This window comes from Ricinus communis, chromosome 5 (assembly GCF_019578655.1).
Source record: "Ricinus communis isolate WT05 ecotype wild-type chromosome 5, ASM1957865v1, whole genome shotgun sequence".
Lineage (NCBI taxonomy): Eukaryota > Viridiplantae > Streptophyta > Magnoliopsida > Malpighiales > Euphorbiaceae > Ricinus > Ricinus communis.
The window spans coordinates 30,319,034-30,441,912 of record NC_063260.1 but is presented as its reverse complement, the minus strand read 5'-3'; the positions used below and the strand labels follow the sequence as shown (position 1 = coordinate 30,441,912).

The 122,879-nt window shown below is 31.7% G+C and overlaps 13 protein-coding genes and 2 long non-coding RNA genes across 25 annotated transcripts; 9 read left to right on the top strand and 6 right to left on the bottom strand.

Annotated features, from left to right (window-relative positions):
* The first annotated feature begins 3,659 nt into the window (after positions 1–3,659).
* On the top strand, positions 3,660–6,755 carry LOC8289800. The gene is made up of 7 exons (XM_002524603.3): positions 3,660–3,923; positions 4,760–4,807; positions 4,897–4,943; positions 6,071–6,137; positions 6,213–6,256; positions 6,437–6,494; positions 6,582–6,755. Exons 1-7 carry the CDS (start codon positions 3,864–3,866, stop codon positions 6,630–6,632), a joined length of 375 nt encoding a protein of 124 aa, XP_002524649.1. The 5' UTR covers positions 3,660–3,863; the 3' UTR covers positions 6,633–6,755.
* A 612-nt stretch (positions 6,756–7,367) lies between these two features.
* On the bottom strand, positions 7,368–18,121 carry LOC8289799 (serine/threonine-protein kinase BLUS1). 4 transcript variants are annotated; one of them, XM_048373933.1, is made up of 21 exons: positions 17,801–18,121; positions 16,250–16,923; positions 14,484–14,738; positions 14,000–14,124; positions 13,797–13,841; positions 13,588–13,669; positions 13,426–13,494; positions 13,177–13,347; positions 13,021–13,086; positions 11,816–11,884; positions 11,551–11,694; positions 11,388–11,461; positions 10,822–11,085; positions 10,148–10,239; positions 9,964–10,037; positions 9,005–9,115; positions 8,885–8,927; positions 8,753–8,799; positions 8,368–8,429; positions 8,231–8,282; positions 7,368–7,662 (listed from the first exon to the last, which is right to left on the bottom strand). In XM_048373933.1, the coding sequence occupies exons 2-21, from the start codon at positions 16,415–16,417 to the stop codon at positions 7,627–7,629; spliced, it is 2,049 nt and encodes a 682-aa protein (XP_048229890.1). In that variant the 5' UTR covers positions 16,418–16,923; positions 17,801–18,121; the 3' UTR covers positions 7,368–7,626. The 4 variants fall into 4 exon arrangements, with proteins under 4 accessions (XP_048229890.1, XP_048229889.1, XP_025014110.2 ...); XM_048373932.1 differs by having other exon boundaries at positions 9,964–10,040; positions 17,801–18,120; XM_025158342.2 differs by having other exon boundaries at positions 9,964–10,040; positions 16,250–16,698; positions 17,801–18,120.
* An 8,366-nt stretch (positions 18,122–26,487) lies between these two features.
* LOC8289797 (probable phospholipid-transporting ATPase 8) lies at positions 26,488–34,369 on the top strand. Of its 2 annotated transcripts, none has more exons than XM_048374013.1 (11): positions 26,488–27,542; positions 28,318–29,678; positions 30,267–30,377; positions 30,471–30,747; positions 31,022–31,110; positions 31,181–31,289; positions 31,366–31,569; positions 31,666–31,791; positions 32,572–32,670; positions 32,996–33,093; positions 33,498–33,749. In XM_048374013.1, the coding sequence occupies exons 1-11, from the start codon at positions 27,159–27,161 to the stop codon at positions 33,589–33,591; spliced, it is 2,952 nt and encodes a 983-aa protein (XP_048229970.1). In that variant the 5' UTR covers positions 26,488–27,158; the 3' UTR covers positions 33,592–33,749. The 2 variants fall into 2 exon arrangements, with proteins under 2 accessions (XP_048229970.1, XP_002524646.1); XM_002524600.4 differs by having other exon boundaries at positions 26,490–27,542; positions 32,996–33,187; positions 33,498–34,369.
* Positions 34,370–38,484: 4,115 nt separating this feature from the next.
* LOC8289796 lies at positions 38,485–40,657 on the top strand. Its single transcript, XM_015722672.3, has 2 exons — positions 38,485–39,363; positions 39,994–40,657. Exons 1-2 carry the CDS (start codon positions 38,554–38,556, stop codon positions 40,000–40,002), a joined length of 819 nt encoding a protein of 272 aa, XP_015578158.1. The 5' UTR covers positions 38,485–38,553; the 3' UTR covers positions 40,003–40,657.
* A 4,559-nt stretch (positions 40,658–45,216) lies between these two features.
* LOC8289795 (phosphoglucan phosphatase LSF1, chloroplastic) lies at positions 45,217–51,966 on the top strand. Of its 2 annotated transcripts, XM_048374490.1 has the most exons (10): positions 45,217–45,850; positions 45,942–46,048; positions 46,791–47,247; positions 47,355–47,423; positions 48,006–48,127; positions 48,411–48,626; positions 49,092–49,197; positions 49,352–49,464; positions 50,455–50,599; positions 51,554–51,966. In XM_048374490.1, exons 1-10 carry the CDS (start codon positions 45,515–45,517, stop codon positions 51,671–51,673), a joined length of 1,791 nt encoding a protein of 596 aa, XP_048230447.1. In that variant the 5' UTR covers positions 45,217–45,514; the 3' UTR covers positions 51,674–51,966. The 2 variants fall into 2 exon arrangements, with proteins under 2 accessions (XP_048230447.1, XP_048230448.1); XM_048374491.1 differs by lacking the exon at positions 45,217–45,850 and having other exon boundaries at positions 46,775–47,247.
* Positions 51,967–52,277: 311 nt separating this feature from the next.
* LOC8289794 lies at positions 52,278–54,226 on the bottom strand. The gene has a single exon (XM_002524597.4). It carries the CDS (start codon positions 53,990–53,992, stop codon positions 52,385–52,387), a length of 1,608 nt encoding a protein of 535 aa, XP_002524643.2. The 5' UTR covers positions 53,993–54,226; the 3' UTR covers positions 52,278–52,384.
* Positions 54,227–58,148: 3,922 nt separating this feature from the next.
* LOC8289793 (carbonic anhydrase 2) lies at positions 58,149–61,577 on the top strand. 2 transcript variants are annotated; one of them, XM_002524596.4, is made up of 10 exons: positions 58,149–58,381; positions 59,509–59,570; positions 59,713–59,859; positions 59,983–60,031; positions 60,168–60,284; positions 60,419–60,472; positions 60,574–60,659; positions 60,755–60,860; positions 60,957–61,115; positions 61,379–61,577. In XM_002524596.4, the coding sequence occupies exons 1-10, from the start codon at positions 58,187–58,189 to the stop codon at positions 61,415–61,417; spliced, it is 1,014 nt and encodes a 337-aa protein (XP_002524642.2). In that variant the 5' UTR covers positions 58,149–58,186; the 3' UTR covers positions 61,418–61,577. The 2 variants fall into 2 exon arrangements, with proteins under 2 accessions (XP_002524642.2, XP_048230693.1); XM_048374736.1 differs by having other exon boundaries at positions 59,509–59,610; positions 59,690–59,859.
* A 517-nt stretch (positions 61,578–62,094) lies between these two features.
* Positions 62,095–63,849, bottom strand: LOC8289792 (transcription factor WER). Its single transcript, XM_015722697.3, has 3 exons — positions 63,435–63,849; positions 63,206–63,335; positions 62,095–62,772 (listed from the first exon to the last, which is right to left on the bottom strand). The coding sequence occupies exons 1-3, from the start codon at positions 63,553–63,555 to the stop codon at positions 62,379–62,381; spliced, it is 645 nt and encodes a 214-aa protein (XP_015578183.3). The 5' UTR covers positions 63,556–63,849; the 3' UTR covers positions 62,095–62,378.
* Positions 63,850–66,192: 2,343 nt separating this feature from the next.
* Positions 66,193–71,408, bottom strand: LOC8289791 (protease Do-like 1, chloroplastic). The gene is made up of 8 exons (XM_002524594.4): positions 70,847–71,408; positions 70,630–70,752; positions 68,747–68,918; positions 68,424–68,461; positions 67,643–67,841; positions 67,350–67,502; positions 67,077–67,211; positions 66,193–66,583 (listed from the first exon to the last, which is right to left on the bottom strand). Exons 1-8 carry the CDS (start codon positions 71,302–71,304, stop codon positions 66,506–66,508), a joined length of 1,356 nt encoding a protein of 451 aa, XP_002524640.1. The 5' UTR covers positions 71,305–71,408; the 3' UTR covers positions 66,193–66,505.
* Positions 71,409–72,172: 764 nt separating this feature from the next.
* On the bottom strand, positions 72,173–78,398 carry LOC8275404. The gene is made up of 14 exons (XM_002524593.4): positions 78,092–78,398; positions 77,864–78,008; positions 77,535–77,602; positions 77,369–77,422; positions 77,175–77,258; positions 76,981–77,066; positions 76,303–76,383; positions 75,381–75,511; positions 74,947–74,988; positions 73,944–74,020; positions 73,781–73,871; positions 73,620–73,701; positions 72,789–72,861; positions 72,173–72,536 (listed from the first exon to the last, which is right to left on the bottom strand). The coding sequence occupies exons 1-14, from the start codon at positions 78,187–78,189 to the stop codon at positions 72,368–72,370; spliced, it is 1,281 nt and encodes a 426-aa protein (XP_002524639.1). The 5' UTR covers positions 78,190–78,398; the 3' UTR covers positions 72,173–72,367.
* A 16,962-nt stretch (positions 78,399–95,360) lies between these two features.
* Positions 95,361–100,357, top strand: LOC8271331 (L-aspartate oxidase, chloroplastic). 2 transcript variants are annotated; one of them, XM_025157023.2, is made up of 8 exons: positions 95,361–95,598; positions 96,274–96,432; positions 96,932–97,295; positions 97,486–97,728; positions 97,929–97,985; positions 98,074–98,154; positions 98,767–98,828; positions 99,181–100,357. In XM_025157023.2, the coding sequence occupies exons 2-8, from the start codon at positions 96,299–96,301 to the stop codon at positions 100,205–100,207; spliced, it is 1,968 nt and encodes a 655-aa protein (XP_025012791.1). In that variant the 5' UTR covers positions 95,361–95,598; positions 96,274–96,298; the 3' UTR covers positions 100,208–100,357. The 2 variants fall into 2 exon arrangements, with proteins under 2 accessions (XP_025012791.1, XP_002517324.1); XM_002517278.4 differs by having other exon boundaries at positions 95,366–95,598; positions 96,289–96,432.
* Positions 100,358–102,167: 1,810 nt separating this feature from the next.
* Positions 102,168–104,401, top strand: LOC8269297 (GDSL esterase/lipase At3g27950). 4 transcript variants are annotated; one of them, XM_015718179.3, is made up of 6 exons: positions 102,168–102,668; positions 102,751–102,807; positions 102,943–103,071; positions 103,221–103,399; positions 103,486–103,753; positions 103,879–104,401. In XM_015718179.3, exons 1-6 carry the CDS (start codon positions 102,395–102,397, stop codon positions 104,136–104,138), a joined length of 1,167 nt encoding a protein of 388 aa, XP_015573665.1. In that variant the 5' UTR covers positions 102,168–102,394; the 3' UTR covers positions 104,139–104,401. The 4 variants fall into 4 exon arrangements, with proteins under 4 accessions (XP_015573665.1, XP_048230173.1, XP_015573663.1 ...); XM_015718177.3 differs by having other exon boundaries at positions 102,175–102,668; positions 102,943–103,143; XM_048374216.1 differs by lacking the exon at positions 102,751–102,807 and having other exon boundaries at positions 102,174–102,668.
* Positions 104,402–106,060: 1,659 nt separating this feature from the next.
* LOC8269298 lies at positions 106,061–107,704 on the top strand. The gene is made up of 4 exons (XR_007215914.1): positions 106,061–106,238; positions 106,354–106,503; positions 106,619–106,905; positions 106,995–107,704. It is a non-coding gene; the product is annotated as an uncharacterized LOC8269298 (long non-coding RNA).
* A 387-nt stretch (positions 107,705–108,091) lies between these two features.
* On the bottom strand, positions 108,092–111,591 carry LOC8269299 (protein KINESIN LIGHT CHAIN-RELATED 2). Its single transcript, XM_002517282.4, has 3 exons — positions 111,093–111,591; positions 108,753–110,744; positions 108,092–108,656 (listed from the first exon to the last, which is right to left on the bottom strand). Exons 2-3 carry the CDS (start codon positions 110,732–110,734, stop codon positions 108,443–108,445), a joined length of 2,196 nt encoding a protein of 731 aa, XP_002517328.4. The 5' UTR covers positions 110,735–110,744; positions 111,093–111,591; the 3' UTR covers positions 108,092–108,442.
* Positions 111,592–115,041: 3,450 nt separating this feature from the next.
* Positions 115,042–116,899, top strand: LOC125370055. The gene is made up of 2 exons (XR_007215734.1): positions 115,042–115,522; positions 116,608–116,899. It is a non-coding gene; the product is annotated as an uncharacterized LOC125370055 (long non-coding RNA).
* The last annotated feature ends 5,980 nt before the right edge of the window (positions 116,900–122,879 follow it).

Sequence of the window (122,879 nt, the reverse complement as noted above, 5' to 3'; positions counted from 1 at the left end):
ACCTTCCAGACAAAAAATCTAGGGTATTGACATAAAGGAAATGATAGAATTAATAATTTGGTGATTCAACCAGGGGTGAGTGTGATTTAGCTTTGGGAAAGTATGGAATTTCATTATTTGACTTCACTTTTTGACATTTGGGTCCTATATTTCTATCGACACCGATTTAGTATATTAAATGTTCAACCTTAAATATGCTATATTCAAATTTGTTAATATCAATAATTTAATAATCGCAATGCATTTATTTAGTATCAATTATTTATGATTCAATTTATCCCTTATCAACTTAACTTTTATTAAAAATATCTTATATCAGAAGATTAAATCATATATGTTCAAATTTTATATTTTTTTCATTAGCGAGTATAGAATGGTGAAAAGATATATGTATATTTGGTAACCTACCACTTTCTTTTGGCTGACTTTGTGTCTCATTTTGTATCCCTATACGAAGCAATTGTCCCCTTCAATCCACAACAAATTACATGGTCCCAAAGATTTATCATATGAAATTAATTGACACCCCCCACCAAGAATTTGAGTTTCGTTTTTAATATCAATAAAAAAAAAACTTATGCTGTATATATTAATATATTTAAAATCAAATGAACATAAAAGTCTATTTTATGTGCAAATTATTTAGATGTGAATAGTTAATTTTTTTATTTAGGAGACAATGGAAGTAATCTAATTTTTTTAATAAATATTAATTGGTAATTGTTAGAACATTAAATAACTGCATTTTATGATAATTATAAATTATTATTCTCTTAAAAGAAGCATGGAGTACGAATTTGGCATTTCTTTCACAACGAATGGCAATGGAAAATTCGAGCAATTATTATTATAAGAATTCAACATTAGTTAACAAACATATAATAGGGCTGGGAGTGTGGCTTGGCTAACAATAGCTGAGCCGCTAACTTAAAAAGAGAAACATTTTGGGAGCGTGAGTGTCACGAATGACGAGCGAGCACGGGATGCTTACTTCACACTTGCTTGTTAGTTAGCTTAAAACTGCACCGTTTTCTCACTTCGTCATTATTACGGACTACGGTTTCCTGCAACGCCTCCTCATTCACTGTCTGGCGTACCCACTGCCTCACCGTGCATCAAGACAACCCACATGACTCGCGTCACCTCCCTTTTCTGCCTTGCATTTTCTTTTATTATTATTATTATTATTTTTATAAATTTATATATTAAATTATCTAAAATAATATATATATATATATAGTTTCTTATAGAATTATAAGTGTATTTTGATTTAAGTGGGCATTTCGAACGTGAATGAAATCTTTTCTTTATAATCATCACATGATTTGGATTGCCTTTTTCAGAAACATTCCTTATCAATAAGCATCGACTGAAATATCACTCAAATTTGTCCTTTTCAACTTAAGAAACTTTTTAAAGAACATTATTCAAAGTTCATAAATTAATAGCAAAACAATTAAGATGTATTATAATGCCATTTAAAAGATTTAAAACAATTAGAGTTAAAAGATATGTTTTTTTTTTTTAAATAAAAAAACAATTGCTGTTAGATGGTATATATTACATTTCTTACTTACTTTTTCCACCCTAAAAGGAAGAAAATAGAAGCTTTAATTGAAATGAAACTGTTTGCCTTTAGAAAATTCATTAAGACAAGAGACCAAATGTATCAACTGCTCCATTTTGTTAATTTTTGTTGTGCTCTCATTATTTGCTTTATTTCTTAGCTGCTCCATTTAATTAATTTTGTGTTGCTTGTGTGTTTATTAATTATTTGCTTGAAACTTGGAACTTTATTTGTTCGAAATTTTTTTATCATATTTTCGAAATAAAGGAGCGACGGATGATTCAATAAATAATAAAAAAAATTAAATTTTAAATACGATTGGATAATTACTTGTTGATATAATAATTGATTTTTTACATTTAACTTTTTTTCAGAATTTCTTGTTTTGTAGTATTGGATCTATGCATATTCAGTGCAACCTAATCTGAATTCATTCCTTTTTTTTGTTTTTATGATTTTGCCTTTAAAAGAAGGGAGATGGGCAAAGAATCACTTCATAAATTTCTGATATGTTATGATTTCGATATCCAATTATATATGGAATTCTGTCAGAAATGTACTGCTGAAACTTAATTATGTTATTTTTCTTTATCATTTGGAATTTATTGAATTCTCAACCCATTTAAAAAAAAAAAAGATTTAACCTATAATTGCAAATATCTTAAATTTCTGAACTTGGAGTTTGGAATTAAACTTTCAACTATTTTATCCTCAAAACACATATATACTCTTTATTTTCCTAACTTATTATTTGAAATTTGAAATTCTTTTAACTTTTTAATTCAATCCAAATACAGTTTAAGAAAGAAAATATATAAAAAAACATGACATGGGTGACTACCATAAATCTGAAAAACAATGTAAGCAAGCGTCAGCCCTGATCCACCTTTGAGAATGAAAGTGATTTTTCTTTCTTTTATATTACATTGCATACCCATGGTTGCAAATTAGTTAAGAGCTTCTTTCATCATTCTTTTCTTAACAATGGTTTGCACTCTGCGGCAGGTTCCCTTATCACTTGTTGTAATAATTAATTATTGGAGGTATTGAATTAATTTTAAATATAAAAGAAAGTTAAATTTTTTATAATGATATTTAAAAAGAAAATAAAAGTTTCATATTTTGTTTTTGTGGAATTTTTTCATATTTTAAATAAAATGAGAAAGTATGTGAAAAATAGGTTTATGTCACCCACCTATTCTTTTTATAGAAAACACATTATAATAAAGTTCAGAGTAAAATAGTGGATTATATATTTTCTTTTGACACATAGAATTCAAGGTTATCTATAATTCTATTAATTTTATTGATTCATAAATTGTATTTTTTATTAAACACTGACTCTAATTTTAAAAAATAATATATTAATTATATTTTTATTATAAAAATTATACTATTTAAAATAAAAAGTAAATTAAATATTGAATATACTCTAACGACAAATCTAACTCTATTGATGTGAATCTAATTTGTTTAATTTTAGACATATAAGATTTTTTATTTTGATATTTATATTTATTTTTAATACATAGAATTTAAGCTTATCTATAATTATATAGTATTAATTTACAAGTTATATTTTTAATTAAACACTAACTTTAATTATAAAAAATAATATATTAACTATATTTTTTATTATAAAAATTATTCTCTTTAAAATAAAAGGCAAATTGAATATTGGATATGCTCTAGCGACAAATCTAACCCTATTGATGTCAATCTAACGAGTAATCCAAGAAAGAAATCATAAAAATAGCAACAAATTTTAATAATAGACGACATCACCGGATTATGAAAAAATCAACATTGTAAAAGTTATAACGATTAAGAAATTTCATTATTAGTCCAGTGGTAAGATATGTTAGCAATATTTAATATTTAATTATTTTAATGATGGTTTGGCAATGGAAATTAGCATGTAAGATTTTTGATAAATATCTCTTGCGCTAATTAGTGATGAATAAATATTTTTATCACTAATATTAATATTATTCTTATTGTATAATATTGAATTTAGGAATGAAGATTCACTGTTAAAATCTAATTTGTTTGAGTTTAGTGGCGGGAGATATATGCGCCGCTAATAAATTATATTTATTTCTCTTACAAAAAGAAAACCAGCACTTTAATTTCTTAATTCAATTGTTTATGACCCCAACCGTCTACTTGGCCTGCTAATCTGAAAAGCTCAAATATAAGACTTTCTTTTTCAAAAAGAAATGTGCTTTTACAGTTCTCTTTGCCCAACAACCGCAATACAAAGATCTTGAATATTCATCTTCGCTAACAGATTGTAATGGCTAGTTCACTGCAACACTTTCCAGTTCCTCATAAGAAGTTTTCTGTGGACATCAAGGTACTGTAACCTTCATTTTTCCCTCGGTTGTTGTTTCATTTCTTTTTCTTATTTCTTCTTTTAATTTTTATTGCCATTATGTGTTCGATTAAATTCCCAAGTTTCACGTTCTTTTGTGATCAAGGAAAAGGAGCTGTTTTTCGTACTTCTTATGGAATCTCGATTGATACGTTGCTCAAATTTTGCTTAATACAATAACTTAGGTTAGAATTTTAAATTAAAATTGAGGTTCGAGTAAACTGCATTAAAATGTTAAACTTGTATGAATGTTTGATGGAGTATTGTTATTAATTCGATGTTGCAAATTTTCTATAAGTTCTCAATTCGAGTATATAGTATTGATTTAGGGTTTTGTAAGTCTAAATTTTGAGCTTATAAATTTGAGTTGAATCACTTTGTTGCTGTTGATCTTTTATTACTTGACAAGATACAACTAGTCCACAAATAAAAATGGGTGTTTTCTTCAGTTTTGCCTTATTTCTTTGGATGTTCTACTATTATTGTAAGTGGACTGGGAAAATCAAACTCTGATACTTAGTCAAGCATTTGTTGGTCTGGTGGACGGGCAGGCCATCCTAGCACAACAGTTTAATGTTGCTTATTAGGTGCCACATTGTGTCTAATGATAAAATTGAAATAGAATAGAATACGTCCATTGTGATCTAAATTCCTTTTGTTCTGTATACTGGATTTCACCTCACTGCTGATAACATTATTCTTCAAGTTTTCTCATTTTTTATTTCATAAAATTTCATTGCTGCACTATAATTAGAAGCTTTCATTTAATAATGCTTTTGATTTCTTTTTTCCCTCAATTATGTTCTTTTTGCTTGCAGGGAAACAAAACGGACATAGTCATTTGCAGTTATGATGACCATTTTCTTGTGAGTTTGGGTATCTCATTTATTCAGATTCTCATGTACATTTATGTTTATCTGCTAAGGGCACTCCTGATATTTAGAATACTTATCAGGTGATTGCAACGCAAATAGAAACAATGGGGTCAATACTGCATGCCAGGTATGCATTTCTTTTGTTTTAGAAATGATTATTTCTTTGGTGTTTCTGATCGAAGGTGGTATGGATTCATGACAAGGACACACAAGTTCTTTGTAATTCTGGCTCTGTTTTTAGTATGTATCTGGATTCACAATTTTACAAACTTTGGATCGGGGACAAGAAATAAATAATGGCAAATGAAGTCTGTAGTTAGTAATAAGAAGTTTGTGGTGAGTAGTAATCTTTTAAAAAACCATAAGATCATCTTACATGCTTAGCATCTTGTTTCTTGAGTTCTGAACTTCTGATAGATTTGTACATATATTTTTACTCATGCTCACTTCATTTGTCTAAAGAACGTGTTGAAGTTTGTAGGTTTATCAGTTATTGTTTCTTTCCTGTGTCCAATCAAAATAATGCAGTGAAGTAGGTGTATAGTTTTCTGCTAATTATTAATATCTATCCAACATGATGTATTTCACGTAGAAAGGGGGCATTCTTGCCAACAACTTTACTATTATTGAAAGACGGCAGTATACAGAACAATTCGATCAGTGGTGGATAGTTGATATTCTTCGTAGGTGACAATACATTTTTGTGGCTTACTACATATGGTTGTTAGCAGCCTATGGTTATAAAGCTTTATCTTTGTGGAACTATTTCTGCATGTTTGCATGTGATAAATAATTGGATTTGTTACCCAAATCAAATTCAGAGAAAGCTTGACGTCAAACTAATATAGGAAAGGTGAGAGTTTAGGTAAGTCTGAGAATAAGTTTATCTAACAGGTCCAATAGTGAGAAATGCTAAAAAGACTGTTCTACTTGCTTGCCAATTTTATGTGAGAAAATGATCAATCCAAATTGAATTGATCTCCTTTTCCTTTCCCCTTCAGTAGTGGTCCTTGTACCTATGAATTCCATTGGACGGGGAGACACATTGAATGATTGATTCCATGGTATGGATTCTATTAGCAACACAAAGATGGTCAAAAGAAAATATCTCTATCTGACTAGGTTTCTTCCTATACCTATGAATTCCATTGGATGGGGAGACGGATTGAATGATTGATTGCTGATATTTGAAGGTTTACCAAGGTTAGTACTTCTGAAAGAGCTCCTAATATATTTCTGCTCCTATCTTGCCAGGAAGGAGGAAGGGGTTTCAGTCCATCCCACTTTCAATGTCTCAGTGATATTTGGAAAACGAAATGAGGTAAGCTACTTGGTGCACTACGACATGATAGTTTTATCTGGATTTATGCCTGATTTTGGTTGCAAATATGTGCAGCCAATGCTAGTGGCTTGTGCTCGGAAACTGATTGAACACATAAGGTATCACCTTAGTTCAGCTAGATATGAGATCCCCTATCTAGTGAAATGCTTTTATTTCTCTTGTTAATATATCTTTAAAAATTATTATCTGATGCATGCTATCCACGTACAAATTTCACGGTATTTTTTCTGGATAGTCCACGTCTAATGTCTTTTTTTTTTTTTTTGGTGTGATGGCAGTAACTCTGGCTCCTCTGGGGCGTTGGTGCTATCTCTTGGTTTAAAAGACCATTCCATGGTATAGATTGTCATCCAAAGACGGTTTCATTTCTCAAACAATGAAAATGAAAACTCCCCATCTGATCATGATATTCGTGTTATGCAGGAGACACTGAAAGGGATTGTTTCAGCTGTAGTTGAAAATCGTTCGTGGTAACATAATTGAATTTTAGATATGACAGTTCCATTCTACTGATATTGTCAAAAGCCCCATTATAGCACAACTTCCGGGGATGGCAACTAAGTCGAGTATTGAAATTAATTACTTGTTGAAGATTTATCAGGCTTCTAAATTTTGGTAACTTTTATAATTTTCACAACTTAATCGCCGCCAATTTAGCCAGCAGGACAAAATTGAATAAATTTTAGGTGAATTAAGAGATGATGAGGGAATTGATATATTTAAAAGGCCTAACTTAACTCGATATCCAATGGACTTGACCGTAAAGAACAAAAATATAAAATGAGCTACTGTCTAGATTTTTAGTGAAAGGTGCAAGTTAACGAATAAAAATTAGAAACACAAAGCTGTCTGCAAGTCCTTACAAGTTTACCTTTTGTTAAAAAATTAAAAGAAAACATAACAAATAAATAATTGAACAGAACCAAATAATATTTTGGATTAATATAATAGAAATTTAACAGTACTCATCTTAAGCTCAGCCCTAAAAAGTTTCCAATCTGGATTAACAATCTGAAATGAAACCATAAATATTCCAATTAATTTTATTAGACTACTAGGTCCAAAAAGTAGGGTTAATGACATTGGGCAATCAGAGAGTATCTTATAGCAATTATTGAAAGGAAAAAAGAATGATTCTTTTTTCGCACGCATAGCTCCTATGACAACTGCACAAAAAAGGCATAAACTGTACACATGGGTAAGAGCATGTGGGGGAGAGAGAGAGAGACTATATTATAATTACAATACGTCAATAAATTACAACATGTCACACATGATGTGAGACTCGAGGAATGGCATCTCAAAATTTGGGCGTCTACCTTTTAACACGTTCACACATGGTACACTAGAAATACAATGCATAAAAGGCTTTTTATACCTCATAAATACTTGGCAGATGGTCATGATGATTTTTCGCCACCGAAGAATAAGCAAGCCGCCCAATCTATCATCATAAACCCAATTCTCTTTACTTATACACCAGTGCATTCAATTGTCTTTCTAACTGCAGATAGAGAAAAAGTTTTTCAGACATCTAATTTCAGTCCCCTCCCAAAATGACGAGCCACAGCCAGACACGCACTTTAATGACACTCAAAAGCTTTGTTAAAATAATACACGAACAAATGCAAGAAAGAATGGAAAAGTTGAATCTACCGATGATTGAAAGAAACACAGATACTCATCAATAATAAGCTATAAGATAGAAAATGATAATAATATATAGGTGCACAAAGCAGAAACATAAAGTCAGTAAAAGAGTCGAGAAGTTTGAATGGAACCAAATTCAATGGAAATATAATTTCCTCGAGCTTTATGTTTCATGGAGGGAGCACAGAAAAGGGACAAGTGCATGCTAACGAGGTTCCAACACAACATTCATGCACCATAAGAAAAAGGGAGGGAAACAAACATGTCAGAGAGCTCATTATGCATATCACATGCTACCACTAGACAACTAATATTCTGATCAAGATCTTTTTGTAATAGTCGGAAGATTTTGTTGAGATGAACTATATATATATATATATATATATATATATTAAAGTTGGAAAACCAAGATAAATTCACACCTGAGCATTTTTTAACTTCTGTCTCTGCAATTCCTCAACAAGGCTTCCAATACTGACATAGTGACATTTAAAATGAGCTTCCATTCATAACTAAATAGCAACAATTATCTCTCTACTTTTTGATTGTCATGTCATACCTTTGTTGCAGATTAATCAACTGAGCTTGTAGCTCCTTCTCCCTAGTAGAAGTAGGCGATACCTGCATGTTGTGCACAATTACGATCATTTGATCAAACAGTAACAAACTTTTTCCAATAAAGCCTGCCTAGTTAAAGAAAAGAGATTTCTTTCAGATTGGGTTCTCGAATTCTTTCCCATCAAATCTATCTGACAAAAAAAAAAAAAAAAGCTAAACTGTAGAACAATTCATGGCTTGAACAAGTTATTGACGACTTATAAAAGCAAAACTGTAGCATGGCTCATTTTTTTAGCAATGCCATTTCACAGTACAGAAAATTCTTGTCCCAAATACAACATCTGAGTGCCTTATGCTTTTTAAAAAAATATTGAAGGGAGAACAACCTGTGACTGGTCATTAGTTGCAGCCTCAGCTAACTCCATTTGCTTGCCTGCATGTCCAGCTAAATGATTATTACACTAATAACAGAAATGACCAAGTGCTGACCATAGAAATTGACCAGTGAAAAGTATTACCAGAACCTTGCTCCACATACTTGATCAGTTTAAGAATTTCTTCCTGTCAACAACCATTTGAACAAGTACTGTGAGACATAATGGAAGAAAACAAAGACACTACACATAAAAGAAACGTACTCTTTGTGCGGCGTTCTGCTGCAAAATGCATTGCAGTGATGGGAGAACTGAGGCAGCTGTAACGTTTGATGGAACTCCACAAACTGGGGCGAAATAGCAGTTTGTAGGACCCTGAATTAGAAAGATAACGGCAAAAATTACTAAGTCATTGCCTAAAAAGTAAATGTCCAAGTCCCATCCTTTAAATTCAGTCAAACATCACAGAACAAAAACTCAAAGAGAGACATCAAAATCGAGACTCAAGTTTACTGGAAGAAAGAAAAGAACATCTATAAAATGGTAGTGACCTAAGAAATTAAACATTATCAAGCACAAATCTGACGGAAAATAAATTTTTAAAACCAGAAGCATTGGAACTTCATTCTGAAGTGTTAACTGGAAATCAAAATAGTCATACAATGGCGAGACACATACACCACACATAAAGTCATATCTTGATTAACCAAAAAAAAAAAACTACGAAACCATACACCATATTCACAAACCTATAATTACTGGGTGGCTTAATCCAAATGGAATATTGAGTAGAGCACTACATAAACTGTGATTCCTTCAATATAAAAAATTGCATTTGCATTCACCTATACTATACACTGTAAAAGCGACTTGACTGAAAAGAAACAGTACATGGTCTCTTCCAGAATACAAGAAAAACTAGCTAAATGTTACTCATGGAGAAAGTCAAGACATAACTAAGAATTAAACCACAAAAGTGTTAATTCATTACTGGTGCTGATAACAGTTGTTTGACTAGAACTCTATTTTAAAAAAAGAACCAAGTCAATCTTATTCTCAGTTCTTACTCTCATAACAAAAGCATGGTTGAGAACTGAATTTTGACAGGGTATAAACTTTCTTCAAAATGTTACAAGCCGTTTCAATCTGCCATATGTGACATCCGTATTAACAAAAGGCTGGCCTATGCTAACCTGAGACCATAGCATGTTAACCAATGATACCTTTGGGCTGAGTTCTGCTGAAGTGACCTTGAAGCGCCCCCTGCATTGGACAACTGCTCCTTCTGACACATCCTCTGCTGTATAAACAAATTAAACGAAAATATACTTGATGGAATATGAACAAGCAAGCTTGGTTATAATCATATTCAAAGAGACAACGGTGAAAAAGCAATAGCTTACATACCAGAACAAAGGTTATTGGCATCTCTTTTCTGTCGATATAATAATGGACCACTATAGTTTCGATCTGATTGATATTTTGGCTGTCGAAAGTCCCTATAGCAAATTTAGAAGATAAATAAGGACTAATAACTTGAAGCAAGGCATGTCAAGTAGATAAATGACAGTCAAAAGCCACTAATTGTCACATCAATATGACCATAACATCATAATGCACATATGGAAAGATAAGGTTGTCTTTACTTCCATAATTTAAGAAATCAAAAAGTTGAAGCTTGTTCACATATTTTTAGTACTTAAGATTATTTCAAAAGAATGACTAGCATAATTGGAATATGAACAATAACCAATTTAAAACTACCTCCTGTTTAATTTAACAGAGCATCTCAAGACACCATGGCATGTTATAACTAGCATGTCCTACCACAGCACACGTCCAGGGAAAACCAAAAGAAAAAATCTCTTTCTTTTACCCAATATCAAAAGAAAATGTAAAATATAAAGCTCTTCACAGCAAAATCTAACTCTTTTAAAGAAAAGATAACAAGATAAAAGATTAGATCTCTTTATCACAATGAAGCATAAAATCTCGTGACCTATTCATCTGATTTTAACAATTATATAAACAAAAAGAAAGTGTTATAACAAAAATCAGCTGGGTGTTAGGATAAAACTCACCTATTTTCATCCCCAACTATCTTTTTGGAAGAAAAGGCATTATCCGGTACTAGTGGACCACTCAAAAATTTTTTATGCTCCATAAAATGACGTGGTAAAGAACTGCTTCGCTCAAGATTATCACCCTCATTTTCTTCAATTTCTTGATTTATAGCACTTGGTGACAACTTTGTGAGAATCTGTTGTTCGGAATCTGTTTGCGAGAAACCTTTCCAATTTGGACTAGTTGCATCCACATCATCATCACCAACATCAAAACAGCCTCTGCATCATAATACATGGTCGCATAACTCAAGGACCAACTATAACCCCAACAATAATAGAAATTTTCATATTTAAGTATAGAAGAAGTAAATGCATAGACAATATATCTAATTACATCAATGCATTCTAAAGGTAAATGTCATAAAATTTTTCCACATGAAATAATGCAGTTAATAATTTCTTCCGATGTCAAACATCATCCACTATCCTTAAACCCAGTTAATTTTATAAAAGTAGGAGTAATTAGAACAAGAAATGTGCAGCCTGAATATGAATTGAGTAATAAGAAAAAAGAATCTCACTTAAGTGCTTGAAGAGGTTTGATAGGAAATGAAGGAAGTGAACTCTCCAAATCATGAATATCACTGAACCCATCCTGAATTAATGAAAGGCAAATTTGAGATTTATGGCAGAATGAAGAGAAAAGATAACATGCAAAGAAAATTTTGTCGTGCATATTTAAACCTGGTGACTAAGAGCAGCACTTGAATGGTTAGCCCTTTCATGGGATAGCCTGTCAACTGGAAGATCAACATTATAGTTCCTGTCCCTTGGCTTCACACTCCCATCTGGATCTTCAGCGTTTTGCATGTCATCATAATCCTGAATCTGCAGGTAGCCAAGTGCCAGTGACAGGGTAAATTATATTACTGCAACTATTTCTCTACAACAAGATCGTTGGCAAAAGAAATATCGCCTGTGCATCAAATCATGAAATGAAATAACTCACCAGAGCAGCCTGACTTTTCAAATCCTCAAGGTTGAAATTCCAGGCACTGATTCCTTTTATGTATTCTTGCTGCGACATGACAAGAGTTCCATTAATACTTACTTCAAAATTTGGCGAGAAAATAGATACTCTAAGCAAACTTGATTACATAAACACTTTTGTATACTATACCAAGTTTACGGACACACTTGCAAATAATTAAACCTTTTTTTATCCCAGTTAACATTAACTTAACTAAAATTAAGGAGGATATCATAGAGATATCACTGCACTACCAAAGTTGTAAAGTTGCAAAACAACAAACGATGATCTAAACACATTAGTTGAATTTCTTGTTCTTCAATAAATCTGGATATTCCCATTTTCTAAGAAAACACTTATACCAAGTTCAATTATAGTTTCAATTTACTAATTCTTGATTGCAAGTAAATCACAAAAAAGGAAATAAGAAACAAAAAGAAGAAGCTATAAACAAAACTCACTCAAGCTTTCAGCCTAAATACAGCCAACTTCTAGGGTTCATTTTTTTTTTCAATTGATATTTTAATTCCTCTTCAACTTGAGGAGTTGCATCCAGAACAAACCTAATCCAGAGTCCAGACACCTTTAAACAGTTTCACCTCTAAGAACAAGATTTATGAGCATCCACTATTCAGTGAATCCATAAAATTCTCAGGTTCACAAGCTAATGAATGCTGTTGACGTGAAAGAGAAGTTTCTTGGAGAATTTGACTTGAAAGGTTATTAGCAACAGTAGAATATTTAGGAGAACTACTATGAAAATAGCAGCTGTACGTAAGGCGAAACTCAGACACCTAGGATTGGGACAAATTACTAAAGGGATTTCCTTTTTCAAGTAATAATTTCAGATAAGTTTAAATGCATCTTGCTTGGGTTACAGTTTTGGCGCCATTCCTATTTTCATCAATTACATCACCAACTTTTAAATGTTAGTATTTTCTTGTGGCCAGCCCAAGAGCTGGTTGTCCATCAACACCTAGCTGGCACCAACATGGCATGCGTCAATCTTTAGCTAGCACTGACATAGCAAGAACTAGCCTAGAGATTCTAAGGACAAAAAAGAATCTGGAAGTTTTAATGATGAAATGTTTCTAACCCTTCATCCCAAATTTCAGAGGAGCGGAGGACCTGAATCCAAATTAATATATGGCAAATGGATGAGTCAAGCAATCTACAAATTTCACCTGTGACAATTGCTCCTTATCCTCATACAGAGCCTTATTCTGAACAAGAAGATCAGCCTCTTTTGCCTGAAAAAGAAAGAGAGAATGAGGAATCTGAAGAAGTTATGTGTCATCTATACCAGTTATTGAAAATTGGTTTCGGAATGAGCAAGAGACCTTCAGCATCCTAAAACGTTCCCCTAATGGAGCAAGTCCATCCAGAATTGTTCGAGCAAGATATTCATTTGACCGCGCATGTTTAAAGAAATGGTGTTTCAATAGCTTTTCTGAGGAGGGGCGTTTCTTTGGATCCTTCACTAAGCAAGCAGCCACCAACTCTTTAAATGACTGAAAGTGTTGCACACTATGAGAGTAAATTCATGAGTATGATAGTGAAAAATTTTCAACTGAGTAGCACAAACAAACCTTAGAAAATCTCTTGTCTCTTTCATAGTCAAGCCCCGGTGGTGCATTTTGTAAGGTCATTAATAGAACCTGGAGTCATAGCAAAGCGATCAAATTGTAAACCAGTAAAACTAAAACCAAAAAGTCCTTCTCATATTGTAAGCATCAGAAATAAAATTTTACTTTCATCGGTGGATACTTGGAGAAAGGAGCATGGCCATGAGCAAGTTCTAGAGCCGTTATTCCAAATGACCAAATGTCTGCTCTGTTCAGAGAAACAGAATTTATAGGGTTCATCAAAATATTTGCCATACTAGAAAAACAAAGAAAAGAATATTGTAAACATAAAATAAATATAAAATCTTAAAAAAAGAGATCCCCAGCTCACTCACTTAAAGTCATATCCATGTAATTGCTGCATAACTTCAGGAGCCATCCTGAAAGAAAAGTACACAAGAGATAAAGAAAAAAAAAAACTAAGAAGTTTCTGAATCAGGTATGCCTATTTATTTGCTTCCAATAACCAAAATTAAGAGTCTATCACAGAGTCCAAAGTTAACAAGACACGAATAGGGAAAATCTGTTAAGGAATTACCAGCATGGAGTTCCAACAAAAGTATTTCTGGAACGCTGTCTATCTCCTGTATCAAACATGCATGCTGACACTCCAAAGTCTGCAACCTTAACTGCACCACTAGAATCGATTAAGATGTTGCCAGCCTGCAAAGGGATTTAGAAAGCAGATAAGTAATAGCACTGTAGTATGCCCAAATTGAATGGCAAAATTTTACCAAAAATAAAAATGAAATATGCCATCACAAAACAAAAGACCAGAACTACCCAGATAGCTAGATGCATAAATAAAAGCTTGAAGGCCAAGGTAGGTTGATGGAGGAAAAAGTTGTGAAGTTGGTGGCAGACAAAATAACTTTCTCCTGGGATATACCACTAATTTAGCCTTTTCCATAACTAGTTGTCAATATTACATATTTCATACAAATCAATGCCTATAGGCCCTGGCAGCAATAATTGAACACAATATGCAATGATGGAATGATAAGATCAGCAAAATAGGATACCTTAATATCTCTGTGGATTTGACCGTGAGCATGAAGATAAACAAGAGCTTTGAGAGTCTCACGCAGTAACGTGGCAATAACAGGCTCGTCAAAACCTTCTGGAAAAGAAGATTTCATTATATGAAGGCAGGATCCCCCAGCCATGTAGGGCATCACAACCCAAAGGCTATGGCCTGTTGTGAAGGAACAATGTGCTCGCAATACATTTGGATGATCAATCAAGCTCATTGTTTGTACCTCTCGTCGGATACCATCCTGCATATGTTGTAAGAAGATATTCTAAAGCATAATACCATATAAAGCTTGACAATGTAGTCTCTGCAAGAATCAGAAATCCAGAATCCAGAGACAAGCACCAATAACAAATGATAGAAATCCGACCACAGAGATAAGAAAAGCATATATTATGGGTCACAGAAATTTTAGCATGGGAGTGGAAGGCAGCAAAACGAAGTTAAGATAGATACAAGTCTAGTCTGCATGCATTTCTATACTTAGGTGTTGTAATGCAAAGGCATGATCAAACTACAAGGATGTTAATCACAACATTAACACTTTGTCTATTTATCAAAAATGCAAGAGAAAAAAAAAATATATATATATATGTATGTGAAGGAAAGGAAAATAAAAAATCAAAGTGGATTTCCCTCATATAATTTAAATATGTCATCAAAAAGGAAGAATGTTAAACTTACTATTTAATAATATGCTGCTCTTGAATGACGAATCACAATAGGGCGTGAAGGATATAATAGTTAATTAACCTCCACTTGTTTCTTTCCATTTCCTGGGTTCCCCTCGGCAGTAGGAAGAAATAAAATGTGAATGTTAAGGGACATAAGGACATCTAATTATTTTATTTTATTGTCTTCTCTCTTTTTTCAATTCCCAAAAAGCAAGAACATTGAATTCCATTGCCTTTCTTCCCACTTCCCCTCACTTTTCTCAAAATAAACACAGCATAAAGAAATGAAGATTTTAAACTGCTAGCTAACACACAAAGATAATCCCAGCTAAGAGTAGTCTCTATGTGAATCTCTTCCCAACCAGGCACAAACTGAATGCGATCGCTAAGATAACCAAAAATAAAGTATATACTATGTTAGATAAATTCAACAGCTTTATTTTAACTCTATGCTTTTTCTTGATATAATGGAAGTGGAGAGAAAAGAAAGGAGCAAACTTTTTTTAATTTCCTTTATTTGGCTGCTTAAAAAAGTAAAGACAAAAGAAGAGAATAAGAAAAAAAGAGAGGGGATAGAATTAGGAGAATCAAGTCCCTTAAAATTTCCTTCCAAAATGGTCAGAAATGGAGGGGAAACAAATTAAGAGGTATAAATTTCCAAATTTCCTTTTATGTCCTAAGAGCCACATTTTGAAGATAGAAATGTCTAATATTTCTCTTCCATTGTTAAAATGAACACTCCAAACAATGATTATAAAATCTAATTTCTTTTCTCTTCGTTTCTTCTCATTCCCCTTTATTAATTCCCTTTCTTTCCCTTGCACAACTAGTGCACCAAACAGATGGTTAATGTTTGTTGGTAACAAATTTGATTTCATGAAGTTGTAGTGGAAGAAGTAATGCACAATCACATAGCATGTGCATTTGAAGTGACTTTGTATGTAAAGCAAGTATATCACCATCTACTGACAGAATAATCATCACCATGCAGCAAGTTTCAATAAACACACATCTAACAGAGCATATGCAGTCTACAAATCAATGAGTACTCAAAACTTCTAATGAAATCTAATGCACTTACCAGGTCATTGTTGCACCTTTCCATATCAAGAACCTTAATAGCAACAATCTCATTAAGTGGAATGCAGAGAGCCCTATAAACAGTGGCACTGACACCTTCGCCAACTTCTTCATATAACTTGTAATCTTTTGCATCGACAGGAAACCTTTTCTCTGAAATGTAGTCCATATTTTCCTTTTACAGCAAACCATTAACACCCCCTTTTACCCGTAGAAGTACCAGTTATCATAAATGAAGTGTATATGGAGAAGGTAAAAACTATGTTAATGTGGGGTTTCTTCCAATTTGGTAGCATTTCCCCCTTCTTCAGCATTAAATGTTGTATGAACCTAGTGGCTTCATCATTACGATGTTACCAAACATTTAATCCAACACACCAAAAGTATCTCTATTCGTCCCAAAATAAAATTAGAAGATGACTATCTCAGCATATTATCAAAGTTACATACCTAAGAAGAAAAAACAATGAAATTCAATATCAACTATTCTTATCTGAACTTTCAAAATCAATTACAGACTATCAGAAAATTCTGAATCCAACTTCTTCTACTCAACCATATAATATTGATATGATATCAAAATATAAATACGTTCAAAAAGCCAAGCAACGTCTTTTCATTTGGCAGCAAGTGACTATTTGTGCAGAACTCATACAGGCCCGAAATAGCTTAAAGCTGAACAAATAAAAAAAAAAATCCAATATTAATCTCTTACGTTCTTGAAGAATCGAATTAAAAAAAGAAAAAGAGCCTTTTTGAAGAAACTTGGAATAGAGTATTGTATCACATTAGTGTAGAAAGTATAACAAGCAAGTAAATATAAAATGCCAATAACTAACATGGATAAGTCAAGCAAACTTTCCAACAACATTCGACAAGTTTGGGTTTTAACAAAAAATTTATTAAAAAAAAAAAAAAAAATCACATTGAACTTTTTTTTTTTAAAATTTAGATGCTAATGCAGATAACAAAAAAAATAAATTAAATTCAGGAAGAAAGAATTGAAAAAAGAAAACTAAATGTTAGATATGTTTCAAAACAGCCTTGCATATTGCCAAACAAACTGGAATAGTTTCAAGCCAGCCTTTAAACAATTAAAATACGAATTGAATTGTTCAGTATATTGAAAAACAATCCAGTTAGCAAGAACTGGGAAAGAGAGAAAATCAGAATCCCAATTTCAGTAAATGAAAAGCAAAGAGACAAATTACCGTATAATTCACATACATTCAACTCAAATCATCGAAATTAACGTAAAACAAAATAGCCAATTATACAATCATCCCAAATCATTGAAATACATAAAATCAAGTTCCCAATTACAGAATCGACTCTCCAGGTCAAAAGAAGAAAAATGAAAACTTATTAACAAAAAAATCCGATGCCTGTATCCATCCGGAAATCAATACCACATTAATATTTATTGTATTAAATTTCATAAGCTGTAATGACCTTATTGGTGAACAATCACATAGATTTACAGAATTAAGAAGAAAAACACAAAATTGAAGAATCTAGGGTTTAGAAAAGACAAAGAGGAGAGAAAACGAACCTGGTTGGGTTGGATGGAGGTGATAAAAGATGTATCTCTGTGTATCAGTTTCTGCTGTTGGTTGCGGTTCTTGTAGTTTTGAACTGAAACGAAGATATTATTTCAAAAGGCTTTTAAAAGGATTTCCTCTCACTAATAAAACTCCTCTTTGTATCCAATAAATCTGCAGCGAATTGAGGGTCAAGAGATCGAATCTGTTTTTTTTTTTTTTTCCAAATTATTGCAGAGAATAACAGATATAGAAAATGGAGAAAATAAATTAAATTCTAGAAAATAATAAATAATATGAATAGAGAGAGAGAGAGAGAGAGAGGGGCGCAATTCAACTGTGATATGGTGTGTATATTTTGCTAAGTGCAAATGGAGAGTGGTGGGGCTGCCCAGAGATTTTGAGTAGGTAAATATCTCTTGGTGTTTTATCGTCAATTTATCGTTTTAATCCGACTCTATAGTAAAGGAGATTAATAATAATAATAATAATATTATTATTATTTTAATTTTAATTTTATTTACATAGTGTTTGATTAAAGTTTGTAAAATTTATTTATGAGTTTAAAATAAAAATTAGTTTTATATTTATATAATCAAATTTTTATAAAATTAATTATAGTTAAAAAATAGACAGAATTTTTAAATAAATTTCGTATTAGTAAGTCAATGCATTTTATAACGTCAAAATATATTTTTTGACTTTATTATTTATATTTTATCTTATCTTTTATATCTTTTTCTCTAATGAAATTAATTTTTTATAAATCTAAACAAAACACAGCATGAGAAAATAATACATTTTATATTTTATCGATCGAACTATTTTTATATTTATTTATACACTTAAAATTATTTTAGAGGATGAGAATTAAAATAAATAATAAAATAAGAAGTGAATTCTCTTTATTTCTAACTATTTCTCATAATTATATCTAAATATAGTTTAGAATTTATATATGATGCATGACCAACTCTTTCATGTAATTAAACAGACATTGTTAATTAACATTGAACTTTAGATGGTTTTATAATTTGACGTATTATATTTTCATACTTTTATTTTTATTGGTACTTTTTAGTATTATTTTATTTAAATTTGGCCCAAGGTAAATAAAATAAATACACTGAAATAGTAACAAGCATAATGTATTTTATTTTTATTTAATTTCAATTAACTGATTAAATTTAAATAATCCACTTACTTGCAATATAATAAGTAGTAGAATGTCTCTTGATGGATGGTAGGAGTCTCCTAATCAGATCTCAACACAATTTGTTTTTATTTTAAAAAATATATTGACAATAAAAAGAAAGTTTTCTTTTAACATAGAAAAAGTAATAAAAAAATTTAAAAAAAATTGTTTTAAGATTTTAAATTGTATTTTTTCAAAAGGAAGCTGCCTTTATAAAAGGAGAAGAGGAAAAATAAAATAGAAGGAAGAGATCTGAGTGGGTCAATATTATGAGAGTGAGTATAATTAAATCATTTTCTTTTCCCTTATTCGATTGAAACATATTAGGAAGCTTAATATATATAGAAATAAAATAAAGGAGAGTGAAGATCGCCTGCCTAAGCATATTAGGATCCTTGCGATCAATAAAAATATAAGAGGAGCCTGTGTTTTGTTATTGCCCTAATATACATATGCATACATTGTTTTCTGTCTTCCCATGTAAAATTCAAGAGTTCAAATTGAACTCTTTTATTTATTTAGTTTGCACCCTTCACATTCCTAGTAAATGAAAATACTATTGGCCAAATTTCAATAAATTTGCATTATCTCTAACAGAAATTGATGCGGACAACTTATAATCTGCTGTTGATATTGTTATATATATTTAATTATAAATTTTTTTAAAATTTATACAAAATATTATACATTTTAAAAATCTAAACGCTTAATTATGAAATTTTAATAAATTTTTATATTTTTATAATTATCTCTTATTGAAATAGTCATTTTGATACTTTAATTTATATTATCGTCGGATTTGTTTGTTCTGATAATGTGGTATGCATTATGTGGGAAATTTTTTAAGACCTAGTTTATACATTAAGTACAACAAATAAAAAAATTAATAAATATATATGAGTGTTATATATTTATTTGATATAAATAATTGACGTATTTTTTATTATTTAAAATTAATAAAAATATATCAATCATCTATGAATTTAATATATTATTGGTGATATACACCAAGACTACATAACATAATATTAGAACCTACCTATAAAATTGGCAAAGGTCCTTTTCTTCAACAACATCATCCCTATCTTTCCCTTCTTTTTTTCTCCTAAATTTATTTTCTTTTCATGCTTACGCTTTCTCTACTGTAAAAGTTTATAATAATAATAATAATAATAATATAAAATTAAAAAATTACATGTTTATTTGGGCAAAGAAAAAGTGAATTAGTCCTTCCTAAAAAGTGTTGAGAACCAAATTGACCTTTAATTCCTATATTTTAGTGGCTTTTTCCTGTCAATAGTTATAGAAGATGTATGCAGCCTTCACATCACATGAAGTTTGGTGGGGTAAAAATAATAAACTTGACTTTTAAGAAGGCCTCCCCAATCATGTTTGATTTTTTATTTTAATTCTTTTTTTCTTTTTTGAATATCCTACGCAAAATCGATAAGGAAAAAAATAAGGGGGAAAAACTCACCTTAGTTATATTGATTTATTCATTTTTGAGGTTGAAAGTTTTTATTTTGATTTTTTTGTTCATTAAAAAGAAATTGTTTCTGAACCTTTAATTGAGATGACCCCACAGTAATGCATTAATAAAATCATTGCATTTTAACTGCAAAATGATTGTTATACACTAGAAACTTAATTTGTATTTTTAATTAGATCTCTAAAAGTAGTAATTTTATGTAAATTGCATCTGAATAATAATTAAATAGTTTTTCTGAATAAAAAAATAATTAAATTGTTTTCCAGGTGGAAATTGTGACTACTGGAAGCTACTTAAACTTCAACTATAACTTGCTTGAGGTATAGATAATATGTATTAAGAATTTTTTTTAATAATAGTTATATTTAAATTTAAATGAAATTAAAATTTTATATCAATAGATCCTATTGACATTATAATTATAAAAATTCATATATTTATCAAATTTGTTATCATATCCAGAAAATAAATAAATTTTTATTTAAAACGAGTGATTTTTCTTCTATTTTAAGATTACGATCCTCAAAAAAAATATTATATCACCTTGCGATTTGAGTTACGGAGGAAGTAGTAACTCACCCATAAACTAAAATACAGATCATCATCATCATCATGAAAAGTTTAGGACTGGAAGAGCTTGAAGGAATCTAAAATAAATAATGCCTTTACTGAAAATTCTTAAACAATTGACACCCAGAATACAGCTGCACTTGCGCAGCTCCAAACCCTAATTGTCTTTCACCAATAATTAGTTTATTATAGTTTGCCAATTAATAAAATCACATCATACACAAAAATGTTCTATTTGGAACACGTGAATCCATCAAAGCACTAACTTGGCCCTTTTGGCTTTTATATCCATTCCTTCTTCATTTCTTCCCTTTATTTATGACATCCAATTATTTAAACAGTTGTTTATGATCTTGGAAAATTTAAAAAGAGTGTTTCATGAATTTTCTTTGAGCACATGCCCTTCTTTTGTTGTATAGTGGATAGTGCTTTTCATCTGTGTGTCACCATCTTGTAGATTTAGTCATATTTGTGCTAAAACAAAGGCAATTAAGTTTTGTTCTTTTTAATTATACCACTTAAATTTTTTAACTCAATATATAATTTAAATGGCAAAAACGTTTATTTTTAAAATTTATATTAGATACGAATTTAAAGGGACAATTATTATTTATTGTATAATCTATATTATATGACATTCATCTCGAAAATAAAAGAAAATTCAGTGTATAGAATTAAACGATTAAATAACTTGTATTTATTTACAGTCTAAACCATTTATAAGAAATTCTAGTTTTTTAAAACCAAAGAATTAAAACTAATGTAGTGTAAGGATTCAATTAAGCTCTTTATCAATTTTAAGCATCCACAAAACTGGACAGCTTAAGGAGTCCTGATTCTCTCGCAAACAAAAGAAATATATGGAAGAAGAATTTTTAAATATTAAAAATAACTTATTAAATCCTTCCCAAAATATTAATTAAGACTTAAAATATAATAAAATAAATCGACTCAGACGTAGGTGAAAACACGAGCATAAATCAGCTGTAAGTGGCAATATGCAATGGGTACATAAACACTAAAAATCTACAGTCCGATCAAATCATAATCATGTTAAAAAAAAAAATCTGATTAAAATGAAAAGATCACAACCGGAGAGAGGGAGAGACATCAAACTTATATAAACGCTCCATAAAAACACAGCAGCAGATGTTTTCTATTGAAAAGAATGTAAAGTCGAGGAACACCTACGCTTCGACAGTGATTACTCGTGCAAGACTAAAGGCGGTAGCAGGGGCAGAGGCATAACGTGAACAAAAAGAAAAGGCGATGATGAAAACGGACGCAAATTTCATGTCCGATAAATAATATTATATATATATATATAATATTAATATGTAACTAATTTTATCTAAAAATAATGTGATAAAATTAAATTTATGGAAAAATTAATTTTAATTGAATGCAGGTTTATCTTATGAGTGATGCACAATAATTTTAGCAAAGGCTGCCTCTTATGAGTGAGATGGCTGTTGCCACTGTTTCTTCATATATATGCCAAATTTCTTTTAGGTAAAAAGAAAGAGAGAGAGGGAGAGAGAGAGAGAGAGATTCACATGTGAAAGTGTGTTCATCACCAAATTATTTATCTACTTTTCTCTTACAGCAAACTAACAAAAATGACCATTAAGCCTTAATGTAAGATGTCCTTAATAAGAAGATAACCTATGCAGAGAGTAAAAGTGGTTCGAGTTGTTAAAGAAATAAGGTTAGCCTATTCCCAGCTCATGGGGTCCTACGTTTGTTATTACTTTTACTTAAATTAGATTTATGTGGGATAAACAAATTAGTAATTTCATTTCATTAAGTTTTTCCACGTACGCATATATAGTAGTAGAGGTTGAAAGGGCTTTTGATAGATTTGTTTAATTATTTTAACTGATTACTAATTTTAATTAATTAATCTTAACTCAGAGTTGATACACAAAGTTCTAAAAGAAAACCTAGGAAGTCTGTCCTGTCGAGCATACAAGCAAGCACTGACATTAATTTGGAACTGCGTTAAACTCTTTATTTGCTATTTATTATTAATCTTTTGTTGGGTGCATATATTCGTGGCAAGGTCCATAATAATGTGGACCTTACTGGGTTCGATTTTGGACTGAGCTACATTCTGGGGCTCTGTTTGCCATATTGCCTTGGGCAATAGGTTTACTTTCTAAATTTGTTTGGGTGAGATCTTGCTTTTGGGCCAGTTCATCACTTCTATTATTCAATTTGATATTTGCCATTCTACCCAGTGTTAGTTTGGTATTAAGTTTGGAAAATTATTTTTGTGAAGAGCAGGTGAATAAATATTTTTCTTAAAAGCATGTTTGAAAAAAGTAGTTTGTAAAAAAATAAAAAAATTTAATATTTTAAATTAAAAAAATTTCAAATATGTTTTTTAACACTCAATAGCAATTCCAAATAAACCCTAAAAGAAAAAATTAAATATTAAAAGACGTTATTCAATCTTCCCAAAAAGTAAAATTATTTAAAAAAATGTTTGAACATTTACATTTTAATGTAACAATGAGACCAAGAATAATGTCTATAAAATTCAATTTATTTTCTTAGATCTATCTTAAACCAGACAAGGTATAGCAATAACAATTTATCGGTATTTTAATTTTATTAGGAGCTTTGCATATGATATTTATTTCAATTTTATTGTGAGCTTTGCATATATTATTTTTAATTTGTCGAAATGAAAAAAAAAATGATATAGGCAATCAAAAATAATTGCACTTTTTTTTAAATATCCTTAGTAAATATTTAACTATTTTAATTCAAATCCAATATAAAAAGACAAGGGTAAATTCAAATTGGTCAGTCTAGCAATTTTTTTAAATATAATAAAAAGAAAAAAATTTGAATTTAAATTGAAATATATATTTTATAATCCTACTAAGCCCTGTGCTATATATAAATTCATAAAGGGTACTTACTTGATGAAAAGCTTGTCGTTGGGATATATTGCAAAGCAAGCAAATAAGTGTTGAGGTTGAAGAACCTTCTTAATTAACCAAAAAAAAGGCCAAGTCAAAACAATAATTGGGCCTTCATTAATACGTTATTGGCAGGCAAAAGATGGTGAATGAAAGCTGTCGATGGCTTGTACCTTCTACAGGTTCTATTATTAGAGGTTCCATTGCCTCAATTGTCATACCCTATTATTGGTGGTTCGATTAAGCTGCTCTAAGTTTAGTAAAATTTATTCATTAATTCGTAACTCTCATTCTAATCCAAATTGCAGAATTTCAATATGAAATTCAACCAAGAAAACAACATATAAAACTTTGTCATAATTAAAATTGAAATAAAAATAAAATCACAATCAAATTATAAATTTAAAAACAACAAAAGATGTAGGACCAGTGTCAGTGGAAAAATATAATAATAAAAACTGAAGTTGTATTTCTTAATGCAGGGGAAGCAACAATTCTATCCAAAACTACAAGGAACCAACCCAAAATTATCTTAAAGCACAAGGGTTTCATAAAGATGGTGACAACTCGGATTTGGTAACAACAATCATATTAAGTTGGTGATAACTGATAAGAACATCACATTAAGAAGGGTCCAATTTCCTTATCACACTCCAACACTTAAAGAGATCATTTTTTTTTTTTTTTGCACTTGAGAAATTAAACTAATATTTTAAACAAGATGGAGAAAATACTTGGACAGATCCACGCAGATGCTCCATAAAGATGTACAACTTTGTAAGAGATAGCGTTTAGCCATTGTAGAGAAATTTCTAAGCATCATGTTAACACAGGCAGTATTTTGGACTAATTTTCATATCTTATAAACAAAAATTTACTAACATCTATAATTTTAGGTAAGACCTCCCCGGATAGGGATAATTGCCATTTTTAAGTGGGACAAAATATATATATATATATATATATACATACATAAAAATTAATAACATATATAAATGAATCACTTAAATTGAAGATATAATATTGTTCTTAATTTGATAGGATAAGATTGTAAAAAGTAGAATTCCTCGAATAAAATTATTTCTATTAATCAACACTAGTAAAAGTTAATAGTGCAATAAATTTAATATCACGAGTTATAAATAATATCAAAACTAGAAACTAGACAAGAGAAATATGTTTTGTCGCTAATATGAAAGAAGTGTTAATAGTGATTATTGATAAAAAAATAAAAAGTAAATAGATTTTTAACCACAGTAAAAATAAATTCGATCACTAAAATAATTTTAGGGTTGAAATTGGAATCTAACATTTGAAAATTTATACGATAAGATTATATATATATATATATATATATATAGACTCGGCTAATCCACGTACAAAGGCAACAATAAATCCACGACATCCTTCACACAATAATAATAATAATAATAATAAAAGAAAAGCAAAAGAAACTTAAAAAATGAAGATAGTAAGAGCATAATAGAATAATACTGATGGAAGAGATTGTGAGCATGTGGAGTTAAGGTTGATGGGGTTCCGGAAAGCAGGGGTCTTTCATGGAGTTATGTTGGGTGGGCTATGAAGTTAAGAGACTTGCAACCAATGGCAATGCATGTCTCTACTCTCCACTGTTGCTGTTAGGGTTATATTTACATAAGTCGGTCAACCCCAGTCACATCAAATAAAATAACTCTTTAGTGGGCAGGTGCCCATTTCGGCCAGCTTTTTCTAATCTTAATTCTTAGACATATTAAACGACGCCGTGGCAGAATGTTGTCAATTGTCATTATCCTGTAACACTCTTGAAAGACAGTTGGATCAAAATGGCAACAAAAGTCCACGGATTAACTGTTAAGCATATCGCCGTGTCTCTTTTTCTGTTTTTTACTGTACTGACGTCAACCTCCACGTGTCAAAGACTCCATGCGTCCAGATCTTTCTTTTTCTTCTTATTTTCTCCATGATCACCTGATTCGGCACCGTTATGAAGGCTAAATGGCCAAATTAGCCCCTATAATTTTGATCCATAGTCAAATTACCTTCTCATTTTCATTTGCAGTTAATTGAAGCTCTCGCACTTTTATTTATGATTAATTTAATTCTCAACTTTCAACTAAAACCAATTAGTTATTTAGATCTAAACTTTAAATAATCAATAACTATATAATCTATTGATGCTCACAATTAGTGTATCACAAATTAATAATTTAAATTTTTTATTAGGATTTTTACTATTAAAAGTTAAATGGTGATTGAATAAGAAATTATGTATTTGAATTATAAAGATTTTTATCTTTTAAAATACTTAACTATGTCTAAATTATTTGTGAAAATATAAAAAGAATATGAGATACGTATGATTATCAAACTCAACTTTTGAGCAAATTGATTGCGAGTAAAATGTAGGGGCTATGTTGACTTCTTCCTTAAATTTTAAGGGCTTATTTAGCCATTGATGAATCTATACTCCTTTCTTTTGCTTATTAGAGCGGCAAAGTTAACTACTTCACTAGTACACAGAATTCAATACAATACAATACAATACAATACAAAGCTCACTTTTCTTTTTGTTGTCTTTCTCTTCTCTCCTCCTCTCTACAACAAGGAAGAGATCTCTAGAGCTTCTGTTGAAAGCAAGGAATTCTTACAGTAACACATGAACTCTTGATAACTCCAAGTTATATTCGTAGGCAAACTTTCATCGTTTAGTTTGTAGTAATTGCTAATTGTTCAAGTATATATATTTTTTCCTCTTTTGGGTAGTGAACGGGGATAGGATAAAAGTGAGAACCTTTTGATGTTGGTTTTTTGCACTTGTGCTTGAAGTTCTGTATGTTGGATAGCTAAAAAGTTAGAATTTTTAGAATGTTAGACATATTTAAGGCTTATTTTGCTTGTCAAAGGTTTGATCTTTATGGTTCAGTTTTTAAGTACAGGATTAAGTCTTTAATTGTCTGGTAGTGTTTCTAGTTTCTAGATTGTTTTTGTTTTTTGGATTCACGGTATATGCTGTTTGGGACAACGGGCGTGTCATGTTTTTGTGATTGTACCAAGTCCTGTGACTTCCTGTTTGGTTGTTCTGTGCAAATGATACGATGAATGTGGATATGAGGGAAAATTCATCTGGCCTTTCTTTTTGAATGGACTAATTAAAGAGATTCATTTGAGTATAAACCCAGAAAATGACTAGGAGAAGCTTACATTTTAGCAAGCTATATTCATTTTCGTGTTTCAAATCTGCATTTAAAGATCACCATGCTCAAATTGGGCAAAAAGGGTACTCTAGAGTGGTGTACTGCAATGACCCTGATAATCCAGAGGCTCTTCAGCTTAAGTATAGGGGGAATTATGTATCCACTACCAAGTATACTGCAGTTAATTTTATACCCAAGTCATTGTTTGAGCAGTTTAGGAGGGTTGCAAATATATATTTTCTCGTTGTAGCTTGTGTTTCATTTAGTCCATTGGCTCCCTATACGGCGCTCAGCGTTCTTGCACCTTTGCTAGTAGTTATTGGAGCTACTATGGCTAAAGAAGGTGTGGAAGATTGGAGGCGAAGAAAGCAGGTAAGCTTTATTTTCCTTTTGCTTGCAATTATTTAGTTTTTCTTTTGTGCCTTATGATTGTTAGTATGCTTTGCATTCTGTTTCACGACTCTCTATACAATGTTTTTTTTTTTTTAATTTTGAATCCAACCGTCTCTTGTAATTGGTTATGGAGATATACTTAGGAGATATGAGGATGAACAAGTATAAGGGCCTTCTCAAGGATAGATTAAATCAGTTGTCTAGCTTGAGTATACATGTTAATATCAGTTAAACAAGCATGACTTACCTGTGATGACTGCATAGGCAAGATTATGGATGTCATCAACCAGTTGGCTATTATCTCTTTTATTTTAATAATATTTTGAACGCCATTCCAGAGAATTGGATGATAGTTCCAGAAATTTGTACATGCATGTGCAATTATAGGAAGGAAATTCATTTTGAGGGAGAGAGAGAGGGGGATATGAAATAGAGGAGGAAGGTGCTTTTGGTGGCATTTCCAACCAAAAGTTAGAGAATTCTAATTGTCAGCTACATTTTACTCTTAAATCTTTTAACTCTTCCAAATAGTAATTTGAAAATACTTTGCTGAAGAAGCATTTTCCTTTTAGAGGTAACAATCCATTTCAGTAACCTCAATATGTTTCGAAGGAGCATTTTCCTTTTAGAGGTAACAATCCATTTTAGCAGCCTCAATATGTTTCTTGGGTTTGCTTATGCACGCTTTATAGTGTACCGGCTAAAATTCCTTTTAAGGTCATAGATAACAGATTAAAATTTTGAATGGTTTCAGGATATAGAGGCCAACAACAGAAAGGTTAGAGTATATGGAAAAGATTACACTTTTTCTGAGACCAAATGGAAGAATCTCCGAGTTGGGGACCTTGTTAAGGTGACTAAGGATGAATACTTTCCTGCTGATTTGCTTCTGCTTTCATCAAGCTATGATGATGGTATTTCTTATGTGGAGACCATGAATCTTGATGGAGAGACTAATTTGAAGTTGAAGCATGCCTTGGAGGTGACATCATCTCTATGTGATGAAGAATCCTTCAAGAATTTTGTGGCCATGGTCAAGTGTGAGGATTCAAATGAAAATCTTTATTCCTTTGTTGGAACATTGAATTATAATGGAAACCACTATCCACTTTCACCACAACAAATTCTTTTGAGAGATTCCAAGCTCAAGAACACCGAATATATCTATGGTGTGGTTATTTTCACTGGACATGACACAAAAGTGATGCAAAATGCTGTGGATCCTCCTTCTAAGAGAAGTAAGATTGAGAGGAAAATGGATAAGATAATATACATCCTCTTTAGCACTTTGATTTTGATATCATTTGTTGGATCCCTATTTTTTGGAATTGAGACTAAAAGAGATATAAATGGTGGCGAGTACAGAAGGTGGTATCTTCAACCAGATGTCACAACTGTGTTTTATGACCCTCAAAGAGCATCCCTTGCTGCATTTTTTCACTTCTTGACAGGACTTATGCTGTATGGATATTTGATACCAATATCCTTGTATGTGTCAATTGAAATTGTAAAGGTGCTACAAAGCATTTTCATTAACCAAGATCAGGATATGTACTATGAGGAAACTGACAGGCCAGCACATGCACGCACGTCTAACTTGAATGAGGAACTCGGGCAGGTTGATACCATACTATCTGACAAAACAGGTACTTTGACATGTAACTCGATGGAGTTTGTCAAGTGTTCAATAGCAGGTAGTGCTTATGGCCGCGGTATGACAGAAGTGGAAAGGGCTTTGGCAAAGAGAATAAATGATGGACTGCCAGAAGCTGGTGATGATTCAGCTGATCAACCTGATGATAATGGCAATACAGGTTACCCAGGAAAGTCAATCAAGGGATTCAACTTCAGAGATGAACGCATAATGAATGGTCAATGGATTAATGAGCCTCAGTCAGATGTCATACAAAAGTTCTTTCAAGTGCTAGCCATTTGCCATACTGCAGTTCCTGAAAAAGATGAAAAATCAGGTGAAATTTTCTATGAAGCTGAGTCACCAGATGAAGCAGCCTTTGTTATAGCTGCGAGGGAAGTTGGCTTCGAATTGTGTGAAAGGACTCAAACAAGTATATCATTGTACGAGTTAGACCCCGCAGCTGGTAAAAAAGTTAAGCGGTAAGCTTTCAGGAACCCACCATTTTATTCTTTTTTTTCACAAAATAATTTAGTTTTTGTTTGTTGCTTCTTCTTTTTTAAAATATAGTTGCCTATGAGCTGCTGACGATTTTCATGATTATTGTAAATTACATTGTAAGGTATGAAACCACTATTTGATGTTTCCTTTAAACCATCCTTATTGTCCATTTATGGAAAAGCAACCTAAATCCTTCCTAGGTACATCTGAGTTCTCCTTCCTAGTGAGAGTGGGTAACATCCATACTTGGCAGCAAATGCAACACATAATATTGAGCCTACTTTTGATTTTGTTATTTTGTTGAATTTCTGTTAATTGGACTGTAATTTTATAATCAATATTGTAAAAGCTTTACTGGTATCAATTGCTCCAATAACCATTTCAGAAAGCCTAATTGAAGGTGGAAAAATAGAAAGGTCAAACTAGAGTTGTAGCATAATGAAAATTACTGAAAATAGGTGTCACACTGTTGATTCCTCTTATAGTTGTTTACTATTCTTCATTCGAGTTTGCTTTTCCTCTATGAGGTTTGATCAAACTGTTGATGTGATTCATTTTCTATACCACAGAATGTACCAACTTCTTCAAGTCCTTGAGTTCAGTAGCTCTCGCAAAAGAATGTCTGTGGTTGTGAGAAATGTTGAGAACAAGCTATTTCTCCTTTCCAAGGGCGCAGACAGGTTTGAATCCTGATGCAGAGAAACCTAACAGCTTATGCAGTTGTAAATTGGTTAACCAAAATCATGTTTGCATTTCTCTGCCTATATATACAGTGTGATCTTTGAAAGGCTCTCAAAAGATGGACGGTTGTTTGAGAGGAAGACCAAGGAGCACATCAAAAGATATGCTGAGGCCGGTTTGCGAACCTTGGTAATTGCATACCGGGAGCTTGATGAAGATGAATATGGAATATGGGAAAAAGACTTTTCAGAAGCCAAAGCAACAGTAACTGCAGACCGAGATGTATTGGTAGATGAAATTGCTGATAAAATTGAAAGGGATTTGGTTCTTCTAGGCGCTACAGCTGTCGAGGACAAACTACAAAAGGGGGTAGGTATCAAACTTGAAAATCCATATTTGTAGTCAAAACGTGGAAGAATTCTCACTGTTAGTCATTTTTATCTGTGCAAGGCTGCCCAACCTTTTCCTTTGTGTCATCTTTTTGAATGTTGTTGGCTGTTGGGTTTATTATCCATGTAAGATTTCATGCTAATTCCCAAGACAGCCAAAACCAGAGACCAGCCCATTTAAATATGTAGAACTCTTATTTCACAATTATACTTCTGCTGTTGGATAAGAATTGGTATTTTTCTCTCTTTTCCAGGTTCCTGAGTGTATTGAGACACTTGCACAGGCCGGAATCAAAATATGGGTTTTAACTGGCGACAAGATGGAAACAGCAGTAAATATAGGGTATTGTTTTAAGATTTTGGTAAATGATTATCCTGAAGGTTCCACATTATAATTATCAAAGTTCCTATAGGTATGCATGTAGTCTACTGAGACAAGAAATGAAGCAGATCATTATCACTCTGGACTCTCCAGATATTGAAGCTTTGGAAAAACAAGGGGATAAGGAGGCCATTTCTAAGGTACATGATTTCGAAGCTCATTGCTTTTCTTCTTCTTTTCATGCTATGAAATGTCTGGAATTTTTCGTCATTCTAGGCTTCTTTTCGAAGTGTGATGGAGCAAATAAGTGGTGGAAAATCTCAACTTAGTAAAGAAAGCTCAACATCATTTGGTTTAGTGGTTGATGGAAAAGCCTTGGCTATTGCACTGGACAAGAGTCTTGAGAAGAAATTTTTGGAGCTTGCACTCGGCTGTGCTTCTGTTATATGCTGTCGGTCTACTCCAAAACACAAAGCCCTTGTAAGCTGTATTCTCATACTAATCTTTTTCTGAAAGTTGTCATTTGACATTGTAACTGATGTCAAATAATCTAATAGAAATATAGGAGACATGCAGGTCACAAGACTGGTGAAAATGGAAACAGGTAAAACGACATTGGCAGTTGGTGACGGAGCAAATGATGTTGGCATGCTTCAGGAGTCTGATATTGGAGTTGGGATTAGTGGTGCTGAAGGAATGCAAGTTAGTATATTTGGGTCAGAACTATATAGGAGAATTGTCTTATTGCCATTGCATTTCAAAGATAACAGCGACATTATGCTTTGAAAGATTTGTTATTAATTTTATAGGTTAAATTTCAACCACTTGTATGTTTGTCTTTATCTCTGAGTCCATTAGGATACAAAAATATAATTAGAAGGTTGTACCTGTACCTAGATCACCTTCCCAAGAACCTTATCTAGTTAGAGCAGTGTTCCATAAATTGGATATGAATCATCTTTCTGCATTTACCTCTTTGTTCCCATTTGACACGAGAAGCATAGCTCATAATCCTTATAAACAAAACATATCTCAACATTTTGGTCATCTGTGTCAAGAATGTAACTTTTACTTCTAGGTTGTGTCACAAGTGTGGGAATATACAGTTTAGACATTGCCAGAAAGGAAAACCTGATTCAAACCTGTATTTATTATTGATCATTTGGAAAGAGGAGATAAGCAGGTTCAAAATAATTGGGTTACGGGATTCACGTCTACTGAAAGTGACCCCTTTGCCTTTTCCTTGTGTCTCTATTTGCCATCTATTCCATATGTTATTGTTCATTGATCTGTTTTTAAGTTGCATCCTCATAGATATCTTAAGATATGTTTTCTTTACTTTAGTGGGTTTTTTTTTGTACAATGTTTTATAATCAATCAACTCTCAGTTCTTGGTTGAAACATTTTCCAGAATGAGGTTCAATGATGCTAATAAACTACTGAAATTAATAATGATTATCATTATTGTTATTTTGGCTTCAGGCTGTGATGGCGAGTGATTTTGCAATAGCACAATTCCGTTTTCTGGAACGTTTGTTGCTGGTACATGGTCACTGGTGTTATAGGCGAATAGCCATAATGGTAATATCGTGTTCTTCTGTGCTAATTCGATCTCTCTAGAAATGTATGATAACTGTATGGAGAAATGGAAACTAATACTGGTATTTAGTATCTTTGCAGCATGTTTTCTTTTTGGCTTTCAATGTAATAAATGAAATTAGGGAAAGATTGAATTTTATCTCTTTCATATACCCTTTTCAAATTAGTTCTCATGATGCAATTAGAGGTTTATGTTTTCATTTGTTTCCTTTCAACAGAATATAATATTTGCGAAAAGCAAGAGAAAATGAAAAAATATGGTCAAACCGACCTAATTACTTCTATTGTCATTTCTTTGGTGATGCAGATATGTTACTTCTTCTACAAGAACATCGCATTTGGATTTACTTTATTTTGGTTTGAGGCCTACACTTCTTTCTCTGGTCAGCCAGCTTATAATGACTGGTATATGTCATTTTACAATGTCTTCTTCACTTCACTTCCTGTAATAGCTCTTGGTGTTTTCGATCAGGATGTCTCTTCAAGGCTTTGCCTAAAGGTATTATCAATAGAATATCTTAGACAAGGGATCTGAATTATAATTCCAGCAGTAGGGTTCATTACCCCATTTAACAGAAAGGCAAATACATCAGTGTTCTTCAGACCTCAAAGAAAAATGTTAACACTGAATTTGACAGAATAGAATCTGTGAATATGTTTATTTTTCTACCGCATGCCTAGAAACTTGTGCAATATACAAAAATGTAGTTACTGTATCAGTACTTCCAGATGGTATAATATAATGCGCAGAGAGTTTATCTAGAGCAGAAGACTAATTCTATTGATCTCATTGTCGTCTCTTTTTACAGTATCCTGTGTTATATCAAGAGGGAGTACAAAACATCCTCTTCAGCTGGCCACGCATTCTTGGTTGGATGTGTAATGGGATCCTCAGTTCCATAGTTATCTTCTTCTTCACCACCAACTCCATGATTGATCAGTCTTTCCGTAGAGATGGTCAAATGGTTGACTTTGAGATTCTTGGGGCTACGATGTACACATGTGTAGTGTGGGCTGTAAATTGCCAAATGGCACTTTCAATCAATTACTTCACTTGGATACAGCACTTCTTCATCTGGGGAAGCATAGCCTTTTGGTATATATTTTTGCTGATATACGGTTCACTCTCACCTATTGTATCTACAACAGCATTTAGAGTTCTTGTGGAAGCCTGTGCTCCAAGCCCTCTCTATTGGCTTGTCACTCTTCTTGTTGTTATTGCCACCCTGCTACCTTACTTTTCCTACAGAGCATTTCAGTCTCGTTTCCAGCCAATGATTCATGACATAATACAAATCCGGCGATCAGAAGGCTCAGAACCTGAAGCTTGTAATGAGTTGCCAAGTGGGGTCAGGGTGAAAATGCATCAACTGCAGGAAAATCTAAGGCACAGAAACATGTAGTTTTCTTTTCCGCTTTTTTTAGGTATTTCATATACGTTTGTGTTGGAAAAGTAAAATGTAGGTCTGGGATATGTGTGTAAATGTGCGAGGGCAGGGCTTGATCATCCCTGCCACTAGGTTAGTAGAGTGGTTCATTGTTTCTTCAAATCCTGATAATTGTTCTGCTTGTTTTAAAGTGTACCAGAAAAACAGGAGGAAGTTATGCATCGGTGTCTTGTAAATCATCAGCAATGTAAATTTGGTAAATGTGGAAAGTACATATTATATTGATCTCTAAATTATGCTCACTGTCTTGTGGGTATGTATTAATTTTCATAAATGGCTCCTCATCTCTAAATTGATAGGATGTGGAAATTTACATTTTACACAGTTGCAGTGAATAAATATTTTATATTTTAACATCAAATATGTATAATTATTTATCAGATGGAAACATATGCCTGCACTAATCAGTCTTTACTAGCACATGAATCACGAACAAATGTGGAAAACAATTTCTCAAACTCAATAAAACATTTATAACTACTTTATCAAAAATTTGAATTTAGAAAAAGTGATTTAAGGAATTTATGAATTAATTTGTCCTATATATCATTTGATTGCAACTAATTTCTTTTCTCTTTTAAATTGCAAATATAGAGGCATCACAACTAAGTCTAAGAGCAATAATATCATCAACCCAATAATGTATAAGCCATCGATAAATTAATGAAGGTCTTGTGAAGTTTGACTTTTATTTCAAGTCTAGAAGACAATCATCCACTTCTTGAAGCCACCTTAAATGAACGTATTATTATTATTATTATTATTATTATTTGATAATTACGTGATGCATGTCAGGTAAACCTACGAAATTGCTCAAATAAACTAAAAATAAATATTATTTAAAGAAAGACAACTTGCTTTCCTCTTGGCCAATGAATATCTAATTAATAAGTCTGCTCCAATTTGGAAATTTGGTCAACAACTATAGGTTAGGTATATATGCATATAATTTATTGAAGATACATATGGCATGCATGATCAACGACGACTACTAGTTAACAATGTGTACTTCTTTCATTAATTTACCTTATATATATTGAATTAAGAAGCAATAGTGCTACAAATAATTCACTGCTTAAAACTATCTATATTAATTCATGGTATTTCTTTTTCTTTAAATTTTTCAATGTATCAAAAAAAAAAAAAAAACCTAATATAACATGGTTAAGTATCATCAACCGATTAATTTTTGTTCTTTTTTTAGTTCTTTAAATATTTTCAGAGTTAACTGAAAAAATAAATAGAAAAAATGCGGTTTTTCCAAAATAATTTTCAACATCACTAAATAAAATTTTAAGAAATTATAAATGTGCTTAAGTTACTTTATATATATTTATTTAAGAAGGTTAATTCGTGTGGCAAGAGAATTTATACTTGTTTCTTATTAATTAAGGTTTTGATTTTATAAATAGTACTGTTAAAATTTATTCATGAATGTCGATGCTTATGACTCTTAAAATGTCTTTGATAAAGTACAGTTAGATATCTAACATTCTAAAAAAAAAAGGTAATTGTATTTTTTTATATTATATTAGTTACTTTCTGATATTTAAAATATATTTTTTTATTATTTTATTTTATAATTTTATATTAAAAAAATTTTGTCAAAATTTCTGTTAGATAACTGTTAATTAAGTTTGATTTTATATTATTTGCCTCTTAATCTTTTGTGTAATATATAAATTGCCCTTTATAGTTTATTTATTATACTAAAACTTCTTTAACTAATTTTTATATAAAAATCAATTTTAGTGTCTATGTAAAAATAATTAATTTATGTTCTTTAATTACTCTAATTCTTAACATAATCAAATTTCAATAAAATTTAAATATTTTAAAAGTATTTATATTAATTAAAATACTAAATATTTATATAATTTACTTTAAATTGTTATGCTAGTAAAATTGTAACTTTAATAAGAAATTTGAAGATCAAATTATTATTTTTATTAATTTATATTTTTAATTATATTGACTTTTAAAATGAAAGGAGACAGTAAATAAAATATAAGAAGTAATTTGTATATTACATATAAAATCAAGAGGTCAATAGTATAAAACTAAATCTAATTAACCATACTATAATAGAAGTTCTAACGGAATGAATTTTTAGTATAAAATTATAAAATAGAAAAAATAAAAAAGAAATATCTTTTAGATATCAGAAAGTAATTATTAGAATATAAAAAACACATAAACAAATAATAATTACTTTTTAAAAAAATAACAAATGAAATGTTAAGTTACTGAATAGTAGAAAAAAGAAATATGCAAATAGGAAATCTTGATGTCCTGGTAGGTGGTAATAATTAATGGCAGTTCGTTTAAATTAAAATAACCAAAACTCACTCAGAATCTTTCATTCAATCTTATTTTATTCACTAAATAATAAGTAAAATAAGTTTCTTAGATGGTGAAACTCTTACCACACTGTAAGAGGGCTGATCTTTACCCAATAATTCCCTTATTTAATCGTACAAAAGAAAATCTTGAATTTTACACAAAATTTGAAGCCTGTCTAAGTTGACATGACTAAGTAAAGCTGATTAAGAAAGACCTGTCTACTTAATCCCTGTTAATGAATGTGCTAAGAAACGAGGTTGATCCTACAATTAATTGAAAAATTAAAGGTTTAAATCTGACAAGTCACAATAAAATAATCAACAGATTTAATTTGCACTTGATAAGGAGACACTAAATTTGCGTGACAGGTTGGTTACTGAAACGAGTGTCATCAACGTCATGGCTCTGCTGTATGCTGCTTGGTGTGCAAGTAATTTTCCTCTAATTGAGGATCAATTTTATTTGTTTCTAGAAACGCACAAGTCTACTGCCTGCCTTGCCCACTTCTAGAATTCTCCTTTCTTTAAAAGGTCTTAACTTTTTAATTTTCATATTTTAACTTATGATTTGCGCACGAGGATGATAGACGACTTCCAATCCCCAAACCTTTTCCCCACCTCTTTGGAGTCAGATTTGCAGAAAATTTCACTAAAATATATGCCAAATGGTTTTATATATATCATTATAAAAAATTCTATTTTTAATTTGGACTAGTTATAAATAATTATTATTAATGAATTATAAATTTTTTAAATTTTATTTAAAGAAAATATTTTTTATATATTAATATTTATATATAATTAAAAATATATATTATACTATATATTATTTACATATTTACATTCTCCCCTATAATAAAATAAATATACTCAAAAACTTAATAATCTTCTAAAATCATTCTATTTTGAGTTTAAAAATTTAAAATTTATAAAAAGAAAATGTTTATATGAACTTTCAAGAAATTGATAAACTAAAAATCAGATAATAAAAATTTCAAATTTGTTATTTTTTCATTGATTTATTTTGTTTGGAGTTTCTTTATAAGGAGTCTTATTCTATTTTTAGAGTTTTTGAGCTTGACGAGCAGGTATCGTGCAATCTCTGTATTTTTTCTGCTTCTAAATATATATATATATATATTTTTTATTTTTTATAGATAATAATACAATGTGTCAAATGTTTATTCTTTTTTTTTTTGTTTACTTTTTCAATTGTGTTTAACGTGTGATTAACCACACTACTTTATCTATTTTTATAACCCAAAAATTACCAATTTTAATTGTCACACAAATACATAATTAACTTCAAGTCATGAATTGATAATAATACATTTTGATTTTTATGAATCTCGAACTAAAATAAGCTTTTATATTGAACTTGAATTAAATTGAAATTTGCATAAAAATGGTAAAATAGATTATATACTATTTGTCTTGTCGAGTTATCCAAGTATCCCGTCAAGATCAAAGCTGGTAGTTCATGGGTGTGCAATCCATTTACAAGAAGCAACTATCCAAACTACTACAACCAATAACCAAACACCCTTTGCCACAAAAACGACATTGCTTTGCCCCCCATACTGAACCAAAATGTATTCCTATCTTTCCTCCTCCTGCACTTCCATTATACTACAATGCAGCGCCACCGTATCAATAAATGTACTCAACACACTTGGCGTTTACATATACGCCGATCATCACGATCTTCTTTATTATTTTACTTAACTCCGCCCCCACCACCTACATGCGCACGTGTGAATCTAACAGAACTGGCTGCGTTCACATTATTTTAACCGTGCCTATCACGCAACGCCAATGCACTACTACAGTATGTAAAAGCAAAGAGCGTCGACGTCCTAAAACTTTCTCGCCCTTTTATTTTATTTTTTATCTGATTTTGTCAAATTAATTAATCTTTTCTATTTGAGATAATCACACGCGTAATCCCTTTCCCAACTACCCTTTAAACACACATATATATACTCGCTTCGCACATGGCAAACTCATCGTCTCTATTCAGGTCTCTCTCTCTCTCTCTCTCTCTCTCTCTCTCTCTCTCTCTTAGATTACAAAAAATGCAAGATCAAGACTCTACAGTGTCGTTTTGTCCCAGCTTCAATAGTTATTCTTCTAATCATCAACTAGCAGATATCGCGGCTAAAGTCACCAAAGAAGAACGGCAAGGAAATGAGTTTTTAGAAGAAGCGAGTATTTTCACTGTGCCCAGGCACCCAAACGGCGGCGTAGAAGAAAGCAGCAGCAGCGATGAAGACGAAAACGACGACGATTTTGAATTCGTTTTAGTTCGCGCAAATCCTGACGGAAATGAAACGGCTTTTCCGATTTTCCCGCTCTTTAACCGAGATCTTTTGTTAGATTATGAAAATAACAAGGAAGAACACCACGATCACGGTGACATGATTCGGTTACCGTTAAAGAAACTGTTTAATGACGATCGAGATCCTCCGTCATCGTCATCATCATCATCAGAGGCGGACGAATTAGAAGGAGTTTCACCGGGAACATATTGTGTTTGGACGCCGTCGAAATTCTCATCATCGCCATCGCCATCGCCGTCGAGATGCAAGAAGAGTAATTCTACTGGATCATCGTCGAAGCAACAACGATGGCGATTACGAGATTTATTGCATCTTAAAAGAAGTAGTAGTGACGGCAAGGAGTCATTTATATTTTTGAATACAGATCATAATAATAATAATAATAATAATAACAAGAAATTAGAGGAGAAGATTGAGAAAAGCAAAAGCATTAAAGGGAAAGGGAAAGACAAAATAGCGTCGGCGCATGAAGTGTTTTATGTGAGGAGCAAGGCACTGAAGGAAGGAGATAAGCGAAGGTCTTATTTACCTTACAGGCAAGGATTGGTTGGTTTCTTTGCTAATGTTAATGGATTTGGCAGGAGTGTTCCTCCTTTTTGATAATTCAGATTTTGAGCTCAAATTAACTTATTCTCAATATATTAATTTGTAAATAGTTGTGTAGTTGGAGGCTGTTAATAGCTATAAATATTTGGCTGCTCATTATTGTAAATTGAGTAAAATATATGCTAGTAATTTTCTTTTATTGTTTGTTTTGGTTGCTATGTGGAAAAAGATTGATTATCCATTTTTTACGGCTTATTTGCTTTCCAGTTTAGTGAGTCGTTCCATGCTGACTGTCCTTTCTATTCTACAATTAACTTACAGAAATGGTCCCTTTGTTTTTTGTACCTAAAAGCATTCCTGATTGTTCTTTTGACATTTCTTTTCCCCTTTTGGGATTCCAAACCAATTCTACAGATACAGTATTCAAAAATTAGTCTCCGAATATCTATCATATCATATGAGTCCCAATTTAGCAATTAAACAAAAGTATATTCACTCATAAAATAAATATGCTGTTTAATTAATTGGCAGTGTTTATTAAAATTTATAACAGCGATGCATTTAGTTTAAATAATAAAATATTTACTATTGAAAGATAAGAAAGTCTTCATTTCTGTATCTCTGTATCAGGTGAGGTGATTTTTTTATCTTCATGGCAAGTAAAAAGAAAGGATGGATACCTCCTAAATAAGGAAAAACAGTGGTGAGGCTACGGGCAGACATTTGAAGTAGGCATTTAATGGGATGTTCCGGTGAGAAAGCGACTAATTTATTGATACTGCACGCCTAATTTGCGGTTATGGGCATGAAAATTGCACCTCTTTTATCTGACTTGGCACTGTTGATGACCCAATTTCTCAGTTGTTACTTCCACATCAAGGAGACAGGCATGTGATTCTCATTTAATATATGCACGTGGTCCATCTCTGGAGTAGAATTAATTAATGAACTCCTAAATTTGATATTTTCAAAATTCTTATACGTTTATTTCTGGGACTGGAATCAAACCGAGCTTAGTGGAACATTAATAAGTTAGAAATTTAGTTTGTTTAATTTTAGCAAAGGTTAGGAGTTTGGCTCGAATTCAATTCAAGCTTTTATAATAGAGTTTGAGCTCGATTTGTTTGAAAATAATTAGACTCACAAACAGTTCGAGCTCGATTTGTAATTAACTCAGTCGGATAAATAGTTCGAGCTCGATTCAAATTTAATTAATTAAGTGGTTGAATAATAAAAAAAATTTGAGTTCGAGTTCGTTAAATACAATTTCAGTTCGAACTCAAATTTATTAAAATTTTTGATAATTAAATTAATTAATAGCAACACCTAAAATTATAGTAAAAGATGTATCAAATTTAGTACAAAAAAAATCAAATTTATAATAAAAACAATTACTATTAGCGTCTAAAATTATAATCAAATATGTAAAAAGAAAGTATTAAAAAAAATGATGAACTAAAGACCAACAATGTATAAAAATCACAATAAAACTATATTATATATCACAAGTCTGTATTAACTTAGAATAGCATATAAATCAACCTAACAATTTTTTTTTTAGTGACACTCACTTTTTAATAAATAATATTTATAAAATTTAAAATATAACAATAATTAATTTTTTTTCATAATAATATATTAACTTATATAAATTGTAGTCTTGATTTATTTTAGCTTAGTTTTTAATTTGATTACCATTTATAAATATAAACATAAATTTTGTACAAAAAATTATAAATTAAAATTTTCTTAAAGAAATTATACGATTCAACACTGAGACTCCACTCTATTAGCTCTAAGATTTGAGTCGGACAAATATGAGATATCTAAGAACTGAAAAGTATGAGATTGAAAAAATAATACTTTATATTAAGGTTAAAATATATATAAGATTTCGTAATAATAACAATATGCTACAGACTATATTCATTTAGACATAATATCTATGCTATTGCCTACTAATTTAGATTTTCTTAATAAATAAATTGTTATTAAATTAGTATACTTAGAGAATGCATTTAGAATATTTTTACCGCCGTAAAAATATAATTAAATTTATAATATATAATAATTTATATATAAATTAAAATTCTAATAATGAATCAATTTTATTTTATCTAAATTAAAAATATTTATTTTTTTAAATTATTATAAAATATATTTAAATGGGGCCGAGAGCTGTTCATTCTATAATCCTCATGCTGTAAACTCAAGGCAGATGAGTATCCTCAAGTTAAGACCACAAAGAGGCACCTCGCCATGGGGGTCTTTCTGCTCTTTTGGACCTCGATAGCCGAGTTAGCCCTTTTGGATTATAGAAGAAACAGATCGTAGCAACTATTAGAACATTGCCATTGGATCAAGAGAAGAGAAAGGAGGAAATTAGAAAGCCATGAGAGAGTAAGAGAGTATAGAAGAGAGCGAAGCTTATTTAGAGAAACTTGCTTGTCTCTTATTATCAAAGACTTCTCCTTATATAGAGAGGAGAGACGGTACAAATTATCTAAAAGTTAGTGGATATCCCACTAATACTTACAAACAAAAGTTAGTGGATATTCCACTAAGGCTAACAAATAATAATACACCACAACTATAGCGACCTATAGCGGCCCACTACTATCACCACAGTTCTTATTAATAGTAATAACTTTTACTTGTCGAGCTTATAAACGAGTATATTCACGAACTTTATAAATAAGCCAAATTGTTAAATTGTTCGCGAGTTTTATAAACAAATTGAATTTGAGCTCGAACTCATGAACTTGTTCGTGAAGTTGTTCGCGAACCAGTAAACGAGCAGGTTGGCAAACTAATGAATTAAATTTAATCAAGTTCGAGCTCAGCTTATTTAATTAACAACAAATCAACTGAATTCTTTTATCGATCCGAACTCTAAAAAGATCGTTAAAGTTTTTCTCTTGCAATTAGGTTGCACTTGGAATTATTTCTAATATTACAAGGTAAAGTGTAGATTTTTTTTTTTAATTTGATATATTAATTTTTCTTTAAAAAAATTCATAAACTGTTTTCAGCCAAACTATTTTTAGATAAAGCATTAATTTATTACTCTTCTAAAAAAAATTTTAAGAAGTTGAAATAAATTTAACAAAAACAGTGCAGATTAGATTTTAATAAATGTCTTTTTGTTTTTGGAAAAAGAAATTAATAAGAATAGAAATAGTACGTGTATTAATGAAGTTGAAATTTCGTGTGATATAATTCGATATCCAATTGAAAGCGATAATTACCTAATACTGATTTATGTATATGTGCATGTAACATCACATATATGAGGAGAAAATAAGACAAAACAGTCACATTGTAGTTGAAAATTCACACATTACTTTCCATTATTAGGATATTAGTTCTTTAAGCAGATTCCTTTAAATACAACCCATTTCATATATATATATATATTCTAGTTAGCACCCAATATATTCTCATATTCACAGGGCCATATCCATTGTTGTACAATGATTTTAGCTTTTGCATCCCGTTGATCAGGAAAAGAGGTAAAATTTTGAGTTTTTTAATTTTATTATATTGAGTGTTTTTATTTGTATTTTTATTCTTTTTATTTTATAATTTTTTTTATTCATATTTTATGAATTTTATTTATTTTTATTTTAATAAAAATTATTAATTTTTCAGTAAATATATAAAAAAATTCCCTCCAATTCCACATAAATTTCTGATAAAGTTAAGTTTTGAAGAGATGATTAAGGTGGATGGTGGGTCCAATGACTGCAGGTAAGACAAATCTCAGCTTCCATAACTACCCTTACTGCCTCAAATCCAACAATTTGTCCATCTCCATTATAGTTTCTTGTCACGTTTTAGCAAGAGAACTTTTACTCTGTACTCTATTCTATTTAAGAAAATGATCTTTAAAATAAAAATAAAAACCTAAATCCCTCTTAATTCTCTCAAATTGTCAGTGGTTTAAGTTAGACTCAAGTCGCTACTTCTAATTTAATTTAGCAGCAGATGGGTATCTCAAGTTACACAAGATTTTAAGTTGGAGTCTCTTTTTCTCCATTTTTAAGTTTATGAAATTTTCTGTCCTATTCAAGGCGGATCCCCGGCGAGCAATCGGAAATTCCTGCTGCATTTTCCGCCTGGGCTAACAGTCCGATACAAAAATGAAAACGCCGAATTTGATTATTTTGTTATGCACGCATTAAGCAGAACAAAAACGACATTTTAACTCGACATCAATTTCCACAGGTTTACAATTGTGTTTGGTCACCACCTTTTCTTTTTTCTTTTCCTGATCTCTTCTTTTTTCTTTTTTGCTGACTGAGATGGCTAATCCTTAATTCTACTGTTGATATGTATCTGGCAACTTCCAAATATTGCCGGAGAAATAGAAAAAAACTACATTTTCATTTAAAACTGAACCGAAAAATTATCATTTAAATTTGATAATTATCAATAAAATTACATAGCCTGAATCGATAGCTCAAAATTAAACCGATAATTTATTAGTTAGAACCACAAGCTCAAACGAATCAGTTTTGTTCAAATATCGATTCTGCATCAAACTATTAAACTTATAAATTATTATATTCTTTTTTACACTTTATTGTTTTCACGGATGTATTATTTCCTTGTAGGTAGTTCACTCATTTAATATATTATGAAATATTATATAAAATATCAGTGCCTTTTTGGTTTGATGATATGACTTAAGAAAATGTAAATATTTTTAAGTGAAATATTATAGACAAATTTCAGATAATCTAATAATTCCACTTTCCTTGAGAAAATTGAACTTAATTATATACTCGCTATTATTTTTATTTTGAAATCTCCTTCACTGTAATGTCAAATTCTAGAACTTTAGAAAATTACTTATAGTTGGGCGTGCTTTCCATGAGTTTATTTGAACTTTATCCTAAACTAAACAAATAACCTATGTTATTTATGTCAGGTCTTATATTAAATTTTTTATTGGAATCAATTAATTATTAAATTAAAAAAGAGACAAGACATAGACATAATCTTCTATTTATAAAGTCTGAATTTGTAAAATTATAGATTCTATAACTAAACGCAGAGTTGAGCATATCTGCAATAGCCAAAAATCAACTTCCATATATTAGTAATTTACATAAACTCTTATAAGCACATTAAAAACTTTTATTTTCGTTTTAATGTGTGGTGGATTATTACACTGAATTATTGATACGCTTATTTTTGAAACATTTATCAAAATTGAAAAGAATAGATTTAAGAGGAATATGGAAAAGAAAATATAAAGAAAAATAAATTGAGTATTGGGTAGCAGCCTACATCGCATGGGCTAGGTGTAGTTGGTGATAACGGCTTATAGCTAAGAAACGGATGCTTACGCTCAGCAATTTAGTGGGCGAGAGTGGTGGGTTAGGTGCCAGGCCCAAGACTCCCTAATGTCTTCTTCTTATGAGTCAAAGGGAAAGCTTAGCATTAAATGCTAAAAACACATGGTCAACATAAAATTTCTCAGTCAACATAAGGATTAGCTAGCTCCTATAGATCCGTGAAGGCAGAGCAGGATGGCACATTGGCATGGGCTCTTAATTACCAATTACGCAATGCCCAAAGCACAAACCCCATCAATAATAATAATAATAAAATAATAATGATATTTTTCTAATTAATCTATTTCGTAATGTAGCTTACTTTTTTTAATAATATTATCATAAGTTAATTTAGTTTTTATATTTTAAAATAATTTGTTTTATCGATTAAAACGTTAAGCCTGTTACATTTTGTAATGTAGACCCAGTTGGCCATTCAATTTCAGTTCGATCAATTGAACCAGCGGGGCGATCCGGCTTTGACAATACTGGTAAGTTTGAGCTTAATCTTTTGGTTTTCTTCTTTCCAGAAAAAGAAAAGCAGCTTACCTTTCTCTAATTGGACGCGAATCCATGCAAAGTTTGAAGATATTTTCACAATTACATTCTGATGTCTCCACGTGTAACTTAATAGCCTGAAAAGTTGACCAACACGGGACACTTCATGTAAGCGGGTCCAACAGAAGGCCACGTGGACCACGCCATTCTTAGCTCTAACTGTGTGGCCTCTCTCTCCTCTTCTGTTAATCTTCTTCTTCTTCTTCAACGCCAACAATCTCTCAATCCAAAAAAAAAAAAAAAAGAAGAAAATGTCAATGTCCTCTCTGCAACTATCTAGTTGCAGCAGCGCAGCTCACCATCATCATAATCATAATCATAATCATAATTTGTTCTCTCAAACTTCATTACGTGGCAGAGATCTGTGGTGCTTACTCCATGGAGTACTCCCTTGGAAGAAACACAATAAAGTTCTTTCTCTTAGTAAAAGAACTCTCAAGGTTCATGCAACGTCTGATAATACTAATAATAATTCGTCATTGAAGATGAATTTGAATGAATACATGGTTAATCTTGATAAACCGTTCGGCATTCGTTTTGCTTTGTCTGTTGATGGCAAAATCATCGTTCACGCTCTCAGGAAAGGGGTAATTCTACTATCATAACCATGTTACTGCTTTGTTTGGTTTCTCTTTTCGTTTGGAAGCTTGAACTAACGATAACTTACATGTATTTAAGGGGAATGCGGAGAGGTCCAGAATAATAATGGTAGGTGACACTTTAAATAGAGCTATTGATTCGTCTAGCGGCAGGCTTGTTCCTATCATCGATTTTGGTGATGCAGAGTAAGGAATTTGTTTTAGTTTCATTATATTTTGTATCGTTGTACTTCTGATAATTAATTGTTCTTTAATTAGTTGTAGACTTTTAAATAATATCTAGACATTAGTTAGTAAGAAAGAAATAATGCTCGATCAATCAAATGCATTACTGTAACTACTTTCAAAGCATCAAAAATCAAGAGAAAACATGGTTTTACAAGTTCCATTCATTCTGTTTTTAATTTTTTTTAATATATTGTTCTTAGTCTTTAAGTTTAAATGTGCTCTATTTGGAATACGTCATTTCAAACAGCATGATGAATTGATTCTAGAATGTTTTTGTTTCTTTTCATGTGCCTTAATTTTTTTCAAGTTGAAAAATAATGACCTCTCCAAACACGAGAGTTGACTAAACTGAACTGAATTCTTTCATGTTTTAACTTTCTGAACACATTCAATGAGTGTTTGTTTCTTTTTTGCTGCTGTTTTAATTACTAGTTATTAGTATTGCTATTATTTACTAGGCTGATATATTTCTCACATAACTGTATTGGTTTCATTGAGTCTATAATTGACTGCTTTCACTTCAATGCTGCCTGCACGTTTCATAAGAATATTCTTTATGATTCCTTGGCTTGAAGCCATAATTGCTTAATGCCTGAAATTTCTTTAGAAATTTGAAAGCCTCTTCATGTTTTGACTGCACATGATTCAAATATGTAGCAAGGTTTTCATTTTTATTTCTTTCAGTTTTTGGTTTCTTCAGGAAGATGCTGATGGAGAATAATGGATCTATTAGCTTGATCCTTGAGAGGCCCTTTTCTAGTTATCCAATTCATCAACTACATCATACGAGTGATATAGATATAATGTTCAATCGGGGACGGATTCCTATTGCTACTTGGAACAAAACTATCCTGTCTTCAAATTTGAAAGCTTCTGAGGGAAGTGGGAATTCTGGTTTTATAACATTTTCGTCAAAGTTTTTAACATCCCATGGATGGAAGCTTTTGAATGATGATCCAAAAGGATATGTGGATTTACCATCACAGAAGACTCTTCGCTCTCCTGTGAGTCAATTTGTTTGTGTTTTCTCGGAGAGGGAGTCTGGAGATGGAGAATGGGCTTATGGGAACTTTCCTGTGGAAGAATATATCAAAGCATTGGAACGTTCTGAAGGCGAGCTATACTACAATCATGGACTTGGTATGCGATTCAGTAAGGTCTCTTGTTCAACTTTGTTTTCTGCTACTGTATTATCAGTCAGCAATAGTGATTACTTCACGATTGTATGATTATCTTTATTTATTTTTCTCTTGATTCTTGTCAGATTACTGAGCAGATATATGTTGGATCTTGTATACAAACGGAAGCCGATGTAAAAAATTTGTCCAGTGTGGTAAGTGCCTATTGGAACTTGAGCAGAACTGTCAACAGTTTCCAATCCTAGTCTATAACTCAAAGCTTTTTCTCCTGTTGGCACAATGCCAAATTTATGATGTGGAATGCAGAAATTAATACTCTTATGCAAATATATAGATTGGCTAATAGATAATTTTGTGATCATTCTGAAGTTAGGCTTAGTTTGCAGGAACTTCTGACTGGACCTTGAAAATAATGTTTATGCTCAGACTAATTATTTTCTTTTTTCAAGTGGTGCCTAGTTTGTTCAGATTTGACAATACCATGTGGTCCCAGTTATCTTGCTGTTATTGTTACAAGCATCATCATAACCTTTTGTTTGTTGATATGCTGCTAGCCTTTAGTGCCGTACCATTCAGAATATCTTCTGTGCTTAAGTATTGCTTCTTTTATGACATGCTTATATATATTCTATGATAGGGTAATGGTTGTTTTTATCTTGTATGGAATCAATTATGAAAGAATTTACAGCTCATCAAGTTACTTTACGTGGCAAAACCTTTTTTCTTTCTCCATTTCATTTTTGTACATTAACTGTTTCAGGTTATTTCTGTAACAGGGGATCACTGCTGTAATCAATTTCCAGAGTGTTGCTGAAGCAGAAAACTGGGGAATCAACTCCAATTCAATCAATGAGTCATGCCAAAGATCCAATATTCTCATGATCAACTATCCTATAAGGTAAGTGAGAGGCTTCATTTCATATTTTCTTGTTGATGAAGAAATATGCCCATACTAACCATTGGAGTTAGCTTGTTTTCATCACGCTGAGCATTTGCATGGTCAGGCTTGCACTCAGTATTTCAACGAAGTCTTTCTTCTTGATATTTTTTCAACCAAAAACGCGTAGTTAGAAATTTACTTGGCTCAAAGAAATGCTCTGTGCAAGCTCTAGGAAAGTCTGAACTGATGAAGATGTTTAAAATGTATAGCAGAGTAAGTTTCCCTGTAATTTTTGTTGCAGGGATGCAGATTCCTTTGACATGAGGAAGAAATTACCATTTTGTGTTGGGCTACTATTGCGCTTACTGAAAAAGAATCATCGTGTTTTTGTCACTTGTACTACTGGTTTTGATCGATCTCCTGCTTCCATAATTGCATACCTTCATTGGATAACAGATACATCCCTTCATGCTGCTTATAATTTTGTGACTGGATTGCATTTTTGCAAGCCTGACAGGTTCTTCTTGCTAACCCTGTTTCTTATGTATTTGATGTTACCTATACTGAGAATTATCTTTTTTGTTATCTAATTATCTTGTATTCTGGTTCTTACTAGTATTAGTGAGTGCTTAAGCCATAATTTCAATATGGACAGAATGCGATAGATTGTTGGTATACACCTAAATATGTCATTATGTATGTTATATAGAAGCCTGCTGTTGTGATTGCTTATAGAGTTTGCTTTTAGTAAATAGATTATTTATCTTCTTTCCTAAATCCCTCGACTAAGAGGAGTCAAGGGCTTAGTAACTCGGTTCTTTCATGATGGGAGAGGAAAACTAGCTAACTCTCTCTCTTATACCAGCTTAAACTTAATTGTTTGCAGTAATTGGTTCACATTCGAAAGAAATATTATCTTTATCACTTCAAAATTTTCCTCCCTAAATTGGACAAAGCCTAACATATTCGAGTCTAATGGCAGACCAGCAGTTGCTTGGGCAACCTGGGATCTTATAGGTATGGTGGAAAGTGGCGGGCATGATGGACCAGCGACGCATGCTGTGACTTTTGTGTGGAATGGTCAAGAGGTAACTCATGAAGTAAAATATAGGAGTAACACTTTTACTATGACACAGAAATTGGTCTAATTTATAAAGAAGTTTAAAGGATGTAAGCTTAAACTCCATTGTTTATATGGGATTAACTGTTTATAAACCATTGGGTTTTGTGACTGCATAATAGGGAGAAGATGTATCCCTGGTTGGAGATTTTACTGGAAATTGGAAAGAGCCGATGAAGGCGAGCCACATGGGTGGTCCAAGATATGAAGTTGAAGTTAGGCTTCCACAAGGAAAGTAAGTATACACTTCCTGCAGCATGCTGCATGTCATCTAGTTATGATTTTGTCTTTGGAATAACAGCTGTTACATTCTGCTAATGGATCAGGCAACTTAATCTAGGTCTTATTTCTTCCCCTAGTCTATTGAAAGAGTTGTGGTTGATGAGTTTAGTCTTTCTAATAGTTCACATCATGCAATTAGAAAAACAAATTATTGAAAACTATAGAAGGCATTATAGTCATAATAAGCTTATTTGGTTTGTGCATTTGATTAAAAGGGTAATAGTAAGTAAGAGAGACGCACCAAATGAAACAACTAAGAGGGCCACAAAGATAAACAATTTGAAGGAAGAATTTGCCATTTGAGTGAGTTAGGACTCCTGATTCTGAGTGTTGAGTATGTTGGAGATATTCAAGATTTGCAGTTTCCGGTAGTACGTTGCTTCCATAGGGAATTTTATAGAGTTAGACTTATACTTGGTAAATTATTGATATTTTTATTATTAATAAAATTAATTAACAAGTAATCTAATTAACTAAGAAATCAATAAGGCTATTTTAGTAAATCTGCTTGTCCTTCCCCCTTTCACACTTTTCTATATGTTATGATATGATGTAATGGTTGTTGCTGTTTTGGCTTTGGGTGGCCTGGATTTTACTTGGGATACTCTATGTTTATACAAGTGCTGGTACATGCTCTAATTTGCTTTATCTTCTGTTTTCATGCCATAATACATGTAATATATCAATTGTTGGAAAATGGACACTAGTCATTCTCATTTGAAACAATTATTTGGCATCTGGTCCGTGGTCTGGTCTGTTTTCAATTTTTCTTATTTCTCCCATCACCCACACTTCTCTGGGACTCACAACCTGTAGGCTTATTTGAGGACCATTGTTGTGGTGAAACATATTTTTACCCTGTAAGATAGCTAAGATATACATTTGAAGTATTTGTTTTTGGGACAATTTATTTGTGAACTGCCATAACATTCTCTGCTCTTAGGTACTACTATAAGTATATCATAAATGGGCAATGGCGGCATTCAACAGCGTCACCAATAGAGAGGGATGAAAGGGGAAACGTCAATAATATAATTGTGGTTGGTGATATTGCAAACGTGAGGCCTTCTATTCAACAAAAAAAGAAGGTTGGTAAATGGCATCTTATTTCTATGAGCTTCAGATAAATGGCTTCTAAATATCTTTTCTCTGAGAATCAAAGTCTAAGGTGTTTAATGATCTGGTTGTTTGCCGTTGTGGTTAGCCACTTTCTAGGTTAGTCTGTTAACTCAAAGTCAGTGGAAACATCAAAGAAAACAAATGAAGGGTCTTCTTTTAGACCATTTAACATAAAATTTTGAAGCAAAGAACTAGTTATCATTTGGGAACTTCTCAGCACTAACCACAACTTTCTAGGTTAGTCTGTTAACTCAAAGTCAGTGGAAACATCAAAGAAAACAAATGAAGGGTCTTCTTTTAGACCATTTAACATAAAATTTTGAAGCAAAGAACTAGTTATCATTTGGGAACTTCTCAGCACACTATGTAGGATGTTCCTCCAATTGCCTAGTTTTTGTCATTTAAAGTGTGTTTCGAAAGTCAACAAATGCCTGAATTCATTTTGATCTAGTTGAATTCTATTTAGTCATTTTCATGTTTGGAAAGCTTATAGTTGCTAAATTTCAAGGACATGATTTTGCAAGAACTCAATTAATTCAATTGCATTTTTGCATATGATTTATTTTAAAAAGGTGAACTGTGAAAGTCTATTCAGAACTTGTTAATGGGATATCTACTTTGTCGTTTGAAATTTTCCTACAAATGCCCTGTTTCTTTTGGCATTCTGGAGGTTTTATCTGAAATCCCATAGGATGCCTGTTAATCTGGAAATGACAGGTAATGCTTAACATCATTGGAAAAGTTCATTTTTGTTTGTTGTTAAACTTGTTGTTGATCTGCTCCGACCAAACGTGTGGAAATGAAGGGAAATAAAGGAGAAAGTGTGATTATGTTGGAACTCAAGTGACGCAGAAAGATTGTGTTGTGATATATATTTAAAGTTTTATTCTGCCTTTTTGACTCATTTTTATCCAAATTTGTAGGATGTTAACATTGTGAAGGTTATTGAGAGGCCATTGACAGAAAATGAGCGCTTCGTGCTGGCAAAAGCAGCTCGCTGTGTTGCATTCTCTGTCTGTCCAATCAGACTAGCTCCAAAGTAACAGGGCTTTGATTCCTTTACATGCTTTCATAGCCGCTCATGCAACAAGTTCATTCTCTTTTCAAGCCTAAAATCATCAATTTTTAAAGAAGTCACCATATCAATTCCTTGCAGAGAAATATTTTTGTTGTCGTATGATGTTTCGCCATAGAAATAAAACATGCTCAGTTCAAAGTAAAAAGAAAATCACCATGTTGTAATAGTACCGTGAACTAAAATCTTTGTATTAATAGTCTTTCTTTCTTTCTTTCTTGTGAACCGTTGGATAAATAGTTCAGTGAACAATTTTTACTATAGGTGGTGGTTGAGGAAATAAGCATATTCATATGGATTAGTTTGCTTGCCTAATATAACATCCGCAGGCAACATCCTTATCTAGTTATGAACAATTGGGTTCTGTTTATTGTATTTTCTCTTCATGGCATTGGGTTCTGAAGGCTAGGCATGTTGATTGAACCCGTACCAAGAAGGAATCCTATAGGTATCATACGTTGAAACTCTCAAGGGATGTTAATGTTTCAAGGTTCAAGATCTTAGAAAGACTTTTGCATATTGGGTATATCTATATAAAAAGATGATACAAAGTTGGATATGTAGGGGGTGAATGCAGAAATATAAAATCTTTATTATGATAATAAACTTTTAATATACACACATGGACCTCTTTTTTCCATATTTATTGACAATGGAAGAAGTTCCTTTGGCAGCAACTCTATTTTCCTGGAATTAGAGGCAGATCAACTTCATCACACCACTCGACGCATCTAGTTTCGAAATATGAACTCTTAACTTCACTTGGCCAATAACTCACCCAAACTTCCCCTCCTATTCTCCACTTCAGTACACTGCCTTCCATCTCTTTGCTCAATCTCCATTCTACTCCTTCCCCATATTCGTCTCCTGCGAAAACCAATCCTCTTGTTTTTGTAAATGGCCGATTTGGTCCCTTGAATTTATTTTCATTACCACTGCTCTTGCCGTCACCACCATCGCTAGTATTATCAATGTTTGAGTTCCACGCGGCAACTTCTTGACCGTTTATATTATTATGTAAAACTGCATCGAAAATAACAGTATTCCCTTCAGCATCTTGGTCCCACCTCCAGTTTTTCATCTTTGTCCTTGTAGCCGTTCTTGCCCTAGTTTTCACCTTAGAAGCCTTCGAATTTTCAACACTCCCCTTCACCACTTTTTTCATTTCCAGTTCTCTCTCCCCATTATCTGTAGAGCGGCCCAAACTCAAACCGGCCACATAAGTTGCTCCAACCTCTGGTCCCACCCAAACCTTAACCCTAGACACAAGGTGTCTCTCCTCACCATAATCAGCATTCTCATTCTTTTTAAACCCTAATTTCGCCACATGGAACCGTAGGTTATCAATGCGTGCGATAACCCGAATATAACTGTCATAAAAGTTAACTGAATATTCCAACTGCAAAACTGCCTCTAACTGTTGGTGAGCTAAGGCATATTTCAGCACCGTATCCCTAGCTTCAACAACAGGAAATTTGCTACTTTTCCTGGGAGAGTTAGCAATATCCATAGCCAGAATAGATGCATAGCCCTTCAAAGCCCAAAATCCATGAGCCTCCGTTGCATACGAGAACTTAACTTGCTGACCCAGAGCAGGGGCCAAAACATGCAGTCCTACACCGACCTCCCTTAGAATAAGCCATTTGGTTAACATGTAACCTAAAGTACGCATAAAACAAAGCTCAGCATCCGCTCCTACAGTAACCAGAAAGGTTTTCAACACAGGAGCTCGTTCACATTTTAAGGCATCAAGATTTGGACCCAGCAAAGATTCAAAATACAAGGACCCAACCTCACTAGGGGCGTCAAATACACATAACCAAAACAACCTCATAATGAAGACTAGGTTAAAAAAACACGAAAATGACTCAGGTGTGTGGCTGTCCATAATCCAAGAAATGGGTTCAGGTTTGAGCTTTTGAAGCTGCGAACGAGGGCAAGTACTAGACTGAGCAGCCATAGGTGAACGCGTAATGATTTCTTCAAGAAGCTGAAGTAGTAGAGGGAGAAAAGGCTTTTCTGCGTTTAAAGGACACGTGTCAGAGACCCAGAGAGTCTTTGGAGCACTGAAAGGGTGAAAACCCTGTAAACATACAGAGAAAGTAACCAATGCGTCTGAGTTAGACCCAGCAGTTCTCTCTGCTCTGAGCCGAATAGAACGAGCTGAACTATCATCATCTCCACTATTAATGAGTTTGGAACTGGCGAGCTCGAAGATATGTGGCGAGTGTAAATCAGTCCAGTCGGCCAACTCAGGAAGCTCACATATCCATGACCATACATCCATCTTCTTCAATCCTGGCTTAATGGGGTACTGAGCTTTAGTTCGTTTTGGAGAGATAAATGAACGACTAAGAGAAGTGGAGAGGAGAGCTGTGTAGGGTGTAGAGGTCTTTAAAGAGAGAATGAGTGAAAAAAGATATGACAACTTGGACTGCAAAGCAGCCACGCAACAGAAGAAGTGGCTGTAAGTAATTTAGCTGTGACTTCGTTTTGTGTTGTATTTGAAGTTGCATTAATTGCAGCAGATTTTCCTTCCTCCACTGTTATTTTCTTGAAGTGTTATAGTATCTTTGTTTGGTAACGTTAATGGTTAGAAGCAACTGCGGGACGTGGAGGTTTAACGTTTTATATGTGGAAAACCTTACACGTGTATATTGAATCTTGGATAATTTGCACCTTCAAATTTTATAATCACAAAAATATTTTCACCCGGAAAAAGGGATTTAAGAACAAAAATGGAGTGATATGGGCTCGCCAACTAGCTACTAAAATCTAGACTGTATATTCAGTAACAGTTTAGGTGTATATAAGCTCAAGCAACTCGTGAGAATGGCTCCAGTTCCCGTATTATTCGGCTCAAAATCTTACAAGCTTTCATAACTTTTCAATATTTTCGTAATTTCAATTCAATCAAAATTATTGATTTTTATTGTTATCCCCATTAAGGAATTCATATAATTTACAAAAATATACAAGAAAGAAATAAAATAAATTTTATAAGATTAAAAAGAAAATTTGATCTTATAAAATATTAATATAAAAATTATTTAAAAATTCTACTAATTTATTAAAATTTAATTTAGCTATAGCTGATTTTACATAAAATAAATTATGTAGAATTATAAATTAATTTTTATTTCATTTAAATTATATAAACTTTAAATTTATAAATAAATTTCATAATATTTATGAATTTTAAGTAAGTACAAGTCTAATTTAAAAGCTTTTGAAGTACAAAAATTGGAGTCATTGCTTTATCCATCGATAAGGTTTTTAATTAAAAGTAAAAAAAAAAAAAGAAAAAGAAAACCTCTGGTATTTGTAATTATGATAAAACAAGTTTGATTCACAAAATCTCTTGATATAAAGTAATTGTACATCTAAATTATTTGTTTTTTTGAGACAAAGTTCCTATTCAGCACTCAATCGAATTAGGCAAAGTTCTGAAGCCTTGAATAGTGGCTTTGAGCCAAAGGCCCAACACAGAGACCACAGCACAAATATTTGCCCCTAAAAAATACTTGCAAGAGCCTGCGACGGTACTCTTCCGGCCAAGACAAGACATTGCTCGGATCAGTTGAAATCTTATTTGTCCCTTTTATTGTGTTCTCAATTTTCTGTAAAATAATCATGTCGACATATTCGTTTCTACTTTTTAAATCTATGATGAAGTTATTATCCGTGACATTTAGAAAATATATGTATTGCTAAATTCTCCTTTTTTTTATTATTCTCAAATAATTTTTTTTTCTTATTCAATATTAGACTTGATAACCATTTCATTTAAATATTATGATTAAAACAAATTTTAATTCATTTATAAAATAATTTTAACTCGAATTAACTCAATTCAAAAGCCTTTGGCATATAGAGATGAATAAAACAGAACCGGATAATAAAATGACACAAATTATTATAAAATTCTTATTTAATATAAAATTTTGGTGCAATTGTCAAAACAAGACAAAAGTTAAAATGAGACATAACATGCATATTAAAGTCATATACGTAGTTGAGGGTCTTTAGTAATAAAATGAAGGAATTGCCTTTTCTTTTCTTTTTTCTTTTTGGAGATTAATTCATACTTCCGGTCCACTTGAAGAAAAAAGCTTCCAAAAATGACAAAGAATGTTGACACCCTCACCAAATTATGTTGACATACTTGAACAAGGAAAGACAATGTTTGACATATTTTGCTTATATATATAACGAAAAACTGAAGGGGCTTTCTCTTTTTTTTTTTTTTTTTTTGAAGAAAGAGAACTGAAACTAACAATATATTTCTGTTTTTTCTTGAGCTTGTATCAAGGAAACTCAGGTTTCGATTGTGATACATGGCAAAGAAGCATCTCTTCCTAGAGAGTGATTACAGTAACGGAGCAATCGAGTTGCAATGGCATGAAAATCTCTTTCTTGCATTCGTATATTCTGCTTTCCTTCTACCAAAAAATCCATTACTCCTGACTCTTCCAAGAAATTATGGCTGGTTTGTTGCTATTCTTCGTCGCTCCAATTTGATTATTTTCTGTTTCTTGATTGCTCATTTGGATGAGTACGTTATGAGGTACGTAGTTTACTGTCGAACTATATTTGTCTAATATCATAGTTATTCGATCATAATTAATCAAGCTGAGGTTAAATTCCATTTTATAACAAATCATATATAATTCAGGTAAATTGTTAATGGATACTAATATATATAATATTATTGGGCACTAATTGCACTGCACCGTGATTAAGGTGTATTTGGTTGGAGATTGAACTCAATTCTGCTTCGTATTTTTAAATTTTGATATACTTTTTATTTGATTTCTAGTATTAAAAACCGGCACAAAATAGGTTTAAAAATTATTTTGCTTGAGGGTCTTACATTAGATGTACTTCTATGTCATATTATTAGATGTACTTATAACTTAATGCATATTCAACTTTGTATGAATTTACACAAGAGAAAAGGTGTTAACCTCTCAACTTTGAGTTGCAATTGATTGGCATCTAAATTAAACTAAACAATTTTCAAACTTATTAAGAAGACAGTATATAGATATTATAATTTTAGGTGCCTCTGGAATTCAACTTAGATTGAGATATTTAAACAAAAAGAAATAAATTTATACATTCAAGAGTAACTTGATAACCTTCAGTTCAAATTTAAACTGGTTAAATCAATCAATCTCTTCTGATGCAAGTACATTGAGTTCTACTATGTGTTATCTCTTATAGCAAAGAATAAATACTACAAAATGGCTAAGTTAGAATGTTACTGGGGGTGCTCAAACTAATTTTCAGAGATTAGAAGATCAAAGCAAGCATCACCTGGATATCATAGAAAATAATTGGCACTGAATTGTGCATTATATAGTAAGTAGTGGGTCAAATCTTGATAGCAAATTAAAGATTACAAATCTAGCTCTTCAAATTTTTGAATCCATACGAAGCAAGTCTATACAGATATATCGCATTCACTCCTATAAACCTCTCATATTCTTCCATACACAGACACAGTGAAAGATAAGGAGGCGTTTGATCTTTTGTATGAGCACTAGCACCAGGGCCATGTTTTGGAGATAGGACCTTATCTCTATGATCCATCCATCCGTCCACCCATCCTTTCTGTCACATTTCCACCATTGATTTTCCTTCAGGATCATATGGTTGCTATTTATCTTTTTGTATGCTCTCACTAGCCCTACATTCTTTTAACATCATCTTCTTCTGTAAATACACGTGTCAGCCTTCCTGCATGCTGAGATTTAAGGTATGCTCTTGGCTGCATTTAAGGCACTTGGAAATAAAACTCAAACCTCATATATTATATGTATAAAAGCTCTAATTACACCATTCACATGGGTACTAGAAGATTCACATAATTCAGATTTTAACAAATTAAATAGATCCCTTCAAAAGAAATAATTTAAATAGATAAGTCCACTTACCAAATGTAACTTCTTTATTATTAGCTGCACATTGCAATAGGCAAATTAAAGACTGGTGAATAACAAGGCCAAGATAAGATGACTTAGGAAAAGAAATTGCCTATAATGGGTGTGTATTACAGCATTATATAGTACATCCGGAAAATGTGGAACCCTTATAATGTATTATGGGGTAGTTATTTATGGTCCGAATTTAATAAATTCAGTGTAAACAAGTTTGTTAAAGAAAATTATCACTAGCTAACTGAGATAGGAAAATTTCAGGCTAGTAGAGGATTTCGTGACGTGGCGAGAACCCACTGCATGCATGTATGGGAGATTACAAAGTGGACAAAGGTATAAAAGAATAATACAGAAATGAGATGAGAGAGTGAAGATTGGATGATGGAATAATCTGGAACGTTGAAACCTAATCTACAAGGGCAGAAGTTTTGGTTGACTCAGCTTTCGCTTTCATTATCTAGCTGTGTGCTATAGCAAGAAGAGGAGAGGTGTTCTTTTAAAATGGTATAAAGCGAGTGAAAAATAGTGTCCCCTGCACAATGTCGACGGCTTCAATTAACGGCTGGTGCCTCACCTCTCTCTCCCCTTCCCAATCTTCTCTCAGGAGATCTACATTGCGCCCTTCTGTTTTTGCCAGGCTCAACTCTTCTCCTACTTCTTCCTCTTCTACTCCTACCCTTATCAGGAACGAGCCTGTTTTTGCTGCCCCTGCTCCTATCATCAATCCTAGCTTGGTATATACTCTTCTACTCTTTCTTCATGTCCATTACTGTGCGTCTTTCTTGTATTTTGACAAAATGTCAAATTCTGAAAAGAATTAGATATTTAAAAAATAAAAGTAAAAGCAATTTCTATCATAAACAACTTATTTATCTCATTTGATGTGACACCTAATGCAAAATATATATATATATGTGATGTTGGTTTTTCTTGTTAAGAAATTAATAAATTGTCACGAATCCATTATAGTTTTGAGTGTTGCATTTCATTGTGGCAGGAACATGTTAGAACACTACAGAAATTTCTGTGATGTATTTCCCAATTACGTACCATTTCCATCATTTTTGGAGATTAACTACATAAATCAATATGTGGTTCGAATTGCGCAATATGTTGCTCAGTTTTTGGTGTTCAATACTCAAGTTTCTTATGACTACACAACTAACTTTTTTCAACTAAAAACTAAAGTATTTGTCAGTCTCTATATGTGGCAAAATTACTAACCACATTCCTTGCTATATATATGGACTGTCACGCTATTCATGACACGTTAGTCTTTGCCTATCGAACTTTTTACGAATTATCGTCTAAAAATGATGTTTAATATTTTTCTTAAACTTATTTCTTTTTTCTTTAATTAGAGGTTGAACGAGTCATGTATTATATAATAAAAAAATAATTATTGATAAATTTTAAACTCAAGATTTTATTTTTAAAAATCAATTGAATTGTGTCTGAAGTGAAATATAATTGGCGAATTTACAGCCAAATATGCAATCAAAGATTCTAACAAGAAATAGAAGCGGCCCATTAAATAGTCATTAATATTACTTGCCGAATAAAAAAAATGGAAAATACTATTTAAATAGCAAATGATCTCATTTAACCCGCCTCTTTTCATATATTGCATGTTGTCAAAACCTTTTCATTTGTAATTCCCTCTTTTGTCTACATAGAGTCAATAAAACAAGGAATATTGAAGTGATAATATAGGCACCTTCTCATAATATCATTATATCTATGTTATCTGCTAGAGTTGGTTCATGAAAATTTGAGCTAAACTTTTAGAAATGAAGTATTAAATTTTCTTGAATATGTACTATGCAAATTCCTGATGTTTTTTTTGGTGGGAAATTGGCAGAGAGAAGAGATGGGAAAGGAAGCTTATGATGAGGCAATTGAAGCTCTCAAGAAACTCCTCAGGTTAAAATTAAAAAAGAAAAGAAAAAAGAAGCTTCATTCAGTTAGAAACTTGATGGACACCTATATTTTCTTGATTATATTGGATATTTAATCTTAGCAAGATAAGTAAATTTTTAAAGATTTGCTATGTGGTTGATTGCAGTGAGAAAGGAGAGCTGAAAGCCGAGGCAACTGCGAAAGTAGAGCAGATAACAGCTGAGTTACAGACCGCATCATCTGACAGCAAACCTTTCAACCCTGTTGAAAGGATGAAAGAAGGCTTCATTCATTTCAAGAAAGAGAAATACGAGTCTGTCATCTTATTTTTTAATTTATTTTCCTTTTTGGGTCACTCACTTATTTACATTTTTGCTGCAAATATTATAAATGCTCACTTCTGCTAAAATTTATTTTTATGGCATTTCTTCTGCAGCAAGAATCCTGGATTGTACAGTGAGCTTTCAAAAGGCCAAAGCCCCAAGGTCTTCATCACTATATATGTTCAATATTGTTCATTAATGGGAACATATAAACTATATTTTGTCTAGTTCGTTTAAAAATTTGGTATCAAAAAATCATACTAACTGGCCTTTTTTCTCCTTCCCCTACTGGTACTAGTTTATGGTGTTTGCTTGCTCAGACTCCAGGGTCTGCCCATCACACATACTGGATTTTCAGCCAGGAGAGGCTTTTGTGGTCCGTAATGTTGCTAATATGGTCCCACCATATGATCAGGTAATTCTCATTTAACACATTTTATATGCTCTTTTTTTTATTTTAACTGCATACTTCTGGTATAGATTCCTGATTTTATATTTATAGAACTGAGTTATAAATGTAAGTTCTTTTCCTTTTTGACATTGCAACAGACCAAGTACGCAGGAGTTGGTGCTGCAGTTGAATATGCAGTTTTGCATCTGAAGGTGAAACTACTAATTTTCATTATTACAGCGTCAGGAATAGCATTTTGGTTTCATTTTTTGTGGGATATGAGTTGGAGGTGTTATTAATTAATGTTTCACAGGTTGAGTACATTGTGGTCATTGGGCACAGTTGCTGTGGTGGAATTAAGGGGCTAATGTCTTTCCCATATGATGGAAACAAATCCACGTAAGTTTTTTTAGCTTTATGATAATTGCTCTGCCAATTCTTAATTATATACTTATTACTCAAAGTTCGTATTAAGTGATTGAAAACCGATGCAGTGACTTCATAGAAGACTGGGTTGCTGTTGGTTTACCTGCCAAGTCCAAGGTGATAGCAGAACGTGGCAGTGTGCCTTTCCCAGACCAGTGCACATACTGTGAAAAGGTAAATCAAGCCTCATTGTTCCTTGTTATACTACTGACATCGCACTGTTAAATCTGCTTCTTACAAATTATTATGTTTAAACAATTAATGATGCAGGAAGCAGTGAATGTGTCCCTTGCAAACTTGCTAACATATCCATTTGTTAGAGATGCATTGGCAAGCAAAACTCTTGGATTGAAGGGTGCCTACTACGACTTCGTTTCAGGAAAATTCGAGCTGTGGGGGCTTGAGTACTCCTTTACTCCCTCTCTCTCTGTATGAACATTATCATCAACTATGTGACACCCTCCATCTTTTATCCTCTAACCATTTCTCTCCCCTCTACAATGTATTACATATATGCCTACGTCTCGAGCAGCTATTAATTTTCAATAAATATAAGATAGAGGTCACCCATATGCGGCTTCTTTTCTTATAAATGCAATTCTAGATTTACCTTTTTGTATGATGACCTACTCCGATAGACTTTATTCACTACTGCCATTTTTTTTTCTCCTTCTTTTTCTTCCTTTTTCTAGGTAAAAGATGTGGCCACCATACTACATTGGAAGCTCTAGGGCATTGCATAGAGGTCATTTCTGCTAAGATGATGAGGAGACTTTCTTGAGTTTGTTACACAATAAATTAATGAAGTGGGTTTATGTAGATAAGACCCTTTTAAGGTCAAGAATTGCAGATTCTTGATTGGGCTGCTGAATCTATCTTCCTTGACATGTTTCTTGCTTTCTTCACTATCCAACTCGGTCAATTATATATACTAGATAACGATCTCTAGTCTTAGTCTCTAGCTACTGAACAAATAATTAAACTATGATATACTAAATTCAGTAATAAATCATAAGAGACCAAAAATCACTGCTATGCTTTAGATTCCTAGGCCAGTGTGACTAATGACTGTGGATTCAAAAAGTTGCAGTTTTAATAAGCGATTTGGTCCAATAAATAGACACTATATTCACTTCAGCTAAGAAAAGTATGCAAGTTGTACGGTTATATTTAAAGCTCACCAAATCTGAAACAGAACAATTAGTTTATTTTTTCCTTGTCCATATTATCAAACACAGCACAATCAACTATTTATATTTGTCTGGCTAATGTCTCTATGCATACCTACAGCTTTAAACTACAAGATGAAAGTTTCTGAATCATCAATTAATTTCATATACTTTTAGTAATTATTGAAGACTTTAAAGGAGTTGATTTGCAATAGAACTTTGTCTTGCAATCTCCGTCGACAAGATTTTAATGCTATCCTACTCTTTTTCACTGATACATTAAGACAGCAGAAGATTCAGCTCTAAGCTTTTATTTATACCAACAAGCCTGAAAAACGTTTTGGAAAAGGCCTTTAATTGTCCTAGCCAGCTTGCCCTCATTGCTAAACACTACAATGGCTGTGTTCAGGAGGACCACTGTGTTATCAACCAGAAAACTAATGAAAATTGCTGCACTTATTTTATATGATAACCGAAGAAGAGATTTTTCTTAGATAGCTAATGAAGATTGTTTATGACAATACTAAGCAAAATCAGAAGCATAGCCACCCAAGAAGTCGTTTCCTATTATATTGAGCTCTGGTTCATTATCAAAAAACCAGAAAGAGTATGGATAGCTACTGTTGAAGAAGGTCAGTTCTTGTGTGTCCGCGACTTCAGAAGCTATCTGAATGTCCTCATCAACTGTAAATTCCTTGGTTGCAATACTATTGTTGACATAACTAAAGCTGAAACTGTGGAGTCCCATGGAATTTGTTGAGCTAGAAACAGCAATCTTGCCAGTTTTATCTTTGACGTTAAAACGTCTTCCACTTAGCTGTTTACCAGCAGCCAGTTTTTTGCTTATATGAGTATTCCAGTAATTCTTTACTTGATTGTCAGTTCGCCCAGGCACCCGCTTGGCAATCAGTGACCACCTGACGGAAGGAAAGAAATCAGTAAGGAGAAGGACCAAAGAGAATGAATGAATCATTTGATAACAAATTTTCAACAAAAAATTCTAAGTGTTATTTCTCTTGCACTTCTACAGCAACAGTAGAGAAGTGAAACTACCTGAACTATTCATGATATTTTGCCATTAGAAATTTACATTCATACATAAGAAGAAACCGATTGGATTTTTCAACTTAATAATTGCTTTGCTGTTAATGATTCCTACATGAGATGCATATTAATGCACGTAACTGAGATCCTAGATATTTTAACTCTCCATGGAATCTTTAACAGAAATCAAGAAGGTGTAATAACTTTCTCTCAAAGTGAAGAAGATGATGGTATGAATACATGTTCAACACAGGATGCTATATGAACAGGGAAATGGTAGAACTATAGTAAAAACGAGGATATAACCTGTTTCCAAGAAGATTGTGGAGCCTGATGATAAGATCTTCTTCTTCCTCAGTGAAATTGCCTCGTTTCACATTCGGGCTCAAGTAGTTCATCCACCTTAACCTACAGCTTTTCCCACACCTTTTCAAGCCTATATTTCAGCTAAAACAGAGCCATCATATTAGAATCTGCCATTCCTGTCAAATAACAAAGGGAAAAAAAGAAGATGGAGAAAAGAAGTTTTCCTGACCCGTCTTCTTCGCAATGTGATTCCATCTTCCTTTCCCATGAACGTTTATATAGTCCATGAGAATCTTGTCTTCTTCCTCTGTCCATAATCCTTTCTTGTATTTGTTGTCTGATGATTCCATTGTCTTTTTTCGTTCTTTGTTGTTATTCACTTGTTTCTTGTGTAAGTTGTTGAAGAGGAAGAGAGAGATGGTTGATGAAGTTTAGTTTTTTTTTCTGTACACTTATTAGTCTTTATGGTTGTGAATTTAAGACAGAGTTTATAATAATGTTCACATACGCTTGGATGATGGAAGGCTGATGATATGTTTTTTGTTGTATCAAACTCCACAAGTTAAAGGGTCTTAAATTGCTGGAAAGAGCTCTCATTGGATCTTATATATTTGCAGATTGGCACACATCTTGATACAAATTGTTATAAAGATCCCATATGGATTAAATATTCAAAAGAAATATCGAAGTTATATATGATATTTAAAATTTATATTCAACATTTTAAATTTTTGGGTTTCTTACGTTTTGATAAATGTATTTGTAAACAACTTGGTTCTATATGGTTTGATTTGATAGATAAAACCTAGTAAACTTTCATTCCAAAATTATCAAATCCTAAATATTTATAAATGTCATTATTGTCTTTTCTTATATTTTAATATAAATAGATGAGTTACTAAGGAGTTGTAAGCAAAGTGAGCTTACACTTATTAAATGATAGTAATCAATGTTGAGAATTGTGTATGTGAGTTTGATTGGTGTCCTAAGTCAAATTGTTAAATCGTTCGATAGCAGTATAGCTTAGTTTGTTAAAAGATTTTCACAATTATATAATTCTATTGGAATAATGAAAGAAAAATTCTTGGTGGCTGAACTTTTCTTTTCCCCCAAAAAATGTTGATACTTCATGGATTAAATTGTATTTTCTATCAGAATAATCATAATTATTTCTATTATGGATATTTACCAAAATTTATATATAATGTCAATAAGTCAAACAACTATTTTCTTCTAAAGCATTTTCAACATTGTTTTCTGCCAGGCATGCACAAACTTAACATTCATTTAATGACCTGATAAAACCATAGGTAACAAAATTAGAGGTAAGTATGTGAATGCATGCTTTACGCGACGATATTATTACAATTACTGCATCTACAAAGTCTGCAAAGGTATCATATCGCATTGCATACCTGTATCAAATCTGAAATATAAAGAGTATTTAAGGAGACGTAGACATAAAAGCTCTTCCTAAAGTTGATGGTATTACTTAGGGCAATCAACTCTAACATTTAATCCCAGGAAACGATAACCCTTTTTATTGCCCATAAATTAGTTGTTTTCGTTCTGACTATTTACTCTGCATTAGATAAAAAGAGCCTCTATAGTGACAGTGGCGTTAGATAACAATAGCCAGCCTTATGTCACGGGCCCAGCCTATATTTTGGGACCTTGTCTCGCTTATTGTCGAGGTAATTCAACAAGCCAACCAAAAATAATCAGATAATCAGGTAAATCTGTCAGGCACAAAGAACATATTAAAAATGCATTCCAGCGTCAACAAAAATATAGCCACAAACAATATATATGACACATAGATAAAATATAATCCGACACTACTTTTTTTATTCATAATAATTATAATCGATATACCAAACAATTTAGCATGCATTCTTAGTGTAGGTACGGGAGAGAATCTACTCGAGATGGGCACAGAATTAACCTGATGAGTGACTAGTTGTACGGCCAGTTACCTTCATCACCGGTCACCCCTAAAGAGGCTAAGAAACACTTTGAAAAGTTACAGTAGTAGACATCATAATGTTTTACTCATCAGTATTTTCAATTACATAAATTCAAATAAACATGAAAAGACTATTCTACCCTTGAAACATAGAAAAAGCAACCCCTGACACGTTACTGATGGCAAGATAGTGATAACACGACTGCCAGGCTCATCTGTGCAACTTGTGCAAATGCACGTCTTCTAATCTCCGAAGTTCCACCTAATCTCATCTACCAATAATCAGTAGAGTCTGTTTTCAACTCAATTGGATCCTTGTTTATTTTTTTACACTCGATTCTTTCGGCATTTAGTAGTCGCAACTGATAAATCTGGTACTTTGTTTTTTCTTTTGGTTTCCTATGGTAAAGAACATTAGTTGGTTACTAGTATAACAGAGTAGAGTATTAATGGTCAATCAATGTTGTGCCCCATCGTGGGCCTCACCCAAGACTCTTAGCTTATGGACAAAAAACTATCCTCTCATCTCGGCCGGGGGTTCAGGCTATAATCACAATGTGAACAAATCATGGGATGCATCCCATACTCCTACTGAAATATACTAGAAAAGAAAAACTAACTTTGATATGACCTCAAACATTTGAGCAGCTACAGCAATGGCTGACCTTGTATTATGCACGCATGTAACGAACCATCAGATTATGGTAAGGGTAAGAAAAAAAATCTACCCTACACCTGGTGTTTGTAAGTCACTCATGCACTAATCAGTTAAGAATGCAAGCAATGGCAAAAGTGCGAGTCAATGATCCCCTTCAATTTCAAATTTATTAATTTCTTTTGCATTCAGATAGACTGTGTATGGCTGCGAGATACAAATTTCCAGGGGACAGAGAGAGAGGAAGTAGGGGACTGAAACTCAAACCTCATTAGAGATGATGAAGCCATGAGAAGCCATGCTGCAAACACAAAACATGGTAATTCCATTCAATGGTAATGCCAGACTTGATATCGACAACTCATATTTTACATGAATATTTCTCATTCAGATGTCAATACTCCATCATCAAGAATGAAAAGTTAAGAGAAAAGCTTTCCACAAAGGTTGCAGTCTTTCAAGAGCCCAAAGCTAAAGGCCCAAGGACGCATTTTCTAAGAGATTGAGATTGGAATCATACAATTAATTTTGCTCGATCAGTGTAGTAATTGTTGTCGGAGATAGTACGGTATCTGATATATGTACAGCGAGACCCTTTGTCTTGAAGAAATCAATACACAAAATAGTGGCACTCCCTCACATATTTACTGAACAACATATACAGGCCATACCTAGCACACTATGATTCATCGGGCTTTGGTTCAAGTATTACGGGAATCTTCTCCTTGTGATCACCGCGCAGCACCTCTACAATCACCTGAAAATCCAAATAATTCAACACAATACAATATGTATATAGCTTTAGATGATGACATCACATGGATTTATTAGCAAAACTTTAATAAACCATATGAAAATCTTTTCCAACCCAAAGCATCAAATCAAAAATCAGTTGCACAAAAAGTTCACAATCCCACATGTAATGCAGAAAAATAGAACAGATTCTGGAGATCTGTACCACCAGTACTGGTAGAAATATAGAGATCCAGGTTGTTTCACTACTTCCATTAATGATCAACTTTTTAGCAAGACGATATGTGCTGTTGCCCAACGCCCACCAAACATTAACCCAAACTTCCGAAAGTAATAAACCCCAGTACAGAAAAACATGAGGAAATACTCTTTTGGCTCACTCACAAAACTGAGCACTTATCATTACTAGTCTTCCCCATTTACTACAAGAAAAATAAAAATAAAGAAAAGGGGGAAAGAAATATCTTTTAGATAGAAGTATGTACTCAACATTATACCTGATCGCCTACTTTACATTGGTCAAGAATTCTGTACAAGTCACTGCCATTTGTAATCTTTTTCCCATTCACAGATGTTATGATATCACCCAAAATAAGTCTACCATAGGCATCACGTTTAGTGGGTTGCAGACCCTGCAGAAGAAATTGTTTGCTGTGAGCAGAAAAGCTTTTAAAATTTGTAAGAAAATCAATCTCAATAATTTTACCTAGTAGGCAGATATTAGATTCAATAAAATGTACAAGACATTAGAAAGAAGTAATAGAGCATACTGCTTTCCCAGCTGGACCACTGGCAGGAGCATCTAAGACGAGCACCCCACTTACTCCCAACTGCTCCACAGATTGATCAGGTGCAAACTTAATACCTAAAATAGGTCTTGTGACTTTTCCAAACTTCACTAACTGCTCAACAATTCCACTTACCTGGATTTGCACATATGAAGAAAACAAATTATTTACAAGCATGAGAAGAGAAGAAAGTTTATACATCTTGACTTAAATCCTGCAATGTCTGCACTGAAGTTTATCATGAAAAGCAACTCCAGCACCTCAGCATGACTCACAGTATCAACTGGAATTGAAAATCCAACACCAGAGGATGCACCAGATGGAGAGTATATGGCTGTATTTATCCCAATAAGGCTTCCTGAACTATCAAGAAGTGGTCCTCCGCTATTTCCAGGATTAATGGCAGCATCTGTCTGTATAACATCCTGAATAGGACGACCAGTAGCAGCAGAACTGATTTCTCTGCGCAGCCCACTAAAAAACAAAAGAAGGAATTGCCTCACATATATGAAGATGCATATTAAGTTGGAAGTATCGCTGCAGAAAATAGCCGCCTTACAGACATTTGCTTTATCCACTTAGAACTTCTGTTTTTATTTTATCAGTTAATGGCATGATATGAGCTACTCCTGCTATGATTAAAATTCTTGCACGTGCAATCACAAGGATGCAGTCTCGAGTCTTGGAAAGAGCCCCTTGTGCAACAATAGTAATGAGTATGTCTGTCACCAATATTCTCTCCCAAGACCTGACTTCATGGGACTATAACTTGATAATGACCTTTTATCATTTAATGGCATGCCAACAAAATCAGAGTCGACCGACTAACATGCACACTTCTATTTTCATCAGGCACCAGATAGAAAACAATTAAATTATTAAAATTAAGACATGCTATTTCAGAAACACTTCTACATAGCTCTCAGAGAACAGAAAATGGCAATACAAGATCATTGCACCTATTTCATTCACATTAATATATGATAAGACTCGTTGAAAAACCCTCAACTTTCTTATATGCACACTAGACAGATAATGTCTAGTTTCCCAAGATACCTGATGACGCCGGTTGTCAGAGTGTGGTCAAGTCCAAACTGCAAAAGACAAACACAAATCAGGTTATCAGTTGGTCAAAATTTTGCAATGAACCAGAAAACCATGCCCCATTTACAAGTTTAAGACAATCTACAACCGAGCCATAAGAAATTGAATGCTGTCGCAAAGCCTTTGCTCCAACATTGGGCAGCAAGTGATCCAGAGTATCTCATAACTATATTCTCATTCACCTCTTAAACAAGGTAACAAGCATTTTCTAGGAGATCAATAAAAACAACTGTCTTATTGGCAGTAGCAAAAGTAAAGGTGCCTATCAAACTCACAGGATTGCCGATAGCATATACTTTCTGGCCAACAAGCAAGTCAGCAGAAACACCAACAGGTATTGGTCTCAGTTTCTCTTTAGGAGCTTCAACTCGCAATACAGCAACATCTTTGTCTTGGTCATATCCAACAACTGTTGCATCATAAGTTGACTGGTCTGCAAGAGTGATCCTGTACACAAAAGTAGCACCAATTTGATATTGAACAAAATATGGTATTTGCCAGAATCAGACAGAAAAGTTCCAACCTTCTCTTTTTAGCTAAGCATGTGTGATCGTAATGGAATCTTACCCGATGCGTCATACAGAGTAGTTAAAGGATAGAGTAAGGTAATTTCACTACATGTGACATGATAAATTGTAATATAGTATTCCGCAATATATAAAATAAGGTTTACTGTAAATGAAGAACTCAGTGGAAATATTTGGAAGCGGACGTCATAGACTTGCAATCAAAATTCAATGAAGGTATTATTATCCAAATTTGTCAGTAATGTTAGCATCCTAAGTTCTATGTTTCATTATCCTGCCCAATGTTTTTTGGGCAATTAAAATGTAAATAAGCAACATTAACTGGAATCCAAGTCAAAGTTCTCATGCCTAACCAACAATTAAGGTCAACCAAATCTCACTGCAGATAGTACAGAATACATAAGTAACAAGTTAATTGTTCAATCAATTCATTTTTTTTTAACAAAACACTTTAGGAAGGTGAATACCTGCTAAAGATGAGGGTTTTGTTTTGTTGCAAGGAAGGAGGCTTCATGTAGGTATTATATCCAGATGTATGATTGTTTTATTACAATAACGGGACTCATGACATTGCTCTAGCTCACAGTCTACGAGGAGTTTTGTATTCTTAGAAAGCATCAAGTTTAACCGGAAACTCGAACTTAACTAATTCAGGGTTCCAGAAATAAGGAGGACAAGGAGTTAAAGATATTTTAGTGGTTGTATTTGGCTGAAGAAGAAGATTTTCAAGGACTAGTACTTGCCTCTACTGTTATTATCTGAATAAAATTGTTTTTGGCTTCTCTCCATGGCATTCTACTTTTGGGAACCTCAAAGTGGTGCCTCATATAGATTATGTAAGAGATTGAAAAACTTTATTTTGTCAGTTTATGTTTTATTTTTTGTTTATCTATAAACCAGACTGTTCATTTATCAGACTTATATCGAATGTAAATGATGATGCTTCGAAGCTTCACAATAATCCCATCCATCGCAGGAGAAACCAACATTTCATAACTTCTCAAACTGAGAATCACTCCTATGTATAAAACCACGCTAACCTAATAATTACAAAAATAATAATAATAACAAGGAAAAATTATTCAAATAGCCAAGTGAAGCTTCAAATCTTATAGTGGCATCCGTTTTCCAGGCAACATATTAACACATCCACTAGCAATCAATGACATCCAAATTAACAACCATCCTTCCAGTGTCCTAAATAATGAGAAACAAAAAATCAATCAAGTATAAACATGCCACAAGCATTAAACTTAGATTCGCATTTTTTAATGAATTCTTCAGCTCCAAAAGCAACATAGTTTCCCTAACGTACATTTTCTTTTTCAAGTATTAGCAATAACTAAACGTACATTTTCAAGCAACTATAGGAAACCTACATAACTAAAAACTAATACTATTTCAATCATAAATAAACCTACATACTTAATCACAACTATTTAGCTGTAAATTTCTAAGCTCCAACGTCGACATAATTTCCCTAATTCACAATATTTCTCAAAGTAATGGCAATCACTGAAACCACTACTTTAAGCTATCAATAAGAAACCTAAAATAATCAATAACTAATAATATTTCCATGTAAAATAATTGAAATTAGAAAGAAAAAAAATTAAATAAGCGGAACTGACTTGAGATCAGAAGCACCGCGAATGACGTGAAAATTAGTGACGATATGACCTTCACTATCCCAAACAAATCCGGAACCTGACCCTTGCGGCACCTCTAAGACGTCCAAAGTAAATGCATCCTGTCTATTTTAAAAAATATAAAAATCAATAACTTAAAATGCAAAATATTAATACGACAATAATGATAATAAAATAATGAATGAAAAGAGAAAGTAACTTGGCGGCGAGATTAGTGATATAAACAACAGAAGGAGTATTCTCTTGAAAAAGGCGAACAGTAGCGAGTTCATCGGATTGCAATTTACGAGGCGTCGTTACGACAAATGCGGAGGCGGGGTCCACATTCGTTACAAATATTGACACGGATAAGGTAAGTGAGGTACACAGAAGAAGAAGCGACTCAACAGCTGATGATGCTATACTAGAAGAAGAAGAAGAGGTAGAGGTAGAATTTTTGGTAAATAAGAGCTTCTTTGAGGTTAATGAATGAGAGTAGAACAGATTATGTAGGAAACAGAGAGTGCGAGAAGTAGTATTCTTGTTTTTGTTGCTGTGGTTGGTATGAATGTTTTTGCTCAAGAGAGACAACGGTTTTCTGTTTGGTAAGCGAGAAAATTGGGAAGAGGAAGAGTAGAAGAATGTGGAAGAAATTAATGAAGAAGTGGTAGTGGCCATGGTTAGTTTTTCTTTTTGGTTTTTCCTCGCGTTTTCGCTCTACCTATATATATGTTCGTTATTCCTTGACATCAAAAGCAGTTTTTATCATTAATTATTATTGTTATTAGTTATTTATTTGTTAACCACTAGAAAGAGAGCGTGTAAGTAATCCGAACACAACAAATTAAAATATTACTTGATTATCCACTTTATAAGAGAACAAAGTATTAACTTCTAATAGATGGTAATTAATCATTGACGGCAGATACTAATGTGGTTCCATAATAAGCCAGTAAGTGGCTCCGATATTTACAGTTCTTCGGGTATTGTATTGTCATTACTGAAAGGAAGCCTCTGCCCTTTCTACTGGCGACTTTGCAGAACCAACTCGATGCAATTGAAAATCAAATCAATTGATGCAGAACTAAGTTTACTTTCTTTTCTTTGTTATTTTTCTCCCTGTCTCTACATTACAATCCTTCTGAATCAATTGGACAAAAAGAAGAGTCGATACCTGCTAATCTGACTTGCTACACCAAGAGACTGGAGAGTTACATGTTATTCAATTCTTTGACTCGATTATCTGATGACAACTGCCAGTCATTAAGTTAATTTGATCTAAGGCCTGATGATTATATGATTATATAGCACAACTTGCCAGAACAGTTCTAGTTCCTTATGTAGCCCATATTGCATTATATTGGTCTCCTTCGTAAGTCTATAACAAATGTTGTTCAAAGATTGACAAGGGGCCGTGTTGTTAAGTAAATTAATCCATAGCAGCATCAGATCCTGTTTTCTGCAGTGATAAATATTTCACCCCAAAAACTATCATATACGCCACCCTACTACTGTTCACTTCAGTCCTCAATCGAACAGAAACATCTACTCAAAAAATTTCTGCAAAATTTTAATGACCATTTTGTAATCCAGGTTCCTCCAAATTACAACGCAAACTAAATTAAGATTTACTCTCATGGAAGTAGAATATTGACATCGCCAACCCTCGTAGAAAAGAGCTTGGCTATCTACTGAAATCATAACTAAATTAGAAAAGAAAAAGAAAAACGCCTAAATAAATCTATAAGATCTTTCCCAGTGGTCTCAATTCCCTTGGCAAATCGTTAAAGTTTCCAGCATTTATCTCAGATTGTAGCATTGGCCGCTTCCCACTTTTCCAAAGGATGCCCTCTGCCAGGTGCTCCTTGCTTGGTGTCAGCATCAAGAAATTTGGATCAGCTCTTTGATAACTGCATTTGTGTAATGTAATTAAGGATAGAGAAACTAGTAGCTTGCACAACGCTACAATTTTAGAAAGTTTAAATCTGAAATCATTTAAGTTCAAGCTCATGCAAGCTTGCTAGCCATTCAGTATCCAGTTGCCTTGAAATCAATACATCTACTAATTTAGAAAACAAACTTCAACAAGCCTCAAGCTTGCTTATTGTCATCACTCATTTAACATGCAATAATAAAGTGATTGATGAAAAAGTTGAAGAAACCTGGCTTCTCTAAGATTCTCAACACGGATACCAAATCCATACGCTGTTTTTCCAATAATACGATCTCTTGTAGCTGCAAAAAGAAAACAGAATATTGACTTGAACAAAGCAATGAAAAGTGTCAAATCAAGACTTACAACAGTTCAAATCCAATTTAACAAAAAAGGAACCTTTGCTACTGAGGTGCATATCTATAAATAGATTCTAAATATGTTCCAATGACACTGCGCCCAAAACATGTAAAACTGGATCAGCCCATTTATATTCTCTCCAAAATATTTCTCATGAATTCATCCCAATCAGATCAATTTACACATACGTGTCAACATATTGAATCTCCCATTTATCATATTTTTCATCACATTAGTTCCCACAAACGCACGAGTACAAAAAAAATTAGATCATCAAACTTCACTCATTTTTGAACCATCCTCCTTTGTTCAGGTAGAAAAGAAAATAAAAACTATAATCTGAGTAGTATTATCATGCTTTAACAGATTGCCCCAAGCTTATTGCATGCCACTAGAAAATCAAATTAATTACATGCATAGCCCTCAAATGCGGACTACTGAAATTCAGTTCTCCCCCATCTTAAGGTCTACTAAGCAGAAAGCATGCTCAAACAACAGCCACAGTATTCATTACACTTAACCATACGAGAAGTCATATATCAAAACCATAAGCTTAAAAGAAACATAGTAGCCATACCACTGATATGATACAATCACAAAATCCAGCAATCACCTAAACTTACAATTAGACAAAGTAACTGCCATGACCTAACAATGGGGGGGGGGGGGGGGGGGAGAAGGAGAGATTAAGACAAGGGACCTGATACATTGAATGTAAATGAGGGTTTCCACCATGACTTGAATGCCAATGTCAATGATGAGCTGAGAGGTCCCACCTTTCCCTGCAAGGATAGGATATAGAAATATATTAAGCATGAATTAGTTCTGATTAGAAGCATGGTATTGCATTAGGACCATTACCTTCAATAGGAAATTCTTATTTGCCTGCCAGGATGCAGCTACTTGGAAGGTGGAATCTGGTATATTATTTGATGTTTCGACATCATCAACCCTTTAAAACATGACTGCATTAGAAACAGATAGAAGTACATTGAGCATACACTAATTTGTATAGTAAAGGTACCTTGTCTGTAACTCAAACCCAAAGTCAAAATAATTTGTAATTCCAACTATTTCATTCTCTTCAAGTGGATTCTTGACCTGTGTAGTTTAAGCAGTTCAAAGCTTGTCAATATTCAGGAATACTAATTCCTAATTGACAATCAGATAAAAGAGAAAATTTTATAAGCAAACCAGAATTCCACTAGAAATAAAGGCATATAGAAATTCCAGTATTGCTTGATCTTCTAAAAATATATTGTTAACAGCATCAGCTCGTATTTCAGATTTCCAATTTCTTAAGCATACTACAGCATTACACATGTATTGACCTTCACAATTGACTCATTCAACACCTCTAAATCTGATAAAAGATAATGAACATGAATATTTATCTTCTTCTATATTGATCAACAAGTAAACAATTTGGGAGTGGATCATTCACCATGGTATAGACTTTCAAACATGTCTAAACTAAAACCTAAGTTTTTCAATCTGTAGGACACATGAATGCAATAATAAGTTTGACTTTATAACCTAATAGCTACAACATGTACTATACAATACAGAAATGACTTGTGAGTCTGAATGTTTGTGGTGGTGTTATTTTTGAACTGCATGATTCATGCACTAAGACTTCCATCTGGAAAACATAGTTATCTGATTAGGGTTAACAGGTAGAGAATATATAACTAGAATCTTGTAATTTCATTGGAATGAACTGAAGATTTGTAATTAAAGGTTCTGCTTCATGTTAATCAACTGACATCAATTTGAAGTCCATTCTGATAAATTGATTTAGTCTACCAAAAGTATATAGGTAATCCTGGTTTGGTGTACGGAAATGCCAGAAACTGATACGTGAGCAAAAACTAGTATGCTTTTAACCCCATGACCCATGAGATTCTGAAAGATGCATAATTACACAAAATATTTCACGTCAAAGAATATATGCACCTAATCAAATGGAAACCAATTACCATTAAAAAACAAAAAAGAAACAAGAGAAGCAGATAGAAGAAACATACCCGTCTCTGGACCACCACGTGTTGGTAAAATGAGGCAATGAACTACAGTTGAAAATAAGGATTAAATTCTCAGATAAGTGCACATTATAGTATCAACCATAGTATTTAGCAAACTTTAATGAATCATTTCTTTATCAAATTGTAACAAGTGCCAAGCTTTCTCAATTGATAACTGAAATCCGGAACAAAGTGATAGCACTGATGAAACTACATCCTATTTAATCAAGATCTAAAGAAAATAACCGAACAAGCTTTTAACAGGCTATTCTTAGATATTCTTTGCTGTGAAGAAACTCTCAAGACCTAAATATCTTTTGCTATGAAAATACTGTCAAGAGAATATGTATATCTACCAAAAGAACATTAAATTTGAAAGAAATACGAAATTTCTTGCCAAAAAGAAAAGGAGATGAGTCCAACACAAATAAACTGACCTGAGAATTTTTTGCAAGCTCAAGGCAAAAATTGAAAGAAGGACTCAAGGGGCTTCCTGATCCTACCCCGTAACCAATCGCGGCACTCCAATTCATTAAATTCTTATATTTACCATTACCTTTGCTTCCAGCTAATAGAATCAGCATCAGCAAGGGGAAAAAAATATCAGTCTCAGGTGAGCTCTTCCGAAACATAATAAATACATCACAAGCAACGAGTATACCATATATGCTAATACATATAACATATAAGTACAATAAGCTGAAACATTCTACGTAACTATAAGCTACTCTTTCAGGCAATTTTAGTCAAAGGAGACTATAACTAAAACTTCATATGCCATCACATCCGCAAAACATTTCAGCGAGCAATATCATCAGTAAAGCTAGTAGTTTACAAATATAACAGAGAAAATGATTCCTCAAAAGACCACTATACAACCCTTTTGACACTATCCAGTAACTGAAGGAAACCAAAACAAAAATCCTTCTCCTAAACAATGGATACTTCTTTTGGGAACCTGCTGCTAATGGGCAGTTGTTTGCTCTTCTCACTCCTCTTACTCTTTCTCTCTGACTTTGTCTGTCTCAGTTCATAGCTACCATATGCAAATCTTTACTATGCAGGCAAAAAGTACTAGAAACACAGGAGAACAAGTATGCTCTCATCATTCCGGGATATAAGAAAATCATACCACAAAGTTTATGACAAACTGTCATCATACACCTTTAAGCATAGATACTTCAGAGAAAAAAAGAAAAAGAAAACATAAGATAAGTGGAAAATCGAGAAAGAAGACAAACTAACTTATTTTTGAGCTAAAGAAACAACCTTAAACTAACTAAAGTTATGGAAATGAGAATATATTGTATTAAAATAGACTGAGAAAGTTATAGTAAATCTAATACGTGAAATACTTACATCCTGGCTCATACTGCACTCCAACCGTCAGCCTTCCCATCTTACTTACAAGCCATGCACTCTTTGGCAACTCCTCTTTCACTGGAAGTTACAGCAATAAAACCCAATAAATCAGATGTTCTCATTTGAGATACAAAATTATAATCAAGGAAATGCAGATAATAAGAAGGCAATTTCTCCTAAATGTTGCCAGGACAAGAACTAGGCTAATTATGTTTCCATTGAAAAGCAGAGGAGGACACGAAATACATGTGTTTCTTTCTCATGAGAGTGCTAGTAATAAGAACTCAACCAGTTACATTTCGCTTATAAAGAAGGGGAAGACACCAAACCAAATGCATTTATTTGCCATCTGAGTGTTGCTAGTAATGCAAGTAAACTTTTTCTATAGCTAAATAGACAATCACAAAAGGCAGCCCCTTGCAACTAATAAAGATAATTCAACTCTGTAGCACCTATGTCTATGTCCTATTCGCACCTAAACTCCCTCCTTTTCTCACACTCCAATCTCCATGCAGGCTTTCATGCCACCAGTCAAACATAACCATTGGAAAAACTAGAATGTAAATTTAGCTCAATGTTAATCAATCAAGATCATAAAAACACAATTATAAGGAACATGGAAATCTAAAACTAAGGGATAATGAAAACTATAGAGATCATAAATACATCATATACCAGCAAAAGGCATAAGTGTAGCTCCAAAGGATAAATTTCCTGAGCCATATCTGAGTCCCATTACACCAAAATCATCAGAAGCTATTCTGCAGGAGTAATGAGGGTAGTTAGAGAAACACATATAATAATTAACATATGAAGCAACTCAAGGAGGCATGTGACTGCCATAATAAAAGAATCCAAGGAAATAATACCGATTTCTCAAAAGGAGTGGGAAAACGCCAAATGCCCCAAAACCATATCGAGGATAATAAGCACATGATCGTATTTGCAAAATCCTGAAGTCAAATCAATATACATTTGGAAAAGAATAAATATTCACAAAGGAACAACACAAACAATTTAGAGAAATAGTAAGTTACAAGGCAAAAGGAAATAATATGCTCACGGGTCCAAGGTTGATACAAAAAGGTCCATGAATGTATGAGGATCGTGCACATCGCTGCTTACAAGAGAAAAGTAATTACTCCAACAATTATTTGATAACTAGTTCGATTAAACATGTTAGGTGGCACAGGGAACTGAATAACAGTAGAAAGTTAATTGTGCAATACCTTTGCCAGCGAAATAGCGCATTTCCTATGATTTTCTCCTCAGGATTATGATCTAATGGACCTGAAACCTATTCAAACTAAGGACAACAAAGTAATGCTTTTGATCCAGTTTCTGAAATTTCCTTGGTTGGAATAAATCATACACAAGACTTCAATTCAATTCTTGCAAAAGCCATGCATGATTTCATTTCTTTCAGAGAATTGGATTCTAGCAATAATAACATTTCCAAAAGCTAAGCTAGTGAATGTAATTTTATCAACAGACTGGAAATAAATAAACGAAGATAGAGAAATAAATAAACAAATAATGGATGGAATGGATTGGATACAGTAGTAATTAAATCAACATGAGGATCATCAATTGGCTTCAACATGATTCTAGTGCTAAAATGTCTTGCTTCTTCAAAATAATCCTCAAAAAGACTTTTCAAAGCTAGCTTCCCAAACAATACATTATATGACGACTCCAACATCCTGTCATTGTTTCAATTCAATCAAAATATAAGAAAAAATTAATTGAATTAAGCAAAAAAAAAAAGGAGAGAGAAGTCTGGAACCTGGTGCGAGCAGCGAGAGGTGGAAAATCGAAGAGAGGAGGAACAAGAACCACCGGTGGCGGTGGCTCCTTGTTCATCATTGTCATTACGTTCCCCATTTTGTTTTGTTTAATTAATTCTTAGGTCTCTTTCTTGAAATTGAGAATTGAAATTGAAAGAGAAGCAGAGAATATGAATAGGGAGAAAATGGTTTAAAATTAACCGAAAATTCTCAGGCTTTGCCCGCGCTTCTCTCTTCAGGTTGATGACGGTTTCCACCGTTGCTACTTTCAGTGACGTGGCAGTCTTTTTTTTCTTTTACACTTTCAGTAATGCCCATTTATAAAATTTAAAGATGGAGAAAAGTCTGAAAATAGTGCATTCAAATTCTAGCGACGTGTATAATTTTAAGTAGGTGTTTTTTTTTAAGAAATTTATAAATTATTATAAGAGAATATATCACTATTAAATAGTTTCTATTTATAAAAGTCTATTCTAATGTTATTATTTTCATCTTGGATATATTTGATAATATAAATTTAAAATTTAATTAATTTTAATTTTATAATTTAATTTTTAAATTAATTTTTTAAATTATAATTAAATATTTTTATAATAAATATTATAAATTATTATATTTTAAATTTATATTATCAAATATGAGTAATATAATAATAATAGTCAGTAAATAAATTATTATACATCAAAATTTTATAATAAACTAATATTATTTTCTGATGACAAACAACACAACTAATATTATTTTCTGAACACATAGAGTTTAAAAGTTGTTCAAGCAACTGTTAATATTTATTTAAAAATTTAAAATTTTCCTTTTTGGGCTAACCATGTTGGGATAGCGCCAGAACTTCAGATAAGGGAGTGAAAAAAACAAATTTGAAATTTCAGAAGAATTAAAATATAATAAATTTAAATATATAAGTAATATTTAAAATTTATCAAAGTTGGGGATAAAAGATTATTAGAAAAACAAAATAGATTGAAAAATTTTAAAACTTCTATAACAATTTTAAAAATTTTGAAAGTTTTTTTTACGAAGGAAACAAATGACTGATTAAAAAGATTAATTAATGAATCATTTTTATTTAAATAATTTTGATTATAATATTATATTAATTAGTAAATTAAATTAAATTATATTATAATTTTTAACTCTAAAAATATCAAAATACATGTATAATTAGTAAATATTAAAAATATATTCTACTTATTGTACTGATCAAAATATTAAAAGGTAAAGAAAGATATCTTATGATATTAGCTTTTGCAAAATTTCTTATATGAATATTTTATTTTCTTGCAAGAGAATATAAATCCATTTTAGTAAAAATTTTAAAATATATCTTAAAATAAAAATGAAAGCAGTATTTACATTAAGAAATATATAAAGTAAAATTTTATTTAAAATTATAAAAAAAGTTGTCTTTAATATTTTTTAACTGTGTGATGGAATAATAATTATTTGTCTTTAATATTTTTTATCTATATTAATAAAAAACTCATTGAAAATTATTAAAAATTATTTCGCTCTATATAGACTTTTTAATATGTAAATAGTTCAATTATATAAATATCATCTAATATTTTCATAACTTTTAAATAAAGGAAGATTGAAAGACTTCATTCATCGTATGATGGTGAACAAAACTTTAATAAAAGTAGAATGATAAATTTCTATTTAAAATAACATAATATAATATATTACTAATATCAATGATAGCCCACATAGAAATAAAAAATATTAAATTTATGAAAAATTAAAAAGAAGAAAAATGAAAAAAAAAAAAAGTTTTTATTTTTATCTCAATTTCTAAAGAGAAATAAAACTGCCCTTCTAACTTCCTTAGAACAGATTAATTGTTTTGTTTTATTATTTTATAGTAGAGCTAATTCCTTTTAATTAGAAAAGAAATTTGATAATGCCTATTAATTCTTTGAGCCCAAGACTACACCGGAACATCAATTTGTTTCCCTTTACTAAATTTAAACATAAAATATATTTATTGAAAAAAACAACCAACACGACGCAATTTGTCTCTCTCCTCAATAACTCAAAATTCATTTTCTGTTTACTTTTCTTTTATGACATTTTTCTCTATTTTATTTTCAGATCTCTCTTAAATGTATTCCCTTTTCTTTATTTACCAATCTTGCTCATCAAATAAAGATAGCAAAGAGAAGTTACTAAAAAGACTTTGCTTGCCGCTGCCGCCGAACACAGCCTCCGCGCCTGCTGCCTCCGCCTCCACCTCTGCCTCACCTTTGTTTATTTAATTTTTCTTTTTCTCTCCCTCCCCAAGGCTTCAACAAACTGCTGCTATATGTTATTTTTCACATGTTCAATTGCGTGGTGTCGAGATGAGTTTGAGTTTTTTTCTTTTTTTTCTTTTTTTGGAACAAAGAGTCAAGTTGAGTTCATATCATAGATGGTAGATGGTGGAGCAAGATAAAACTCAAATCGGATGGCAGGAACAGCTAGAAAATTATACCTTTCAGTTAAAACGTCTTTAAACTTTTTATTATTTTTACATTTTTAACAATCCAGTTCGGAAGCAGATGGAACTGAAGCCGTCCGGTTTTTTTAATTGAAACGAACCGGCTATTGATTGTTGGATTCCAGTTTCAGTTATGGTAGAACTGAAACCTCTGATATGATTGTTTTCGTTCAGCTATAATTAAAACCATTGCTCCAGTCCCATTTCGGAACTGAAATCGGACTACCAACTCTTTTTATTTTCGTATTAATTTAGCCTATTTGAATATTCAATTTATTAATAAATTTATTGAATAAAATGTATATTTGCATATTTAAATTTTATCCATTTGAATATTTTAATTTTTTGGTATAATATTTAAATATTTTTTATAAATAATTTTATTTTAATATATTCACGTGTGTTATTTATAAATGTTTAAACATTTTAACAAATAAAATTAAGATATTTATTAAATTAAATTTATTTAATATATTTGGTGATTAAGTTAAAAATTAAAAAATTAAAAAAACCAAATAATTAAATGTGGATATTTAAAAATATAATATGGTTGAAGTTGTTCAACTCTTTTAAATAAATTTTTAATTTTTTTGCTGTTTTAAAAGCCAAAATTCCAATTCAAAGTCTTCTTGCCATCATTTATCAATAGTAGATCATTTCAAAGTAAATATAGTTAGTTAAAAAACATATTTGAAGGTAATAGAATCAAAATTTGTTGGATATTGGCCGCAATATAACCTGATTGCGTTTGTTTGGTTGGCATTTCATCGTGAGAGTTGAAATGGACCCATAAAAGCCCCATTCAGGAAACAGAACAAAGATGATTTGCAACCCCAATCACAGAAACTAAAAATGAGAAACGACAACGGGGGATTTGTTCCATATCCCTGCGCACCACTACAAAAACCAAATCATTCAACATTATAATTTAATAAAATAAGTAATCCTACACTGCTCACCGTCATCTTTTTTGTCATCCCCTCTTCTCTCAATGGAGGCATAACATTAATAATTGAGCCCATCTCTTATTTGTCCTGCTTTTTCTTTCTTTTCATTTACAATAAATGTCGACTTGGTTTTCCATTTCAGCACATTTCCTATCTCTAAACTATTATTATTATTTTACCATCTTAGCTGTATTTATATCTCAAAATAATAAATAACTAATTAAATATGTGTTTTGCATGTACCCTTCACTTATTCATTACGATAATTAATCAAATTATTATTATTATTATTATTTTTTAATAAAACAAGCTAAAACAACAGTATTAAATAAGAAAATGAACAATTTTCATTTTCTCACAACCTCACGTATAATTTCTATATTTATTTTGAATTACTGTATTAATAATATTAAATATAATTACTTTTTTAATTAAGTAATATTAATAATTATAATTAAAAAAATTGTATATCATTGATATACTATTAAAATGTGAAAATTAATATATTAATTATATTTCTAATATCAGCTTACACAAACATTTTATTAGTACACTAATAAATTGATTTTATTTTTATAATATTGTGATTTATATTTCTTATTTGAATTATTATATTATTATATATTTGTAGTTTAATATTAATTGAATGCTTATATATTTAAGTAAATTACTAAACACTCCATCGATACAAACATCGCAAGTGTCTCTGTGTTATGGTAAAAATGATCAAGTCATGCCAGCTCAGCTCACTCTATGAACTGACCTCGTCATCTCTTAAAATAAAAATCTACTCATCTAACATTATCACGTGTCCAATAATCAAGATAATAAAAAGAATATATATATATATATATATATATATATATATATATATATATATATATATATATATATCACGTGTCTCACGAATGTGGTAAAAGTATGGGATAAATACCATATTATCCCTACAAAATTTGGCATAATCTTTTGAAATTTGTTAACTTGTAGATAATTTTTAAGGTATATCATCACAATTTATACTATTTTATATTTTATTTTAATTCAATAATCTTGTTTATATAATATAATAAGTTATTTACATATTTTATTTTTAATTTTTATTATTTTATTAATAAAATTAAATATTAAGTCTGAATAAAAATTTAAGTACTTCGTACCAATAAATTCTATTTGGATCTGAAAGTACCATTGCAAAGAGATTTTCCTCTATTAATAAATTGTGTAAATTATTTAATTTTTAATTGTAAAAGTAATATTAAATATTGTTTTGAAGCGGTTAATGGAGAGTTTAAAGGAAAGAATCGGCATCCACTGAAGCTGAAATTAAAAACAAAGAGATTGTAGATAAGAGTAGCAGAAAGAACAAAAAAGCAATATCTGCATGTACGTAGGCAATGAAGGACGTTAAGAAGAGAGATTTATATACTTTATTCAATCCCATTTCTTTTTGCATGATCTACGCATAGCTGTTTATACTTTTGCTTCTACGTCTTGGTTGTCCACCACAGATAACAACTCCACCCTTTTATAACATTAAGAGAGGGGAAACTGAAACTGAAAATGAAGCCTGCTAGACAAGTGCTTCCAATTGCCATCATCAAACGAAATATATATATTTATGATAATTATATAATGCCAGACTATTTCATTACTGTATTAACCCTTATTGTGAAATCAATTATTCTCACCGTTGCGATTCCTATTCTGAATTTTTGTTATATAGCGATAATAATACAGATTTTGTTGTTACCCACTGGTGATTTCTTTTTCTTTTTAATTTTGATTTGATCGAGTTCGAGTTTTCACATATAAGAAAGAATCTCTATAATAGAGATTTAAAATAATAATTATAAAAAAAAATAAAAAAAAAGTATGTTACTGTGGGCTAAATCTTAGCAATAATTGGTGTGGTTAGTGGGGGCTACAGCCCATAATCAAATGACTCGCAAAAGTGTCAGATTCATCATTCAGAATTCGACACGTCATTCTCTACTTCCCATGTAGTGAATAAATAACAATAATTTTTCATTTCAATAATGCAACATTGTGTCTGAATCACCCAATCCTCCTGCATTCCCAATTCTGCACGTGTTATTCTCTTCAATCTCGAAATAGTAATACTTTTTTTTTATTCATTTTAACATTTAATTCACTTTCTTTTATAATTTTTATTATTATTGACTTAATAAGTAATAGTTTTATATTTTATTAACAGACATAAATATCATCTTATGTAAGTAATCTCTTGAATTTTTTACTCTAAAATTGCGACTTTGCATAAAACGCGTAGCAAAATTATTTTTAAAAAATATAATAAAAATTAATGACATCTATTACAAATATTATTCTATAATTTAAAAATAAATTACTAAAATTAAATCATAATATAAAAATTACACCTGGCATTTGTATGAAACTTTTTTGTCATAAGACTCATATATTTCTCATTTTACACGTTGTACGACCGTTATTATAATTTTAATTATAAAATCAAGTTGATAAATAAATTTAATAAATTTTTTAGTGTTTAATATTTTTATAAAATTTTAAAAAATAATAACAAATAACTAATTTAAATGTTCTTAATTTTTTTTTAAAATTTTGAAATTTTATTAATATAATAATATAAAATTATTTATTAATTAATTTTAATATTATAAATTAACATATTAATATAATTGATATTACTATTTTCTAAAATCAAAAAAATTATTATATAATTAAAATTTTAATTTATTATTAAATATAATATTAAAAATATTATTTTTAATCATTATCTAATTACAAGTAGTTTATTAGTTAATATAATATTAAAATATAATTAATATGCTACTTCTTATAATAGAATTAATATTTTAACTAAAAAATTATTTATTAGTTAATATAATATTAAAATATAATTAATGTGCTACTATATTTTAGGATAGACTTAGTATTATTATCTTATTATAAAATTATTTATTAGTTAATTTAATATTAAAATATAATTAATATTCTATCTCTTATGATTAAAGTCGGTATTTAATTATGAATGTTATTTATTAATTAATAAATTAATAAAAAAATTATAAAATTACATATAAGCTTGAATGTCATGTATCAAAAGTAGTATACATGTCAAAACAAAAAAAAAATTGTACCAAAAATTAAGCATGCATATAAAAAGAATTTTAAATTTTATAAATTAATATATATATATATATATATATATATATATATATATATATATATATATATATATCTTTGACAACATAAAAAAAAAAAAAACCAAAAGCTATGCCCTCATTCTCTATTGATCCAAGGGATGGAAGGGCAAAGGCCTTTGGTGTCATTCCCAATCAAGAATTGGAGCCTCATAATCACTAGCCAATATATTTATCTCTCATGTCTTTTTTCGTTCATGGTTCGATATTCTACGTCCTATGCATAGAGGAACCACACCAACCCATCCAGAACTTGGTGGTTAAACTCTTCAGCGGTGAAGATATAAATTTTATGCCTCATTTATTATAATTATATCTTAATATATATATATACATATATAATTATTTTTCAATTTAAAATATGTGATTTTTTCTTGATAAATTAGTATATATGATTTAGTTTGTTAGTTACATCGAGTATATTACTATAATATTTTAATTTTTATTGACGTGGCATTATATATATATATATATATATATATATATATATATTGATACTGTACCGATATAATATATATATATTTTCTATATAAATATCACATCAACAAAACTAATCATATAATAATATATTTAATTATACTAATGATATAAACCATGTCCAACTATTTATCAAGAAAAATCACATAAATTTAGGACAGAAAGAAAATCAAACGTTTTCAATTATTTTTCTCATTATTATTATTAGCCATTGATCAAATATTAAGTTTTGTTGGACTTTTAGACTATTTTTACATTACTTTAAATAGTATTAGTATTAATTGAAAGTTTAGCATTTTAATATGAAAGTTTTAGTAGTCATTAAAGCAATAATTGAGATATTATTTTTATAGCATAGAAAGTGTGGAATCTGATAATTGATAATAAATAATTTATTATTATTAGCTTTGATAAAACCATAATCAATAATTGTTTATAATATTTTCATAATGACTAGTATTAAGAAAACTTATCTATTTTTATTAACAATAATATTATCATTTATTAATTATCATTATTACTCACGTGAGTTATTGTTTTCAATGAGCCGATAAATTTAATATATGTATATATTTAATAAATAATAATGATAACAATAATAATGCTACTAAATAATAATAATAAAACTTGTCTATATTTATGTGTGTACATATTATATAATTATTTTTAGTTATATTGCAAAAAAGAATAATATTAGATTGAACTGCGTAAACAACTCAAACTGCCAATATTATTTTTATAAAATTATATTATGTGTGTTATTTTTCTCATAGACTACATTTATTTTTATAAATATAATTAAGTTATTTAAAATAAATATAATTAATTTTGTTGGATTTGAAAGATTTAAAAAAAGGTAAGCCCAATAATTAAGTTATTTACAAAAGAAATTTCCAAACGGTAAAAGAAAATGTATCCCAAAAGCGTGCAACACGCATTGGTTGTTTCCTCCTTCTCAAAAGAGAAATAGCAATAATAATAATAATAATAAGAAAACTTAGCTTTTGGTGCGTTACATATTCTTGTCATATATTATGCGGTTTGTTGAAGATTTATAAATGTGAATAATACAGTCCAAAAAAACATTTGTTGATGTCATGTCAACAATGCATATGGGCCATTGACATTATTGTAGAATTTTGCATGTGTTTTTTAATATCTTTTTTCTTTTTCCTTTTTGTGAAGTTTCTCAGCAAATAAACAACAATAAATTGACATCCAGACCCCACCCACCCATATTTTGTCACCCTCTAATAATAATAATGAAGCCCTAATGGACTCCATTGCAAATTTCCATTAAAAATATCCCAACAATGTATTGGCGACCCTATTTCTCCCACTATTAATAATAATTCATTGCCAATTATATATGGGATTGGCCAAAAAATGTTTTGGCTTTTTAAAAATTCAAGGGTCCACTTATCATAACATTCCTCTCCCCTGTTTTTTTGTTGGGTACTTGAAATGTGAAATCGCAAGTTTGGATGAATAATATTTCATTTGAATGCATGTATTTTTAATAATAACTATTCGTTTTACTGTATATCGAAGATTTTATATTAACTATAAATAATAATATATATTAAGTTTATGAACAAATTTAATAATTTTTTTATTATTATAATATTTTAAAATATAATAACATATTAAATATTTTAAGGTTTTTCTAGATATTAATTTTAGGATTTTATTAATGTAATAATACAAAAATTATTGCATTTATCAGTTAACTTTTAATATTATATAAATTAACAGTATAAAGATAGTTGATAATATTATTGAATAATTAGAAAACTAACTTATTAGTTACTAGTATTTTAAGAATATTATAATTTAAAATTAGAATCGTTGTCTAATTAAAAATTATAAAATTTATATAAATTTGATATCAAAATAGAATCCTACATATTATCATAGTGACACACATGTTAAAAAAAATTATTTTAGAATTATATATACTAGCATTGCATAATTATTGATAATCTTATGATTTTAAGTTTTTAGTTTAAAATATTTTATTTTAATTATAGATATATTATATTATAAAAAAATAATTATATTTAGCTATATTTTACTCTAATAAGTACTTAATATTATTATTTTATTTTAATAACCATAAAAAAATATATATAGTAAATTAATGGCATTATATAATTATTAATTTCTTTAATTATATTTATCCATCACTTTATTTTAATAAAATATTTAATTATATTATTTTATTTGGTTAGTATTTAAAATTAGGATGTATTCAATATTATTATTATTATATTTTATTAGTATCTCATATTATAATAAATTATTATATAACTATGTCAAAGACATTTTTTTTATTGAAAATTTATATGATGCGGCTTTATAGAATATAGGTAAATAGAGCATCGACCTGCTTTATATATTAGTTTATTAACCTATATCTTACATTATTATTTTCCCTCTTTTCGGAAGAACAAGAAATTGTATCAAACAAATTAACCAGGGGCCTCCTGCAAAGCTAGGCAGGCCATATCAGTCCAAAAATGAACAAAAATAATTTATCCCACATTATAGATATCTTGATGATTTCAAGTTTAAAACATCTTTTGCTGTTCATAATCAGCAATTGAATTGTTGGAAACTCGAAGTCATACACTAAAGTTTTAGTCTTTTAGTATTTTGAGTTGCTTACTTATTACTTCTCTTTTTCTTACTTATTATTTTTTCATCAATTTTTTCTTATATTATTCAATTTTAACCAATAGATATATTTTCATACTAATTTTCTCTCTCTGTGCGTTTTTTTTTCTCTTAAAATTCTCCTTATAATATTTTAAATTTTTATTATAAAATTTAAATAGTAAATAGCTGATTTTACAGTTTAAAATAGCTAGTGAATAGACTTGCATACTAATTATCAGAGATAAGTTAAAAAGAATTCTATTGATATCATTGAAAAACTACAAATATAAGAACAATTCAATATATTTTTATTTTAAAAATATATTTTTTATAATAAAAAATATCTTAAAAAATATTAAAATACAAATAAAAAATATTTTATATAAGTTCAATGAATATTTTATATTTTTTTATTTTACTTTTACTTTTATAAGAATTAGTATTTCAATTTTTTTTATTTTTTACCAATAAAAAAAATTACATATATCAATTAATAAAGTGCATATAAATTTATATTACATTTATTAAATATAAAAAATAAAATTTGACTTTTTATATAGAGAGTCAAATCACCTCTCTATATTTTTAATCAATGATAAAATTTTAAAAGCATATAGAAGTAAGGATAAATAAAGGACTTCTTAACAGTTTAAAATTATAAACAAACACGTCACCTTTAAATATTTAGTTATGCAATAAAACTCAGATTTTTAAACTGTTAAATATCCTTATTGACGATGCACATAACGTCTTTTCTTTTTTCTCTTGGAGATTGATAATGTGAAATGACCATTTTGCATGAATTGTTTGTATCTGTTGTTCTAAAAGGCATCGGTTGGTGAATAATTATGTATGCCATTTTGAATCAATGGTCATTGAATGTTATGAAACGACCAGACCCCGCGTCTCCTGTCGTTTTAAATCATTATTTCGCTATTTCTGATTATTTTATTTTTTAAATGCTATTTCTCGCATGTGAAAAAGCGCCGAAATAAAAATTAAGATTCTTTTATGTTCAATTTGAATATAATAGAATATTGATCTATTATTTTTATAATTTTTATTTTTTATAATTATAGAATTTATTAAAAAATTTTAATTTTAATTTTAATTTTAGAAATAAATAATCTTTTTAAAATAATAAATCTCAATCATCAATAGTAAATCCAATAAAAGATATATCATGTTAACAATAACGTGTAAGAATTCCGGTCGCTTGTCTTAAAAATATCAGCATATTACATTAATTAGAGCGTAATTTGCCATTCTTGTATTGTATAGTTTGTGATAGTATATATCAATAAAACTAAAAAATAAAACTAGAAAAAAGAAAAAAGAAAAAAGAAAAATATTATAGAATAATTACTATTTAGCCCCTAAATTTTATAATATTATACTACCTACCTTCTGATATTTAAAAGTTATACTTGTTATTTTATTTCCGTACCCTAAAAAGTCATTCTGTCAGCGTTTCTTGCATTTCCGTTTAAGTCAACAAGAAGATGGTGGGTCAAACATAAAAACAACATTTAAAAGGTCTTAAATGCCCTCTGTTTAAGTCATATTGCCCTTTTTATCTTCCTTATATATTGCCTAATCTTTCATCCGCTGGTTTTGTAGATGGGGCTCAAAGTAAGGTCCATTCTAGTTTCTCTTCTTCAGATGTTTCAGATACATATAATGGGTATATCAGCGAGGGAAAAACAATGTACCCAGCAGAAACTGTTGAGAGCCGAAACTATCCCAATCCTATTCTAGAGAGGGAAAATTTCAGCATTGTTGAAAGGAGCCAAAGTTGTGCGAGTGTAAGACATAATAAATGGGGAACTGTTGTGCATAGGAACTCAGTGGCCCGTAGGACAGTGTTATAACAACATAGAAGTTACATCAATGGAAGGAAAGAAATATGCATTGACAAGGAGCAACATTTCAAAGAAACAACAACTCGACAGAAACTTACCCTTGATTTACTTGCAATAATCATGTCCACAGTCACCAGCTAACTACTTTAGTAATTGTTTAATTTAAAGCAATCTTTTTTATCCATTATCAAATACAGAAGGTCTGGTTTCCAGTAGAGAAACAGAGAAACAAAGATTAGGAGGAAAGAGAGAAATCGAGAGAGAAAGGGAACAATAGTTTATGAAGAAAAATAGGGAACTAGTTTTCCTCAAGGACATATATGTCATTTTATCTCCAAATAACAACAACTTAACCTAAAACCTAAGAGAAGGGGTTTTAATGTAATTAGGAGAAATGGCTGGTGCAAGAAATATAATTTTTAAATATTAAGTAGTAAATAATAAAATATAATAAAATTCAGGGGGCAAATAGTAATTATCTCATATATTATTACAAGCTATAAAATAGATTTAGCATTAAATTATATTAAAAAGTTAGGTCATGAATAGTGTAATATGATAACTTTTAAGAGACAAATTATAATTAATTCTTTTTTTTTCTTGAAATTATTTATCTGTGCTCTAGAGATCTTTTCCTGTTAAATCTAAAACTATCATGAGATTTTGCATAATCTACACTTTGATTATTGCTGTTTTTAGTTTTTACTGTATAAGGCTAATAAAAATGATAATTTGATCCTTCCATTACTTAATCATTAAGTATCTATTAAGCCTGATTATTATTATTTTTTATTTAGTCCTCCTAAGAATCTGATACTTCCCATATAAGAACATCTGCATTTTTATATTATATTCAGTTATTTTTTTCACCATACAAATTAAAATAAAAATAACATATATATAACCGAGGAAAACTTTTCATTGTCTTCTCATTGAAGTGACCTTTAAAATTAAACTAAACTATCCAACTTAACATAAAATATATAAGATGAAAACAATAAAAAAAGAAGAAGACTTGTTTGAGAATTTTTAGAATTCATTTAGAAAGCCAAAGCTTATATTGTTTGAATAAAATAAAAATTAATTTAAAAGTTTATATAATTAAATTTATGTAAAATCAGTTATAACTAAACTAAATTAAATATATAAATTTTTTAAATAAATTTCATATTAATTTATTAATATATTTCATAATATTAAAATATCTGTCCGATTTTATTATTTTATTTTAATTTCTCTCTTCTATTTCCTTCAAATAATTTTTTTTTTAATGAATTTCAACCCATCCATCATAATATTAACACGTCCCTATTGCTTCTTATCTTTACTGAAAAATTTGGCAGTTGCAATAATAGTCTTGGTAAACAGGAGGATGAGTACCCATCTCTCTCTCTATCTCTCTATGATTTTCTGAGTAGAGATGTTGATAACTTAGGATTTTGTAATGAAATACACATAATAATAATAATGATAATAATAATTTTTAAATATGGTGGTTGGTTGTGGATAATAAAAAATTGATTTTGTAACTAAGAAAATGTATTATTTCTTGAATTGTGAAATAACTATGTTTGATGTATAGTTAATAGAGGTAATTAATAACATATAGCCGATTGATAAATTATTATTAGACGTTGTTACTAATCATATGTTTAATGACTAATATATGCATACCAATTATTTGTTTACCACTTTGGGGTGCAACTTCTTCTAAACCAGGAGATTGGTTGACAAAACAAAAACATAAGGCCCAAACTTTACATCTCTGGTTTTCTTTAATAACTTGTTGCTCTTCTCAGAATCTGATATTCGAATTTGGATATGATTATTAGCAGTTTTCTTTCTTGCAATAAATTTTAAATCAGCTTTAAATAGGCAACAGATATCATCCAGATAATAGCCCATCCAAATGCCTTGACAGACGATGCTACCAACGAGCATTGTAACATCAGCGCCCCGAGAGAAAGATAGCAGCGAGCCACACTTGACCTCCAACAACCTTAGAAAACCAAATAATAATGAAGCCGTGCGAAAATATTATCTATCTAAGAATTTAAATAAGGATCTATATATAAAAAAGACGCGCATTTTAGCAAAAGTGATTTTATTCAAAAATCATATATACGTTCTCATCTTTTTTTTTTTTTTTTAACAATAAAAATATCTTTTTTATTTGTGATCTAAAATTTTTAAACTGCATGATGAGACGAATATTAATTAATATGTAATTTTGTTAAAAATTAATGTTAAGTAAAATCTAAAATGATCATATTATTATTAAATTTCTTATTGTTGACCCATATAATATCAAAAGCTAAATAATAAACTTAATATTGACTGATATTATTAAAACTAACAAATAAATTAATTTGCATATTGCACGGGTATTGGGGGTAGTTAGATACTAGAATTAAGGAAATTGTAGAATATTAATTCAAAGTATTCAAATTTCATCTTCGTTCTTGGTTTGTAGAGTGTGAAATTTAAATTACACAGAGTTACATATCCATTTGTCTCATTGCAGGCTATTTTGGCAACTTCAGTTTCAACAAATGCATTTTCAATCATTGAAATCAAAGCTTTGAAGTTGTTCCTTTTCGCTTCTACTTTCATACATTATCAATCATTACTTTCAAATTGTTAGAGAGTCTTTCATCCTGTCTGTACTATTTATAATGCTTGAAGATATAATAAATATAAGTTTAGAGGTAGATATGAAGTTTAATCGAATCATTTTGTAAATATTTAAAATTTAAGAGAGATAAAATATTTGTTAAAAAATATAAGAATTATCCCATATCGGATATATAAAAAAATATGAAAGAGTTTATAATGCAAAAGGATAAATCCATTAACTTGATTTATGTCATGCTAATGGTTAGACCCAAATCAAAATTAATTATAATTCATCCATTCACACACCTCTCATTTTTAATTTTCGTGTCTATATGAACTTATTTTATGACCCGTTTAACTTATGGCCCTATATAGTATAAGACCTTGAATTTATATTGGATATTGAAGGATGCGAGAATTATCCCACATCGAATATATAAAATAATATAAAAGAGTTTATAATATAAAATGGACAAACCCATTAGCTTGACTTAAGTCATGCTAATGGTTACATCCAAATTAAAATTAACTGCAATCCACTTATTTACATTCTTCTCATTTCTAATCTTTGTACACATAGATTTATACAATGTCGAATAGCTAATTATACTATAAAATAATATTTTAGATTTATACAATATCGAATAGCTAATTATACTATAAAATAATTATTTTTTTTCTTGCATTTTGTAAATCATAGCTAATTCGATTCCACCTAGACTCAAACATCTTGAGCACAATTGAGCTTAGTTCACAATTTAAAGAGATTACCATTCATCTAATCTAATTTTTCAGATGAGTCTTTTACTCATATGATTAACAATGCTTATATTCCTAACAACCAAAAGAATCATTTGCGAAAGATTATAATTGATAAAATCTGCTGCTTCAATGTGGAGTGAGAATCAAACTTTATTTATTATTGATATTTTTGACCATTTATTATTAGTTTAACTTGATTTATTTGGAAATAACAAAGCTTATTTCTAAAGAAAATGGGAGAATAGATGATTATTGACAAATCAAACACAACATTAAAATCACTAATTTTGATTGTTATTTCTAGCCAAATGACACTTTTAAGGTATGTCAAACTAAATTTGAGAATAAAAAGGGAGCCAAGAAATTGAGAAAACATATAATCTTAAGAATTACTGTCAATGTTTAGAGGTTAGGTTTATTACACTAGTCAAAGATATACATACATATATATATATATATATATATATATATATATATATATATATATATATATATATATATATATATTCTCTATCATTATTAAAATTCTTGAGTTTTTATTTTAATAATGACTAGTATTTTAAAAGAGTAAGGTTGGAAATTTAATAAAGCTCTCTATATTTTCCAAGCTCAAGTGCTCTCAACTCTCTACTCTACCCAAGTCCGAAATCCTGCTGCCTACTTTGCTCATCTACAATCTCTCTCAATTCTTATCTAGGCTTACTTAGTTCGACCAAATAAGTTAACTAAGTGTCGCGCGACTTGGCTAACCTCTAAGCTCAAGTTTCGTGACTATATATATATATATATATATATATATTCTCTATCATTATTAAAATTCTTGAGTTTTTATTTTAATAATGACTAATATTTTAATCCAAAATTATGTAGTCAGCCTTTAAAGAGAAATTTCCTTTTTTTTTTTTTTTTTCTTTATTGAACTGTTTGCTGGAAGCTCTATTTCTAGCCAAGTGAGCTCTCAGACCAGCCATAGCTATCATATATTGTGAATACTTTTCTCCGACTCACAAAAAAGCCTCAGGAAGAGTGGGTGACTTCTAATTCCAGAAAGATTAAATACATAAAATATAACTTTTTATTTTTAAATTTTTTATCAAATATTACATTTAAAAAAAAAATTATTTCTTTTATAATAGAAATAGAGTAAAACCCTTATTATTATTATATAAATTAATTTTAATTTCTAATGAAGTTGAATAATATTTTAAGCAGCATTATTAACTTTTTCATATAAATTTACTTTAAATTGTTAAACAAGTAAATATGTCTAGCTAATGATATTCTTATCATTTTTGTAAGATACTAAGATTTCAAACAGAAAAAGATTAAACTGTATAAGATATTGAAAGTATTAAGTTAACTATTATAATAAGGGTAATCTAGGAGAGTAAATAGAACTTAACCCAAATAGTTAGGTCCATAATTTGACTGAATATGATAATTAAATTGGAACTTGATTTTTTACATGAAGAAGACCTGGGCACAGTCCTCGGTCTAAAAAGGCTTTTCCTTAGTGTTTTTTTCTTTTTTGTCTTCTTAAAGAGCCGTTTCTGTTTTTCTTCGGAAGGGTCAATATAGAGAAAAAGGTTTTTCTACCTTCTTTTTAGGCGATTTTTTCTTGCTCAGGCGTCAACATCTTATTGGGCTGAATCGAGATTAAGGTCGAAGTCCATACCTCTTTAACCTGGTCAATTTCTTTGCTTTTTTCTTCTTATAAATGTTTCAAAGATGCTACTTTCATTTTTATTATGAATATTATTGAAAAGCCAATTATTATCAAGTATGTAAAACTTATTAGTAGTTTGTACAAATTAAATGAATTATATGATGCGCTAAATTGATTGGATGATAAATAAATTGATGTTATATATTATGATAATTCTTAGATTTAGCTCAGAATTTAGATAAATTAAAATGTGTATAGAGTGGACTCACACGCCATCTAATCATTAACTCAGAAGAAAATGTTGGATTGCAAACTTGAAAAATGGGATGAATGCATAATTCATTTCCTTAAGAAATGAGCTTCAACAAGGCAAGCTAGCTCAAAACAGTTCACAGGAATTGTTGAGTTAAACGACCGATAAGTAAAAGACAAAAGAGCTACAGAGAAAAAGAAGAAGAGAAAAAAAAAAAAAACAGAAAGAAAGGGGAAAGGAACAGGGGCGGCGCGCGTATACAAACACGCGCACAGAGAGTTTGGATGGCGCGAACTTCGGGGATGGTTCATTCTTTCATTGCTGGTGCAACTAACCCTTTAAATAGGAGTGGTTGTGGCGCTTCGTTCATGTGCCATTTCTCATCTCTCTCTCTCTTTCTTCGAATTCCAATTCCAGTGTTTCCTGTTATTAAGATTCAAGAATAAAACTAATCCCAAGAACCAATATTTTATGCATTATCTTCGGGTTTCTTTCTTGCTTTAAAGACCAAGAAAAACAATACCCAGATTCAGGTTCTACCCAAGGACTGTCTTGAACAACACTCTCTGTAAGTGTTTATCGCTTTGAAAAAAGATTGTAACTTTTCCTAACTTGATACTATGCTTGTTCCAACATTGGTTGATGTTGGGTTTTCTGGTTATTTCAGTTACGTGCTGTTGTTGTCCTTGTTTTACAAGGTTACCAGTCTAGGACGCAGTACATGTTGCTTTCAGTTACAGCTTTCTTTCTCTTTTTGGCTGATTATATGAAATTTTGCTTGGTTACTTGATTTGCTACCCTTATCCACAACAACTTTCTTTTTTCTTTTCAAGGAAAAACAATAGAAAAAGGAAATATCAAACTTTTCTGATCCTTTTTTTATTCTTGTTCTATATTTGTTTTTGGAATTTTGGCCCTTCAGGTATCCTTGTTTGGATTTGGTTTTTCTTACATCTTGGTTATTGAATTACTGAATATTTCATTTGTCCTTTTATTTTCTATATTCTCTCTAATGGATTCTGCTAGAAGGTTCTCTTAGTTCAATTTAACTATGGGGGCAGCTTTCTGGTGGTATAAAAATGATTATCATGGAAATACAGGAGGAGTGTGTGTGATTTTGGCTGAATTTGTGGCTTTTCTTGGTTGGTCTTGGTCCTATAGCTGTTTCTTGATCAATTATTATTTGCTAATTTTGACTGGCAATTTTTGAAGCCAATACTTTTCGTGCAATGTCCTGATGTAGTGGTTTGCGTGGCAGAGGAACTACAATGGCAACAAGTGTAGCTGCCTTTGGTGGTAACCTGCAATATGGACTGCAGAAATGCAGGGTACAAGGTTGGATACAAAATGCTGGAATTTCCAATGTAGCTTTCAATGGATGCTTGCAGAAAGAGCTTTCATGGTATTTGATAAGGATCTTTCACAGAGCTATTTAAATTATGAATGAAACTCACATTGAATTACTATCTTCTATATCTGAGATTGTTATGATCCATATAATACTAATTATTCTGTATGGAGGATTTGTTATATTGCCATTTTAGATTCTGATAAAACGGTTTCTGCTTTGAAGCCTTTTTATTCCATTGTCATGCTATTATAAAGTCAAGATCTCTACTTCTCCACTCAAGTAGTATCTGGTTTTTAATATATGCAGAGGATTTAATGTTTCTTCAACTCCTAAATCTTCTAAACACTTCTTTCAGCTTTCTCTCTATTTGTTCGATTAAAACAACACCTCAAGTTATGTATTAGTAAAATGTTTTATTAGGGATTCTTCTTGCTTTAGAAGAGGGATGCCGCTTTTTAGAATCTCACTTGTACCAAATATTATATTGCTTCCCTAATATCACTGTGTACTGTTGCTATTATTTACTTTGTCGTGCATATATATCTTCTAGGTCATGTGGAGTCTCCAAGATCTTTCAGATCCAGAATTACAATATTCCCCAATCTACCATTGGCAAGCATTGTAAATCTATTGGAACAAGGAGAATCAATATATCATCTTGCTTGAGAGATGAGTCCACTAAGTATTTTGATTTTGTTGTTATTGGAAGTGGCGTTGCTGGCCTTCGCTATGCCCTTGAGGTTGCAGAACATGGAACTGTTGCTGTGATCACCAAGGCTGAGCCTCATGAGAGCAATACAAACTATGCCCAAGGTGGTGTTAGTGCTGTGTTGTGCCCTTTGGACTCTGTGGAGAGTCACATGCAGGACACTATTGTAGCAGGGGCTTATCTTTGTGATGAGGAGACAGTCAGAGTAAGAGTTGGAACTAGTAGTTTTTCATTGTGATTTCTTTTGGTACAAAGATAGAGTATCACTGTCTTTTAAGTTTGAGGATTGCAACACTATACATGTCGAGTTTCTTTGAATTGTGTATTTGCTAGTCTTCTGAAATAATTGCTGTAATTTGTGCCTTTTTCTGTTTTTCTATTTTCTGTTTTGCTAGATCGTCTGTACAGAAGGACCTGACAGGATCAGGGAATTGATATCTATGGGTGTGACTTTCGATCATGGTGAGGACGGAAACCTGCACCTTGCAAGGGAAGGAGGTCACTCTCACCATAGGATTGTTCATGCTGCTGATATGACTGGAAGGGAGATTGAGCGAGCTCTGCTGGAGGCAGTTGATAATGATCCTAATATTACCATGTTTGAACATCAATTTGCTATAGATCTGCTAACTTCTCAGGTCAGTTCTTAATACTCCTATTCTTTATACAAAAGTTTAGAAGCACAAATTTTGGTAGTCCCTATGTACTTTTGGTTCTACGGTATTTTAAGAGGTGAATAGGACTAATTGTAGCAAAGCTTTAATTTTATACTATTTCTAAATTGGTTTAAGATTCCAAATCAGTTTGAATGTTGAAGTAAATTTTGTATTTCTGGCAGGACGGTCCCGACACAGTTTGCCATGGTGTTGACACCATTAATACTGAAACAGAAGAGGTGATGGAAGGGTTCTTTTATCTAGGATTGGCTTTGTGAATTTTAACCTCTATTCTAAATTTTTATTTTTTTTGCCTTAATCTTCCAGGTTGTTCGATTTATTTCAAAGGTGACTTTACTTGCTTCAGGTGGGGCTGGGCATATCTATCCAACTACCACAAATCCTCCGGTACCTTTCTTTTTTCTAGTTTCTTACTTAAAGCTGTTTTCCTCAATGATGCTTTGGATTGTATTATATCTCAAGTTTTAAGATAGTTACCTATTTTAATTTTTCATTCGTGTAATCACCTATTTCAATTATTATCATTAGATGTAAATGAGGCCTCTTCTCTTGATGAAAAGTCACCTCTTTTATTGTCCAAATTAATTTAAAATATATATGCATGGGGTATCTCTAGGTAAAGCTACCCCTGTTGTATACTTGAATTTCACAAACTACCATTGCAATCTGAATCTGAAATGTCTTCATAAATGCAAGTGGGTACTTCCTGTTTTACTGTTTTAATAATATCATCTAGCTATTCTATCACAATATAGCATGTAAATAACTTTTCTGCAAGGGGGAAGGGATTTACAATAGTTAATAAACTGAATCAGTAGTTAGAGGTTGGAATCTGTTTTGAGCTTACTTGTACGTCTCTTTGCTCATTTATAGACTTATTTATCAATGATATATTGATTTACTTTTGCTTTCCTTATACTACAAATGAACATACCTAGAGGGTGTTGATTGTGAGTATACTACATCAGATTACTTTAATTTAACAATATGTTCTTATAGGTGGCTACTGGAGATGGAATTGCAATGGCTCACAGAGCTCAGGCTGTGATTTCCAACATGGAGTAAGTAACTACTCATCTAGAATTTCCACATAAGATTTTACTATTTGTAATGGCGTCATTTTCCTTTTGTTACAAATACACCTATGTGGTAGGATATTGAATTTGTTGTTGGTTTCTAACGAGACCATCAAGGGGAATGTAAAGATGTTGTATAAATATTTTTGCATCTGTTGATTATGCACACAAGATAGTCATCCAGATGATTTAATGTCATGAAATGGAAATTCTCCTCCACATGTGCTTGGCTTGTGAAGCTTCTTATATTGGTACTTGTTTGTATCAGTTAACAACTATGGAATTATGTTAATAAAATTTCCTTCTGACAGGATTTACAACTATTGTATTTTATCAGATTTGTGCAGTTCCACCCAACTGCCTTAGCTGATGAAGGCCTTCCCATTCAACCAAGCAAAGCTAGAGAGAATGCTTTTCTCATTACCGAAGCTGTGAGGGGTGATGGAGGTGTTCTCTATAATTTAGGCATGGAACGGTTCATGCCGTTGTATGATGAGAGAGCCGAGCTAGCTCCTAGGGATGTGGTGGCGAGAAGCATTGATGACCAGCTTAAAAAGCGTAATGAGAAGTATGTGCTGCTTGATATAAGTCACAAGCCAAGAGAAAAGATACTCTCTCACTTCCCCAACATAGCTGCTGAGTGTCTTAAGTATGGCCTGGATATAACCCTTCAGCCAATTCCAGTAGTTCCTGCTGCCCATTATATGTGCGGTGGAGTTCGTGCTGGGCTTCAGGGGGAGACAAATGTGCGAGGTCTGTATGTAGCAGGTGAGGTTGCATGCACTGGTTTGCATGGAGCAAACCGACTTGCTAGCAATTCATTGCTTGAGGCACTGGTTTTTGCACGAAGAGCTGTGGAGCCTTCAATTGATCACATGATGAGCTCTAAGCTTGATCTCAGTGCTTCAAATTGGTGGGCCCGACCAGTTATGCCCAGTTCACTTAGGAGTAGTGTGATAGATGACATATTGAAGACGACTGCAAAATTAAGGAAAGAACTGCAATCAGTCATGTGGAAATATGTGGGAATTGTTCGCTCAACAACAAGGTTAGAAACTGCTGACCGAAAAATCAAAGAACTGGAGTCTGAATGGGAGAAGCACTTATTTGAACAAGGATGGGAGCAGACAATGGTAGGGCTTGAGGCTTGTGAAATGAGGAACCTATTTTGTTGCGCTAAGCTGGTGGTGAGCAGTGCCATGGCGAGGCAAGAGAGCCGTGGGCTTCACTACACTACTGATTTCCCTGATGTAGAGGAAAGTAAGAGGTTGCCAACAATTATTTTTCCTTCTCCATTAAACAGTACTTGGAGTTCGCGGCAGCTGCACCTCAATAAGGCAGATCAGTTTACCACGGCAACATAAATAAGGCTGTCTGTAAGTGCAGGGCTTATTTCTGATGTGTTGCAGTCCAGACTTTGTATTTATATGTTATCATTTATCATTTTAAACGAAGATTTGTAACAAAGAACTTTGGTATGAAATGAAATGCGTCTTTCTTCGTTTACCTAAAAATTTGTTTGTTTCTTTTTCTAGAACCGTATGCAAGGAGCTTTTTTACTGTAATTTTTTCGCTCTTTATATAATATGTTCATTTAATCCAATAAAGAAATTGGTGCTATTGCCTATGGGCATTCAAGCACCCGTTTTCTCTTCATAATTTCCTTTTCTTTTTCCTGGTTTTGTTTATAATTACATAGGATTGAAAATAAAGAACAACGTGAAAGGCCAAAAATGAATATTTAATCCTCTTTTCCCTCTGCATAAGAAATTATATTAGGAAAAGCAGCAAAACCTGAACGTTGTCCTGATTGCAGTAGTTATGTCTTTTTGTGTCTCTAGTGTTTTGTTAGTCATTCTCTGGACATGCCAGGTCTCCATTTCTCAGCACATGGATGCTGATATTTTGGTTATTCCTTTTTTGAAAAAAAAAAAACAAAGTGAATTGGCTAAGTCATGGTTTTATAATTGACTGGTTGGCCACCATTGCAGAAAAATAAAGTTACCCAGTAGATAAAGGATTTGACAATGTAGTTTGCCCGCTAGTGCATGCACGCGATGTGATATAATGCCATGAGGTGATATCAATATCTAACCACTGTTATAAATATATGAATCCGAATTTGAATAAACATTTCAGGTGGTTACTATTGGGTGTCTCTTGAAAGCTGAAAGGGCTACTTTGGAACTGAGTCTCAGGGACAGGGTCATCGTTGCTTTTCAATAGCCAAATGAGAGTTCTTAGTTGCTTGCACAAAATAATTTTATGTCATTTGTGGGTTACCACAGAGCTGCGCAAAATCAATGTCATTGCATATATCTGTTCGGAATCATTGTCATAGCTACTGTTGAGATAAATAATGGTTTGTTTTTTCTTTTTCCAACCTTTTTAAAGAACGTGAAAAAGAAGGGTCCTACTCCTTTGCTAATCAATTTCACAGTAAGTGGTCTTCTCTGGTTCTATAGCACACACTACTCCTGGTTGCATGTTGTATCACTAAATGATAATAATAAGTTGCAATACCATTTTGGTTATATAAACTGTAATAATATAATAAGCTAAAAAGAATTGACGTTTATAATTGTGTCTAAAATTTGTTTTTCCATGAAGCAGGTTTCAACTTCATATGTAAACCAGGGATATTGCATGTCAGGTTTAACCTCTATTTTCACCCAGTCTGCTGATTGGGTTTCTAAGCAAGCTCATGGGATTCCAATGGAGGTCACTAAGCTGTCCTCTCCCCCATTTGTTTTTAAGGCAGCTTCTGTTAAGTGACACTTAGGCAGTAGTCTCTTTGTTTCGGGCGTTGGCCTGCTTATCTTTTTCACCGAAAAAAAAAAGCAGAATTAGTTCAAGATTTCAAGGAAGTTTGGATTTTAGTAAGTTTTAACGGTAAGGCGAAGTTACTTTCATGATTATCAAATTTTTAAAAAGAAAAGTTCTGCTGACAAAATAATTTGAAGATTTCAAAAGTTACTCCAATACATATTGTTTAAGATAATTATGCATGGATTAAAAAACTTATCAAGTAACCTTAATTATAGTAACATTAATTTAATTTTCCTAAAATACTCTTTTGCTTTCCTACTTCATTAATACTTTAACTCATAATGAATAAAGATAAAACTGGACAAAATACTTAATGCTTTCTCAAATTTTTGTTATCATACTTAATTTAGAACAATTTCTTTTGATATTATAATTATTTTGAAATAAATAAATTCTTTTAGACAAGAATTAGAATTTTTTTTTAAAGAAACTTTGGGAATTGCAAGGGGCAATATTCTGGGTAGAATTTAAGGACTTTAATTGTGGTTGGACCATTGTCTTTTTCCATCCAAAAATCAATCATCAATTTTAGTGGGCCCCTTTTTTTCAGCTCAAGAAAAAAGGGTAAGAGAGATAATGTCCTTGGTGTCTTCAAAGCTTAGAACAAAATCTCTAATAAGTTAAAAAAAAAAAGAAAGGAAAAGAAAAAAGAAGAATAAAAGTAAAAAAAGAGAGGCTTTTAGTGATTTGAGCATGAATGCAGATCTTGTTTGAATTCTTGAATGCTGCTGCTGAGATTAGTAATGGGCTCTTTTAAGCTACTTTGTACATATGGGATTTTAGTTTTGGAAATGATAGCTCAGTCAAAAGTGGTGATGAGTGGCACTCATTTGCAGCAATGTGAATTCCAGGCAGTATACAACTTTGGAGATTCAAATTCAGATACCGGTGGAATATCAGCAGCATTATCAGAGGTCACTTCACCTAATGGTGAAACGTTCTTTGGACATCCTGCAGGAAGATTTTGTGATGGTCGTCTCATCATAGATTTTTTAGGTTAGTGGCAATAATACTCTTTCAGTTGTTTTTATTTAGTGATGTAGTGAGGTAACTGTAGATGTTCTCGAGATGCTTCTAGATAAGGGAATCCAAGAAAAGAAAATGATATCTTCCAAATACCAACTTATCTTTTCTGGTAGGTCTGAAATTTGTTTGAGCCTTGGGAATTGAATACCTGCTCTCTTGCATTACAAGGCAAATGTAAGCATTAGAACTTCAACGTACTGACATATGAATACATTTGTCCTTTTTTTCTTGTTTTGGCTAATAGCTGAGAGAGTGAAGTTACCATATCTTAGTCCGTACCTGGATTCCGTAGGGACTGATTTCAGGCATGGAGCCAACTTTGCAACTGGAGGTTCATCAATTCGTCCCGGTGGTTATAGTCCATTTCATTTAGGTATACAAATTTCCCAATTCATACAGTTCAAAGCTCGCGTTACAGCTCTGTATAATACGCGCAGCTCCAGTGGTCAGTTCATCATTCCCCCTCTGTATTTTATCCTAATAATAATGATAGAAAATCATAGTTCATATGGAAAATTACAGAACCAGGAAACACCCCACCATTCAAAAGCAATCTTCCTAGGCCTGCAGATTTCCCAAGGGCATTATACACATTTGACATTGGACAGAACGATCTGGCCTACGGATTTCAACACACCACAGAAGAACAAGTTATAATCTCCATTCCTGATATCCTGAGCCAGTTTTCTCAAGCGGTGCATGTAAGCTAACTAGACCTGCTATACAAGGCCAGATCAGAAAAACCAGAACAGCAAAAATATACTAACAATTCTAAATGGTGTTTCAGAGATTATATGAGGAAGGGGCAAGAATTTTTTGGGTGCATAATACAAGTCCAATCGGTTGCTTGCCTTACAGTGCTATATATAATTCAAAGCCTGGTAACCGTGATCAAAATGGATGTGTAAAGTCTCAGAATGAGGTTGCTCAAGAGTTCAATAAGCAGCTGAAGAATACGGTATTGGAGCTGACCTCCCGGCTTCTTCATTCAGCATTCACATATGTTGATGTGTACTCGGCTAAATATCAACTAATCAGTACTGCAAAGAGTCAAGGTAACATTAGATACACTTCTGTCATAAATGTTGACAGAATTTGGTTATTGGTTCAAGAAATGTGACAAGAATCTATTTTATAGTGCCTCGAAAAATTAAAGATGTTTTGATTGAACAACTTGCAGGGTTTCTGGATCCAATGAAGTTCTGTTGTGGAAGTTACTACGGGTATCATATTGATTGTGGAAAGAAAGCCATAGTAAATGGAACAATTTATGGGAATCCTTGCAAGATTCCTTCAAAGCATATAAGCTGGGATGGCATACACTATTCTCAAGCAGCTAATCAATGGGTAGCAGATAAAATCCTCAATGGCTCTCATTCTTATCCGTCTTTCTCAGTTGAGGAGGCTTGTCGGCATTTTCGGAATTCTAGTATGACTTGAGTCAATCAATGCCATGCAACTAGTTATACATGATTACAACTGAAGACCAATTTATTCAATCAGTTAAACCAGTGAGCATTGGTTATCTGAAACTAAGGACTTGAGTTGGACAATCATCTCTGTAATATGTACTCTATAAAACAGAAGGTCATTCTGATAAATACCTTGGTACGCCAGAGTTTGATCATACAAATAGTGCTCACTGAACTCAACATTGGACTTATCATTTCTCTTTTTAATTCAATCACCATATTGTGTAGTTACATCGAGCCTTTTTTCTATTTAACTTTCCTGTCAATGATGGTATAACATTTTCATAAACCCTTAAATTCTAATTTCTCTTGCACATAAAAGGTAGTGGAAGACTGACATACCAAGTCCTCTTTGACTTGAACTCAGATATCATCCCTTTTCAGTTCTTATGCTAAACTAGAGAACTATAATACATGAAATGTGACTGCAATGACCAAACTCTAAAGTACGGGAAACAAACACAGAAAAATAATCCAGTCATGCTGTGATGACTAATGACAATGGAGGAGATGGCAAGGCAAAGGAAAGGCACGTGGATGAGGAATATCTGTAACAACCTGGCGAGGAAGCCGTTATGCAGCGTATGAAAGGAAGAGCACAATTATCCATTTCTGTGAGAGAATAATTCGGTTGTTATTTTGTTTCTAGAATGTTTAGTTGGCAGAATGTTGTTAGCCTATTTTATTTTGTCTTGTATTAACAGAAAGAGGACTGAATGTCCATCATTGAATGAATATCACAATTTCCTTCTCTCCATTCTTTGTTCTCTCCTCTTTTCCTCTATTCTCTCTCTCTTCTGTTCTTCTATTCACTGATTTCTTTCCTCTATGAATCCAGACCATAACACATTCTATATATATATGAAAAAAAGTACTGCAGTAAGCAGGATATCAGAAAGTATTCTTATTTGATAATCTCTTATAGATTGTTAACTCAAGCCTTTTGATAGAGACATTGATGGCTTCGTTTAGAAATTTGTCACTCCAGTAAGGCAAGGATTCTCAAACAAATTGATCATATGGAAGGATGATGCCACAAGATAGGATCTTAGTTTCCCAGCTTAAGTGAATGCATACTTATGAGAATTGACATTATCATGGGGCAAGTCTAATTTATGGCATCTAAAGTTAGTCTTTTTTTGAAAAGAAAAATTCACAGTTAATTCTAAGTTACTTGCTGTATACTTTGGATCATTTCGTACCTTCCCTTTTGGATTTTGCATCGGCCAACAGATTCTGTAATTCTGTCATTGCTCTAAATAGTATAGAAGATCATGCAGGTGTGCCTTTCCACAACTTGTCACATTAGGACACCTTAAGAACTGAAAACATCTAGTTTCCACAATCTCTGGAATTCTGTAGTGGAACTTCTTCTAATTCGGCATTTCTTGTGATATTTAGCTGAGTAAATTATCCCTGTTCTGTCACGTTGTGCCTAAGGTTGTAGTATAAATAACTGTGGTTAAGCAGATTAGTCTATCATCAAACAAGATAGTAAATATATAGGCATATATTTCTTGCAGTGGATCAATGATCATGGCCTCTGGAGGAATATTTAGGAGGACGCTTGGACTACTGGTTATGGTATTAGCAAATTGAATCTTTTCCACGGCGACAAGCCATAGCTCAAAATGTGCATTTCCTGCTATTTATAGTTTTGGAGACTCAACTGCAAACACTGGAGGAATGTCTTCCATATTTGGTCCTGTGCCTCCTCCCCATGGTCAAACCTTCTTCAAGAAACCTACTGGAAGGCTATGTGATGGTCGTCTGATCATAGATTTTATGGATAAGCTTCATCTTTTTTCTAAAACTTGTGTACTGTTTTGGCTCTGATTTAATGCTTTGAGCAACTTTTAATTAGTTTTTTGATGGTTCAATGCAGCTGAATACTTGAGGTTACCATAAGTTAGTGCATACTTGGATTCTATAGGAACAGACTTTGTACATGGGGCGAACTTTGCAAGTGCAGGATCATCTATTAGGCCTGGTAACAGGAGTCCTTTCTTTCTTGCCCTTTAAGTCTCTCAATTCGTGCAATTCAAAGCTAATAACTCGAGGAATCGTGGTAAGTAGAAGTTCCTTTTATTGATACTTTTAATTGCTCTGTTCCAATTTTGCTGATTAAAAGAAGGAAAAAAAATATTATGACATTCTGGTTGATGTGGTTGCTGTCTTAAAAGGTGGCCTCCCAAGTCCTAAAGATTTTTCGAAGTCATTGTACACATTCGATATCAGACAATGATCTGGTGTTTGGTTTTCTAAACACCACGGAAGATCAAGTTAAATTAACATTTCCTGACATTCTATATCAGTTCAGTCAGGCAGTACAAGTAAGCAAGTAGTCTCATAAATTGAAGATTTCCTACTTTAACTTTTTAAGTGCCTCGTAAAAATCTTCCTATAGGCATAACTTAAATTGATTGAATTGATGCATTTTGCTTGCAGACTTTATAGTGAAGGAGCAAGAGCCTTTTTGGTGCATAGCGTAGGGCCAATTGGCTGCGATCCCGTTGTGGCTGCGATCCCGTTGTAGCTGCATTATTCCCTCCCAAGAATGCTACTCATGACAAGAACCACTGTGCAGTGGCACAGAATGAAGTGGTCCAAGAGTTCAATATGCAACTCAAAGACACAGTCGTGCAGTTGAGAAAGCAACTTCCACAAGCTGCCATTACCTATGTGGATGTTTATAAAGTTAAATTTTTTGCTAATTGATGATGCTAGAAATCAAGGTGTAACTTCCATCAGAATTGACATTAATACTTCAAATTTTTTTAGCCGTATTATTCCTGAATAATCACTTTTAACATCGTAATGGCAGATTTGAGGATTCATGGAACTTCTGCTGTGGCATTCTTGAACCGAATCTAGTCCTCTTTTGTGGGACTAGATCCGACGATAACAATAACACTAGTGTTGCAACTGCTTGTGCTGATCCTTCGGAACCTATTAGCTGGGATGGCATACACTTCAGTGAGGCAGCTAACCAGTGGGTTTTGAAAAGGATGTTTGACGGATCAGTTTCCCACACGCCTGTTCCTCTGAACCAAGCTTGTGCTTGGACTAAGAAAGCATAGTAAGTGCTTGTGCTTGACAGTTAGAATTGGAACTTGCATTCCAAAAGAGTGCTTATTGTATGCAAGTAACTGAAGATTGTTAAAATGTACCTATAGCTAAAGAGAGGACTACAGAATAAGAACTCTCAGGGAGCAGATGTATGGTCTTGCATGTACAATAATGCAAGTGAAGCCGAATAAGTAAATCCAAAATGCAGGGAGCTTCACTTTGGGCTAGTATTCTAAGTAAAATTTTCACCTACCCTTTTGTTTTTAATTCACAATCCTTTCTGCTGTATTAACTTTTTCCTCAAAATCTTCAGTTCTCATTTTCACTATAAACGCATTGCTCAAAACTTTAGTCCTGCATCACTTGATTAGACTAAGACTTTTTAGAATGCACAGTATGGCCAGGATCACCAGATAGGTACACTTACTTGAATATGAGGAATAAGACCAGAAGAAAGGTTCTTATCAAAGTTTCCACAAAGATGTCCTCACAACTTAAAAGAAATGCATTGCAATGAGAAAAGTTCAATTCCAGTTTCTTAGTTAAACAAACCAGATAGCATTTCTGTTGGCTGCTGGACTAGAGGCACACAAATGAATATGGTTTTGGATAACTTCAAAAACTGTTTAAAATCTTTTCTTGTTGACAAGAAAGTTGTGAAAGGACATTTGAACAAAACTGGAAGTAAAAGCAAGACAAAACTGGTAAGCAATCTGTTCTCATTTCTCCTGTTGTTTTCACAGCTGAGATATCCTCTTAATCCTTTCCATTGCATCAGCGATTGAAATTGCAAAGCTTCAGATTGCGTTAAAAGCAAGTACAAGCCTGCTAATAAGCAGTTTGGTGTACCGATTGATGAAAATGATATTCCAACATTTCTTTCTTTTATTCAAAATTAATCACTACAAAGAAGAATATGACAAGAAGGAATTTCATCAATGCCATAAGCAATGAAGTATAAATGCAATCCTTTCTTTTGTCCCCACCTCACTCCTCTAACAAGGGGTATTATGAAAAATACATTTTAAACGAATTTTTCTGATTCCTGTTTATCCCTATTCTCATTTTATTAATTTTCTCAAAATGCCAACAGGAATCTAGTGAACAAACAAGCCAACCAACAAAACAAGTAAATCTCTTCTAGGCCTTTCTTTTCCAAAAAAAAAAAAAAAACCGATATGGACATATGTACATGAGTAGCATTTATGATACTTCAATGGCATCGCCCGGTATAATTTGGAGTTCTCTGTCAAGAAGGGTTACTAGTGATCTGGATTTCCTGTTTCGAACTTTTCCTGCATCTTTTAACAGCTCACCTAACCTTCTCTTTTCATCATCCACATCAGGATTTGCTGTTCCTAGCTTCTCCTCCCTCATGCCAACGACATAGTCCAAAATTTCAATGGCATCATCCAATCTGTTTAATTGTAAAATTACCCAACAGAAATTAATAAACAATAGTAAAAGCTAAAGGAATGGTTAATGATATTATATTGATGGAAGAGAAACATACCTGCCCATTGCATCATAGGTGCCTGCTAGATTGCTGTAGACGCCTAATGTGTCAGGATGACAAGGTCCATATTCCTTCTCCAAAATGCTTCTTGCCTCTTCAAATAAATCTGCAGCCTCATTTATTGCGTAACGCTGCACGCAGGCTAGACCCATTTGGTTCAAAGCAATGCCAAACAAGGCTGATTTTTTCTCTCCACTTGCACGGAATTTTGAAACCGCACTTTTGAAGGTGTTGTAAGAATCAGCATAATTCCCCATCATATAGTACATGACCCCCATCTGGGCTTCAATTCCAGCAATTGTGCTTTGTTGACCTGGAGTTTTTCCATATATCTTCAAAGCCTTTTTAAGTAACTTGAGTGCCTGATTGAATTCGTTCATTGATTGATAGATAGCAGAAACATCGATAAGTCCACTAGCTATCTCTTCTGCAGGGATTCCGGGATTGGATTTTTCATAAATTCGAAGGGCATTTTCACAGTAAGATTTAGAATCCCTGAACTTCCCTATTCTATTATACAAATCAGCCAAACGTACGAAAACAGAAGCAACTGCTGGATGATTCTCCCCTTTACTTGACTTGAACACAGTAAGCCCTTTTTGATAAGCGAAAATAGCCTCATCATACCTTGCCAAAGATAAGTATGCATCTCCAATGCTGCAATCAATAGAAGCTACGTCTATATCCAACCCATTTGCTGCCATAGACATGCTTGCTAGAACATAATGCTCGAGAGCTGCTTCATAATCTCCTTTCGCTTCGCATATAAGTCCCATGAGCCTCCTGTCTGCTGCTTCTTCAAGTGATGCAGGACCACTCTTGTGCCTGTGGATGTTAAGTGCGATTTGACAAAGGTTCTCAGCCTCGTCAAATTGCAATGCCTGAACATGAGCCTCGGCCACATATCTACATGTCTCCCCAACTCGATGATCCATTTCTCCCAAGACTTGCCTTTGGATCTCCAGACCAGCTGTATAACACAGAATTGAATTCTCAATCTGGCCCAGCATTGCATAAGTATCACCCAACTGCATGCATCCGGCAAATTTGGCAAGTGCATGATTTTGGCCATCCTCTATTACTGGAATCTCAATAGACCTCTCAAGAACAGGAATTGCCTCATTGTACTGGCCTAAGCTGCAGTATAGAGCTGCCAAAACATGTAAGGACATGACGAGCTCTAAATTGGGTTTTCCATTTGCACAAACCTCAAATGATTTTGTTGCTCGGAGAGCAAATTCAAGAGTCTTTTGAGGATTTTCGCCAGAAGAAATCATATCCTTTGTTTGTTTAAGTAAGAAGGGTCCAAGGTCAGGATTCTCCAATCCTGACTCAAGAGGATCTTCATTCTGAAACTTTGCCCCAGCAGAAGCAAAATTCCTCTGCTGCTTCTTCATGTTCAAACCTGCATTTCTCTTCCTCATATTCTTATCGGACCTTCTATCTGATGGAGGCTTATCGCAGAGAGATCTGCTCTTTGGGCTTGACTTAACTGATGCCTGCAAATCCGATTGCAAGCGGAAAAGCTGCTTCTTAAGACTTGCAGCTCGGCTTCTATCCTTATTGGCAGAACTCTGATCAGTAGAATCATTATCTTTCGTAGGAGTAAAGTCACCAACATTATTTTCTTCTTTATTGTCTGCAACCATCTCTTTCGTTATCTCCAATTCCCTAATTTCTCCAACAAGGTGGCACAATTCAGAATCAATTCGCGATTCCTCGCCGTACGACAAAAAACTAGCCCTCGAAGGCGAAGGATCAGAGCTCTGCATCTCACAGACGTTGTGATACAATTGTTCGATAGACGTGTCTACTACACCGTCAATAGCTAGATCAATGGAGTCGCTGCGCGTACTGTGTGGACTTAAAGTGCTCCTTGGAGACCTCTGCTGGCTAAAACTTCCTTTATAAGGTGAGTAGTCTCCATTGGCACCATCTACCATCCGATCACCATGTGCATCCATGGCTATTCCAGGCATTTTTCAACTTCTATACAAACGCATAGAAAGTGCAATTGCATTAGAGATACCAAGCACAGAATTTAAATTAAATTCTTTTCAGTATAGACTAATGCTGACAACATACATGCAGCTTTGAGATTATTCATTTCATTATGTCAGGAATAACATATAAAACATTCAGAAGAGAATGAAATAAGAAAAGAAGAACTTAACACATCAAGCAATTAAATGATCCATTACTAAAAAGTAAAACCAGTAACAAATTACATGTAAACAGACTATAAAAACGAAAATAGAAGCAACAGTAAAGCCAAAATGAAGTGGACATAGAACAAAAAAGAAACTGTAATTAACATTATGGATAAATGAGTTATACCTTATAGTTCTATTCAAGAAAAAGAGGGCCAAGCTTCTTTCTTTTCTTCTTTTTATTGTTATAATGTTCTCTCTGGGTGCTATATACAGATAGAGAAGGAAAACAGAGATAGGGGCTCTATGTGGTTATCTCTGTTTAGCTATATATATCCAAGTTGGAGAAGAAGAAGGTGACATTTTTAAACAAGTGTAAGGTTAGAACTGGAATTAAGAAAAAAAAAAAAAACTATATATTATACATATAATATAATATTTATTTAAGTATAAAATACAGCTATATATTTATATAATGTGGGGTTGCAGAGAGGTGGAATGTTGAAGCAATATGGAAGGCGACTTCTCCCCCACCCTCTTTCCCATCTTTCTTTTTTATTTTTTCATTTTTTAAAAGTTTTATTTTAGAAGTATAATCTGGTTTTTTATTTGATAATTTCAGCTACTGATTTAATTTCCTACCTTCAGACAGTTGAGAATTTGGCGCGATTAACGGCTTTTCAACGGCAAAATTTTTTTAATGGAAAACTGGAACAGAAAGGTAGAAATGATAGGCCATGTAATAGTACACGTAGACTAGAAAAGGTTTGGGTTGAACAGACTCAGGCTTTTGATCCAATCATTGGGTATACCTTTTATGTGGGCGGTACACGTTGGACCCATATGGTAGTGCCAGCTGGATATTGTTGAGCATTCTTTGAGAATCCATTAGTGGGTCTCTACCTCTAATATGTGGGCCCATATATGGGTTGTTCAAAAGCCCAAACAAATTAGAAATCAGAAGTGGAGGAGGTGGTTAGTATGGGATAAATGTTTGTTTGTACTATGCTAGTTTCCATGGTTGGTGTGTGTGTGTGTGTGTGTGTGGTGCAGTGGAGTGTTATCAGTAACAAGGAAAGCTTGGAAAATTTTGTTTAAAAGCATATAATTTTCAATAGACTATTCTAATTTGATCCAAAATCACCTAATAGCATTTTTATTGCCCCAATAATGTCACATTGTTGTCTTTTTGTTGTTGAATAATTATGACTCCAATCATTTATTGGAATAATAAACTTTAATTTATAATCTATTTTCTTTTTTTGCTATGTATCGATAATGTGTCTTCTAGTTTGGCTTTAATAAATTTAAACATTGATATCCACAATGTTTATGAATGATTTATTGAGAATAATAAAATTAAAACTATAATAAACAGTTATCGCATATTCAATTATTGGGTAATTAATTTAGTGGCATTATTTTACTTTTTAAATTTATATGTAAAAAGGCAAGGAAAACTCGTGTGATGTTGGCAAGGTCTAAGAATAGAAAGGTTTAAATAAATATTTGTGCCCTATGTATGAATCTTTGATTAGAACTAAAAGAAAGAATCCAAGTAGGTCACGAGTAAATGAAGCTACTGCAGGGCGAATATGTACATCCACTAATATCCGCATTATTCAAGCTCGACTTGGGTGACAATTACAATTAATAATAATAATAAATCATAGTATAACCACATTATATTCTGATGGTCCAACCTCCCCAGCTGCCCGGTGGTTAGGACCCATTGTTCTAGGTGGTCGTTTAGGGTTTGTTTTTAAAGTTAACAACACCAATAGAAGCATGGATTATGCACAATATTATTCTCACAAATCTTTAATCTATTTGATTTTGGTTCCTCACCCGTCAACTCATATCTTGAATTCAATGATTCTTTAGTTTAAAAAATTTCAGATCCTCCTACTATTAAATTTTCTTGGTTAAATAGACTTTTCTTTTATAATAAATGTAGTATGTAATTAGTCGAAATTGGTACAATACACAATTACTTTTTGATAATCAGTGAAGTAATATCCAAAACTAGAAAAATACAATTCAACTTTTATCTGGTGTTCATTTATCTAAAAACACTTGTTAATCCTTTTGGATATAATAAAGGCAATGGGAGGCTTTAAAAGTTTATACTTTTTATATATATTCTTAATTAGTCACCTTTGGTCTTATTAATGAACCGTAGTTGTGAGTTTAAGCTTAGGCTTGATTATACAATCAACTAATTAAGTATAGGCATTATCTCTTAAAGAAGAAATTAATTACTGAAAGTTGAGGGAGTAGGTCCGCCTCCAATTCCAATGATAGGGATTCTGAAAATTGATACATCAACAAACTATATTCGTATTTAAGTTGTATTTCCCTGTCTTTTACGTAACCAACTATTAATTGTATACCTATGTTTGAGCTTCACTTTAAACTGTCTCTTCACACCAGCGATAACAATGACAACCTCCACAAAATGTAGACAAGAAAATTTTATAGATTATGTACATGATAATCTTATGGGAATTAATTACTTGATTGTTGTGTTGTATTTCTAGGAAGAATGGAATTTTGATGGAGCTTGATGCGTGCAAGGATGATACTGTCTTTAAAGATTTATTTTGTAATTCTTTAAAATTTAATAAGCCATAGCAGAAATAATTTTAACCCAGCAGAGTAGAGAAAAAAATAGAGAGCACATGTATAAAATATTTAGTAATGAAGTATATTTATAGTGTTAAAATTATAACGTACACAAAATTATTTAAAATAATGCTCTCTGCACTAATTGAATGGTACAGTAAAAAAATAGCAGAAGAATATGTGATTGGATTATTGAAAATTAAAATTAAAAAGGTATTAAAAATTGGGTTGGATTGAGACCAACCCTATTTCGCGCGTAGAAAGAGAAAATCTACGAATTTACACTTAAATTGAACTTTTTGTCCAAATTCTTATGCGTGAGAGTTCAACATTCCACAAAGTTTTTTAAAAGCCCAAAGTGAATAATATTTTTTATAAATAAAAGTAGAGACTTTCATCCATGTAAACAACAAATTTTTATTTTCACTTGTTTTATATTTTAATTTGAAAACAATTTATATCATCAAATATCACAAAAAAATAAAACTTTTTAGTCGAAAGCAACAATAAGAGAATTTATATTCTATCTAAGGTTGGAATTTAATTTAGACAACAAAAATTATATTTTCAGCATCATAACATAAGTACATATTTGAATATAATTAATTTTTGGAAATTGAGACTATTGACCCTGTAATACTCGAAATTTTTCTTTAATAATAATAATAATAATAATAATAATAATAATAATAATAATTAATAGATGATTTTTTATTTAAAGTAATTTTAACTTTATTTTTATTTAGTTTAATTGGAATGATTTAAATGCAATTTTGAATTTTAATGCTAGACAAATAAATGAGCTATTTTTTATATCCTATTAGTTTGAATTTTTAAGAAATTAATTAAGTAAATTCTTTGAGAAATAAATTATATTTTTGGTTATTCAAAATCTTCTGCCAAATGAATACATTTAATTAAATTCTATATTTGAGAGTTATGAAAGAAATTGTAAAGGATATTTTATAAAAGAATTGTTGGAGAAAATGGTATTTTAATTAGCTAATGGTATTAAATTTTAATTAAAAAATATTTAGCAAATTGATTAATTAAATTAATTGTGTGTTAGGATTAAATTGGAAATTTATTTTGGAATAAGGATTAAAAGTATAATTTTATTAATATGGGATTTTAATGAAAATTCGTATGTTTGGTATTTTTATAAATAAATATGTCGGTAAGGGCTTTTTGGTAATTTTACATTTAAAAGCAAGGCTGTATATGTAATTATATATTTTCAATAATTTTAATTTGGCCCAAATTAATTAGTTAGGGGCTTAATTGAAAGGCTAAGAAAAATTTAAGAGTTAATTGAAAATTTTGCTGGAAAAAATTGTTGTAATTAAAAAGTTGAGGGATCAAAAGGTAAGAAAGAAAATTCCAGGGACCAAAAGTCGATATGGAGATGAAGAAAAGAAGAAAGAGGAAGAAGAAGAAGAAGAAAGGAGGAGGAAGAAGAAGGGAAGGAGGCCGCCATGGCCGGGTGTGGAGAAGCCAATGGAGGCGGCGGGCAAGAAGCGGCGATCGGCGAGAGAGTGCGAGGGGTGGCAGCAGTTTTCTTGCCTTTGTTACGGCCATTTCCGGCATCCTTTGGCAGCGATCTTGGTCTCAAATTGACCGGTGAGTTGAAGGCTTTCTTTTGGCGGTGGCGGCGTCGACTTTGGTGGCCGGAGGAGGGAGTTCCGGCAAGGTGTTGGCAGCAACATTTTTTGGCTTTTTCGGCAAGCTCCAGTGAGGGATGGATGATCGGAGGACATATCCGGATTTCCCTCGACTTAAGCTTCACATTGGCACCAGTTTCGTGGCGATCGGACTTCGTTTGTAAATCAACGGCCGAGATCGTCCATAAATCTCTCTGGATGATCGGGGTCGGATCAGAAAATCGGAAGCAAGGATGTCATCAGCGTGTCGTTTCGAGTTCGTTGGTATGTTGGGATCGTTGATCAGACTCCGGCGGCTGGAGGCGAGTCGACCGAGCGATCAAGCGCCTTGGTAATTTCTCTGGCCCGTTGATTTTAGAATTCTTTGATAAATTTATGTATTTGTTGAATTGTGTTGAGCTTTTAGAACTATGTTGTTAGTTAAAATAATTTGTTTGTCGGACTGCCTACCTTAGTCGTGATTTGTGATGTGTGGCGGAGTCGAAGTCTTGGGGACTCGAATCTTGTTATATTGAATTGTAGAATATTTGAAGTGTTTTCTGGCATTTCTTGGATCCGTTTTTGGGGATATATGTCCGTATTTTAGGGGAGGTTCTGCCGAATTTTCGGTAGAATTCTTCTGAATCGAGATTTTAGACAGTCAATCCTAGGAATCTAGACCTAGGGTTAATTGTCAACTGTTTCAGTATTATTGATAAATTATTTTCCATGATTAGATAATCCGTTTATTCGGCTCGCTCCACCCGATCAGAGCAGAGATAGGAGGTCGTCAAAGCTGTGAGTTAAAATCATATATCTGCTATGCACGTGTCATGCAAATTTTAAATAGCTATTGCGATTAAATGATTGCAAGTTTAAATTATTCATTTAATTGTTATTCATATGTATCATGCTCTTTGATTACTATTTCTATATATATATATATATGGGACGGCAGTAGAACATATTAGTTTGATAAGTGTATTGCTATAGATCCGAAAGTGATGGAAAAAAGAAGAAGGTAAATTGGTAAATTTAAAAAGGAAAGTTTAGGACTTTTCCTGGTCGAGCATCGCTCTCTGGGCGCTGGCTTATTTGGAACCTAAGTTACCAAACTGGAGTTAAGGACCCTGGTCGAGCTTTGCTCTCTAGGCACCTGTTCTGTTAGAATGAGAAAGTCGAGATGTTAGTGTTGAGATTAGTTGAGATGTTAGTGTTGAGAGTAGGGTTCTGCTGTGGTATCTCGTTCCGTTGTATGTGAAGGTTATATTTTTATTTATTTATTATTTAAGCATGGCATGACACAAATATTGTTGCATTACATAATGTTTATTTCCAAATAAACAAATGTGTTATTGAAGTGTTTGAAATTATTTTTGGGATATATGATTTTAACTCACTCTCAAGACTGACAGTTTCATTTTTATTGTTTTTCAGATCTGTGTTTGTTAGTCTTCCCGCGGCTCTTATCAAGCAACCTGACTCCTTCATCATCGGGTGACGTATTTAATTCAATATGCTGACTTGTAAAAATTTAGATTCTCCACAGTAGAAATAGGAGACTTATCAGTTGTAATTTTCTGTAGTTTCGGATCTCGCCTAATTCTTCTGGCAGACCGAATTAAATATATAGAATTGAATGGTTAAGTTAGATTGTGAATCAGTGCCTTGGATTGTGCCATCAGTGGCATTATATGAGATTTGATTAAGTAAGAGCGTGTTAAGCTTATTACGGGATTCAATGACTTTATACCTACCCATTCCCTAGTGCCGGTCACGGGCTCACAAATCGGGTCGTGACAGATCCATTCAATCTTAAGTGGAGTAACTAGATCGCGGCTCAAACATGGTCATTCTATTTCTTCTTCTTCTCCTTTCGTTTTTTTTTTCTAAAACGCATACAATAATAAATTAAGAGAAGAGATACAATTTAAATAAAATAAAATAAACTTGACCCTTTCGAAAATGTGGTCCTACATGTCCTAGAGGTATATATATGGATGTTGACAACTTGAACCGGAAAATAGAAAAATCTAAAGAGAAAAAGAAAAAAGTAAAAAAAGGAAATTTTCTGACATAAAAATAAAATTCTATATATAAATTTGATATATATATTATAACTATATATATATATAGTTATATATATATATATATAGTTATATATATATATATATATAAATAAATATAAGTGTTTTGTATTTTAATATTAAATAATTGATATATATTATATTATTTAAAATTAATAAATATATGTCAATTATTTATTATTTTAGTATATAGATAAATATATATATCAAATCTATTTTTATTTATACTCATATCTAGAATTGACCGGAATGATTGATGAATAAACTTTTAAAAGGCAAAATATAGAAGATGCCTTTTATTTGGATTCCTTTAGGCCATACCGAAACACGCACCAATAATAAAAGAATCACCGTCCTTATCATTGATTTTCTTTATTTTTCTCCTTTTAATCAACATTTACTCGAATATAAACATTATAAAATAAGAACTAGGAGCATGGTTGCCTCGAATTACTCTTACAGTTAGTATAATATTTGAAGCTCGATTCCTATTAATGGGAAATTGTTTTTGACCGTATAAGACTAAGGGTCAAAATGTATATTTACTTTAAATTTACTCAAAAGAATAGATCAATATGAAAATAGTTACCTAAGTATATGCTGCCAGTGAGATGACCGTGAAAAAGATGATTCAATAGTTACTATTGTTGGTGATTTTTTCTTTTTAGCTTTGATGGTAGTTAATTTTAATTTTTAATTTTTTTTTCTAGTAATACTTTTCAATCACGATAAAATAAAATAATATTTTCATCTTATCTGTATGAATTGTCCAGAATTTATAGATTTTGATCGGAAAATCTCTTATATTTTTTTAATAGTAATTTAGAAAAATAAATAATAAATCTGGAAGAATAAAGATCCCGTAATTATTAAAGTTTCAACACTTGGAAATAAAAAAATCTTTCACCAATTAAGATGAATTTATTTAATCAAAAGTTCATTTAAGATTTTATTTTTCTTTAGTTGTTTATTAATTTTATGGATTAAACATTATGATTATTTTATTTTATTTTATTTTATGCGAATTTATTTATCTTTGTAATAAGAGTTAGTATGAGTTTGTTTCTGATATTCAAAAGATTGAACTTGTTTAAAAACTTATCAAATGACAATAAAATTGACTGTGGTTTAATATAACCACCAAGTAGAGTATATTTCTTGTTTTTGCTTCAAATGTTATTAAAGTGTTATATATGATCCTTCCATCAACACAATAAATGAAGCTCAGAAAAAAAAAAATTATTTTTATAATAAGATTAGTATATATTTTTATTATTTATTTACTACAAATTGTACTTAGATTCTTTTATTTTAAAAAAAAAAAAACTTAAAACCTATATAAATAAGATATAACTGACTTTCAAACTAGAGTTTACAATCTCATTCTGATACAGATAAAAATAATAGTGTAATTTTGTAATTAAATGGCTTGCTAAACATCGGTTCCCAACTTTTTACTTTTCTTCATTATTTTTGTCATTTTTTTTTCTTTTGTTAATTTAAGCGTTGTGAAAAGTCAAAATTTTATGGAAACTCCTAAACTTTTTACACATTTATTTGTTTATATATAAATATATAAATAGAAGTTTATTTTCTCTACATGTTTGTACTTTTTGTGCTTATATTTTGTGCAATGCTCATTCTTGCATTTTACTTTTGTTAAATATGCTATCTTTTACCTAAGTTAAGTTAAGTTAAGTTTTATTTTGCTTACTATTAGACTTTTGATTTTAGATAGCTTCTTCAATTTATATTTTCTTATTTCCCCCTTTCTGATAGATGCATATAGCAGAAAGAATTTAGTACTAAACAAAGCAAGAACTGATGGAGGCATGCGCACGCAAACCGACCTTGCTTTATACGTACATGTCAAGAGACCAGGCTTCAGAGAAGAAGAAAAGACCCTCTTTGATTAGAAGATTTTGCAGACTCTACTCAATCAAGGCTCACCTTTAGAATATGTTGTATTGTTGAGATGTATCTTTAAATAATATCTCTTTACATTTTAAATTTAGTTTGACAGTTTGAGAAATAGCTAAATTTACTTCTCATTTAATATTTATAATTTTGCATAGTATATATATTATATATGTAAAATATGAGCAGTTAAGAAAGTTGGAACAAATCTGAACAGTTAAGAAAGAAAGAAGAAGAGTTTGACTAGAACGTAGTCCTATTTTTATACGAATAAGAATTAGACAAACGCTATATAAAGAAGGTATATTAGTTCTCTAAACTTCTGACTTAGGTATGGTAGTGGACAAACATAATCACCTTTAGTGTTCCATTGATTTACTTATCTTGCAAGTAGCACATCTTTGATAATTACTTGTTTTGAGGTGATCAATAATTTTGCTAGTTGATTTATCACGATTCAGAGTTTGCTTTTTCTTTTTTGATATTTAAATTCAAAATCCAGAATATTTGATTTTTGGAATTAAAAGAGTGAATGAGTCTTTTAATTAAGGGTTGAGGAAAGAGAAGAAAAAGAAAAGAAATGCTAGTGCTAAAAAAACAAAGGAAAAGAAGGAGGAATTGATTGAAAAGGAAAACATTTTAAATATTCTTCACTCGACAAAGCCAAAGGAACCCATGTAGTTCTCAGCATCTTTAAAGCTTCTCTTGGTCTTTGGTATTTCAACAATAAAGCCATGGACAAGAAAAACAAATGACATGTGAGAACGAGTACAGTTGCAGATGAGAAGGAAATAAACGGACATAGAAAAACTGATAAAACAAAAAAAAAAAAAAAAGGAAAAGAGAAAATGTGTAATGGAGAAGAAGATGATGAGAGGGAAAAGACCGGTAAAAAGAAATCGTGATTTCTCTTTTGAGATTCCGGCTCATTATAATTTGTAAAATTAATCAATTCAAAATGTTTGCCAAAACTAAAATAAAGATACATTAATGTAGCGGTATTGAGTTGATTTTAGTTATAAAATAACAGTTTTTTTATAAGCTATGAAATAAAATAAAAAATTTTATTTTGGTAAAATTGTTAAATAGGTGGAAATCACACAAAAGCTTACAAAATTAGAACAACCTTGTATGACCATCAAATTTAAATTAAATAAAGGGAAAAGACGTTCGACTTCACAACACTCTCCAACCATGGATTTGTTAAGCATCTCAAATTCTTTCTCTCACAAAATCTTACAAAGGGAGAGCACGAAAGTAAAGATCCACTCAATTGTTGTAGGGAAAATAGAGAGCTGCCATTGTTGGTGTAGAAGAGAATAATAAAATTAAATTTATATTCTAAATTATACATTACAATGAGAGTGTTAGTGTCTATTTAAATACACATTTTTAGTTAAAATAGAAAAACTAAATTAGTGTCTAATTAGATAAATCCATTTTTCATAGTATTAGAGTAGGCCTTTCGTTTGTGATGATGGATTTAAACCCGGCCCATTTGTATGACATGCTAAGTGTCCATTTATTAGCTGGTGAATGATAGAGGAAGAAGGTTTTATTGTTGTTAGAAAATGAGTAAAAAATAGATTTTTCAAAAAAGAAATGGACGGTTGAGGCGAGAGATTAGAGAAATGGACGATGCATGTGTGGTTTATTAATAAATGGAAACGTAATTATAGTTTTACAGGATGAGTAAGTTACTTTTACATGCAAGTATGGCAGCTTACTCAAAGAAAGTAAAGGGAAAAGAAAGAAAGTAATTCCATTATAAGAGAATATATAGTGTAGTATAAAATATTATAGTTGGCATTTTAAAAAATAAATAAATTCTAGTTGGACTTAATAATAGAGACTTAATAGTATAAAAAATTATATATAAAAAATTAAAAAATATTAAGAAGTATATGTGTTTTAGATTTTCTAAAACATCACTTCTTATCTTCATTATTATTATCAACGTCACTCGTTTAAATTCATTAATAGGAAGGTAGCAACTTTATTTCAAGCTTTAGTAGAACTCTAGTTTATAAATTACTATTAAAAGATAAACATAATAGTAAACTGCTTTTAAAATTTATGAAATATTGTTCAGATTCTCAAATTATGTTTGGTCCATTATTTTGCTAAAAAATTATATTTATAATTATTATTAATAATTACTATTATTATGGTTGTTGTAAACTTAGTCGAACAATGGGTTTCTGAAGAAATTATTATTATTATTATTATTATTATGATGCATGCAATAGAAAGGTGAGGAGGATTGTTGAATGGATGAGCCACAGCCAAAATTGTTAATGAAAGTGGCGAATAAAAGGGTTAAGAAAAAAGAAGAAAATTGCAACTTTTTGTGGAGGTTATGTGGAGAGAGGAGGTTGAAAGGAGAATCATATACTGGGGCCGCTAATAGTCAAAAGACAGAGTCGTTGACATTCTTCACCTTAAGAAAGAAAGAAAAAAGTCAAAGAGAATGAATTGAGCGAATATACGGGAAACATGCCCCTTTGGAATGGGCTAGAAAGTAGAAACACATCCCCACCTCTTCTTCAAAACATTATCTACACCTATGCCGAAAGCAAACAACCAAAGTTATTACCACATTTTGACCTTCTTTTTTTCTGAAATTGATATATAGAATCTATTTTTTAAACTTATTACCAGGCCTCCTTCATCTTAAGAACCTCTTTATTACCTTTTGATCCATGAATAAATCAATCTCTTCTTCACACACATATGATATAGAATCAAGTGACACAGATTAGACTCTCCACTTCAAGACCTATGTTCTTTTTTTCTTTTTTTACCTTAAGGCCAAGTTCTTCAGAAAATTCTGCTATCAAATTATAAAAATGAATATTTTAATGTATTTAGTTCGATTTGAGCTTAATTTTATAATTTAATGTCTTAACAAAAAGATACGAAAGAGAAATTTATTTATTTATTTATTTTGTTAAAATATTTTTAGCTATAATTAATTTTATACGAATTTAATTATATAAAATTTTATATTAATTTTTATGTCTATTTAAATATATAAAATTTTTAATTTATAAATGAATTTTATAAATTTCAATTAAATACAATGTTCACATTAAAATTGAACCACATGCATCAAAAACATGGAGGTATGCAATTCTAAGAAATCTCAAAAGCCCCTTATACGCAAATGCATTACCTGAAAATTTGTCTTCCCAACCGATTTCCTTTCCTCCCTGCTTTTACAATGTAGAAACTTTGGTCTCATTAAATCATCCATGGTAATAGATTAAAGTAATTCGTAGCTACAGCAGTAAAACAAGAAAGAAAAACAAGAAATTGCTAGCTGCCATATTCCAATCAAGGTCTCTTATAGATATAAAGTTAGAAAAAGTTATGTATACATATATATATGTGAATTTTGACACTTCTTTACTTTAAATTTGCTTTATTGGTCGGTATATACTCAGCCCAAATCTAATATATAATAATAATAAGGTGGTGCCGCTCACTGGGCAATGATTATCTGAAGATTGTGAGGTTCAGTAGCGCTTTCTTCTCCTTTGTTGCACTCCATAATATTATACAGTGCATGAGAATGAATTGTGACACTTTTCTGCATTTTACTTCATTTATATTCTCTGGATGAATCTATTTTTAGTTTTTTTTTTTCATAATTATTTTCTTAAAATCTATCTTCAAAAATGAAGGTAAAGAAAGGTAAATTCT

What these genes read in the sequence shown, in the direction of transcription:
- LOC8289800 (XM_002524603.3), top strand. Translation starts at nt 3,864, where the DNA reads ATGGCTAGTTCACTGCAACACTTTCCAGTTCCTCATAAGAAGTTTTCT. An exon ending in GTTATGATGACCATTTTCTT is followed by an intron (nt 4,808 to 4,896) that starts GTGAGTTTGGGT and finishes AATACTTATCAG; the next exon opens with GTGATTGCAACGCAAATAGA. An exon ending in GGGTCAATACTGCATGCCAG is followed by an intron (nt 4,944 to 6,070) that starts GTATGCATTTCT and finishes CTATCTTGCCAG; the next exon opens with GAAGGAGGAAGGGGTTTCAG.
- LOC8289799 (XM_048373932.1), bottom strand. Translation starts at nt 16,417, where the DNA reads ATGGACTACATTTCAGAGAAAAGGTTTCCTGTCGATGCAAAAGATTAC. An exon ending in AAAGGTGCAACAATGACCTG is followed by an intron (nt 14,739 to 16,249) that starts GTAAGTGCATTA and finishes CAACATATGCAG; the next exon opens with GATGGTATCCGACGAGAGGT. An exon ending in ATAGTTGGGGATGAAAATAG is followed by an intron (nt 10,240 to 10,821) that starts GTGAGTTTTATC and finishes AATTTGCTATAG; the next exon opens with GGACTTTCGACAGCCAAAAT.
- LOC8289797 (XM_002524600.4), top strand. Translation starts at nt 27,159, where the DNA reads ATGACTAGGAGAAGCTTACATTTTAGCAAGCTATATTCATTTTCGTGT. An exon ending in AGGACAAACTACAAAAGGGG is followed by an intron (nt 30,748 to 31,021) that starts GTAGGTATCAAA and finishes TCTCTTTTCCAG; the next exon opens with GTTCCTGAGTGTATTGAGAC. An exon ending in GTGGTGCTGAAGGAATGCAA is followed by an intron (nt 31,792 to 32,571) that starts GTTAGTATATTT and finishes TTTTGGCTTCAG; the next exon opens with GCTGTGATGGCGAGTGATTT.
- LOC8289796 (XM_015722672.3), top strand. Translation starts at nt 38,554, where the DNA reads ATGCAAGATCAAGACTCTACAGTGTCGTTTTGTCCCAGCTTCAATAGT.
- LOC8289795 (XM_048374490.1), top strand. Translation starts at nt 45,515, where the DNA reads ATGTCAATGTCCTCTCTGCAACTATCTAGTTGCAGCAGCGCAGCTCAC. An exon ending in ATGATCAACTATCCTATAAG is followed by an intron (nt 48,128 to 48,410) that starts GTAAGTGAGAGG and finishes TTTTTGTTGCAG; the next exon opens with GGATGCAGATTCCTTTGACA. An exon ending in TTGTGTGGAATGGTCAAGAG is followed by an intron (nt 49,198 to 49,351) that starts GTAACTCATGAA and finishes ACTGCATAATAG; the next exon opens with GGAGAAGATGTATCCCTGGT.
- LOC8289794 (XM_002524597.4), bottom strand. Translation starts at nt 53,992, where the DNA reads ATGGATGTATGGTCATGGATATGTGAGCTTCCTGAGTTGGCCGACTGG.
- LOC8289793 (XM_048374736.1), top strand. Translation starts at nt 58,187, where the DNA reads ATGTCGACGGCTTCAATTAACGGCTGGTGCCTCACCTCTCTCTCCCCT. An exon ending in CAAAAGGCCAAAGCCCCAAG is followed by an intron (nt 60,032 to 60,167) that starts GTCTTCATCACT and finishes TACTGGTACTAG; the next exon opens with TTTATGGTGTTTGCTTGCTC. An exon ending in TGGTCCCACCATATGATCAG is followed by an intron (nt 60,285 to 60,418) that starts GTAATTCTCATT and finishes ACATTGCAACAG; the next exon opens with ACCAAGTACGCAGGAGTTGG.
- LOC8289792 (XM_015722697.3), bottom strand. Translation starts at nt 63,555, where the DNA reads ATGGAATCATCAGACAACAAATACAAGAAAGGATTATGGACAGAGGAA. An exon ending in TCACATTGCGAAGAAGACGG is followed by an intron (nt 63,336 to 63,434) that starts GTCAGGAAAACT and finishes GCTGAAATATAG; the next exon opens with GCTTGAAAAGGTGTGGGAAA. An exon ending in CACAATCTTCTTGGAAACAG is followed by an intron (nt 62,773 to 63,205) that starts GTTATATCCTCG and finishes TCCTTCCGTCAG; the next exon opens with GTGGTCACTGATTGCCAAGC.
- LOC8289791 (XM_002524594.4), bottom strand. Translation starts at nt 71,304, where the DNA reads ATGGCCACTACCACTTCTTCATTAATTTCTTCCACATTCTTCTACTCT. An exon ending in GTGGTCCAGCTGGGAAAGCA is followed by an intron (nt 67,212 to 67,349) that starts GTATGCTCTATT and finishes TTTCTTCTGCAG; the next exon opens with GGTCTGCAACCCACTAAACG. An exon ending in AATGTAAAGTAGGCGATCAG is followed by an intron (nt 66,584 to 67,076) that starts GTATAATGTTGA and finishes TTGGATTTTCAG; the next exon opens with GTGATTGTAGAGGTGCTGCG.
- LOC8275404 (XM_002524593.4), bottom strand. Translation starts at nt 78,189, where the DNA reads ATGGGGAACGTAATGACAATGATGAACAAGGAGCCACCGCCACCGGTG. An exon ending in CCTCTCGCTGCTCGCACCAG is followed by an intron (nt 78,009 to 78,091) that starts GTTCCAGACTTC and finishes AAACAATGACAG; the next exon opens with GATGTTGGAGTCGTCATATA. An exon ending in ACGTGGTGGTCCAGAGACGG is followed by an intron (nt 74,021 to 74,946) that starts GTATGTTTCTTC and finishes TAAACTACACAG; the next exon opens with GTCAAGAATCCACTTGAAGA.
- LOC8271331 (XM_025157023.2), top strand. Translation starts at nt 96,299, where the DNA reads ATGGCAACAAGTGTAGCTGCCTTTGGTGGTAACCTGCAATATGGACTG. An exon ending in TAGATCTGCTAACTTCTCAG is followed by an intron (nt 97,729 to 97,928) that starts GTCAGTTCTTAA and finishes TATTTCTGGCAG; the next exon opens with GACGGTCCCGACACAGTTTG. An exon ending in GCTGTGATTTCCAACATGGA is followed by an intron (nt 98,829 to 99,180) that starts GTAAGTAACTAC and finishes GTATTTTATCAG; the next exon opens with ATTTGTGCAGTTCCACCCAA.
- LOC8269297 (XM_015718177.3), top strand. Translation starts at nt 102,395, where the DNA reads ATGCTGCTGCTGAGATTAGTAATGGGCTCTTTTAAGCTACTTTGTACA. An exon ending in TCTCATCATAGATTTTTTAG is followed by an intron (nt 102,669 to 102,750) that starts GTTAGTGGCAAT and finishes AGATGCTTCTAG; the next exon opens with ATAAGGGAATCCAAGAAAAG. An exon ending in AGTTTTCTCAAGCGGTGCAT is followed by an intron (nt 103,400 to 103,485) that starts GTAAGCTAACTA and finishes ATGGTGTTTCAG; the next exon opens with AGATTATATGAGGAAGGGGC.
- LOC8269299 (XM_002517282.4), bottom strand. Translation starts at nt 110,734, where the DNA reads ATGCCTGGAATAGCCATGGATGCACATGGTGATCGGATGGTAGATGGT. An exon ending in ACCTATGATGCAATGGGCAG is followed by an intron (nt 108,657 to 108,752) that starts GTATGTTTCTCT and finishes ACAATTAAACAG; the next exon opens with ATTGGATGATGCCATTGAAA.